The sequence below is a fragment of the Ictalurus punctatus genome, chromosome 18, assembly GCF_001660625.3.
Source record: "Ictalurus punctatus breed USDA103 chromosome 18, Coco_2.0, whole genome shotgun sequence".
Lineage (NCBI taxonomy): Eukaryota > Metazoa > Chordata > Actinopteri > Siluriformes > Ictaluridae > Ictalurus > Ictalurus punctatus.
This window is the reverse complement of record NC_030433.2, coordinates 8,899,076-9,043,254: the sequence shown is the minus strand read 5'-3', so window position 1 is coordinate 9,043,254 and position 144,179 is coordinate 8,899,076. Positions and strand designations below refer to the sequence as shown.

Sequence of the window (144,179 nt, the reverse complement as noted above, 5' to 3'; positions counted from 1 at the left end):
ACAGACTAGCGTTATAGTAAACAGGCTAAAACACAGACTAGCGTTATAGTAAACAGGCTAAAACGCAGACTAGCGTTATAGTAAACAGGCTAAAACGCAGACTACCGTTAGAGTAAACAGTCTAAAACGCAGACTAGCTTCATAGTAAACAGGCTAAAACGCAGACTAGCGTTATAGTAAACAGGCTAAAACGCAGACTAGCGTTATAGTAAACAGGTTAAAACGCAGACTAGCGTTATAGTAAACAGTCTAAAACGCAGACTAGCTTCATAGTAAACAGGCTAAAACACAGACTAGCGTTATAGTAAACAGGTTAAAACGCAGACTAGCGTTATAGTAAACAGTCTAAAACGCAGACTAGCTTCATAGTAAACAGGCTAAAACACAGACTAGCGTTATAGTAAACAGGCTAAAACACAGACTAGCGTTATAGTAAACAGGTTAAAACGCAGACTAGCGTTATAGTAAACAGGTTAAAACGCAGACTAGCGTTATAGTAAACAGGTTAAAACGCAGACTAGCGTTATAGTAAACAGCCTAAAACGCAGACTAGCGTTATAGTAAACAGGCTAAAACGCAGACTAGCGTTATAGTAAACAGGCTAAAACGCAGACTACGTTATAGTAAACAGGCTAAAACGCAGACTACGTTATAGTAAACAGGCTAAAACGCAGACTACCGTTAGAGTAAAAAGGCTAAAACACAGACTAGCGTTATAGTAAACAGGTTAAAACGCAGACTAGCGTTATAGTACACAGGCTAAAAAGCAGACTAGCGTTATAGTAAACAGGTTAAAACGCAGACTAGCGTTATAGTAAACAGGCTAAAACGCAGACTAGCGTTATAGTAAACAGGCTAAAACGCAGACTACGTTATAGTAAACAGGCTAAAATGCAGACTAGCTTTATAGTAAACAGGCTAAAACGCAGACTACCGTTAGAGTAAACAGGCTAAAACACAGACTAGCGTTATAGTAAACAGGTTAAAACGCAGACTAGCGTTATAGTAAACAGTCTAAAAAGCAGACTAGCGTTATAGTAAACAGGTTAAAACGCAGACTAGCGTTATAGTAAACAGGCTAAAACACAGATTAGCGTTACAGTAAACAGGCTAAAACACAGACTAGCGTTATAGTAAACAGGCTAAAAAGCAGACAAGAGTTATAGTAAACAGGTTAAAACGCAGATTAGCGTTATAGTAAACAGGCTAAAACGCAGACTAGCGTTATAGTAAACAGGTTAAAACGCAGACTAGCGTTATAGTAAACAGGCTAAAACGCAGACTAGCGTTATGTTAAACAGGTTAAAACGCAGACTAGCGTTATAGTAAACAGGTTAAAACGCAGACTAGCGTTATAGTAAACAGGTTAAAACGCAGACTAGCGTTATAGTAAACAGGCTAAAACGCAGACTAGCATTATAGTAAACAGGCTAAAACGCAGACTACCGTTAGAGTAAACAGGCTAAAACACAGACTAGCATTATAGTAAACAGGCTAAAACAAAGACTAGTGTTATAGTAAACAGGCTAAAACACAGACTAGCGTTATAGTAAACAGGTTAAAACACAGACTAGCGTTATAGTAAACAGTCTAAAACGCAGACTAGCTTCATAGTAAACAGGCTAAAACGCAGACTATGGTTATAGTAAACAGGCTAAAACGCAGACTAGCGTTATTGTAAACAGGCTAAAACGCAGACTAGCATTACAGCTAACATGCTAAAACATAGACTAGCGTTATAGTAAACAGGCTAAAACGCAGACTAGCGTTATAGTAAACAGGTTAAAACGCAGACTAGCGTTATAGTAAACAGGTTAAAAAGCAGACTAGCGTTATAGTAAACAGGCTAAAACGCAGACTAGCGTTATGTTAAACAGGTTAAAACGCAGACTAGCGTTATGGCAAACAGGCTAAAACGCAGACTAGCGTTATAGTAAACAGGCTAAAATGCAGACTAGCGTTATAGTAAACAAACAAAACGCAGACTATCGTTATAGTAAACAGGTTAAAACGCAGACTAGCGTTATAGTAAACAGGCTAAAAAGCAGACTAGCGTTATAGTAAACAGGCTAAAACGCAGACTAGCGTTATAGTAAACAAACAAAACGCAGACTATCGTTATAGTAAACAGGCTAAAATGCAGACTAGCGTTATAGTAAACAAACAAAACGCAGACTAGCGTTATAGTAAACAGGTTAAAACGCAGACTAGCGTTATAGTAAACAGGCTAAAAAGCAGACTAGCGTTATAGTAAACAGGCTAAAACGCAGACTAGCGTTATAGTAAACAGGCTAAAACGCAGACTACCGTTAGAGTAAACAGTCTAAAACGCAGACTAGCTTCATAGTAAACAGGCTAAAACGCAGACTAGCGTTATAGTAAACAGGCTAAAACGCAGACTAGCGTTATAGTAAACAGGTTAAAACGCAGACTAGCGTTATAGTAAACAGTCTAAAACGCAGACTAGCTTCATAGTAAACAGGCTAAAACACAGACTAGCGTTATAGTAAACAGGCTAAAACACAGACTAGCGTTATAGTAAACAGGCTAAAACGCAGACTAGCGTTATAGTAAACAGGTTAAAACACAGACTAGCGTTATAGTAAACAGGCTAAAACACAGACTAGCATTATAGTAAACAGGCTAAAACAAAGACTAGCGTTATAGTAAACAGGCTAAAACACAGACTAGCGTTATAGTAAACAGGTTAAAACACAGACTAGCGTTATAGTAAACAGTCTAAAACGCAGACTAGCTTCATAGTAAACAGGCTAAAACGCAGACTAGGGTTATAGTAAACAGGCTAAAACGCAGACTACCGTTAGAGTAAACAGGCTAAAACCCAGACTAGCGTTATAGTAAACAGGCTAAAACACAGACTAGCGTTATTGTAAACAGGCTAAAACGCAGACTAGCATTACAGCTAACATGCTAAAACATAGACTAGCGTTATAGTAAACAGGCTAAAACGCAGACTACCGTTAGAGTAAACAGGCTAAAACGCAGACTAGCGTTATAGTAAACAGGTTAAAACACAGACTAGCGTTATAGTAAACAGTCTAAAACGCAGACTAGCTTCATAGTAAACAGGCTAAAATGCAGACTAGCGTTACAGTAAACAGGCTAAAACGCAGACTAGCGTTATAGTAAACAGGTTAAAACGCAGACTAGCGTTATAGTAAACAGTCTAAAACGCAGACTAGCTTCATAGTAAACAGGCTAAAACACAGACTAGCGTTATAGTAAACAGGTTAAAACGCAGACTAGCGTTATAGTAAACAGGTTAAAACGCAGACTAGCGTTATAGTAAACAGTCTAAAACGCAGACTAGCTTCATAGTAAACAGGCTAAAACACAGACTAGCGTTATAGTAAACAGGTTAAAACACAGACTAGCGTTATAGTAAACAGTCTAAAACGCAGACTAGTGTTATAGTAAACAGGTTAAAACGCAGACTAGCGTTATAGTAAACAAACAAAACGCAGACTAGCGTTATGGTAAACAGGCTAAAACAGAGACTAGGGTTATAGTAAACAGGCTAAAACGCAGACTAGAGTTACAGTAAACAGGTTAAAACGCAGACTAGTGTTATAGTAAACAAACAAAACGCAGACTAGCGTTATAGTAAACAGTTTAAAACGCAGACTAACGTTATAGTAAACAGGCTAAAACGCAAACTACCGTTATAGTAAACAGGTTAAAAAGCAGACTAGCGTTATAGTAAACAGGCTAAAACGCAGACTAGCTTCATAGTAAACAGGCTAAAAAGCAGACTAGCGTTATAGTAAACAGGCTAAAAAGCAGACTAGCGTTATAGTAAACAGGCTAATACGAAGACTAGCGTTATGTTAAACAGGTTAAAATGCAGACTAGCGTTACAGTAAATAGGCAAAACGCAGGCTAGCGGCGTTATAGTAAACAAACAAAACGCAGACTAGCGTTATAGTAAACAGGCTAAAATGCAGACTAGCGTTAAAGTAAACAGGTTAAAACGCAGATTAGCGTTATAGTAAACAGGTTAAAACGCAGACTGGCGTTATAGTAAACAGGCTAAAACGCAGACTAGCGTTATAGTAAACAGGCTAAAACGCAGACTAGCGTTATAGTAAACAGGCTAAAACGCAGACTAGCGTTATAGTAAACAAACAAAACGCAGACTAGCGTTATAGTAAACAGGTTAAAACGCAGACTAGCGTTATAGTAAACAGGCTAAAACGCAGACTACCGTTAGAGTAAACAGGCTAAAACACAGACTAGCATTATAGTAAACAGGCTAAAACGCAGACTAGCGTTATAGTAAACAGTCTAAAACGCAGACTAGCTTCATAGTAAACAGGCTAAAACGCAGACTAGCGTTATAGTAAACAGGTTAAAACGCAGACTAGCGTTATAGTAAACAGGCTAAAACGCAGACTAGCGTTATAGTAAACAGGCTAAAACGCAGACTAGCGTTATAGTAAACAGGCTAAAACGCAGACTAGCGTTATAGTAAACAGGCTAAAACGCAGACTAGCGTTATAGTAAACAGGCTAAAACGCAGACTAGCGTTATATTAAACAGGTTAAAACGCAGACTAGAGTTATGGCAAACAGGCTAAAACGCAGACTAGCGTTATAGCAAACAGGCTAAAACGCAGACTAGCGTTATAGTAAACAGGCTAAAACGCAGACTAGCGTTATAGTAAACAGGCTAAAACGCAGACTACCGTTAGAGTAAAAAGGCTAAAACACAGACTAGCGTTATAGTAAACAGTCTAAAACGCAGACTAGCTTCATAGTAAACAGGCTAAAACACAGACTAGCGTTATAGTAAACAGGTTAAAACACAGACTAGCGTTATAGTAAACAGTCTAAAAAGCAGACTAGCGTTATAGTAAACAGGTTAAAACGCAGACTAGCGTTATAGTAAACAGGTTAAAACGCAGACTAGCGTTATAGTAAACAGGCTAAAACACAGATTAGCGTTACAGTAAACAGGCTAAAACACAGACTAGCGTTATAGTAAACAGGCTAAAAAGCAGACTAGCGTTATAGTAAACAGGCTAAAACGCAGATTAGCGTTATAGTAAACAGGCTAAAACGCAGACTAGCATTATAGTAAACAGGCTAAAAAGCAGACTAGCGTTATAGTAAACAGGCTAAAACGCAGACTAGCGTTATAGTAAACAGGCTAAAACGCAGACTAGCGTTATAGTAAACAGGCTAAAACGCAGATTAGCGTTATAGTAAACAGGCTAAAACGCAGACTAGCGTTATAGTAAACAGGTTAAAACGCAGACTAGCGTTATAGTAAACAGGCTAAAACGCAGACTAGCGTTATATTAAACAGGCTAAAAAGCAGACTAGCGTTATAGTAAACAGGTTAAAACGTAGACTAGTGTTATAGTAAACAGGCTAAAACGCAGACTAGCGTTATAGTAAACAGGCTAAAACGCAGACTACCGTTAGAGTAAACAGGCTAAAACGCAGACTAGCATTACAGCTAACATGCTAAAACCTAGACTAGCGTTATAGTAAACAGGCTAAAACGCAGACTAGCGTTATAGTAAACAGGTTAAAACGCAGACTAGCGTTATAGTAAACAGGTTAAAACGCAGACTAGCGTTATAGTAAACAGGCTAAAACACAGACTAGCGTTATTGTAAACAGGCTAAAACGCAGACTAGCATTACAGCTAACATGCTAAAACCTAGACTAGCGTTATAGTAAACAGGCTAAAACGCAGACTAGCGTTATAGTAAACAGGTTAAAACGCAGACTAGCGTTATAGTAAACAGGTTAAAACGCAGACTAGCGTTATAGTAAACAGGTTAAAACGCAGACTAGCGTTATAGTAAACAGGCTAAAACGCAGACTAGCGTTATGTTAAACAGGTTAAAACGCAGACTAGCGTTATGGCAAACATTCTAAAACGCAGACTAGCATTATAGCAAACAGGCTAAAACGCAGACTAGCGTTATAGTAAACAGTCTAAAATGCAGACTAGCGTTATAGTAAACAAACAAAACGCAGACTATCGTTATAGTAAACAGGTTAAAACGCAGACTAGCGTTATAGTACACAGGCTAAAAAGCAGACTAGCGTTATAGTAAACAGTCTAAAACGCAGACTAGCTTCATAGTAAACAGGCTAAAACACAGACTAGCGTTATAGTAAACAGGTTAAAACGCAGACTAGCGTTATAGTAAACAGTCTAAAATGCAGACTAGTGTTATAGTAAACAGGTTAAAACGCAGACTAGCGTTATAGTAAACAGTCTAAAACGCAGACTAGCTTCATAGTAAACAGGCTAAAACACAGACTAGCGTTATAGTAAACAGGTTAAAACGCAGACTAGCGTTATAGCAAACAGGCTAAAACGCAGACTAGCGTTATGTTAAACAGGTTAAAACGCAGACCAGCGTTATGGCAAACAGGCTAAAACGCAGACTAGCATTATAGCAAACAGGCTAAAACGCAGACTAGCGTTATAGAAAACAGGCTAAAACGCAGACTAGCGTTATAGTAAACAAACAAAACGCAGACTATCGTTATAGTAAACAGGCTAAAACGCAGACTAGCGTTATAGTAAACAGGCTAAAATGCAGACTAGCTTCATAGTAAACAGGCTAAAACGCAGACTAGCGTTATAGTAAACAGGCTAAAACGCAGACTAGCGTTATGTTAAACAGGTTAAAACGCAGACTAGCGTTACAGCAAACAGGCAAAAACGCAGACTAGCGTTATAGTAAAGAGGCTAAAATGCAGACTAGCGTTATAGCAAACAGGCTAAAATGCAGACTAGCGTTATAGTAAACAGGCTAAAATGCAGACTAGCGTTATAGTAAACAAACAAAACGCAGACTATCGTTATAGTAAACAGGCTAAAATGCAGACTAGCGTTATAGTAAACAAACAAAACGCAGACTAGCGTTATAGTAAACAGGTTAAAATGCAGACTAGCGTTATAGTAAACAGGCTAAAAAGCAGACTAGCGTTATGGTAAACAGGCTAAAACGCAGACTAGCGTTATAGTAAACAGTTTAAAACGCAGACTAGCGTTATAGTAAACAGGCTAAAACGCGGACTAGCGTTATAGTAAACAGGCTAAAACACAGATTAGCGTTACAGTAAACAGGCTAAAACGCAGACTAGCGTTATGGCAAACAGGCTAAAACGCAGACTAGCGTTACAGTAAACAGGCTAAAACGCAGACTAGCGTTATAGTAAACAGGCTAAAACGCAGATTAGCGTTATAGCAAACAGGCAAAAATTGCAGACTAGTGTTATAGTAAACAAACAAAACGCAGACTAGCGTTATAGTAAACAGTTTAAAACGCAGACTAGCGTTATAGTAAACAGGCTAAAAGGCAAACTACCGTTATAGTAAACAGGCTAAAACGCAGACTAGGGTTATAGTAAACAGGCTAAAAAGCAGACTAGCGTTATAGTAAACAGGCTAAAACGCAGACTAGCGTTATAGTAAACAGGCTAAAAAGCAGACTAGCGTTATAGTAAACAGGCTAAAACGCAGACTAGCGTTATGTTAAACAGGTTAAAATGCAGACTAGCGTTATAGTAAATAGGCAAAGCGCAGGCTAGCGGCGTTATAGTAAACAAACAAAACGCAGACTAGCGTTATAGTAAACAGGTTAAAACGCAGATTAGCGTTATAGTAAACAGGTTAAAACGCAGACTGGCGTTATAGTAAACAGGCTAAAACGCAGACTAGCGTTATAGTAAACAGGCTAAAAAGCAGACTAGCGTTATAGTAAACAGGCTAAAACACAGACTAGCGTTATGGTAAAAAAACAAAACGCAGACTATCGTTATAGTAAACAGGCTAAAATGCAGACTAGCGTTATAGTAAACAAACAAAACGCAGACTACCGTTATAGTAAACAGGTTAAAACGCAGACTAGCGTTATAGTAAACAGGCTAAAAAGCAGACTAGCGTTATAGTAAACAGGCTAAAACGCAGACTAGCGTTATAGTAAACAGGCTAAAACGCAGACTACCGTTAGAGTAAACAGTCTAAAACGCAGACTAGCTTCATAGTAAACAGGCTAAAACGCAGACTAGCGTTATAGTAAACAGGCTAAAACGCAGACTAGCGTTATAGTAAACAGGTTAAAACGCAGACTAGCGTTATAGTAAACAGTCTAAAACGCAGACTAGCTTCATAGTAAACAGGCTAAAACACAGACTAGCGTTATAGTAAACAGGCTAAAACACAGACTAGCGTTATAGTAAACAGGCTAAAACGCAGACTAGCGTTATAGTAAACAGGCTAAAACGCAGACTACCGTTAGAGTAAACAGTCTAAAACGCAGACTAGCTTCATAGTAAACAGGCTAAAACGCAGACTAGCGTTATAGTAAACAGGCTAAAACGCAGACTAGCGTTATAGTAAACAGGTTAAAACGCAGACTAGCGTTATAGTAAACAGTCTAAAACGCAGACTAGCTTCATAGTAAACAGGCTAAAACACAGACTAGCGTTATAGTAAACAGGTTAAAACGCAGACTAGCGTTATAGTAAACAGTCTAAAACGCAGACTAGCTTCATAGTAAACAGGCTAAAACACAGACTAGCGTTATAGTAAACAGGCTAAAACACAGACTAGCGTTATAGTAAACAGGTTAAAACGCAGACTAGCGTTATAGTAAACAGGTTAAAACGCAGACTAGCGTTATAGTAAACAGGTTAAAACGCAGACTAGCGTTATAGTAAACAGCCTAAAACGCAGACTAGCGTTATAGTAAACAGGCTAAAACGCAGACTAGCGTTATAGTAAACAGGCTAAAACGCAGACTACGTTATAGTAAACAGGCTAAAACGCAGACTACGTTATAGTAAACAGGCTAAAACGCAGACTACCGTTAGAGTAAAAAGGCTAAAACACAGACTAGCGTTATAGTAAACAGGTTAAAACGCAGACTAGCGTTATAGTAAACAGTCTAAAAAGCAGACTAGCGTTATAGTAAACAGGTTAAAACGCAGACTAGCGTTATAGTAAACAGGCTAAAACGCAGACTAGCGTTATAGTAAACAGGCTAAAACGCAGACTACGTTATAGTAAACAGGCTAAAATGCAGACTAGCTTTATAGTAAACAGGCTAAAACGCAGACTACCGTTAGAGTAAACAGGCTAAAACACAGACTAGCGTTATAGTAAACAGGTTAAAACGCAGACTAGCGTTATAGTAAACAGTCTAAAAAGCAGACTAGCGTTATAGTAAACAGGTTAAAACGCAGACTAGCGTTATAGTAAACAGGCTAAAACACAGATTAGCGTTACAGTAAACAGGCTAAAACACAGACTAGCGTTATAGTAAACAGGCTAAAAAGCAGACAAGAGTTATAGTAAACAGGTTAAAACGCAGATTAGCGTTATAGTAAACAGGCTAAAACGCAGACTAGCGTTATAGTAAACAGGTTAAAACGCAGACTAGCGTTATAGTAAACAGGCTAAAACGCAGACTAGCGTTATGTTAAACAGGTTAAAACGCAGACTAGCGTTATAGTAAACAGGTTAAAACGCAGACTAGCGTTATAGTAAACAGGTTAAAACGCAGACTAGCGTTATAGTAAACAGGCTAAAACGCAGACTAGCATTATAGTAAACAGGCTAAAACGCAGACTACCGTTAGAGTAAACAGGCTAAAACACAGACTAGCATTATAGTAAACAGGCTAAAACAAAGACTAGTGTTATAGTAAACAGGCTAAAACACAGACTAGCGTTATAGTAAACAGGTTAAAACACAGACTAGCGTTATAGTAAACAGTCTAAAACGCAGACTAGCTTCATAGTAAACAGGCTAAAACGCAGACTATGGTTATAGTAAACAGGCTAAAACGCAGACTAGCGTTATTGTAAACAGGCTAAAACGCAGACTAGCATTACAGCTAACATGCTAAAACATAGACTAGCGTTATAGTAAACAGGCTAAAACGCAGACTAGCGTTATAGTAAACAGGTTAAAACGCAGACTAGCGTTATAGTAAACAGGTTAAAAAGCAGACTAGCGTTATAGTAAACAGGTTAAAACGCAGACTAGCGTTATAGTAAACAGGTTAAAACGCAGACTAGCGTTATAGTAAACAGGTTAAAACGCAGACTGGCGTTATAGTAAACAGGCTAAAACGCAGACTAGCGTTATAGTAAACAGGCTAAAAAGCAGACTAGCGTTATAGTAAACAGGCTAAAACACAGACTAGCGTTATGGTAAAAAAACAAAACGCAGACTATCGTTATAGTAAACAGGCTAAAATGCAGACTAGCGTTATAGTAAACAAACAAAACGCAGACTACCGTTATAGTAAACAGGTTAAAACGCAGACTAGCGTTATAGTAAACAGGCTAAAAAGCAGACTAGCGTTATAGTAAACAGGCTAAAACGCAGACTAGCGTTATAGTAAACAGGCTAAAACGCAGACTACCGTTAGAGTAAACAGTCTAAAACGCAGACTAGCTTCATAGTAAACAGGCTAAAACGCAGACTAGCGTTATAGTAAACAGGCTAAAACGCAGACTAGCGTTATAGTAAACAGGTTAAAACGCAGACTAGCGTTATAGTAAACAGTCTAAAACGCAGACTAGCTTCATAGTAAACAGGCTAAAACACAGACTAGCGTTATAGTAAACAGGCTAAAACACAGACTAGCGTTATAGTAAACAGGCTAAAACGCAGACTAGCGTTATAGTAAACAGGCTAAAACGCAGACTACCGTTAGAGTAAACAGTCTAAAACGCAGACTAGCTTCATAGTAAACAGGCTAAAACGCAGACTAGCGTTATAGTAAACAGGCTAAAACGCAGACTAGCGTTATAGTAAACAGGTTAAAACGCAGACTAGCGTTATAGTAAACAGTCTAAAACGCAGACTAGCTTCATAGTAAACAGGCTAAAACACAGACTAGCGTTATAGTAAACAGGTTAAAACGCAGACTAGCGTTATAGTAAACAGTCTAAAACGCAGACTAGCTTCATAGTAAACAGGCTAAAACACAGACTAGCGTTATAGTAAACAGGCTAAAACACAGACTAGCGTTATAGTAAACAGGTTAAAACGCAGACTAGCGTTATAGTAAACAGGTTAAAACGCAGACTAGCGTTATAGTAAACAGGTTAAAACGCAGACTAGCGTTATAGTAAACAGCCTAAAACGCAGACTAGCGTTATAGTAAACAGGCTAAAACGCAGACTAGCGTTATAGTAAACAGGCTAAAACGCAGACTACGTTATAGTAAACAGGCTAAAACGCAGACTACGTTATAGTAAACAGGCTAAAACGCAGACTACCGTTAGAGTAAAAAGGCTAAAACACAGACTAGCGTTATAGTAAACAGGTTAAAACGCAGACTAGCGTTATAGTAAACAGTCTAAAAAGCAGACTAGCGTTATAGTAAACAGGTTAAAACGCAGACTAGCGTTATAGTAAACAGGCTAAAACGCAGACTAGCGTTATAGTAAACAGGCTAAAACGCAGACTACGTTATAGTAAACAGGCTAAAATGCAGACTAGCTTTATAGTAAACAGGCTAAAACGCAGACTACCGTTAGAGTAAACAGGCTAAAACACAGACTAGCGTTATAGTAAACAGGTTAAAACGCAGACTAGCGTTATAGTAAACAGTCTAAAAAGCAGACTAGCGTTATAGTAAACAGGTTAAAACGCAGACTAGCGTTATAGTAAACAGGCTAAAACACAGATTAGCGTTACAGTAAACAGGCTAAAACACAGACTAGCGTTATAGTAAACAGGCTAAAAAGCAGACAAGAGTTATAGTAAACAGGTTAAAACGCAGATTAGCGTTATAGTAAACAGGCTAAAACGCAGACTAGCGTTATAGTAAACAGGTTAAAACGCAGACTAGCGTTATAGTAAACAGGCTAAAACGCAGACTAGCGTTATGTTAAACAGGTTAAAACGCAGACTAGCGTTATAGTAAACAGGTTAAAACGCAGACTAGCGTTATAGTAAACAGGTTAAAACGCAGACTAGCGTTATAGTAAACAGGCTAAAACGCAGACTAGCATTATAGTAAACAGGCTAAAACGCAGACTACCGTTAGAGTAAACAGGCTAAAACACAGACTAGCATTATAGTAAACAGGCTAAAACAAAGACTAGTGTTATAGTAAACAGGCTAAAACACAGACTAGCGTTATAGTAAACAGGTTAAAACACAGACTAGCGTTATAGTAAACAGTCTAAAACGCAGACTAGCTTCATAGTAAACAGGCTAAAACGCAGACTATGGTTATAGTAAACAGGCTAAAACGCAGACTAGCGTTATTGTAAACAGGCTAAAACGCAGACTAGCATTACAGCTAACATGCTAAAACATAGACTAGCGTTATAGTAAACAGGCTAAAACGCAGACTAGCGTTATAGTAAACAGGTTAAAACGCAGACTAGCGTTATAGTAAACAGGTTAAAAAGCAGACTAGCGTTATAGTAAACAGGCTAAAACGCAGACTAGCGTTATGTTAAACAGGTTAAAACGCAGACTAGCGTTATGGCAAACAGGCTAAAACGCAGACTAGCGTTATAGTAAACAGGCTAAAATGCAGACTAGCGTTATAGTAAACAAACAAAACGCAGACTATCGTTATAGTAAACAGGTTAAAACGCAGACTAGCGTTATAGTACACAGGCTAAAAAGCAGACTAGCGTTATAGTAAACAGGCTAAAACGCAGACTACCGTTAGAGTAAACAGGCTAAAACGCAGACTAGCGTTATAGTAAACAGGTTAAAACGCAGACTAGCGTTATAGTAAACAGGTTAAAACGCAGACTAGCGTTATAGTAAACAGGCTAAAACGCAGACTAGCGTTATAGTAAACAGGCTAAAACGCAGACTAGCATTATAGTAAACAGGCTAAAACGCAGACTAGCGTTATAGTAAACAGGTTAAAACGCAGACTAGCGTTATAGTAAACAGGCTAAAACGCAGACTAGCGTTATGTTAAAAAGGTTAAAACGCAGACTAGCGTTATAGCGTTATAGAGTAAACAGTCTAAAACGCAGACTAGCTTCATAGTAAACAGGCTAAAACGCAGACTAGCGTTATAGTAAACAGGCTAAAACGCAGACTAGCGTTATAGTAAACAGGCTAAAACGCAGACTAGCGTTATGTTAAAAAGGTTAAAACGCAGACTAGCGTTATGTTAAACAGGTTAAAACGCAGACTAGCGTTACAGCAAACAGGCAAAAACGCAGACTAGCGTTATAGTAAACAGGCTAAAACGCAGACTAGCGTTATAGTAAACAGGCTAAAATGCAGACTAGCGTTATAGTAAACAAACAAAACGCAGACTAGCGTTATAGTAAACAGGTTAAAATGCAGACTAGCGTTATAGTAAACAGGCTAAAAAGCAGACTAGCGTTATAGTAAACAGGCTAAAACAGAGACTAGGGTTATAGTAAACAGGCTAAAACGCAGACTAGCGTTACAGTAAACAGGCTAAAACGCAGACTAGCGTTATAGTAAACAGGCTAAAAAGCAGACTAGCGTTATAGTAAACAGGCTAAAAAGCAGACTAGCGTTATAGTAAACAGGCTAAAACGCAGACTAGCGTTATGTTAAACAGGTTAAAATGCAGACTAGCGTTATAGTAAATAGGCAAAACGCAGGCTAGCGGCGTTATAGTAAACAAACAAAACGCAGACTAGCGTTATAGTAAACAGGTTAAAACGCAGATTAGCGTTATAGTAAACAGGTTAAAACGCAGACTGGCGTTATAGTAAACAGGCTAAAACGCAGACTAGCGTTATAGTAAACAGGCTAAAAAGCAGACTAGCGTTATAGTAAACAGTCTAAAACACAGACTAGCGTTATGGTAAAAAAACAAAACACAGACTATCGTTATAGTAAACAGGCTAAAATGCAGACTAGCGTTATAGTAAACAAACAAAACGCAGACTACCGTTATAGTAAACAGGTTAAAACGCAGACTAGCGTTATAGTAAACAGGCTAAAAAGCAGACTAGCGTTATAGTAAACAGGCTAAAACGCAGACTAGCGTTATAGTAAACAAACAAAACGCAGACTATCGTTATAGTAAACAGGCTAAAATGCAGACTAGCGTTATAGTAAACAAACAAAACGCAGACTAGCATTATAGTAAACAGGTTAAAACGCAGACTAGCGTTATAGTAAACAGGCTAAAAAGCAGACTAGCGTTATAGTAAACAGGCTAAAACGCAGACTAGCGTTATAGTAAACAGGCTAAAACGCAGACTACCGTTAGAGTAAACAGTCTAAAACGCAGACTAGCTTCATAGTAAACAGGCTAAAACGCAGACTAGCGTTATAGTAAACAGGCTAAAACGCAGACTAGCGTTATAGTAAACAGGCTAAAACGCAGACTAGCGTTATAGTAAACAGGTTAAAACGCAGACTAGCGTTATAGTAAACAGTCTAAAACGCAGACTAGCTTCATAGTAAACAGGCTAAAACACAGACTAGCGTTATAGTAAACAGGCTAAAACACAGACTAGCGTTATAGTAAACAGGCTAAAACGCAGACTAGCGTTATAGTAAACAGGCTAAAACGCAGACTACCGTTAGAGTAAACAGTCTAAAACGCAGACTAGCTTCATAGTAAACAGGCTAAAACGCAGACTAGCGTTATAGTAAACAGGCTAAAACGCAGACTAGCGTTATAGTAAACAGGCTAAAACGCAGACTAGCGTTATGTTAAAAAGGTTAAAACGCAGACTAGCGTTATAGTAAACAGGCTAAAACGCAGACTAGCGTTATAGTAAACAGGCTAAAACGCAGACTAGCGTTATAGTAAACAAGCTAAAATGTAGACTAGCGTAATAGTAAACAGGCTAAAACGCAGACTAGTGTTATAGTAAACAGGCTAAAACGCAGACTAGCGTTATAGTAAACAAGCTAAAATGTAGACTAGCGTTATAGTAAACAGGGTAAAACCCAGACAAGCGTTATAGTAAACAGGCTAAAACATAGACTAGCGTTATAGTAAACAGGTTAAAACGCAGACTAGCGTTATAGTAAACAGGCTAAAACACAGACTAGCGTTATAGTAAACAGGCTAAAATGTAGACTAGCGTTATAGTAAACAGGGTAAAACCCAGACAAGCGTTATAGTAAACAGGCTAAAACATAGACTAGCGTTATAGTAAACAGGTTAAAACGCAGACTAGCGTTATAGTAAACAGGCTAAAACACAGACTAGCGTTATAGTAAACAAGCTAAAATGTAGACTAGCGTTATAGTAAACAGGGTAAAACCCAGACAAGCGTTATAGTAAACAGGCTAAAACATAGACTATGGTTATAGTAAACAGGCTAAAACACAGACTAGCGTTATAGTAAACAGGCTAAAACACAGACTAGCGTTATAGTAAACAGGCTAAAACGCAGACTAGCGTTATAGTAAACAGGCTAAAACGCAGACTACCGTTAGAGTAAACAGTCTAAAACGCAGACTAGCTTCATAGTAAACAGGCTAAAACGCAGACTAGCGTTATAGTAAACAGGCTAAAACGCAGACTAGCGTTATAGTAAACAGGTTAAAACGCAGACTAGCGTTATAGTAAACAGTCTAAAACGCAGACTAGCTTCATAGTAAACAGGCTAAAACACAGACTAGCGTTATAGTAAACAGGTTAAAACGCAGACTAGCGTTATAGTAAACAGTCTAAAACGCAGACTAGCTTCATAGTAAACAGGCTAAAACACAGACTAGCGTTATAGTAAACAGGCTAAAACACAGACTAGCGTTATAGTAAACAGGTTAAAACGCAGACTAGCGTTATAGTAAACAGGTTAAAACGCAGACTAGCGTTATAGTAAACAGCCTAAAACGCAGACTAGCGTTATAGTAAACAGGCTAAAACGCAGACTAGCGTTATAGTAAACAGGCTAAAACGCAGACTACGTTATAGTAAACAGGCTAAAACGCAGACTAGCTTTATAGTAAACAGGCTAAAACGCAGACTACCGTTAGAGTAAAAAGGCTAAAACACAGACTAGCGTTATAGTAAACAGGTTAAAACACAGACTAGCGTTATAGTAAACAGTCTAAAACGCAGACTAGCTTCATAGTAAACAGGCTAAAACACAGACTAGCGTTATAGTAAACAGGTTAAAACGCAGACTAGCGTTATAGTAAACAGTCTAAAAAGCAGACTAGCGTTATAGTAAACAGGTTAAAACGCAGACTAGCGTTATAGTAAACAGGCTAAAACACAGATTAGCGTTACAGTAAACAGGCTAAAACACAGACTAGCGTTATAGTAAACAGGCTAAAAAGCAGACAAGAGTTATAGTAAACAGGTTAAAACGCAGATTAGCGTTATAGTAAACAGGCTAAAACGCAGACTAGCGTTATAGTAAACAGGTTAAAACGCAGACTAGCGTTATAGTAAACAGGCTAAAACGCAGACTAGCGTTATGTTAAACAGGTTAAAACGCAGACTAGCGTTATAGTAAACAGGTTAAAACGCAGACTAGCGTTATAGTAAACAGGTTAAAACGCAGACTAGCGTTATAGTAAACAGGCTAAAACGCAGACTAGCATTATAGTAAACAGGCTAAAACGCAGACTACCGTTAGAGTAAACAGGCTAAAACACAGACTAGCATTATAGTAAACAGGCCAAAACAAAGACTAGTGTTATAGTAAACAGGCTAAAACACAGACTAGCGATATAGTAAACAGGTTAAAACACAGACTAGCGTTATAGTAAACAGTCTAAAACGCAGACTAGCTTCATAGTAAACAGGCTAAAACGCAGACTATGGTTATAGTAAACAGGCTAAAACGCAGACTAGCGTTATTGTAAACAGGCTAAAACGCAGACTAGCATTACAGCTAACATGCTAAAACATAGACTAGCGTTATAGTAAACAGGCTAAAACGCAGACTAGCGTTATAGTAAACAGGTTAAAACGCAGACTAGCGTTATAGTAAACAGGTTAAAAAGCAGACTAGCGTTATAGTAAACAGGCTAAAACGCAGACTAGCGTTATGTTAAACAGGTTAAAACGCAGACTAGCGTTATGGCAAACAGGCTAAAACGCAGACTAGCGTTATAGTAAACAGGCTAAAATGCAGACTAGCGTTATAGTAAACAAACAAAACGCAGACTATCGTTATAGTAAACAGGTTAAAACGCAGACTAGCGTTATAGTACACAGGCTAAAAAGCAGACTAGCGTTATAGTAAACAGGCTAAAACGCAGACTACCGTTAGAGTAAACAGGCTAAAACGCAGACTAGCGTTATAGCAAACAGGCTAAAACGCAGACTAGCGTTATAGTAAACAGGCTAAAATGCAGACTAGCGTTATAGTAAACAAACAAAACGCAGACTATCGTTATAGTAAACAGGTTAAAACGCAGACTAGCGTTATAGTAAACAGGTTAAAACGCAGACTAGCGTTATAGTAAACAGGTTAAAACGCAGACTAGCGTTATAGTAAACAGCCTAAAACGCAGACTAGCGTTATAGTAAACAGGCTAAAACGCAGACTAGCGTTATAGTAAACAGGCTAAAACGCAGACTACGTTATAGTAAACAGGCTAAAACGCAGACTACGTTATAGTAAACAGGCTAAAACGCAGACTACCGTTAGAGTAAAAAGGCTAAAACACAGACTAGCGTTATAGTAAACAGGTTAAAACGCAGACTAGCGTTATAGTAAACAGTCTAAAAAGCAGACTAGCGTTATAGTAAACAGGTTAAAACGCAGACTAGCGTTATAGTAAACAGGCTAAAACGCAGACTAGCGTTATAGTAAACAGGCTAAAACGCAGACTACGTTATAGTAAACAGGCTAAAATGCAGACTAGCTTTATAGTAAACAGGCTAAAACGCAGACTACCGTTAGAGTAAACAGGCTAAAACACAGACTAGCGTTATAGTAAACAGGTTAAAACGCAGACTAGCGTTATAGTAAACAGTCTAAAAAGCAGACTAGCGTTATAGTAAACAGGTTAAAACGCAGACTAGCGTTATAGTAAACAGGCTAAAACACAGATTAGCGTTACAGTAAACAGGCTAAAACACAGACTAGCGTTATAGTAAACAGGCTAAAAAGCAGACAAGAGTTATAGTAAACAGGTTAAAACGCAGATTAGCGTTATAGTAAACAGGCTAAAACGCAGACTAGCGTTATAGTAAACAGGTTAAAACGCAGACTAGCGTTATAGTAAACAGGCTAAAACGCAGACTAGCGTTATGTTAAACAGGTTAAAACGCAGACTAGCGTTATAGTAAACAGGTTAAAACGCAGACTAGCGTTATAGTAAACAGGTTAAAACGCAGACTAGCGTTATAGTAAACAGGCTAAAACGCAGACTAGCATTATAGTAAACAGGCTAAAACGCAGACTACCGTTAGAGTAAACAGGCTAAAACACAGACTAGCATTATAGTAAACAGGCTAAAACAAAGACTAGTGTTATAGTAAACAGGCTAAAACACAGACTAGCGTTATAGTAAACAGGTTAAAACACAGACTAGCGTTATAGTAAACAGTCTAAAACGCAGACTAGCTTCATAGTAAACAGGCTAAAACGCAGACTATGGTTATAGTAAACAGGCTAAAACGCAGACTAGCGTTATTGTAAACAGGCTAAAACGCAGACTAGCATTACAGCTAACATGCTAAAACATAGACTAGCGTTATAGTAAACAGGCTAAAACGCAGACTAGCGTTATAGTAAACAGGTTAAAACGCAGACTAGCGTTATAGTAAACAGGTTAAAAAGCAGACTAGCGTTATAGTAAACAGGCTAAAACGCAGACTAGCGTTATGTTAAACAGGTTAAAACGCAGACTAGCGTTATGGCAAACAGGCTAAAACGCAGACTAGCGTTATAGTAAACAGGCTAAAATGCAGACTAGCGTTATAGTAAACAAACAAAACGCAGACTATCGTTATAGTAAACAGGTTAAAACGCAGACTAGCGTTATAGTACACAGGCTAAAAAGCAGACTAGCGTTATAGTAAACAGGCTAAAACGCAGACTACCGTTAGAGTAAACAGGCTAAAACGCAGACTAGCGTTATAGTAAACAGGTTAAAACGCAGACTAGCGTTATAGTAAACAGGTTAAAACGCAGACTAGCGTTATAGTAAACAGGCTAAAACGCAGACTAGCGTTATAGTAAACAGGCTAAAACGCAGACTAGCATTATAGTAAACAGGCTAAAACGCAGACTAGCGTTATAGTAAACAGGTTAAAACGCAGACTAGCGTTATAGTAAACAGGCTAAAACGCAGACTAGCGTTATGTTAAAAAGGTTAAAACGCAGACTAGCGTTATAGCGTTATAGAGTAAACAGTCTAAAACGCAGACTAGCTTCATAGTAAACAGGCTAAAACGCAGACTAGCGTTATAGTAAACAGGCTAAAACGCAGACTAGCGTTATAGTAAACAGGTTAAAACGCAGACTAGCGTTATAGTAAACAGTCTAAAACGCAGACTAGCTTCATAGTAAACAGGCTAAAACACAGACTAGCGTTATAGTAAACAGGTTAAAACGCAGACTAGCGTTATAGTAAACAGTCTAAAACGCAGACTAGCTTCATAGTAAACAGGCTAAAACACAGACTAGCGTTATAGTAAACAGGCTAAAACACAGACTAGCGTTATAGTAAACAGGTTAAAACGCAGACTAGCGTTATAGTAAACAGGTTAAAACGCAGACTAGCGTTATAGTAAACAGCCTAAAACGCAGACTAGCGTTATAGTAAACAGGCTAAAACGCAGACTAGCGTTATAGTAAACAGGCTAAAACGCAGACTACGTTATAGTAAACAGGCTAAAACGCAGACTAGCTTTATAGTAAACAGGCTAAAACGCAGACTACCGTTAGAGTAAAAAGGCTAAAACACAGACTAGCGTTATAGTAAACAGGTTAAAACACAGACTAGCGTTATAGTAAACAGTCTAAAACGCAGACTAGCTTCATAGTAAACAGGCTAAAACACAGACTAGCGTTATAGTAAACAGGTTAAAACGCAGACTAGCGTTATAGTAAACAGTCTAAAAAGCAGACTAGCGTTATAGTAAACAGGTTAAAACGCAGACTAGCGTTATAGTAAACAGGCTAAAACACAGATTAGCGTTACAGTAAACAGGCTAAAACACAGACTAGCGTTATAGTAAACAGGCTAAAAAGCAGACAAGAGTTATAGTAAACAGGTTAAAACGCAGATTAGCGTTATAGTAAACAGGCTAAAACGCAGACTAGCGTTATAGTAAACAGGTTAAAACGCAGACTAGCGTTATAGTAAACAGGCTAAAACGCAGACTAGCGTTATGTTAAACAGGTTAAAACGCAGACTAGCGTTATAGTAAACAGGTTAAAACGCAGACTAGCGTTATAGTAAACAGGTTAAAACGCAGACTAGCGTTATAGTAAACAGGCTAAAACGCAGACTAGCATTATAGTAAACAGGCTAAAACGCAGACTACCGTTAGAGTAAACAGGCTAAAACACAGACTAGCATTATAGTAAACAGGCCAAAACAAAGACTAGTGTTATAGTAAACAGGCTAAAACACAGACTAGCGATATAGTAAACAGGTTAAAACACAGACTAGCGTTATAGTAAACAGTCTAAAACGCAGACTAGCTTCATAGTAAACAGGCTAAAACGCAGACTATGGTTATAGTAAACAGGCTAAAACGCAGACTAGCGTTATTGTAAACAGGCTAAAACGCAGACTAGCATTACAGCTAACATGCTAAAACATAGACTAGCGTTATAGTAAACAGGCTAAAACGCAGACTAGCGTTATAGTAAACAGGTTAAAACGCAGACTAGCGTTATAGTAAACAGGTTAAAAAGCAGACTAGCGTTATAGTAAACAGGCTAAAACGCAGACTAGCGTTATGTTAAACAGGTTAAAACGCAGACTAGCGTTATGGCAAACAGGCTAAAACGCAGACTAGCGTTATAGTAAACAGGCTAAAATGCAGACTAGCGTTATAGTAAACAAACAAAACGCAGACTATCGTTATAGTAAACAGGTTAAAACGCAGACTAGCGTTATAGTACACAGGCTAAAAAGCAGACTAGCGTTATAGTAAACAGGCTAAAACGCAGACTACCGTTAGAGTAAACAGGCTAAAACGCAGACTAGCGTTATAGCAAACAGGCTAAAACGCAGACTAGCGTTATAGTAAACAGGCTAAAATGCAGACTAGCGTTATAGTAAACAAACAAAACGCAGACTATCGTTATAGTAAACAGGTTAAAACGCAGACTAGCGTTATAGTACACAGGCTAAAAAGCAGACTAGCGTTATAGTAAACAGGCTAAAACGCAGACTACCGTTAGAGTAAACAGGCTAAAACGCAGACTAGCGTTATAGTAAACAGGTTAAAACACAGACTAGCGTTATAGTAAACAGGTTAAAACGCAGACTAGCGTTATAGTAAACAGGCTAAAACGCAGACTAGCGTTATAGTAAACAGGCTAAAACGCAGACTAGCATTATAGTAAACAGGCTAAAACGCAGACTAGCGTTATAGTAAACAGGTTAAAACGCAGACTAGCGTTATAGTAAACAGGCTAAAACGCAGACTAGCGTTATGATAAAAAGGTTAAAACGCAGACTAGCGTTATAGTAAACAGGCTAAAACGCAGACTAGCGTTATAGTAAACAGGCTAAAACGCAGACTAGCGTTATAGTAAACAAGCTAAAATGTAGACTAGCGTAATAGTAAACAGGCTAAAACGCAGACTAGTGTTATAGTAAACAGGCTAAAACGCAGACTAGCGTTATAGTAAACAAGCTAAAATGTAGACTAGCGTTATAGTAAACAGGGTAAAACCCAGACAAGCGTTATAGTAAACAGGCTAAAACATAGACTAGCGTTATAGTAAACAGGTTAAAACGCAGACTAGCGTTATAGTAAACAGGCTAAAACGCAGACTAGCTTTATAGTAAACAGGCTAAAACACTGACTAGCGTTCTGATGAACAGGTTAAAACGCAGACTAGCATTATAGTAAACAGGCTAAAACAAAGACTAGCATTATAGTAAACAGGCTAAAACGCAGACTAGCGTTATAGTAAACAGGCTAAAACACAGACTAGCGTTATAGTAAACAGGTTAAAACGCAGACTAGCGTTATAGTAAACAGGTTAAAACGCAGACTAGCGTTATAGTAAACAGGTTAAAACGCAGACTAGCGTTATAGTAAACAGCCTAAAACGCAGACTAGCGTTATAGTAAACAGGCTAAAACGCAGACTAGCGTTATAGTAAACAGGCTAAAACGCAGACTACGTTATAGTAAACAGGCTAAAACGCAGACTACGTTATAGTAAACAGGCTAAAACGCAGACTACCGTTAGAGTAAAAAGGCTAAAACACAGACTAGCGTTATAGTAAACAGGTTAAAACGCAGACTAGCGTTATAGTAAACAGTCTAAAAAGCAGACTAGCGTTATAGTAAACAGGTTAAAACGCAGACTAGCGTTATAGTAAACAGGCTAAAACGCAGACTAGCGTTATAGTAAACAGGCTAAAACGCAGACTACGTTATAGTAAACAGGCTAAAATGCAGACTAGCTTTATAGTAAACAGGCTAAAACGCAGACTACCGTTAGAGTAAACAGGCTAAAACACAGACTAGCGTTATAGTAAACAGGTTAAAACGCAGACTAGCGTTATAGTAAACAGTCTAAAAAGCAGACTAGCGTTATAGTAAACAGGTTAAAACGCAGACTAGCGTTATAGTAAACAGGCTAAAACACAGATTAGCGTTACAGTAAACAGGCTAATACACAGACTAGCGTTATAGTAAACAGGCTAAAAAGCAGACAAGAGTTATAGTAAACAGGTTAAAACGCAGATTAGCGTTATAGTAAACAGGCTAAAACGCAGACTAGCGTTATAGTAAACAGGTTAAAACGCAGACTAGCGTTATAGTAAACAGGCTAAAACGCAGACTAGCGTTATGTTAAACAGGTTAAAACGCAGACTAGCGTTATAGTAAACAGGTTAAAACGCAGACTAGCGTTATAGTAAACAGGTTAAAACGCAGACTAGCGTTATAGTAAACAGGCTAAAACGCAGACTAGCATTATAGTAAACAGGCTAAAACGCAGACTACCGTTAGAGTAAACAGGCTAAAACACAGACTAGCATTATAGTAAACAGGCTAAAACAAAGACTAGTGTTATAGTAAACAGGCTAAAACACAGACTAGCGTTATAGTAAACAGGTTAAAACACAGACTAGCGTTATAGTAAACAGTCTAAAACGCAGACTAGCTTCATAGTAAACAGGCTAAAACGCAGACTATGGTTATAGTAAACAGGCTAAAACGCAGACTAGCGTTATTGTAAACAGGCTAAAACGCAGACTAGCATTACAGCTAACATGCTAAAACATAGACTAGCGTTATAGTAAACAGGCTAAAACGCAGACTAGCGTTATAGTAAACAGGTTAAAACGCAGACTAGCGTTATAGTAAACAGGTTAAAAAGCAGACTAGCGTTATAGTAAACAGGCTAAAACGCAGACTAGCGTTATGTTAAACAGGTTAAAACGCAGACTAGCGTTATGGCAAACAGGCTAAAACGCAGACTAGCGTTATAGTAAACAGGCTAAAATGCAGACTAGCGTTATAGTAAACAAACAAAACGCAGACTATCGTTATAGTAAACAGGTTAAAACGCAGACTAGCGTTATAGTACACAGGCTAAAAAGCAGACTAGCGTTATAGTAAACAGGCTAAAACGCAGACTACCGTTAGAGTAAACAGGCTAAAACGCAGACTAGCGTTATAGTAAACAGGTTAAAACGCAGACTAGCGTTATAGTAAACAGGTTAAAACGCAGACTAGCGTTATAGTAAACAGGCTAAAACGCAGACTAGCGTTATAGTAAACAGGCTAAAACGCAGACTAGCATTATAGTAAACAGGCTAAAACGCAGACTAGCGTTATAGTAAACAGGTTAAAACGCAGACTAGCGTTATAGTAAACAGGCTAAAACGCAGACTAGCGTTATGTTAAAAAGGTTAAAACGCAGACTAGCGTTATAGCGTTATAGAGTAAACAGTCTAAAACGCAGACTAGCTTCATAGTAAACAGGCTAAAACGCAGACTAGCGTTATAGTAAACAGGCTAAAACGCAGACTAGCGTTATAGTAAACAGGCTAAAACGCAGACTAGCGTTATGTTAAAAAGGTTAAAACGCAGACTAGCGTTATGTTAAACAGGTTAAAACGCAGACTAGCGTTACAGCAAACAGGCAAAAACGCAGACTAGCGTTATAGTAAACAGGCTAAAACGCAGACTAGCGTTATAGTAAACAGGCTAAAATGCAGACTAGCGTTATAGTAAACAAACAAAACGCAGACTAGCGTTATAGTAAACAGGTTAAAATGCAGACTAGCGTTATAGTAAACAGGCTAAAAAGCAGACTAGCGTTATAGTAAACAGGCTAAAACAGAGACTAGGGTTATAGTAAACAGGCTAAAACGCAGACTAGCGTTACAGTAAACAGGCTAAAACGCAGACTAGCGTTATAGTAAACAGGCTAAAAAGCAGACTAGCGTTATAGTAAACAGGCTAAAAAGCAGACTAGCGTTATAGTAAACAGGCTAAAACGCAGACTAGCGTTATGTTAAACAGGTTAAAATGCAGACTAGCGTTATAGTAAATAGGCAAAACGCAGGCTAGCGGCGTTATAGTAAACAAACAAAACGCAGACTAGCGTTATAGTAAACAGGTTAAAACGCAGATTAGCGTTATAGTAAACAGGTTAAAACGCAGACTGGCGTTATAGTAAACAGGCTAAAACGCAGACTAGCGTTATAGTAAACAGGCTAAAAAGCAGACTAGCGTTATAGTAAACAGTCTAAAACACAGACTAGCGTTATGGTAAAAAAACAAAACGCAGACTATCGTTATAGTAAACAGGCTAAAATGCAGACTAGCGTTATAGTAAACAAACAAAACGCAGACTACCGTTATAGTAAACAGGTTAAAACGCAGACTAGCGTTATAGTAAACAGGCTAAAAAGCAGACTAGCGTTATAGTAAACAGGCTAAAACGCAGACTAGCGTTATAGTAAACAAACAAAACGCAGACTATCGTTATAGTAAACAGGCTAAAATGCAGACTAGCGTTATAGTAAACAAACAAAACGCAGACTAGCATTATAGTAAACAGGTTAAAACGCAGACTAGCGTTATAGTAAACAGGCTAAAAAGCAGACTAGCGTTATAGTAAACAGGCTAAAACGCAGACTAGCGTTATAGTAAACAGGCTAAAACGCAGACTACCGTTAGAGTAAACAGTCTAAAACGCAGACTAGCTTCATAGTAAACAGGCTAAAACGCAGACTAGCGTTATAGTAAACAGGCTAAAACGCAGACTAGCGTTATAGTAAACAGGCTAAAACGCAGACTAGCGTTATAGTAAACAGGTTAAAACGCAGACTAGCGTTATAGTAAACAGTCTAAAACGCAGACTAGCTTCATAGTAAACAGGCTAAAACACAGACTAGCGTTATAGTAAACAGGCTAAAACACAGACTAGCGTTATAGTAAACAGGCTAAAACGCAGACTAGCGTTATAGTAAACAGGCTAAAACGCAGACTACCGTTAGAGTAAACAGTCTAAAACGCAGACTAGCTTCATAGTAAACAGGCTAAAACGCAGACTAGCGTTATAGTAAACAGGCTAAAACGCAGACTAGCGTTATAGTAAACAGGCTAAAACGCAGACTAGCGTTATGTTAAAAAGGTTAAAACGCAGACTAGCGTTATAGTAAACAGGCTAAAACGCAAACTAGCGTTATAGTAAACAGGCTAAAACGCAGACTAGCGTTATAGTAAACAAGCTAAAATGTAGACTAGCGTAATAGTAAACAGGCTAAAACGCAGACTAGTGTTATAGTAAACAGGCTAAAACGCAGACTAGCGTTATAGTAAACAAGCTAAAATGTAGACTAGCGTTATAGTAAACAGGGTAAAACCCAGACAAGCGTTATAGTAAACAGGCTAAAACATAGACTAGCGTTATAGTAAACAGGTTAAAACGCAGACTAGCGTTATAGTAAACAGGCTAAAACACAGACTAGCGTTATAGTAAACAGGCTAAAACACAGACTAGCGTTATAGTAAACAGGCTAAAACGCAGACTAGCGTTATAGTAAACAGGCTAAAACGCAGACTACCGTTAGAGTAAACAGTCTAAAACGCAGACTAGCTTCATAGTAAACAGGCTAAAACGCAGACTAGCGTTATAGTAAACAGGCTAAAACGCAGACTAGCGTTATAGTAAACAGGTTAAAACGCAGACTAGCGTTATAGTAAACAGTCTAAAACGCAGACTAGCTTCATAGTAAACAGGCTAAAACACAGACTAGCGTTATAGTAAACAGGTTAAAACGCAGACTAGCGTTATAGTAAACAGTCTAAAACGCAGACTAGCTTCATAGTAAACAGGCTAAAACACAGACTAGCGTTATAGTAAACAGGCTAAAACACAGACTAGCGTTATAGTAAACAGGTTAAAACGCAGACTAGCGTTATAGTAAACAGGTTAAAACGCAGACTAGCGTTATAGTAAACAGCCTAAAACGCAGACTAGCGTTATAGTAAACAGGCTAAAACGCAGACTAGCGTTATAGTAAACAGGCTAAAACGCAGACTACGTTATAGTAAACAGGCTAAAACGCAGACTAGCTTTATAGTAAACAGGCTAAAACGCAGACTACCGTTAGAGTAAAAAGGCTAAAACACAGACTAGCGTTATAGTAAACAGGTTAAAACACAGACTAGCGTTATAGTAAACAGTCTAAAACGCAGACTAGCTTCATAGTAAACAGGCTAAAACACAGACTAGCGTTATAGTAAACAGGTTAAAACGCAGACTAGCGTTATAGTAAACAGTCTAAAAAGCAGACTAGCGTTATAGTAAACAGGTTAAAACGCAGACTAGCGTTATAGTAAACAGGCTAAAACACAGATTAGCGTTACAGTAAACAGGCTAAAACACAGACTAGCGTTATAGTAAACAGGCTAAAAAGCAGACAAGAGTTATAGTAAACAGGTTAAAACGCAGATTAGCGTTATAGTAAACAGGCTAAAACGCAGACTAGCGTTATAGTAAACAGGTTAAAACGCAGACTAGCGTTATAGTAAACAGGCTAAAACGCAGACTAGCGTTATGTTAAACAGGTTAAAACGCAGACTAGCGTTATAGTAAACAGGTTAAAACGCAGACTAGCGTTATAGTAAACAGGTTAAAACGCAGACTAGCGTTATAGTAAACAGGCTAAAACGCAGACTAGCATTATAGTAAACAGGCTAAAACGCAGACTACCGTTAGAGTAAACAGGCTAAAACACAGACTAGCATTATAGTAAACAGGCTAAAACAAAGACTAGTGTTATAGTAAACAGGCTAAAACACAGACTAGCGATATAGTAAACAGGTTAAAACACAGACTAGCGTTATAGTAAACAGTCTAAAACGCAGACTAGCTTCATAGTAAACAGGCTAAAACGCAGACTATGGTTATAGTAAACAGGCTAAAACGCAGACTAGCGTTATTGTAAACAGGCTAAAACGCAGACTAGCATTACAGCTAACATGCTAAAACATAGACTAGCGTTATAGTAAACAGGCTAAAACGCAGACTAGCGTTATAGTAAACAGGTTAAAACGCAGACTAGCGTTATAGTAAACAGGTTAAAAAGCAGACTAGCGTTATAGTAAACAGGCTAAAACGCAGACTAGCGTTATGTTAAACAGGTTAAAACGCAGACTAGCGTTATGGCAAACAGGCTAAAACGCAGACTAGCGTTATAGTAAACAGGCTAAAATGCAGACTAGCGTTATAGTAAACAAACAAAACGCAGACTATCGTTATAGTAAACAGGTTAAAACGCAGACTAGCGTTATAGTACACAGGCTAAAAAGCAGACTAGCGTTATAGTAAACAGGCTAAAACGCAGACTACCGTTAGAGTAAACAGGCTAAAACGCAGACTAGCGTTATAGCAAACAGGCTAAAACGCAGACTAGCGTTATAGTAAACAGGCTAAAATGCAGACTAGCGTTATAGTAAACAAACAAAACGCAGACTATCGTTATAGTAAACAGGTTAAAACGCAGACTAGCGTTATAGTACACAGGCTAAAAAGCAGACTAGCGTTATAGTAAACAGGCTAAAACGCAGACTACCGTTAGAGTAAACAGGCTAAAACGCAGACTAGCGTTATAGTAAACAGGTTAAAACACAGACTAGCGTTATAGTAAACAGGTTAAAACGCAGACTAGCGTTATAGTAAACAGGCTAAAACGCAGACTAGCGTTATAGTAAACAGGCTAAAACGCAGACTAGCATTATAGTAAACAGGCTAAAACGCAGACTAGCGTTATAGTAAACAGGTTAAAACGCAGACTAGCGTTATAGTAAACAGGCTAAAACGCAGACTAGCGTTATGATAAAAAGGTTAAAACGCAGACTAGCGTTATAGTAAACAGGCTAAAACGCAGACTAGCGTTATAGTAAACAGGCTAAAACGCAGACTAGCGTTATAGTAAACAAGCTAAAATGTAGACTAGCGTAATAGTAAACAGGCTAAAACGCAGACTAGTGTTATAGTAAACAGGCTAAAACGCAGACTAGCGTTATAGTAAACAAGCTAAAATGTAGACTAGCGTTATAGTAAACAGGGTAAAACCCAGACAAGCGTTATAGTAAACAGGCTAAAACATAGACTAGCGTTATAGTAAACAGGTTAAAACGCAGACTAGCGTTATAGTAAACAGGCTAAAACGCAGACTAGCTTTATAGTAAACAGGCTAAAACACTGACTAGCGTTCTGATGAACAGGTTAAAACGCAGACTAGCATTATAGTAAACAGGCTAAAACAAAGACTAGCATTATAGTAAACAGGCTAAAACGCAGACTAGCGTTATAGTAAACAGGCTAAAATGCAGACTAGCGTTATAGTGAACAGGTTAAAATGCACACTAGCGTTATAGTAAACAGGCTAAAACGCAGACTAGTGTTATAGTAAACAGGCTAAAATGCAGACTAGCGTTATGGTAAACAGGCGAAAATGCAGACTAGCGTTATAGTAAACAGGCTAAAACACAGACTAGCGTTATGGTAAACAGGCGAAAATGCAGACTAGCGTTATAGTAAACAGGCTAAAACACAGACTAGCATTATAGCAAACAGGCTAAAACGCAGACTACCGTAATAGCAAACAGGCTAAAATGCAGACTAGCGTTATAGTAAACAGGCTAAAACATAGACTAGCGTTATAGTAAACAGGCTAAAACGCAGACTAGCGTTATAGTAAATAGGCTAAAATGCAGACTAGCATTATAGTAAACAGGCTAAAACGCAGACTAGCGTTATAGTAAACAGGCTAAAACGCAGACTAACGTTATAGTAAACAGGCTAAAATGCAGACTAGCGTTATAGTAAACAGACTAAAAGACAGACTAGCATTATAGTGAACAGGTTAAAATGCACACTAGCGTTATAGTAAACAGGCTAAAACGCAGACTAGCATTATAGTAAACAGGCTAAAACGCAGACTAGTGTTATAGTAAACAGGCTAAAATGCAGACTAGCGTTATGGTAAACAGGCGAAAATGCAGACTAGCGTTAAAGTAAACAGTCTAAAACGCAGACTAGCATTATAGCAAACAGGCTAAAACGCAGACTAGCGTTATGTTAAACAGGTTAAAACGCAGACTAGCGTTACAGCAAACAGGCAAAAACGCAGACTAGCGTTATAGTAAACAGGCTAAAACGCAGACTAGCGTTATAGTAAACAGGCTAAAATGCAGACTAGCGTTATAGTAAACAAACAAAACGCAGACTAGCGTTATAGTAAACAGGTTAAAATGCAGACTAGCGTTATAGTAAACAGGCTAAAAAGCAGACTAGCGTTATAGTAAACAGGCTAAAACAGAGACTAGGGTTATAGTAAACAGGCTAAAACGCAGACTAGCGTTACAGTAAACAGGCTAAAACGCAGACTAGCGTTATAGCAAACAGGCTAAAATGCAGACTAGCGTTATAGTAAACAAACAAAACGCAGACTAGCGTTATTGTAAACAGGCTAAAATGCAGACTAGCGTTATAGTAAACAGGCTAAAACGCAGACTAGCGTTATAGCAAACAGGCTAAAAAGCAGACTAGCGTTATAGTAAACAGGCTAAAACGCAGACTAGCGTTATAGTAAACAAACAAAACGCAGACTATCGTTATAGTAAACAGGCTAAAATGCAGACTAGCGTTATAGTAAACAGGTTAAAACGCAGACTAGCGTTATAGTAAACAGGTTAAAACGCAGACTAGCGTTATAGTAAACAGGCTACAACGCAGACTAACGTTATAGTAAACAGGCTAAAATGCAGACTAGCGTTATAGTAAACAGACTAAAAGACAGACTAGCATTATAGTGAACAGGTTAAAATGCACACTAGCGTTATAGTAAACAGGCTAAAACGCAGACTAGCGTTATAGTAAACAGGCTAAAATGCAGACTAGCGTTATGGTAAACAGGCTAAAACACAGACTAGCATTATAGCAAACAGGCAAAAACGCAGACTAGCGTTATAGTAAACAGGCTAAAACGCAGACTAGCGTTACAGCAAACAGGCAAAAACGCAGACTAGCGTAATAGTAAACAGGCTAAAACGCAGACTAGCGTTACAGCAAACAGGCAAAAACGCAGACTAGCGTTATAGTAAACAGGCTAAAACGCAGACTAGCGTTATAGTAAACAGGCTAAAATGCAGACTAGCGTTATAGTAAACAAACAAAACGCAGACTATCGTTATAGTAAACAGGCTAAAATGCAGACTAGCGTTATAGTAAACAAACAAAACGCAGACTAGCGTTAAAGTAAACAGGTTAAAACGCAGATTAGCGTTATAGTAAACAGGTTAAAACGCAGACTAGCGTTATAGTAAACAGGCTAAAACGCAGACTAGCGTTATAGTAAACAGGCTAAAAAGCAGACTAGCGTTATAGTAAACAGGCTAAAACGCAGACTAGCGTTATAGTAAACAAACAAAACGCAGACTATCGTTATAGTAAACAGGTTAAAACGCAGACTAGCGTTATAGTAAACAGGTTAAAACGCAGACTAGCGTTATAGTAAACAGTCTAAAACGCAGACTACCTTCATAGTAAACAGGCTAAAACACAGACTAGCGTTATAGTAAACAGGTTAAAACGCAGACTAGCGTTATAGTAAACAGGCTACAACGCAGACTAACGTTATAGTAAACAGGCTAAAATGCAGACTAGCGTTATAGTAAACAGACTAAAAGACAGACTAGCATTATAGTGAACAGGTTAAAATGCACACTAGCGTTATAGTAAACAGGCTAAAACGCAGACTAGCGTTATAGTAAACAGGCTAAAATGCAGACTAGCGTTATGGTAAACAGGCTAAAACACAGTCTAGCATTATAGCAAACAGGCAAAAACGCAGACTAGCGTTATAGTAAACAGGCTAAAACGCAGACTAGCGTTACAGCAAACAGGCAAAAACGCAGACTAGCGTAATAGTAAACAGGCTAAAACGCAGACTAGCGTTACAGCAAACAGGCAAAAACGCAGACTAGCGTTATAGTAAACAGGCTAAAACGCAGACTAGCGTTATAGTAAATAGGCTAAAATGCAGACTAGCATTATAGTAAACAAACAAAACGCAGACTATCGTTATAGTAAACAGGCTTAAATGCAGACTAGCGTTATAGTAAACAAACAAAACGCAGACTAGCGTTATAGTAAACAGGTTAAAATGCAGACTAGCGTTATAGTAAACAGGCTAAAACACAGACTAGCGTTATAGTAAACAGGCTAAAAAGCAGACTAGCGTTATGGTAAACAGTTTAAAACGCAGACTAGCGTTATAGTAAACAGGCTAAAACGCAGACTAGCGTTTTGGCAAACAGGTTAAAACGCGGACTAGCGTTATAGTAAACAGGCTAAAACACAGATTAGCGTTACAGTAAACAGGCTAAAAAACAGACAAGAGTTATAATAAACAGGTTAAAAACGCAGACTAGCGTTATGTTAAACAGGTTAAAACGCAGACTAGCGTTATGGCAAACAGGCTAAAACGCAGACTAGCGTTACAGTAAACAGGCTAAAACGCAGACTAGCGTTATAGCAAACAGGCTAAAATGCAGACTAGCGTTATAGTAAACAAACAAAACGCAGACTAGCGTTATAGTAAACAGGCTAAAACGCAAACTACCGTTATAGTAAACAGGTTAAAAAGCAGACTAGGGTTATAGTAAACAGGCTAAAAAGCAGACTAGCGTTATAGTAAACAGGCTAAAACGCAGACTAGGGTTATAGTAAACAGGCTAAAAAGCAGACTAGCGTTATAGTAAACAGGCTAAAACGCAGACTAGCGTTAAAGTAAACAGGTTAAAACGCAGATTAGCGTTATAGTAAACAGGTTAAAACGCAGACTGGCGTTATAGTAAACAGGCTAAAACGCAGACTAGCGTTATGTTAAAAAGGTTAAAACGCAGACTAGCGTTATAGTAAACAGGCTAAAACGCAGACTAGCGTTATAGTAAACAGGCTAAAACGCAGACTAGCGTTATAGTAAACAAGCTAAAATGTAGACTAGCGTAATAGTAAACAGGCTAAAACGCAGACTAGCGTTATAGTAAACAAACAAAACGCAGACTATCGTTATAGTAAACAGGCTAAAATGCAGACTAGCGTTATAGTAAACAGGTTAAAACGCAGACTAGCGTTATAGTAAACAGGTTAAAACGCAGACTAGCGTTATGTTAAAAAGGTTAAAACGCAGACTAGCGTTATGGCAAACAGGCTAAAACGCAGACTAACATTGTAGCAAACAGGCTAAAATGCAGACTAGCGTCATAGTAAACAGGCTAAAACGCAGACTAGCGTTATAGTAAACAAACAAAACGCAGACTAGCGTTATAGTAAACAGGCTAAAATGCAGACTAGCGTTATAGTAAACAAACAAAACGCAGACTATCGTTATAGTAAACAGGCTAAAATGCAGACTAGCGTTATAGTAAACAAACAAAACGCAGACTAGCGTTATAGTAAACAGGTTAAAACGCAGACTAGCTTTATAGTAAACAGGCTAAAACGCAGACTAGGGTTATAGTAAACAGGCTAAAACACAGACTAGCGTTATAGTAAACAGGTTAAAACACAGACTAGCGTTATAGTAAACAGTCTAAAACGCAGACTAGCTTCATAGTAAACAGGCTAAAACGCAGACTAGCGTTATAGTAAACAGGTTAAAACGCAGACTAGCGTTATAGTAAACAGTCTAAAACGCAGACTAGCTTCATAGTAAACAAACAAAACGCAGACTAGCGTTATGGTAAACAGGCTAAAACGCAGACTAGCGTTATAGTAAACAGGCTAAAACGCAGACTAGCGTTATAGTAAACAGGCTAAAACGCAGACTAGCGTTATGTTAAACAGGTTAAAACGCAGACTAGCGTTATAGCAGACAGGCTAAAACGCAGACTAGCGTTATAGTAAACAGACTAAAACGCAGACTAGCGTTATAGTAAACAGGCTAAAATGCAGACTAGCGTTATAGTAAACAAACAAAACGCAGACTAGCGTTATAGTAAACAGGCTAAAACAGAGACTAGGGTTATAGTAAACAGTTTAAAACGCAGACTAGCATTATAGTAAACAGGCTAAAACGCAGACTAGAGTTACAGTAAACAGTCTAATAAGCAGACTAGCGTTATAGTAAACAGGTTAAAACGCAGACTAGCGTTATGGCAAACAGGCTAAAACGCGGACTAGCGTTATAGTAAACAGGTTAAAATGCAGATTAGCGTTATAGTAAACAGGCTAAAACGCAGACTAGCATTACACGAAACAGGCTAAAACGCAGACTAGCGTTATAGTAAACAGGCTAAAACACAGACTAGCGTTACAGTAAACAGGTTAAAACGCAGACTAGCGTTATAGTAAACAGGCTAAAACGCAGACTAGTGTTATAGTAAACAGGCTAAAATGCAGACTAGCATTATAATAAACAGGCTAAAACACAGACTAGCGTTATACTATACAGGCTAAAAAGCAGACTAGGGTTATAGTAAACAGGCTAAAACACAGACTAGCGTTATAGTAAACAGGCTAAAATGCAGACTAGCGTTATAGTAAACAAACAAAACGCAGACTAGCGTTATAGTAAACAGGTTAAAATGCAGACTAGCGTTATAGTAAACCGGCTAAAATGCAGACTAGCGTTATAGTACACAGGTTAAAATGCAGATTAGCGTTATGGTAAACAGGCTAAAACGCAGACTAGCGTTATAGCAAACAGGCTAAAACGCAGACTAGCGTTATAGTAAACAGTCTAAAACGCAGACTAGCTTCATAGTAAACAGGCTAAAACACAGACTAGCGTTATAGTAAACAGGTTAAAACGCAGACTAGCGTTATAGTAAACAGGCTAAAACGCAGACTAGCGTTATGTTAAAAAGGTTAAAACGCAGACTAGCGTTATGGCAAACAGGCTAAAACGCAGACTAGCATTGTAGCAAACAGGCTAAAATGCAGACTAGCGTCATAGTAAACAGGCTAAAACGCAGACTAGCGTTATAGTAAACAAACAAAACGCAGACTAGCGTTATAGTAAACAGGCTAAAATGCAGACTAGCGTTATAGTAAACAAACAAAACGCAGACTATCGTTATAGTAAACAGGCTAAAATGCAGACTAGCGTTATAGTAAACAAACAAAACGCAGACTAGCGTTATAGTAAACAGGCTAAAACGCAGACTAGGGTTATAGTAAACAGGCTAAAACGCAGACTACCGTTAGAGTAAACAGGCTAAAACACAGACTAGCGTTATAGTAAACAGGCTAAAACACAGACTAGCGTTATAGTAAACAGGTTAAAACACAGACTAGCGTTATAGTAAACAGTCTAAAACGCAGACTAGCTTCATAGTAAACAGGCTAAAACGCAGACTAGCGTTACAGTAAACAGGCTAAAACGCAGACTAGCATTATAGTAAACAGGTTAAAACGCAGACTAGCGTTATAGTAAACAGTCTAAAACGCAGACTAGCTTCATAGTAAACAGGCTAAAACACAGACTAGCGTTATAGTAAACAGGTTAAAACGCAGACTAGGGTTATAGTAAACAGGTTAAAACGCAGACTAGCGTTATAGTAAACAGGCTAAAAAGCAGACTAGCGTTATAGTAAACAGGCTAAAACGCAGACTAGCGTTATAGTAAACAAACAAAACGCAGACTAGCGTTATAGTAAACAGGTTAAAATGCAGACTAGCGTTATAGTAAACCGGCTAAAATGCAGACTAGCGTTATAGTAAACAGGCTAAAACACAGACTAGCATTATAGTAAACAGGTTAAAATGCAGATTAGCGTTATGGTAAACAGGCTAAAACGCAGACTAGCGTTATAGCAAACAGGCTAAAACGCAGACTAGCGTTATAATAAACAGGCTAAAACGCAGACTAGCGTTATTGTAAACAGGCTAAAATGCAGACTAGCGTTATAGTAAACAAACAAAACGCAGACTAGCGTTATAGTAAACAGGCTAAAACGCAGACTAGCGTTATTGTAAACAGGCTAAAATGCAGACTAGCGTTATAGTAAACAAACAAAACGCAGACTAGCGTTATAGTAAACAGGCTAAAATGCAGACAAGGGTTATAGTAAACAGGTTAAAACGCAGACTAGCGTTATAGTAAACAGGCTAAAAAGCAGACTAGCGTTATAGTAAACAGGCTAAAACGAAGACTAGCGTTATAGTAAACAAACAAAACGCAGACTATCGTTATAGTAAACAGGCTAAAATGCAGACTAGCGTTATAGTAAACAAACAAAACGCAGACTAGCGTTATAGTAAACAGGTTAAAATGCAGACTAGCGTTATAGTAAACAGGCTAAAACGCAGACTACCGTTAGAGTAAACAGGCTAAAACACAGACTAGCGTTATAGTAAACAGGTTAAAACACAGACTAGCGTTATAGTAAACAGTCTAAAACGCAGACTAGCTTCATAGTAAACAGGCTAAAACGCAGACTAGCGTTACAGTAAAAAGGCTAAAAAGCAGACTAGGGTTATAGTAAACAGGCTAAAACACAGACTAGCGTTATAGTAAACAGGCTAAAACGCAGACTAGCGTTATAGTAAACAGGTTAAAACGCAGACTAGCGTTATAGTAAACAGGCTAAAACGCAGACTAGCGTTATAGTAAACAGGTTAAAACGCAGACTAGCGTTATAGTAAACAGGCTAAAACGCAGACTAGCGTTATGTTAAAAAGGTTAAAACGCAGACTAGCGTTATGGCAAACAGGCCAAAACGCAGACTAGCATTGTAGCAAACAGGCTAAAACGCAGACTAGCGTTATAGTAAACAGGCTAAAACGCAGACTAGCGTTATAGTAAACAAACAAAACGCAGACTAGCGTTATAGTAAACAGGCTAAAATGCAGACTAGCGTTATAGTAAACAAACAAAACGCAGACTATCGTTATAGTAAACAGGCTAAAATGCAGACTAGCGTTATAGTAAACAAACAAAACGCAGACTAGCGTTATAGTAAACAGGTTAAAACGCAGACTAGCGTTATAGTAAACAGGCTAAAAAGCAGACTAGCGTTATAGTAAACAGGCTAAAACGCAGACTAGCGTTATAGTAAACAGGCTAAAACGCAGACTAGGGTTATAGTAAACAGGCTAAAACGCAGACTAGCGTTATAGTAAACAGGCTAAAAAGCAGACTAGCGTTATAGTAAACAGGCTAAAACACAGACTAGCGTTATAGTAAACAGGTTAAAACACAGACTAGCGTTATAGTAAACAGTCTAAAACGTAGACTAGCTTTATAGTAAACAGGCTAAAACGCAGACTAGGGTTATAGTAAACAGGCTAAAACGCAGACTACCGTTAGAGTAAACAGGCTAAAACACAGACTAGCGTTATAGTAAACAGGCTAAAACGCAGACTAGCGTTATAGTAAACAGGTTAAAACGCAGACTAGCGTTATAGTAAACAGGCTAAAACGCAGACTAGCGTTATAGTAAACAGGCTAAAACGCAGACTAGCGTTATAGTAAACAGCCTAAAACGCAGACTAGCTTCATAGTAAACAGGCTAAAACGCAGACTAGCGTTATAGTAAACAGGCTAAAACGCAGACTAGCGTTATGTTAAAAAGGTTAAAACGCAGACTAGCGTTATGGCAAACAGGCTAAAACGCAGACTAGCATTGTAGCAAACAGGCTAAAACGCAGACTAGCGTTATAGTAAACAGGCTAAAACGCAGACTAGCGTTATAGTAAACAAACAAAACGCAGACTAGCGTTATAGTAAACAGGCTAAAATGCAGACTAGCGTTATAGTAAACAAACAAAACGCAGACTATCGTTATAGTAAACAGGCTAAAATGCAGACTAGCGTTATAGTAAACAAACAAAACGCAGACTAGCGTTATAGTAAACAGGCTAAAAAGCAGACTAGCGTTATAGTAAACAGGCTAAAACGCAGACTAGCGTTATAGTAAACAGGCTAAAACGCAGACTACCGTTAGAGTAAACAGGCTAAAACACAGACTAGCGTTATAGTAAACAGGTTAAAACACAGACTAGCGTTATAGTAAACAGTCTAAAACGCAGACTAGCTTCATAGTAAACAGGCTAAAACGCAGACTAGCGTTACAGTAAAAAGGCTAAAAAGCAGACTAGGGTTATAGTAAACAGGCTAAAACGAAGACTAGCGTTATAGTAAACAAACAAAACGCAGACTATCGTTATAGTAAACAGGCTAAAATGCAGACTAGCGTTATAGTAAACAGGCTAAAAAGCAGACTAGCGTTATAGTAAACAGGCTAAAACGCAGACTAGCGTTATAGTAAACAGGCTAAAACGCAGACTACCGTTAGAGTAAACAGGCTAAAACACAGACTAGCGTTATAGTAAACAGGTTAAAACACAGACTAGCGTTATAGTAAACAGTCTAAAACGCAGACTAGCTTCATAGTAAACAGGCTAAAACGCAGACTAGCGTTACAGTAAAAAGGCTAAAAAGCAGACTAGGGTTATAGTAAACAGGCTAAAACACAGACTAGCGTTATAGTAAACAGGCTAAAACGCAGACTAGCGTTATAGTAAACAGGTTAAAACGCAGACTAGCGTTATAGTAAACAGGCTAAAACGCAGACTAGCGTTATAGTAAACAGGTTAAAACGCAGACTAGCGTTATAGTAAACAGGCTAAAACGCAGACTAGCGTTATGTTAAAAAGGTTAAAACGCAGACTAGCGTTATGGCAAACAGGCCAAAACGCAGACTAGCATTGTAGCAAACAGGCTAAAACGCAGACTAGCGTTATAGTAAACAGGCTAAAACGCAGACTAGCGTTATAGTAAACAAACAAAACGCAGACTAGCGTTATAGTAAACAGGCTAAAATGCAGACTAGCGTTATAGTAAACAAACAAAACGCAGACTATCGTTATAGTAAACAGGCTAAAATGCAGACTAGCGTTATAGTAAACAAACAAAACGCAGACTAGCGTTATAGTAAACAGGTTAAAACGCAGACTAGCGTTATAGTAAACAGGCTAAAAAGCAGACTAGCGTTATAGTAAACAGGCTAAAACGCAGACTAGCGTTATAGTAAACAGGCTAAAACGCAGACTAGGGTTATAGTAAACAGGCTAAAACGCAGACTAGCGTTATAGTAAACAGGCTAAAAAGCAGACTAGCGTTATAGTAAACAGGCTAAAACACAGACTAGCGTTATAGTAAACAGGTTAAAACACAGACTAGCGTTATAGTAAACAGTCTAAAACGTAGACTAGCTTTATAGTAAACAGGCTAAAACGCAGACTAGGGTTATAGTAAACAGGCTAAAACGCAGACTACCGTTAGAGTAAACAGGCTAAAACACAGACTAGCGTTATAGTAAACAGGCTAAAACGCAGACTAGCGTTATAGTAAACAGGTTAAAACGCAGACTAGCGTTATAGTAAACAGGCTAAAATGCAGACTAGCGTTATAGTAAACAAACAAAACGCAGACTAGCGTTATAGCAAACAGGCTAAAATGCAGACTAGCGTTATAGTAAACAAACAAAACGCAGACTAGCGTTATAGTAAACAGGTTAAAACGCAGACTAGCGTTATAGTAAACAGGCTAAAACGCAGACTAGCGTTATAGTAAACAGGCTAAAACGCAGACTACCGTTAGAGTAAACAGGCTAAAACACAGACTAGCGTTATAGTAAACAGGTTAAAACACAGACTAGCGTTATAGTAAACAGTCTAAAACGCAGACTAGCTTTATAGTAAACAGGCTAAAACGCAGACTACCGTTAGAGTAAACAGGCTAAAACACAGACTAGCGTTATAGTAAACAGGCTAAAACACAGACTAGCGTTATAGTAAACAGGTTAAAACACAGACTAGCGTTATAGTAAACAGTCTAAAACGCAGACTAGCTTCATAGTAAACAGGCTAAAACGCAGACTACCGTTAGAGTAAACAGGCTAAAACGCAGACTAGCGTTATAGTAAACAGTCTAAAACGCAGACTAGCGTTATAGTAAACAGGTTAAAACGCAGACTAGCGTTATAGTAAACAGTCTAAAACGCAGACTAGCTTCATAGTAAACAGGCTAAAACGCAGACTAGCGTTATAGTAAACAGGTTAAAACGCAGACTAGCGTTATAGTAAACAGGCTAAAACGCAGACTAGCGTTATAGTAAACAGGCTAAAACGCAGACTAGCGTTATAGTAAACAGGCTAAAACGCAGACTAGCGTTATGTTAAACAGGTTAAAACGCAGACTAGCGTTATGGCAAACAGGCTAAAACGCAGACTAGCGTTATAGCAAACAGGCTAAAACGCAGACTAGCGTTATAGTAAACAGGCTAAAACGCAGACTAGCGTTATAGTAAACAGGCTAAAAAGCAGACTAGCGTTATAGTAAACAGGCTAAAACGCAGACTAGCGTTATAGTAAACAGGCTAAAATGCAGACTAGCTTTATAGTAAACAAACAAAACGCAGACTAGCGTTATAGTAAACAGGTTAAAATGCAGACTAGCGTTATAGTAAACAGGCTAAAAAGCAGACTAGCGTTATAGTAAACAGGCTAAAATGCAGACTAGCGTTATAGTAAACAGGCTAAAACAGAGACTAGGGTTATAGTAAACAGTTTAAAACGCAGACTAGCGTTATGGCAAACAGGCTAAAATGCGGACTAGCGTTATGTTAAAAAGGTTAAAACGCAGACTAGCGTTATGGCAAACAGGCTAAAACGCAGACTAGCATTGTAGCAAACAGGCTAAAACGCAGACTAGCGTTATAGTAAACAGGCTAAAACGCAGACTAGCGTTATAGTAAACAAACAAAACGCAGACTAGCGTTATAGTAAACAGGCTAAAATGCAGACTAGCGTTATAGTAAACAAACAAAACGCAGACTAGCGTTATAGTAAACAGGCTAAAATGCAGACTAGCGTTATAGTAAACAAACAAAACGCAGACTAGCGTTATAGTAAACAGGTTAAAACGCAGACTAGCGTTATAGTAAACAGGCTAAAAAGCAGACTAGCGTTATAGTAAACAGGCTAAAACGCAGACTAGCGTTATAGTAAACAGGCTAAAACAAAGACTAGCATTATAGTAAACAGGCTAAAACGTAGACTAGCGTTATAGTAAACAGGCTAAAACGCAGACTAGCGTTATAGTAAACAGGCTAAAACGCAGACTAACGTTATAGTAAACAGGCTAAAACGCAGACTAGCGTTATAGTAAACAGGCTAAAGCGCAGACTAGCATTATAGTAAACAGGCTAAAATGCAGACTAGCGTTATGTTAAACAGCTTAAAACGCAGAGTAACGTTATAGTAAACAGGCTAAAACGCAGACTAGCGTTATAGTAAACAAGCTAAAATGTAGACTAGCGTTATAGTAAACAGGTTAAAACGCAGACTAGCGTTATAGTAAACAGGCTAAAAAATAGACTAGCGTTATAGTAAACAGGTTAAAACGCAGACTAGCGTTATAGTAAACAGGCTAAAACAAAGACTAGCATTATAGTAAACAGGCTAAAACGTAGACTAGCGTTATAGTAAACAGGCTAAAACGCAGACTAGCGTTATAGTAAACAGGCTAAAACGCAGACTAACGTTATAGTAAACAGGCTAAAACGCAGACTAGCGTTATAGTAAACAGGCTAAAGCGCAGACTAGCATTATAGTAAACAGGCTAAAATGCAGACTAGCATTATGGTAAACAGGCTAAAATGCAGACTAGCGTTATAGTAGACAGGCTAAAACACAGACTAGTGTTACAGCTAACATGCTAAAACATAGACTAGCGTTATAGTAAACAGGTTAAAATGCAGACTAGCGTTATGTTAAACAGGTTAAAACGTAGACTAGCGTTATAGTAAACAGGCTAAAACGCAGACTAGCTTTATAGTAAACAGGCTAAAACACAGACTAGCATTATAGTAAACAGGCTAAAACAAAGACTAGCGTTATAGTAAACAGGCTAAAACGCAGACTAGCGTTATAGTAAACAGGCTAAAACGTAGACTAGCGTTATAGTAAACAGGTTAAAACGCAGACTAGCGTTATAGTAAACAGGCTAAAACGCAGACTAGCTTCATAGTAAACAGGCTAAAATGCAGACTAGCGTTATGGTAAACAGGCTAAAATGCAGACTAGCGTTATAGTAAACAGGCTAAAACGCAGACTAGTGTTATAGTAAACAGGCTAAAACGCAGACTAGCATTACAGTTAACAGGTTAAAACAAAGACTATCGTTATGGTAAACAGGTTAAAATACAGACTAGCGTTATAGTAAACAGGCTAAAACTCAGACTAGCATTATAGTAAACAGGTTAAAACGCAGACTAGCGTTATAGTAAACAGGTTAAAACGCAGACTAGCGTTATGGTAAACAGGTTAACACCCAGACTAGCGTTATAGTAAACAGGCTAAAATGTAGACTAGCGTTATAGTAAACAGGCTAAAACGCAGACAAGCGTAATAGTAAACAGGCTAAAACATAGACTAGCGTTATAGTAAACAGGCTAAAACAAAGACTAGCATTATAGTAAACAGGCTAAAACGTAGACTAGCGTTATAGTAAACAGGCTAAAGCGCAGACTAGCATTATAGTAAACAGGCTAAAATGCAGACTAGCGTTATAGTAAACAGGTTAAAATACAGACTAGCATTATAGTAAACAAGCTAAACACAGACTAGCGTTATAGTAAACAGGCTAAAACACAGACTAGCGTTATGGTAAACAGGTTAAAACGCAGACTAGCGTTATGGTAAACAGGTTAAAACCCAGACTAGCGTTATAGTAAACAGGCTAAAATGCAGACTAACGTTATAGTAAACAGGCTAAAACACAGACTAGCGTTATTGTAAACAGGCTAAAACGCAGACTAGCATTACAGCTAACATGCTAAAACATAGACTAGCGTTATGGTAAACAGGTTAAAATACAGACTAGCATTATAGTAAACAGGCTAAAACGCAGACTACCGTTATAGTAAACAGGCTAAAATGCAGACTAGCGTTATGGTAAACAGGCTAAAACACAGACTAGCGTTATAGCAAACAGGCTAAAACACAGACTAGCATTATAGTAAACAGGTTAAAACGCAGACTAGCGTTATAGTAAACAGGCTAAAATGCAGACTAGCATCATAGTAAACAGGCTAAAACGTAGACTAGCGTTATTGTAAACAGGCTAAAATACAGACTAGCGTTATGATACACAGGTTAAATGCAGACTAGCGTTATAGTAAACAGGCTAAAGCACAGACTAACGTTAAAGCTAACATGCTAAAACATAGATTAGCGCCTTGGTAAACAGGGTAAAATGCAGACTAGCATTATGGTAAACAGGTTAAAATGCAGATAAGCGTTACAGCTAACATACTAAAACCTAGATTAGCGTTATAGTAAACAGGTTAAAATACAGACTAGCGTTATAATAAACAGGTTAAAACGCAGACTAGCGTTATAGTATACATGCTAAACACAGACTAGCGTTATAGTAAACAGGCTAAAACACAGACTAGCGTTATAGTAAACAGGCTAAAACACAGACTAGCATTATAGTAAACAGGTTAAAACGCAGTCTAGCGTTATGGTAAACAGGTTAAAACACAGACTAGCGTTATAGTAAACAGGTTAAAACACAGACTAGCGTTATGGTAAACAGGCTAAAATGCAGATTAGCGTTATAGTAAACAGGCTAAAATGCAGACTAGAGTTATGATAAACAGGTTAAAATGCAGACTAGCGTTATAGTAAACAGGTTAAAACACAGAGTAGCGTTATAGTAAACAGGCTAAAACGCAGACTAGCGTTATAGTAAACAGGTTAAAACGCAGACTAGCGTTATAGTAAACAGGTTAAAACACAGAGTAGCGTTATAGTAAACAGGCTAAAATGCAGACTAGCGTTATAGTAAACAGGTTAAAACGCAGACTAGCGTTATGGTAAACAGGTTAAAACCCAGACTAGCTTTCATAGTAAACAGGCTAAAATGCAGACTAGAGTTATGATAAACAGGTTAAGATGCAGACTAGCGTTATAGTAAACAGGCTAAAACACAGACTAGCGTTATAGTAAACAGGCTAAAACAGAGACTAGCTTCATAGTAAACAGGCTAAAACGTAGACTAGCGTTATAGTAAACAGGCTAAAACGCAGACTAGCGTTATGGTAAACAGGTTAAAACGCAGACTAGCGTTATAGTAAACAGGCTAAAACGCAGACTAGCGTTATGGTAAACAGGTTCAAAGCAGACTAGCGTTATAGTAAACAGGCTAAAACGCAGACTAGCTTTATAGTAAAGAGACTAAAATGCAGACTAGCGTCAAAGGTAACATGCTAAAACATAGACTAGCGTTATGGTAAACAGGTTAAAATACAGACTAGCATTATAGTAAACAGGTTAAAACGCAGACTAGCGTTATAGTAAACAGGCTAAAACGTAGACCAGCGTTATAGTAAACAGGCTAAAACGCAGACTAGCGTTATGGTAAACAGGCTAAAACACAGACTAGCATTATAGTAAACAGCCTAAAACGCAGACTAGCGTTATAGTAAACAGGCTAAAATGCAGACTAGCGTTATAGTAAACAGGCTATAACGCAGAGTAGCGTTATGGTAAACAAGTTAAAATGCAGACTAGGGTTATAGTAAACAGGCTAAAACACAGACTAGCATTATAGTAAACAGGCTAAAATGCAGACTAGCGTTATAGTAAACAGGCTAAAACGCAGACTAGCATTATAGCAAACAGGCTAAAACACAGACTAGCATTATAGTAAACAGGTTAAAACGCAGACTAGTGTTATAGTAAACAGGCTAAAATGCAGACTAGCGTCATAGTAAACAGGCTAAAACGTAGACTCGCGTTATTGTAAACAGGCTAAAACGCAGACTAGCATTACAGATAACAGGTTAAAACACAGACTAGCGTTACAGATAACATGCTAAAACATAGACTAGCGTTATGGTAAACAGGTTAAAACGCAGACTAGCGTTATAGTAAACAGGCTAAAACGTAGTCTAGCGTTATGATGAACAGGTTAAAATGCAGACTAGCGTTATAGTAAAGAGGCTAAAACGCAGACTAGCGTTATGGTAAACAGGTTCAAAGCAGACTAGCGTTATAGCAAACAGGCTAAAACGCAGACTAACGTTATAGTAAACAGGCTAAAACGCAGACTAGCGTTATAGTAAACAGGCTAAAACGCAGACTAGCTTTATAGTAAAGAGACTAAAATGTAGACTAGCGTTAAAGGTAACATGCTAAAACATAGACTAGCGTTATGGTAAACAGGTTAAAATACAGACTAGCATTATAGTAAACAGGTTAAAACGCAGACTAGCGTTATAGTGAACAGTCTAAAACGTAGACTAGCGTTATAGTAAACAGGCTAAAACGCAGACTAGCGTTATGGTAAACAGGTTAAAATGCAGACAAGCGTTATAGTAAACAGGCTACAACGTAGAATAGCGTTATAGTAAACAGGCTAAAACGCAGACTAGCGTTATAGTAAACAGGCTAAAACGCAGACTAGCGTTATAGTAAACAGGCTAAAACGCAGACTAGCGTTATAGTAAACAGGTTAAAACACAGACTAGCGTTATAGTAAACAGGCTAAAACGCAGACTAGCGTTATAGTAAACAGGTTAAAACGCAGACTAGCGTTATAGTAAACAGGCTAAAACGCAGACTAGCGTTATGGTAAACAGGCTAAAATGCAGACTAGCGTTATAGTAAACAGGCTACAACGTAGAATAGCGTTATAGTAAACAGGCTAAAACACAGACTAGCGTTACAGTAAACAGGTTAAAACGCAGACTAGCGTTATGGTAAACAGGTTAAAATGCAGACTAGCTTCATAGTAAACAGGCTAAAATGCAGACTAGAGTTATGATAAACAGGTTAAGATGCAGACTAGCGTTATAGTAAACAGGCTAAAACACAGACTAGCGTTATAGTAAATAGGTTAAAACGCAGACTAGCGTTACAGTAAACAGGTTAAAACACAGACTAGCGTTATAGTAAACAGGCTAAAACACAGACTAGCGTTATAGTAAACAGGCTAAAATGCAGACTAGCGTTATGATAAACAGGTTAAAATGCAGACTAGCGTTATAGTAAACAGGCTAAAACGCAGACTAGCGTTATAGTAAACAGGCTAAAACGCAGACTAGCATTATAGCAAACAGGCTAAAACACAGACTAGCATTATAGTAAACAGGTTAAAATGCAGACTAGCGTTATAGTAAAGAGGCTAAAACGCAGACTAGCATTACAGTTAACAGGTTAAAACACAGACTAGCGTTACAGCTAACATGCTAAAACATAGACTAGCGTTATGGTAAACAGGTTAAAATACAGACTAGCGTTATGATACACAGGTTAAATGCAGACTAGCGTTAGAGTAAACAGGTTAAAACACAGACTAGCGTTATAGTAAACAGGCTAAAGCACAGACTAACGTTACAGCTAACATGCTAAAACATAGATTAGCGTCTTGGTAAACAGGGTAAAATGCAGACTAGCATTATGGTAAACAGGTTAAAATGCAGACTAGCGTTATGGTAAAGAGACTAAAATGCAGACTAGCCTTACAGCTAACATGCTAAAACCTAGATTAGCATTATAGTAAACAGGTTAAAACGCAGACTAGCGTTATGATACACAGGTTAAAATGCAGACTAGCATTAGAGTAAACAGGTTAAAACGCAGACTAGCGTTATAGTAAACAGGCTAAAACGTAGACTAGCGTTATAGTAAACAGGTTAAAATGCAGACTAGCGTTATAGTATACAGGCTAAACACAGACTTGCGTTATAGTAAACAGGCTAAAACCCAGACTAGCGTTATAGTAAACAGGCTAAAACACAGACTAGCGTTATAGTAAACAGGTTAAAACGCCGACTAGCGTTATAGTAAACAGGCTAAAACACAGACTAGCGTTACAGTAAACAGGTTAAAACGCAGACTAGCGTTATGGTAAACAGGTTAAAACGCAGACTAGCGTTATTGTAAACAGGTTAAAACCCAGACTAGCTTTATAGTAAACAGGCTAAAATGCAGACTAGAGTTATGATAAACAGGTTAAGATGCAGACTAGCGTTATAGTAAACAGGCTAAAACACAGACTAGCATTATAGTAAACAGGTTAAAACGCAGACTAGCGTTATAGTAAACAGGTTAAAATGCAGACTAGCGTCATGGTAAACAGGTTAAAATGCAGACTAGCCTTATTGTAAACAGGCTAAAACGCAGACTAGCATTACAGTTAACAGGTTAAAACAAAGACTAGCGTTTTAGTAAACAGGCTAAAATGCAGACTAGCTTTATAGTAAAGAGACTAAAATGCAGACTAGTGTTACAGGTAACATGCTAAAACATAGACTAGCGTTATGGTAAACAGGTTAAAATACAGACTAGCATTATAGTAAACAGGTTAAAACGCAGACTAGCGTTATAGTAAACAGGCTACAACGTAGAATAGCGTTATAGTAAACAGGCTAAAATGCAGACTAGCGTTATAGTAAGCAGGCTAAAACACAGACTAGCGTTATGGTAAACAGGCTAAAACACAGACTAGCGTTATAGTAAACAGGCTAAAACGCAGACTAGCGTTATAGTAAACAGGTTAAAACGCAGACTAGCGTTATAGTAAACAGGCTAAAACGCAGACTAGCGTTATGGTAAACAGGCTAAAATGCAGACTAGCGTTATAGTAAACAGGCTACAACGTAGAATAGCGTTATAGTAAACAGGCTAAAACACAGACTAGCGTTACAGTAAACAGGTTAAAACGCAGACTAGCGTTATAGTAAAGAGGCTAAAACGCAGACTAGCATTACAGTTAACAGGTTAAAACACAGACTAGCGTTACAGCTAACATGCTAAAACATAGACTAGCGTTATGGTAAACAGGTTAAAATACAGACTAGCGTTATGATACACAGGTTAAATGCAGACTAGCGTTAGAGTAAACAGGTTAAAACACAGACTAGCGTTATAGTAAACAGGCTAAAGCACAGACTAACGTTACAGCTAACATGCTAAAACATAGATTAGCGTCTTGGTAAACAGGGTAAAATGCAGACTAGCATTATGGTAAACAGGTTAAAATGCAGACTAGCGTTATGGTAAAGAGACTAAAATGCAGACTAGCCTTACAGCTAACATGCTAAAACCTAGATTAGCATTATAGTAAACAGGTTAAAATACAGACTAGCGTTATAGTAAACAGCTTAAAACGCAGACTAGCGTTATGATACACAGGTTAAAATGCAGACTAGCATTAGAGTAAACAGGTTAAAACGCAGACTAGCGTTATAGTAAACAGGCTAAAACGTAGACTAGTGTTATAGTAAACAGGTTAAAATGCAGACTAGCGTTATAGTAAACAGGCTAAAACAGAGACTAGCGTTATAGTAAACAGGTTAAAACGCCGACTAGAGTTATAGTAAACAGGCTAAAACACAGACTAGCGTTACAGTAAACAGGTTAAAACGCAGACTAGCGTTATTGTAAACAGGTTAAAACCCAGACTAGCTTTATAGTAAACAGGCTAAAATGCAGACTAGAGTTATGATAAACAGGTTAAGATGCAGACTAGCGTTATAGTAAACAGGTTAAAACGCAGACTAGTGTTATAGTAAACAGGTTAAAATGCAGACTAGCGTCATGGTAAACAGGTTAAAATGCAGACTAGCGTTATTGTAAACAGGCTAAAACGCAGACTAGCATTACAGTTAACAGGTTAAAACAAAGACTAGCGTTTTAGTAAACAGGCTAAAATGCAGACTAGCTTTATAGTAAAGAGACTAAAATGCAGACTAGTGTTACAGGTAACATGCTAAAACATAGACTAGCGTTATGGTAAACAGGTTAAAATACAGACTAGCATTATAGTAAACAGGTTAAAACGCAGACTAGCGTTATAGTAAACAGGCTAAAACGTAGACTAGCGTTATAGTAAACAGGCAAAAAACGTAGACTAGCGTTATGGTAAACAGGTTAAAATGCAGACAAGCCTTATAGTAAACAGGCTACAACGTAGAATAGCGTTATAGTAAACAGGCTAAAATGCAGACTAGCGTTATAGTAAGCAGGCTAAAACACAGACTAGCGTTATGGTAAACAGGCTAAAACACAGACTAGCGTTATAGTAAACAGGCTAAAACGCAGACTAGCGTTATAGTAAACAGGTTAAAACGCAGACTAGCGTTATAGTAAACAGGCTAAAACGCAGACTAGCGTTATGGTAAACAGGCTAAAATGCAGACTAGCGTTATAGTAAACAGGCTACAACGTAGAATAGCGTTATAGTAAACAGGCTAAAACACAGACTAGCGTTACAGTAAACAGGTTAAAACGCAGACTAGCGTTACAGTAAACAGGTTAAAACGCAGACTAGCGTTATAGTAAACAGGCTAAAACGCAGACTAGCGTTATAGTAATCAGGTTAAAACACAGACTAGCGTTATAGTAAACAGGCTAAAATGCAGACTAGCGTTATAGTAAACAGGCTAAAATGCAGACTAGCGTTATAGTAAACAGGCTAAAACACAGACTAGCATTACAGTAAACAGGTTAAAACGCAGACTAGCGTTACGGTAAACAGGTTAAAACGCAGACTAGCGTTATTGTAAACAGGTTAAAACCCAGACTAGCTTCATAGTAAACAGGCTAAAATGCAGACTAGAGTTATGATAAACAGGTTAAGATGCAGACTAGCATTATAGTAAACAGGCTAAAACACAGACTAGCATTATAGTAAACAGGTTAAAACGCAGACTAGCGTTATAGTAAACAGGTTAAAATGCAGACTAGCGTTATGGTAAACAGGTTAAAAGGCAGACTAGCATTACAGTTAACAGGTTAAAACAAAGACTAGCGTTTTAGTAAACAGGCTAAAGCGCAGACTAGCTTTATAGTAAAGAGACTAAAATGCAGACTAGCGTTACAGGTAAAATGCTAAAACATAGACTAGCGTTATGGTAAACAGGTTAAAATACAGACTAGCATTATAGTAAACAGGTTAAAACGTAGACTAGCATTACAGTTAACAGGTTAAAGCAAAGACTATCGTTATGGTAAACAGGTTAAAATGCAGACTAGCGTTATAGTAAACAGGTTAAAACGCAGAATAACGTTACAGCTAACATGCTAAAACAGATTAGCGTTATAGTAAACAGGCTAAAACGCAGACTAACGTTACAGTAAACAGGCTAAAAGGCAGACTAGCGTTATGGTAAACAGGTTAAAACGCAGACTAGCGGTATAGTAAACAGGCTAAAACACAGACTAGCGTTATTGTAAACAGGCTAAAACGCAGACTAGCATTACAGCTAACATGCTAAAACGCAGACTAGCGTCATGGTAAACAGGTTAAACTCAGACTAGCGTTATAGCAAACAGGTTAAAACCCAGACTAGCATTATAGTAAACAGGCTAAAACACAGACTAGCGTTATTGTAAACAGGCTAAAACACAGACTACCATTACAGCTAACATGCTAAAACATAGACTAGCGTTATAGTAAACAGGCTAAAACGCAGACTAGCGTTATGGTAAACAGGTTAAACCGCAGACTAGCGTTTTAGTAAACAGGCTAAAATGCAGACTAGCTTCATAGTAAAGACACTAAAACGTAGACTAGCGTTATTGTAAACAGGCTAAAACACAGACTAGCGTTACAGCTAACATGCTAAAACATAGATTAGCGTTATAGTAAACAGGCTAAAACGCAGACTAGCGTAATGGTAAACAGGCTAAAACACAGACTAGCATTATAGTAAACAGGCTAAAATGCAGACTAGCGTTATAGTAAACAGGCTAAAACACAGACTAGCGTTATTGTAAATAGGCTAAAACGCAGACTAGCATTACAACTAACATGCTAAAACGCAGACTAGCGTCATGGGAAACAGGTTAAAATGCAGACTAGCGTTACAGCTAACATGCTAAAACATAGATTAGCGTTATAGTAAACAGGCTAAAACGTAGACTAGCATTATAGGAAACAGGCTAAAACGTAGACTAGCGTTATAGTAAACAGGCTAAAACGCAGACTAGCATTATAGCAAACAGGCTAAAACGCAGACTAGCGTTATAGTAAACAGGCTAAAACGCAGACTAGCGTTATAGTAAACAGGTTAAAACGCAGACTAGCGTTATAGTAAACAGGTTAAAACGCAGACTAGCGTTATAGTAAACAGGCTAAAACGCAGACTAGCGTTATGGTAAACAGGTTAAAACGCAGACTAGCGTCATAGTAAACAGGCTAAAACGCAGACTAGCGTCATAGTAAACAGGTTAAAACGCAGACTAGCATTATAGTAAACAGGTTAAAACGCCTACTAGCGTTATAGTAAACAGGCTAAAACGCAGACTAGCGTTATGGTAAACAGGTTAAAACGCAGACTAGCGTTATAGTAAACAGGCTAAAATGCAGACTAGCGTTATAGTAAACAGGCTAAAACACAGACTAGCGTTACAGTAAAAAGGTTAAAACGCAGACTAGCGTTATGGTAAACAGGTTAAAACCCAGACTAGCTTTATAGTAAACAGGCTAAAATGCAGACTAGAGTTATGATAAACAGGTTAAGATGCAGACTAGCGTTATAGTAAACAGGCTAAAACACAGACTAGCATTATAGTAAACAGGTTAAAATGCAGACTAGCATTATAGTAAACAGGCTAAAATGCAGACTAGCGTTATGGTAAACAGGCTAAAACACAGACTAGCATTATAGCAAACAGGCTAAAACGCAGACTAGCGTTATAGTAAACAGGCTAAAATGCAGACTAGCGTTATGATAAACAAGTTAAAATGCAGACTAGCATTATAGTAAACAGGCTAAAACACAGACTAGCGTTATGGTAAACAGGCTAAAACACAGACTAGCGTTATAGTAAACAGGCTAAAACGCAGACTAGCATCATAGCAAAAAGGCTAAAACACAGACTAGCGTTATAGTAAACAGGCTAAAATGCAGACTAGCGTCATAGTAAACAGGCTAAAACGCAGACTAGCATTACAGTTAACAGGTTAAAAAACAGACTAGCGTTACAGCTAACATGCTAAAACATAGACTAGCGTTATGATACACAGGTTAAATGCAGACTAGCGTTAGAGTAAACAGGTTAAAACACAGACTAGTGTTATAGTAAACAGGCTAAAACACAGACTAGCGTTATAGTAAACACGTTAAAACGCAGACTTGCGTTATAGGAAACAGGCTAAAACACAGACTAGCGTTATATTAAACAGGTTAAAACACAGACTAGTGTTATATTAAACAGGTTAAAACGCAGACTAGCATTATAGTAAACAGGCTAAAATGCAGACTAGCTTCATAGTAAACAGGCTACAACGTAGAATAGCGTTATAGTAAACAGGCTAAAATGCAGACTAGCGTTATAGTAAACAGGCTAAAATGCAGACTAGCGTTATGATAAACAGGTTAAGATGCAGACTAGCGTTATAGTAAACAGGCTAAAATGCAGACTAGCATTATAGTAAACAGGTTAAAACGCAGACTAGCATTATAGTAAACAGGCTAAAATGCAGACTATCTTCATAGTAAACAGGCTAAAACGCAGACTAGCATTACAGCTAACATGCTAAAACGCAGACTAGCGTCATGGTAAACAGGTTAAAATGCAGACTAGCGTTACAGCTAACATGCTAAAACATAGATTAGCGTTATAGTAAACAGGCTAAAACGGAGACTAGCGTTAGGGTAAACAGGTTAAAATGCAGACTAGCATTATTGTAAACAGGCTAAAATGCAGACTAGCATTACAGTTAACAGGCTAAAATGCAGACTAGCATTACAGTTAACAGGTTAAAACACAGACTAGCGTTACAGCTAACATGCTAAAACATAGATTAGCGTTATAGTAAACAGGCTAAAACGCAGACTAGCGTTACAGTAAACAGGCTAAAAGGCAGACTAGCGTTATGATAAACAGGTTAAAATGCAGACTAGCGTTATAGTAAACAGGCTAAAACGCAGACTAGCGTTATAGTAAACAGGTTAAAACGCAGACTAGCGTTATGGTAAACAGGTTAATACGCAGACTAGCGTTATGGTAAACAGGTTAAAACGCAGATGAGCGTTATAGTAAACAGGCTAAAACACAGACTAGCGTTACTGTAAAGAGGCTAAAACGCAGATTAGCATTACAGCTAACATGCTAAAACGCAGACTAGCGTTATAATAAACAGGCTAAAACGTAGACTAGCGTTATAGTAAACAGGCTAAAACGCAGACTAGCGTCATGGTAAACAGGTTAAAATGCAGACTAGCGTTACAGCTAACATGCTAAAACGCAGACTAGCGTTATAATAAACAGGCTAAAACGTAGACTAGCGTTATAGTAAACAGGCTAAAATGCAGACTAGCCATATGGTAAACAGGTTAAAATGCAGACTAGCGTTATTGTAAACAGGCTAAAATGGAGACTAGTGTTATGGTAAAGTGACTAAAACGTAGACTAGCGTTATTGTAAACAGGCTAAAACGCAGACTAGCATTACAGTTAACAGGTTAAAACACAGACTAGCGTTACAGCTAACATGCTAAAACATAGACTAGCGTTATGGTAAACAGGTTAAAATACAAATTAGCGTTATAATAAACAGGTTAAAACGCAGACTAGTGTTATGATACACAGGTTAAAATGCAGACTAGCGTTATAGTATACAGGCTAAACACAGACTTGCGTTATAGTAAACAGGCTAAAACCCAGACTAGCGTTATAGTAAACAGGCTAAAACACAGACTTGCTTTATAGTAAACAAGCTAAAACACAGACTTACGTTATAGTAAACAGGCTAAAACACAGACTAGCGTTATAGTAAACAGGTTAAAACGCAGACTAGCGTTATAGTAAACAGGCTAAAGCACAGACTAACGTTACAGCTAACATGCTAAAACATAGATTAGCGTCTTGGTAAACAGGGTAAAATGCAGACTAGCATTATGGTAAACAGGTTAAAATGCAGACTAGCGTTATGGTAAAGAGACTAAAATGCAGACTAGCCTTACAGCTAACATGCTAAAACCTAGATTAGCATTATAGTAAACAGGTTAAAATACAGACTAGCGTTATAGTAAACAGGTTAAAACGTAGACTAGCGTTATAGTAAACAGGTTAAAATGCAGACTAGCGTTATAGTATACAGGCTAAACACAGACTTGCGTTATAGTAAACAGGCTAAAACCCAGACTAGCGTTATAGTAAACAGGCTAAAACACAGACTAGCGTTATAGTAAACAGGTTAAAACGCCGACTAGCGTTATAGTAAACAGGCTAAAACACAGACTAGCGTTACAGTAAACAGGTTAAAACGCAGACTAGCGTTATGGTAAACAGGTTAAAACGCAGACTAGCGTTATTGTAAACAGGTTAAAACCCAGACTAGCTTTATAGTAAACAGGCTAAAATGCAGACTAGAGTTATGATAAACAGGTTAAGATGCAGACTAGCGTTATAGTAAACAGGCTAAAACACAGACTAGCATTATAGTAAACAGGTTAAAACGCAGACTAGCGTTATAGTAAACAGGTTAAAATGCAGACTAGCGTCATGGTAAACAGGTTAAAATGCAGACTAGCGTTATTGTAAACAGGCTAAAACGCAGACTAGCATTACAGTTAACAGGTTAAAACAAAGACTAGCGTTTTAGTAAACAGGCTAAAATGCAGACTAGCTTTATAGTAAAGAGACTAAAATGCAGACTAGTGTTACAGGTAACATGCTAAAACATAGACTAGCGTTATGGTAAACAGGTTAAAATACAGACTAGCATTATAGTAAACAGGTTAAAACGCAGACTAGCGTTATAGTAAACAGGCTAAAACGTAGACTAGCGTTATAGTAAACAGGCAAAAAACGTAGACTAGCGTTATGGTAAACAGGTTAAAATGCAGACAAGCCTTATAGTAAACAGGCTACAACGTAGAATAGCGTTATAGTAAACAGGCTAAAATGCAGACTAGCGTTATAGTAAGCAGGCTAAAACACAGACTAGCGTTATGGTAAACAGGCTAAAACACAGACTAGCGTTATAGTAAACAGGCTAAAACGCAGACTAGCGTTATAGTAAACAGGTTAAAACGCAGACTAGCGTTATAGTAAACAGGCTAAAACGCAGACTAGCGTTATGGTAAACAGGCTAAAATGCAGACTAGCGTTATAGTAAACAGGCTACAACGTAGAATAGCGTTATAGTAAACAGGCTAAAACACAGACTAGCGTTACAGTAAACAGGTTAAAACGCAGACTAGCGTTATAGTAAAGAGGCTAAAACGCAGACTAGCATTACAGTTAACAGGTTAAAACACAGACTAGCGTTACAGCTAACATGCTAAAACATAGACTAGCGTTATGGTAAACAGGTTAAAATACAGACTAGCGTTATGATACACAGGTTAAATGCAGACTAGCGTTAGAGTAAACAGGTTAAAACACAGACTAGCGTTATAGTAAACAGGCTAAAGCACAGACTAACGTTACAGCTAACATGCTAAAACATAGATTAGCGTCTTGGTAAACAGGGTAAAATGCAGACTAGCATTATGGTAAACAGGTTAAAATGCAGACTAGCGTTATGGTAAAGAGACTAAAATGCAGACTAGCCTTACAGCTAACATGCTAAAACCTAGATTAGCATTATAGTAAACAGGTTAAAATACAGACTAGCGTTATAGTAAACAGCTTAAAACGCAGACTAGCGTTATGATACACAGGTTAAAATGCAGACTAGCATTAGAGTAAACAGGTTAAAACGCAGACTAGCGTTATAGTAAACAGGCTAAAACGTAGACTAGCGTTATAGTAAACAGGTTAAAATGCAGACTAGCGTTATAGTAAACAGGCTAAAACACAGACTAGCGTTACAGTAAACAGGTTAAAACGCAGACTAGCGTTATGGTAAACAGGTTAAAACGCAGACTAGCGTTATTGTAAACAGGTTAAAACCCAGACTAGCTTTATAGTAAACAGGCTAAAATGCAGACTAGAGTTATGATAAACAGGTTAAGATGCAGACTAGCGTTATAGTAAACAGGCTAAAACACAGACTAGCATTATAGTAAACAGGTTAAAACGCAGACTAGCGTTATAGTAAACAGGTTAAAATGCAGACTAGCGTCATGGTAAACAGGTTAAAATGCAGACTAGCGTTATTGTAAACAGGCTAAAACGCAGACTAGCATTACAGTTAACAGGTTAAAACAAAGACTAGCGTTTTAGTAAACAGGCTAAAATGCAGACTAGCTTTATAGTAAAGAGACTAAAATGCAGACTAGCGTTACAGGTAACATGCTAAAACATAGACTAGCGTTATGGTAAACAGGTTAAAATACAGACTAGCATTATAGTAAACAGGTTAAAACGCAGACTAGCGTTATAGTAAACAGGCTAAAACGTAGACTAGCGTTATAGTAAACAGGCAAAAAACGTAGACTAGCGTTATGGTAAACAGGTTAAAATGCAGACAAGCCTTATAGTAAACAGGCTACAACGTAGAATAGCGTTATAGTAAACAGGCTAAAATGCAGACTAGCGTTATAGTAAGCAGGCTAAAACACAGACTAGCGTTATGGTAAACAGGCTAAAACACAGACTAGCGTTATAGTAAACAGGCTAAAACGCAGACTAGCGTTATAGTAAACAGGTTAAAACGCAGACTAGCGTTATAGTAAACAGGCTAAAACGCAGACTAGCGTTATGGTAAACAGGCTAAAATGCAGACTAGCGTTATAGTAAACAGGCTACAACGTAGAATAGCGTTATAGTAAACAGGCTAAAACACAGACTAGCGTTACAGTAAACAGGTTAAAACGCAGACTAGCGTTATGGTAAACAGGTTAACACGCAGACTAGCTTCATAGTAAACAGGCTAAAATGCAGACTAGAGTTATGATAAACAGGTTAAGATGCAGACTAGCGTTATAGTAAACAGGCTAAAACACAGACTAGCGTTATAGTAAATAGGTTAAAACGCAGACTAGCGTTACAGTAAACAGGTTAAAACGCAGACTAGCGTTATAGTAAACAGGCTAAAACACAGACTAGCGTTATAGTAAACAGGCTAAAACGCAGACTAGCGTTATAGTAATCAGGTTAAAACACAGACTAGCGTTATAGTAAACAGGCTAAAATGCAGACTAGCGTTATAGTAAACAGGCTAAAACACAGACTAGCATTACAGTAAACAGGTTAAAACGCAGACTAGCGTTACGGTAAACAGGTTAAAACGCAGACTAGCGTTATTGTAAACAGGTTAAAACCCAGACTAGCTTCATAGTAAACAGGCTAAAATGCAGACTAGAGTTATGATAAACAGGTTAAGATGCAGACTAGCATTATAGTAAACAGGCTAAAACACAGACTAGCATTATAGTAAACAGGTTAAAACGCAGACTAGCGTTATAGTAAACAGGTTAAAATGCAGACTAGCGTTATGGTAAACAGGTTAAAAGGCAGACTAGCATTACAGTTAACAGGTTAAAACAAAGACTAGCGTTTTAGTAAACAGGCTAAAACGCAGACTAGCGTTATAGTAAACAGGCTAAAACGCAGACTAGCGTTATGGTAAACAGGTTAAAATGCAGACTAGTGTCATAGTAAACAGGCTAAAACGCAGACTAGCGTTATAGTAAACAGGTTAAAACGCAGACTAGCGTTATAGTAAACAGGTTAAAACGCAGACTAGCGTTATAGTAAACAGGCTAAAACGCAGACTAGCGTCATAGTAAACAGGTTAAAACGCAGACTAGCGTTATAGTAAACAGGTTAAAACGCAGACTAGCGTTATAGTAAACAGGCTAAAACGCAGACTAGCGTTATGGTAAACAGGTTAAAACGCAGACTAGCGTTATAGTAAACAGGCTAAAATGCAGACTAGCGTTATAGTAAACAGGCTAAAATGCAGACTAGCGTTATAGTAAACAGGCTAAAACACAGACTAGCGTTACAGTAAAAAGGTTAAAACGCAGACTAGCGTTATGGTAAACAGGTTAAAACCCAGACTAGCTTTATAGTAAACAGGCTAAAATGCAGACTAGAGTTATGATAAACAGGTTAAGATGCAGACTAGCGTTATAGTAAACAGGCTAAAACACAGACTAGCATTATAGTAAACAGGTTAAAATGCAGACTAGCATTATAGTAAACAGGCTAAAATGCAGACTAGCGTTATGGTAAACAGGCTAAAACACAGACTAGCGTTATGGTAAACAGGCTAAAACACAGACTAGCGTTATAGTAAACAGGCTAAAACGCAGACTAGCATCATAGCAAAAAGGCTAAAACACAGACTAGCGTTATAGTAAACAGGCTAAAATGCAGACTAGCGTCATAGTAAACAGGCTAAAACGCAGACTAGCATTACAGTTAACAGGTTAAAAAACAGACTAGCGTTACAGCTAACATGCTAAAACATAGACTAGCGTTATGGTAAACAGGTTAAAATACAGACTAGCGTTATGATACACAGGTTAAATGCAGACTAGCGTTAGAGTAAACAGGTTAAAACACAGACTAGTGTTATAGTAAACAGGCTAAAACACAGACTAGCGTTATAGTAAACACGTTAAAACGCAGACTTGCGTTATAGGAAACAGGCTAAAACACAGACTAGCGTTATATTAAACAGGTTAAAACACAGACTAGCGTTATATTAAACAGGTTAAAACGCAGACTAGCATTATAGTAAACAGGCTAAAATGCAGACTAGCTTCATAGTAAACAGGCTACAACGTAGAATAGCGTTATAGTAAACAGGCTAAAATGCAGACTAGCGTTATAGTAAACAGGCTAAAATGCAGACTAGCGTTATGATAAACAGGTTAAGATGCAGACTAGCGTTATAGTAAACAGGCTAAAACACAGACTAGCATTATAGTAAACAGGTTAAAACGCAGACTAGCATTATAGTAAACAGGCTAAAATGCAGACTATCTTCATAGTAAACAGGCTAAAACGCAGACTAGCATTACAGCTAACATGCTAAAACGCAGACTAGCGTCATGGTAAACAGGTTAAAATGCAGACTAGCGTTACAGCTAACATGCTAAAACATAGATTAGCGTTATAGTAAACAGGCTAAAACGGAGACTAGCGTTAGGGTAAACAGGTTAAAATGCAGACTAGCATTATTGTAAACAGGCTAAAATGCAGACTAGCATTACAGTTAACAGGCTAAAATGCAGACTAGCATTACAGTTAACAGGTTAAAACACAGACTAGCGTTACAGCTAACATGCTAAAACATAGATTAGCGTTATAGTAAACAGGCTAAAACGCAGACTAGCGTTACAGTAAACAGGCTAAAAGGCAGACTAGCGTTATGATAAACAGGTTAAAATGCAGACTAGCGTTATAGTAAACAGGCTAAAACGCAGACTAGCGTTATAGTAAACAGGTTAAAACGCAGACTAGCGTTATGGTAAACAGGTTAATACGCAGACTAGCGTTATGGTAAACAGGTTAAAACGCAGATGAGCGTTATAGTAAACAGGCTAAAACACAGACTAGCGTTATTGTAAAGAGGCTAAAACGCAGACTAGCATTACAGCTAACATGCTAAAACGCAGACTAGCGTTATAATAAACAGGCTAAAACGTAGACTAGCGTTATAGTAAACAGGCTAAAACGCAGACTAGCGTCATGGTAAACAGGTTAAAATGCAGACTAGCGTTACAGCTAACATGCTAAAACGCAGACTAGCGTTATAATAAACAGGCTAAAACGTAGACTAGCGTTATAGTAAACAGGCTAAAATGCAGACTAGCCATATGGTAAACAGGTTAAAATGCAGACTAGCGTTATTGTAAACAGGCTAAAATGGAGACTAGTGTTATGGTAAAGTGACTAAAACGTAGACTAGCGTTATTGTAAACAGGCTAAAACGCAGACTAGCATTACAGTTAACAGGTTAAAACACAGACTAGCGTTACAGCTAACATGCTAAAACATAGACTAGCGTTATGGTAAACAGGTTAAAATACAAATTAGCGTTATAGTAAACAGGTTAAAACGCAGACTAGTGTTATGATACACAGGTTAAAATGCAGACTAGCGTTATAGTATATAGGCTAAACACAGACTTGCGTTATAGTAAACAGGCTAAAACCCAGACTAGCGTTATAGTAAACAGGCTAAAACACAGACTAGCGTTATAGTAAACAGGTTAAAACGCAGACTAGCGTTATAGTAAACAGGCTAAAACACAGACTAGCTTTATAGTAAAGAGACTAAAATGCAGACTAGCGTTACAGGTAACATGCTAAAACATAGACTAGCGTTATGGTAAACAGGTTAAAATACAGACTAGCATTATAGTAAACAGGCTAAAACGTAGACTAGCGTTATAGTAAACAGGCTAAAACGCAGCCTAGCGTTATAGTAAACAGGCTAAAACGTAGATTAGCGTTATGGTAAACAAGTTAAAACGCAGACTAGAGTTATAGTAAACAGGCTAAAACACAGACTAGCGTTATGGTAAACAAGTTAAAACGCAGACTAGGGTTATTGTAAACAGGCTAAAATGCAGACTAGTGTTATGGTAAAGAGACTAAAACGTAGACTAGCGTTATTGTAAACAGGCTAAAACGCAGACTAGCATTGCAGTTAACAGGTTAAAACACAGACTAGCGTTACAGCTAACATGCTAAAACATAGACTAGTGTTATGGTAAACAGGTTAAAATACAGACTAGCGTTATAGTAAACAGGTTAAAACGCAGACTAGTGTTATGATACACAGGTTAAAATGCAGACTAGCATTAGAGTAAACAGGTTAAAACGCAGACTAGCGTTATAGTAAACAGGCTAAAACACAGACTAGCGTTATGGTAAACAGGTTAAAATGCAGACTAGCGTTTTAGTATACAGGCTAAACACAGACTAGCGTTATAGTAAACAGGCTAAACACAGACTTGCGTTATAGTAAACAGGCTAAAACACAGACTAGTGTTATAGTAAACAGGCTAAAACATAGACTAGCGTCATGGTAAACAGGTTAAAATGCAGACTAGCGTTATAGTAAACAGGTTAAAACGCAGACTAGTGTTATAGTAAACAGGCTAAAACACAGACTAGCATCATGGTAAACAGATTAAAATGCAGACTAGCGTTATGGTAAACAGGTTAAAATGCAGACTAGCGTTATGGTAAAGAGACTAAAATGCAGACTAGCGTTACAGCTAACATGCTAAAACCTAGATTAGCGTTACAGTAAACAGGTTAAAATACAGACTAGCGTTATAGTAAACAGTTTAAAACGCAGACTAGTGTTATGATACACAGGTTAAAATGCAGACTAGCATTAGAGTAAATAGGTTAAAACGCAGACTAGCGTTATAGTAAACAGGCTAAAACGTAGACTAGCGTTATGGTAAACAGGTTAAAATGCAGACTAGCGTTATAGTAAACAGGTTAAAACGCAGACAAGCGTTATTGTAAACAGGCTAAAACGCAGACTAGCATTACAGCTAACATGCTAAAACGCAGACTAGCGTTATAGTAAACAGGCTAAAACGCAGACTAGCGTTATGGTAAACAGGTTAAAATGCAGACTAGCATTACAATTAACAGGTTAAAACACAGACTAGCATTACAGCTAACATGCTAAAACATAGACTAGCGTTATGGTAAACAGGTTAAAATACAGACTAGCATTATAGTAAACAGGTTAAAACGCAGACTAGCGTTATGATACACAGGTTAAAACGCAGACTAGCGTTATGATACACAGGTTAAAATGCAGACTAGCGTTAGAGTAAACAGGCTAAAACGCAGAGTAGCGTTATAGTAAATAGGCTATAACGTAGACTAGCGTTATGGTAAACAGGTTAAAATGCAGACTAGCGTTATAGTATACAGGTTAAACTTAGACTAGCATTATAGTAAACAGGCTAAAACACAGACTAGCGTTATAGTAAACAGGCTAAAACGCAGACTAGCGTTATGGTAAGCAGGTTAAAATGCAGACTAGCGTTATTGTAAACAGGCTAAAACGCAGACTAGCATTACAGCTAACATGCTAAAACATAGACTAGCGTCATGGTAAACAGGTTAAAATGCAGACTAGGGTTATAGTAAACAGGTTAAAACGCAGACTAGCTTAATAGTAAAGAGAGTAAAACGTAGACTAGCGTTATAGTAAACAGGTTAAAACGCAGACTAGCGTTTTAGTAAACAGGCTAAAACGCAGACTAGCATTACAGTTAACAGGTTAAAACACAGACTAGCGCTACAGCTAACATGCTAAAACATAGACTAGCGTTATGGTAAACAGGTTAAAATACAGACTAGCGTTATAGTAAACAGGCTAAAACGTAGACTAGCGTTATAGTAAACAGCCTAAAACACAGACTAGCATTATAGTAAACAGGTTAAAACTCAGACTAGCGTTATAGTAAACAGGCTAAAACACAGACTAGCTTCATAGTAAACAGGCTAAAACGTAGACTAGCGTCATTGTAAACAGGCTAAAACGCAGACTAGCATTACAGTTAACAGGTTAAAACAAAGACTAGCGTTATGATAAACAGGTTAAAATGCAGACTAGCGTTACAGTAAACAGGCTAAAACGCAGACTAGCGTTACAGTAAACAGGCTAAAAGGCAGACTAGCGTTATGATAAACAGGTTAAAATGCAGACTAGCGTTACAGTAAACAGGCTAAAACGCAGACTAGCGTTATAGTAAACAGGCTAAAACGCAGACTAGCGTTATAGTAAACAGGCTAAAACACAGACTAGCGTTATGGTAAACAGGCTAAAACTCAGACTAGCGTCATAGTAAACAGGCTAAAACACAGACTAGCTTTATAGTAAAGAGACTAAAATGCAGACTAGCGTTACAGGTAACATGCTAAAACATAGACTAGCGTTATGGTAAACAGGTTAAAATACAGACTAGCATTATAGTAAACAGGCTAAAACGCAGACTAGCGTTACAGTAAACAGGCTAAAAGGCAGACTAGCGTTATGATAAACAGGTTAAAATGCAGACTAGCGTTACAGTAAACAGGCTAAAACGCAGACTAGCGTTATAGTAAACAGGCTAAAACGCAGACTAGCGTTATAGTAAACAGGCTAAAACACAGACTAGCGTTATGGTAAACAGGCTAAAACGCAGACTAGCGTCATAGTAAACAGGCTAAAACACAGACTAGCGTTATGGTAAACAAGTTAAAACGCAGACTAGAGTTATAGTAAACAGGCTAAAACACAGACTAGCGTTATGGTAAACAAGTTAAAACGCAGACTAGAGTTATTGTAAACACGCTAAAATGCAGACTAGTGTTATGGTAAAGAGACTAAAACGTAGACTAGCGTTATTGTAAACAGGCTAAAACGCAGACTAGCATTGCAGTTAACAGGTTAAAACACAGACTAGCGTTACAGCTAACATGCTAAAACATAGACTAGTGTTATGGTAAACAGGTTAAAATACAGACTAGCGTTATAGTAAACAGGTTAAAACGCAGACTAGTGTTATGATACACAGGTTAAAATGCAGACTAGCATTAGAGTAAACAGGCTAAAACACAGACTAGCGTTATGGTAAACAGGTTAAAATGCAGACTAGCGTTATAGTATACAGGCTAAACACAGACTTGCGTTATAGTAAACAGGCTAAAACCCAGACTAGCGTTATAGTAAACAGGCTAAACACAGACTTGCGTTATAGTAAACAGGCTAAAACACAGACTTACGTTATAGTAAACAGGCTAAAACACAGACTAGCATTATAGTAAACAGGTTAAAACGCAGACTAGTGTTATAGTAAACAGGCTAAAACATAGACTAGCGTCATGGTAAACAGGTTAAAATGCAGACTAGCGTTATGGTAAACAGGTTAAAATGCAGACTAGCGTTACAGCTAACATGCTAAAACCTAGATTAGCGTTACAGTAAACAGGTTAAAATACAGACTAGCGTTATAGTAAACAGTTTAAAACGCAGACTAGCGTTATGATACACAGGTTAAAATGCAGACTAGCATTAGAGTAAATAGGTTAAAACGCAGACTAGCGTTATAGTAAACAGGCTAAAACGTAGACTAGCGTTATGGTAAACAGGTTAAAATGCAGACTAGCGTTATTGTAAACAGGCTAAAATGCAGACTAGCATTACAGTTAACAGGTTAAAACACAGACTAGCATTACAGCTAACATGCTAAAACGCAGACTAGCGTTATAGTAAACAGGCTAAAATGCAGACTATCGTTATGGTAAACAGGTTAAAATACAGACTAGTATTATAGTAAACAGGTTAAAACTCAGACTAGCGTTATTTTACACAGGTTAAAACGCAGACTAGCGTTATGATACACAGGTTAAAATGCAGACTAGCGTTAGAGTAAACAGGCTAAAACGCAGAGTAGCGTTATAGTAAACAGGCTATAACGTAGACTAGCGTTATGGTAAACAGGTTAAAATGCAGACTAGCGTTATAGTATACAGGTTAAACTCAGACTAGCATTATAGTAAACAGGCTAAAACACAGACTAGCGTTATAGTAAACAGGCTAAAACGCAGACTAGCGTTATGGTAAGCAGGTTAAAATGCAGACTAGCGTTATTGTAAACAGGCTAAAACGCAGACTAGCATTACAGCTAACATGCTAAAACATAGACTAGCGTCATGGTAAACAGGTTAAAATGCAGACTAGCGTTTTAGTAAACAGGGTAAAACGCAGACAAGCGTTACAGTAAACAGGCTAAAACGCAGACTAGCGTTATGATAAACAGGTTAAAATGCAGACTAGCGTTATAGTAAACAGGCTAAAACGTAGACTAGCGTTATAGTAAACAGGCTAAAACACAGACTAGCGTTATGGTAAACAGGTTAAAATGCAGACTAGCGTTATTGTAAACAGGCTAAAACGCAGACTAGCGTCATAGTAAACAGGCTAAACGCAGACTAGTGTTATTGTAATCGGGTTAAAACGCAGACTAGCGTTTTAGTAAACAGGCTAAAACACAGACTAGCTTTATAGTAAAGAGACTAAAATGCAGACTACCGTTACAGGTAACATGCTAAAACATAGACTAGCGTTATGGTAAACAGGTTAAAATATAGACTAGCATTATAGTAAACAGGCTAAAACGTAGACTAGCGTTATAGTAAACAGGCTAAAACGCAGCCTAGCGTTATAGTAAACAGGCTAAAACGTAGACTAGCGTTATGGTAAACAAGTTAAAACGCAGACTAGAGTTATAGTAAACAGGCTAAAACACAGACTAGCGTTATGGTAAACAAGGTAAAACGCAGACTAGGGTTATAGTAAACAGTCTAAAACACAGACTAGCATTATAGTAAACAGGTTAAACTCAGACTAGCATTATAGTAAACAGGCTAAAAGACAGACTAGCGTTATAGTAAACAGGTTAAACTCAGACTAGCGTTATAGTAAACAGGCTAAAACGCAGACTAGCATTATAGTAAACAGGTTAAACTCAGACTAGCGTTATAGTAAACAGGCTAAAAGACAGACTAGCGTTATAGTAAACAGGCTAAACTCAGACTAGCGTTATAGTAAACAGGTTAAAACGCAGACTAGCGTTATGGTAAACAGGTTAAAATGCAGACTAGCGTTATAGTAAACAGGCTAAAACACAGACTAGCGTTATAGTAAAAAGGTTAAAACACAGACTAGCGTTACAGCTAACATGCTAAAACAGACTAGCGTTATGGTAAACAGGTTAAAATGTAGACTAACATTATGGTAAACAGCTTAAAACGTAGACTAGCCTTATGGTAAACAGTGTAAAATGCAGACTATGACATGTAGTGAATACTGTGTGTAGAAGTGTAGATTTTACAATGCTGAACCAATCTCTAGGTTAAACTGGGCATGTCTATAACATCTACTGAAAGCGGAAAATGATGATATAGTGTGTGGAATCTTGCGCTCCTACGTTAGCTAAACTATGACTGTAGAATCATATTGTATCGTTGAAGGAGGGACTAGTACTAAACGGTCCTCATAACCTATTTTCTGTTAAAAGCAAACAAAGAAACAAACAAACTATCTTGCCTACTATGGGCAACAACATAAACAACTTTATGACGTGTAATCCCAAGCCAGCTTCTGCTGTGAATCAAGGGGAAATCTAGCGGTCAGGAAGAAGGTAGATACTGAGACATGCTAATAAAGCTAACAGGAAGTCACTGGGAAGCCTGAAGTAAACGGCTATAAATTTGTGGTGAAGTTATATGAGGATTTCTCAGACAGATAATAAACACTGACATGTCCTTTCAAGACTACTGAATGCTAATTTTGTTACTATGGGAACCATATAAAGTCAGTTCAAAAGTGAAATCAGTGCACTTTATATATATATATATATATATATATATATATATATATATATATATATATATATATATATATATATATATATATATATTTGATTGAGAGGAAGTAGAATGAAAGGTTTGTCGCTAATCTGTTGGCACATTAGCGAGTTAAAGAGTTTATTTTGTGTGTGTTATGATCCTGCAGTGTCGGTCTGATCCTCGTCTACGTCACACTCCGTTTTTAGCTTCTGATTATTATATTTAGCGCGGTGACAAATCGTTATTTTCCGCTACAGACGGGGACACGCGATGACTCACACGCCGGATCTCACACACAGACACTAAAAAGATCAGATTTTATTATTCAACAATTCTAAACCTTTTTATCCATGTTTTTTCTCCACATATTTTCCTGGATGAAACATTCCATGCCATCTTACATCATCAGCATTGATTTTTTTCATTTTAACATCGAAAACAGATTTTTCTTTTCTATAAGCAGCTCTTTACTTCAATATCAGTGTTTCTTCTTTCTTTCTCAATGCAGAGTCACGTAACACAGTTCTGTTTCTCACTCTTCACAAATGTTAGCTAATTAGCGTGAGTTAGTCACCCAGCCACCAAACCTACACACTTTCAAATAAAAACAAACAAGAACCATGACAAGAACGTTACAGAACCACGACAAGAACATTACAGAACCATAACAGGAAGAAGTGTAAACTCTTCTGTCCTGAAGTTGTCAGAAAAGAAGTTACAGCTTCACCTCTGACTTTTACAAAGCGCTGACACTGGGGACTCCTTCTGTACATGTTACATAAATTAACATCTCCTTACAGGAAAATTCACCACATCAACGATACCGTATTAGAACGAGCGCATTAATTATAAATATATCTGTGATGTGAAGCTGCGCTATTGTCAGAGCTGCTGTTCTAGAGAATTAATCAACACCTTCTGACCAATCACAATCCAGAACTCAGCAGGAGCTCTGTTTTCTGTTTCCTTTTTGTCAGCAGCTCGTGTCCACACACTTCCTCTCTGTGTGAAACATTCAGTGGCATTTCAGACCTGCTTGTGTGCCACGGAGAACACGGAGCTCGCATCAGGGTGCGGTTCTTCATCTCAGCGGGTGGCGTAGGTCAAAGCTGAGCAGAAGAGGAACAGATACAGGAGAACATCTCAGCGTTATGTCTGGAGAAACATGTATCTCATGTTGGTCTGTACAGGTGCTGAGTGTTTCATTTATACAGGATAAAAGGTTACGCACGCACGCACGCACGCACGCACGCACGCACGCACGCACGCACGCACGCACGCACGCACGCACGCACGCACGCACGCACGCACGCACGCACGCAGAGAAACCATGTGACTATAAACACACTGCTTAATGAGGAACCAGTAACAGGTGAGACTAATTAACTACCATGGTAACAAGGAAACCAGAACAGGAAACACTCTGACCATATAAGGAAAGCGAAAATGGAAAATTGGGCAGAAGAAGTTTAAGATTAAAGGAAAAACTTTACATGTTCTTTCTATCTTTCTTCCTTTCTTTCATATTATCCATCATATTGCTAACATCTGTTCAGCTTATTGTTTCTCTACATTGTGTTTGTGTTTGTGTGTGTGTGTGTGTGTGTGTTTATTATATAAGACACTCAGCAGTTCCTCACACTGCAGGATGATGAGTTGTCATTAATGAGCACAGGGGTGTGGTGAGACGGGCGGGGGGTAATTATTGTAGGATTTAACACCCCACTGGGTGATTTGAGGAGATGATTGTTTAAGATCAGTTGTTATTCGTGACATGAAGGATGAAGCGCTGGTGAATTCCTTCTGATGATCCTGCAGCATGGCCAAGGCGTGACTCAGATTCATCACAATGACTCAGTGCTGAAACATCTCTTCACCACACAGCACTGTCACACGTTCCACCATGAACACCACAGAACTTCTTCACTTCATATTAGTTTATGTTTTGTTTCTGTCACCAACATGATGTGAGACAGGAACGCAACCAGAGCATAACCAGAATGTGACAGGAACATTACAGAACCACAACAGGAATGTTACAGAACTGGGACAGGAACATTACAGAACCATGACAGGAACATTACAGAACCACGACAGGAACATTACAGAACCATGACAGGAACATTACAGAACCACGACAGGAACATTACAGAACCACGACAGGAACATTACAGAACCATGACAGGAACATTACAGAACCACGACAGGAACATTACAGAACCATGACAGGAACATTACAGAACCATGACAGGAACATTACAGAACCATGACAGGAAGGTTACAGAACTGGGACAGGAACTTTTCAGAACTGGAACAGGAATGTTACAGAACCGGGACAGGAACATGGAGCTGGTGTGGATCTGTCACAGCCGGGGAACGCTGTACTTCTCTACTCAGGATTCATTTTCTGGCAGTTTGATTTTAAAGATTTTTGATTTGCCTGCAGTCGAGTGTGAAGGTTTTAAAAAATGTGAATCACTTCTCAGGGGAACCGTGAAGACACACACACACTCGGAGTAATACATTTCTGTGTGTCAGGTCATTTGTCATCCTGCTTTCTTCCTTTCTGTTCTTTTTTTGTGTCTATACCTTTTCAGTTGTCAAGCTGTTGAGATTTTCTTTTCCAGATCTTCTCAGGACAACCATGAAAACACACACACACACACACACACACACACACACACACACACACACACACACACACACAACAATACATTTATGTTCGTCAGGTCATTTGTCATGCTGCTGTATATTAACTTTTAGATCGCCATGTTACTGCATTATTTATGAGCTGATCAAATATACATTAAAGTTAATCAGCAATGTGTGTGTGTGTGTGTGTGTGTGTGTGAGTGTGTGTGTGTCTGTGTGTGGTGTTTCCTCAGCAGTTCCTTTACACTGTGACTGGCTGTAATTCAAGTTCAGAGTATCTGAGTTGAGAGAAATGGATTCAAAAGGTTTAAAGCCTTCTCTGGAGTGTGCTTGAGTCTGAGATGGAAATTTATGTACAATAGGCATAATCATAATCCAGCAATCTCATTCTTCCTTTCCTGTTCCCTCATGTTTTCCTTTTATCTTATTCCCCTTTTCTTTTATTCATCTTTCATTCTTTCAACCTGGATGCCAAAATATGTGTAAATATACATGACGTTTTGAATGAATCTCAGGGACTTCCTTCTTCCTGTTTGAACATTTCCATATGTGGACTCAATGACATGCCTCTACTGGCATGAGTTAATAATGACAGGAAACTGTGACCATATAAGGAAAGTAAACATGGACAATTAGTTTGATAGGTCAATGGTGACACAGTTTCAGCGGCTACGACACAAAATGACAATAATTGCATACGAGTGAAGATTAAATTCTGATTTTATAAAATAAATAAACAAACAAACAAATAAATAAATAAATAACAGAATTGATAAAGCAGCTCATGTTTCAGCATGAAATCCAAAGAACGTCACACACAATGTGTCTCGCTCTCTCTCTCTCTCGCTCTCGCTCTTTCTCTGTCTTTTCTGTCTTTCTGCTGACGTTTCTTTGCCAATCAGTTACTGCAACACCTCCCCCTGCTGGAGCTGCTGCATTCAGATCAGCTGATGAATAATGGAAAGGAAATCTCTCTCTCTCTCTCTCTCTCTCTCTCTCTCTCTCTCTCTCTCTCTCATTAGAATTCATTCCTGCATGTGTGGTTAGAGGTGGTTATAGGTGGTTAGACACTCTGTGTCATAAGCAACAATTGCTAGAAAAGAGAAGATTACTTGTTTAAAGAAAATACGCTGGCTGGAGTGTTTTTTGTGCTGATATGAAAAAAAGGGTCTCATGTAAGTAAGGACTCTTAGTAGTTCTGGAGCTGGAACAATGATCAGGGTCTGACCAGGGTGGAGCTGGAATAATGATCAGGGTGTGGCCAGGGTAGAGCTGGAATGATGATCAGGGTGTGGCCAGGGTAGAGCTGGAATGATGATCAGGGTGTGGCCAGGGTAGAGCTGGAACAATGATCAGGGCGTGACTAGAGTGGAGCTGGAACAGTGATCAGGGTGTGGCCAGGGCAGAGCTGAAACAATTATCTGGGCATGGCCAGGGTGGGGCTGTGACAATGACTGGGGCGTGGCTAGGTCGGAGCTGTAACAATATTTAGGGAATGGCCAGGGTGGAGCTGTAATAATATTTAGGGTATGGCCAGGGCGGAGCTGTAATAATATTTAGGGTATGGCCAGGGCGGAGCTGTAACAAATATTTAGGATATGACCAGTGAGGAGCTGTAATAATATTTGGGTATGGCCAGGGAGGAGCTGTAATAATATTTAGGGTATTGCCAGGGCGGAGCTGTAACAATATTTAGGATATGACCAGGGAGGAGCTGTAATAATATTTGGGTATGGCCAGGGAGGAACTGTAATAATATTTCGGGTATGGTCAGGGCGGAGCTGTTACAATACTTAGGGTATGGCCAGGGTGGAGCTGTAATGATATTTGTGTATGGCCAGGGCAGAGGTGTAATGATATTTGGGTATGACCATGGCGGAGCTGTAACAATATTTGGGTATGGCCAGGATGGAGCTGTAACAATATTTAGGGTATGGCCAGGGCGGAGCTGTAACAATATTTAGGGTATGGCCAGGGCGGAGCTGTAACAATATTTAGGGTATGGCCAGGGCGGAGCTGTAACAATATTTGTGTATGAACAGGGCAGAGCTGGAACAATTATCTGGGCATGACCAGGGTGGGGCTGTGACAATGATTGGGGTGTGGCTAGGGTGGAGCTGTAACCATCTTTGGGGTATGGTGAGGGCAGAGCTGTAACAATGATTGGGGTATGGTGAGGGCGGAGATTTAACAGTGATTCGGGTTTGGTGAGGGCGCTGCTGTAACAATGATTGGGGTATGGTGAGGGCAGTAACAATGATTAGTGTATGACCAGGGAGGAGCTGTAAAAATATTTATTGTATGGCCAGGGCGGAGCTGTAATAATATTTAGGGTATGGCCAGAGTGGAGCTGTAACAATATTTAAGGTATGGCCAGGGCAGAGCTGTAACAATATTTGTGTATGAACAGGGCAGAGCTGGAACAATTATCTGGGCATGACTACGGTGGGGCTGTGACAATGATTGGGGTGTGGCTAGGCTGGAGCTGTAACCATCTTTGGGGTATGGTGAGGGCAGAGCTGTAACAATGATTGGGGTATGGTGAGGGCACTGCTGTAACAATGATTGGGGTATGGTGAGGGCGGAGCAGTAACAATGATTAGTGTATGACCAGGGAGGAGCTGTAAAAATATTTGGTGTGTGACCAGGTCGGAGCTGTAACAATATTTAGGGTATGGCCAGGGAGGAGCTTTAATAATATTTAGCGTATGGCCAAGGTGGAGCTGTAACAATATTTGGGTATGGCCAGGGCAGATCTGTTACAATATTTGGGTATGGCAAGGGCTGAGCTGTAATAATATTTGGGTATGGCCAGGGCGGAGCTGTTACAATATTTGGGTATGGCCAGGGCGGAGCTGTTACAATAGCTGACATGCGAGAGTCAGAGAGTTTGACAATCAAAGTCAACCTCAAAAGGCATGAAAGGAATTAAATTTCAGCCTCATGATAAAGACTTACACATTCCATTTTTGCTCGCAGAACATCACTGAAGCTTCACAGCAGATAAAACTGTGGAAATCAGCTCGGGCTGCGATGTTCTTACACTCAGGGTTCTAGAGGGACATGAAAAAGGTTTAAGATGTGTTTCATTTGAATTATATAATAAGAAAAGCCTGTAGGATGGGGATCAGATCATAACGCAGGCCATGATTAATAAATACGGGGAAAAGTTGGTCCACTGAAGAGTTTTCAGGAATTAGTTTGGTGTGCAATTTGGAATAGTGAATCATCCAGGACCATAGTTGGGTAAAATTCTCAAAAGAAGTCATCGATTAGAGATTACTAAATTACTAATTACTACTTTAAAATTGCTATTTGATGACTGATTACTGCATGTAAAAACTAATCAGATTATTAATTACTTTAATTTCAGGTTACTTTCAAAAACCTATCAAACTTAAAACGCCTATCCAAGGCATACCCAACGTAAAATTAAAGCTGTTCTTGAACCATTTGGAGTACATGGATGGTTTTGGTCTCTTTTGAAAGGGGACATTCTGAAGTTAGAATCACTGTAAGTGCTACTGGTATTGAGTAATAGAAGTTTGAACACACTGAAATAGAATGGTTCTTTCGACCTGATTTTCTTTTGTATACAGATTCCTGCAGATGCCTACAGGTGGGAGATATTAGATTGAAAACACAACTGGACCACAGCATGAACCCTTTCCTTGTCCAACTTCAAGTTTGATAACAATACCAAAGAAAATTTATATTTTACACGTTCTTCTAAGGGTATGTCCATACGTTTTATGGTAACCATGTGCACATAGTACTCTTGAGTTTTCTCATAGTTTTTCTCATAAAAAGGCTAATACTCTTGATTTTTCTTATAATTTTGGGCACTAATGAAAGGTGACAATAAGAGCTATCATATCACATATCCAGCAATCTACAAAATGTATTTGATATATATATACAGTATCTCACAAAAGTGAGTACACCCCTCATATTTTTGTAAATATTTGATTATATCTTTTCATGTGACAACACTGAAGAAATGACACTTTGCTACAATGTACAGTAGTGAGTGTACAGTTTGTGTAACAGTGTAAATTTGCTGTCCCCTCAAAATAACTCAACACACAGCCATTAATGTCTAAACCGCTGGCAACAAAAGTGAGTACACCCCTAAGTGACAATGTCCAAATTGGGCCCAAAGTGTCAATATTTTGTGTGGCCACCGTTATTTTCCAGCACTGCCTTAACCCTCTTGGGCATGGAGTTCACCAGAACTTCACAGGTTGCCACTGGAGTCCTCTTCCACTCCTCCATGACGACATCACGGAGCTGGTGGATGTTAGAGACCTTGTGCTCCTCCACTTTCCGTTTGAGGATGCCCCACAGATGCTTAATAGGGTTTAGGTCTGGAGACATGCTTGGTCAGTCCATCACCTTCACCCTCAGCTTCTTTAGCAAGGCAGTGGTTGTCTTGGAGGTGTGTTTGGGGTCGTTATCATGCCCTGCGGCCCAGTCTCTCCTTCACTCCCACCACCATGCTTGACTGTAGGCAAGACACACTTGTCTTTGTACTCCTCACCTGGTTGCCGCCACACACGCTTGAAACCATCTGAACCAAATTAGTTTATCTTGGTCTCATCAGACCACAGGACATGGTTCCAGTAATCTATGTCCTTAGTCTGCTTGTCTTCAGCAAACTGTTTGTGGGCTTTCTTGTGCATCATCTTTAGAAGAGGTTTCCTTCTGGGACGACAGCCATGCAGACCAATTTGATGCAGTGTGCGGCATATAGTCTGAGCACTGACAGGCTGACCCCCCACCCGTTCAACCTCTGCAGCAATGCTGGCAGCACTCATACATCTATTTCCCAAAGACAACGTCTGGATATGATGCTGACCATGTGCACTCAACTTCTTTGGTCGACCATGGCGAGGCCTGTTCTGAGTGGAACCTGTCCTGTTAAACCGCTGTATGGTGTTGTCCACCGTGCTGCAGCTCAGTGTCAGGGTCTTGGCAATCTTCTTATAGCCTAGTCCATCTTTATGTAGAGCAACAATTATTTTTTTCAGATCCTCAGAGAGTTCTTTGCCATGAGGTGCCATGTTGAACATCCAGTGACCAGTATGAGGGAGTGTGAGAGCGATGACACCAAATTTAACACACCTGTTCCCTATTCACACCTGAGACCTCGTAACACTCACAAGTCACATGACACAGGGGAGGGAAAATGGCTAATTGGGCCCAATTTGGACATTTTCACTTAGGGGTGTACTCACTTTTGTTGCCAGCGGTTTAGACATTAATGGCTGTGTGTTGAGTTATTTTGAGGGGACAGCAAATTTACACTGTTACACAAGCTGTACACTCACTACTGTACATTGTAGCAAAGTGTCATTTCTTCAGTATTGTCACATTAAAAGTTTCACTTTTGTGAAATACTGTATACACACACACACACACACACACACACACACACACACACACACATAATTACGTGCAGAAAAATGAGACACTTGCCACTGGTTACACAGGGTTACGCAGCTTTACGCAGGGACTCTAAATTGAATTGTTGAAACTCACCCCTAAAGCAGCACATCATATTTTTCAGAATGTTATTGGCTATACGATGCGCCAGATGGTTACAATCGGCTTGAGCTTTTCATGAAGGAACGGGGGGAGGCACTTCCCTTCAGCACGGACTCTCATTGGTTATTGAAGTCTATGGACATGACATGGACGTTCCTATTGGTTCAAATGAGGTGTCACTCGAAAGGTTGAAGTCCAGCAGCCATTCTGAAGTCAAGAGATATTAGAAGTTATATTCACAAGTGAACTGAAGTTATAACGGAGAATACGTGAAAGATTCAAGACTGCTGGGAATTTGAAATGACGCAGCAACAGTTTGTGCATATTTACTGATGTAATAATGTGTTTTGGAGTAAATATTTTTAGGCTGTTTTTGTTGGGATGTTATGGATCAGTGGATTGCTATGAGGGCGCACGATGACTTAGTGGTTAGCATATGTGCCTTACACCTCCAGGGTCCGGGGTTTGATTCCTGCAGGGGCCATGTGTGTGCGGAGTTTGCATGTTCTCCCCCGTGCTGCTCTGGTTTCCTCCCCCAGTCCAAAGACATGCATGGTAGGTTGATTGGCGTGTCTAATGTGTCCGTAGTGTATGAATGGGTGTGTATGTGATTGTGCCCTGTGATGGGTGTACCCCACCTTGTACCTGATGCTTCCTGGGATAGGCTCCAGGTTCCCCCGTGACCCTGGGAAGGAGTATGCGGTTGAAGATGGATTACTATGAGGCTTCATATGTGAGTTGTCTCAGAAGCAGCTGTGCCAAATGAGATTTATTTTTAAAATGCATTTTATTTAATATTGTTTTCTTCACAGTAAATTACAAGTAACGCAATTTTATTGACATCAGTAACTATAATCAAATTATATAACTTTAAAATGTAATGCGGTACATTACTGTGTTATCAGAAAAAGTCATTAGAATACAGTACTATATTCAGGACACCCGATATGTCATTGCGGCGTACACGAGAAAATGGATCGAATGATATTAAAGTGGCCTTGACTTGATTTGACTTCACTCAGACAGAAGAAGAGACTCGTATTGATGTACTGACTAAACTCAGGTCTCAGGTCTCAGCATCTGCAGGTCTCAGGAGATCATGGAGTGCTCACATAAATATGAAATCACATTATAGTGAAAGAGAGAAACTCCCTCCTCTGACCATAATTATACCTCATCTATTATATTGGCAGAAAGGTTGAGACTTGAGGTGTGCACTGGGATTGGTATCTCCTTTTCATATTATTGTGGTAGTGAGGGGGTGCCAATACTTTGTGCAGGGCAACAGATGGGCTAATCACGCTCTCATACTAGCTGAATGTCACTCTGGTTTATGAGTTCCTCAGCTCCTGAGTTTGTACTGTATTGGATTTCATGCCAGACATGACAGAAACTGATTCACAGAATCGATTCAGTTAGTCAAGTGCTGATGTTCAACTTACGATTCATCAACAATCATCACAACAAATCTTGAATTTATTGGATGGTTTTAATAGCTTCAGTAAATACATTGTCAGTAACATTAACCAAGTAACTAACACAACAATCAATACTAACTTCTTTTTAAAATAATAAACCAATAAAACAAATGCACAAATTCAGTGGAGGAAACAGGAGCGAGTCTTGGTCTTGAACAAAATGATTCACTGACTCGAACACTGGTTCACTGAATAAGAGAAGAGTGAATCTCTAAATCTCCGTATGACCACAATAATTCATAGACTCAGACACTAGTTTGCTAAACAATTTTGTGAGTGAGTGAAGTGAAGACATTTACATGCACAATTTATCAACTACCGTTGTAGTGAATCTTGTATTTGACTCTTTCACTCGTTCAAATAACAATGAATGGTTAAGATTCACTGAATGAGTCGAAAGAGTTGTTTGTGCTGTTTTGTGTTATAAATCTCTTACAGCAGTGAAGTTCTAATTTCTGCTGAATCTTATTGAATGTTTAAGGTGCAAAATGTACATCAGGTATATGTATGCAGCCTCTGGAGTCAGCTTTACTCATTAAAGTGAATCTTCAGAAAAGTCTTTAAAATCAAAAAATGAAAATTTGGAACCCAGGCCACAGGTCAGGAAAACATCACTGAATGAATCAGTATCAGTAAAGTACCTGAGGTGTGTGTGTGTGTGTGTGTGTGTGTGTGTGTGTGTGTGTGTGATATGTGTATTGTATGTGTGATTTCAGCAATCAGTCGCCCCTGTGTGTGTCACAGCGTCTGATCAGGAAGAAAAATGATGAAATCAAATCCAGAATTCTCAATGACAGATGACTCCATGCTGAGGGACAACTCTCTCTCTCTCTCTCTCTCTCTCTCTCTCTCTCTCTCTCTCTCTCAATCTGTCTATATCGCGCTCTCTCTCTCTCTTTCTCTCTCACTAACTCTGTCTATCTCTCTCTTTTTCGCTCTCTCTCTCACACTCTATCTCTCTTAAATGAACATGAGATAAGCAAAATTTCAGTCTGATTAAAATGAGTCAGTCTCTCAAACACTGATTCACTTAAGAGAAGCGACTCTCAGTCTTAACGTAAACGATTCAGTTACTCTAACACTGATTCAGTGTCACTTCTAGTCACTTCAAGATGCATGAATCTCGGCCTTGACCAAAATGATTCACTGAACAAATCAGGTTCGGCACATGTTCACTTTCAAATCCAACTTGCGTAGTTCATGAATGTTTGCGCTTCAGTTTTGAATGACTTAGCAACTGATTCTGATTCATTCACCAAAATGACTCAGTCAAATCATCCCCATTGAACAGTCCTAGGTGCACATGTTACCAATTTAATCACACTTAAACAATTTAAAAATGAAACAGTGTGTGAACAGTGTGTGAACGGTGTGTAAAAGACTTTCAAAGTCAAACTCGAACACACAATAAGAAGTGGTGTAAAGTTTTCCAGGACAGAAGGAGTTGTTGAAGAAGCCGTAGAAACCACAGCTCTCCTCTGAGATTAATTAATGACAACTGTGTGATTATTTTATTTATTTATTTATTTATTTAATTCTGTTTGTTGGTTTATCTGTTTACATGTTTGTTTGTGTGAGATGTAAAAAAAAAAGAAAAGAAAAAACAGATAAAAAACAGTCTTGGCTCTGGTCTGCAGTCAGGGAAACACTGCTGGCACAAACACGCCGAGAAAACGTTTTAATGATGTTACGTAAGTTCAGTTGCATAAGTCCGCCTCGCAAAAACACGTAGGTGTTATTAAGGGAGAAAATATGACAGAGTAGAGGTTAGAAAAGTACAAAGAGAGAGAGAGAGAGCGAGAGAGAGAGAGAGAGAGGGAGAGAGTGAGTGAGAGATAGAGAGTGAGAGAGAGAGAGAGAGAGAGAGAGAAAGAGAGAGAGAGAGTGAGTGAGAGAGGAAATGGAAAAAGAAAAATCTGCCAGCGAAGCCATTACAGTTTGTTGAATCATTTTTGTAAATAAATAAATTTGAGAACTTTTCTGTCTGGGTTTAAGAATGTTTTTTTTTAAAAATAGTTTTTGTTGTTGTTGTTGTTTTTGTTCTTTTGGGGATTTATGAAAAAAAATTAAGAAAACATTTATCTGCCTTATGTATATGTACATGCAGTGTGTTGTTTTTATTTATTTATTTGTTGTTAATATAATTTAACATTTTACTTTTAATAAAGATTTGATCATTTATTTCATTTATGTGTATGTAATACATCATTTACTATTTATATAATAATGATTAATTGATGATTAATGAATGTTAAGCAGTGTATATAGGCAATTTTTATATAATGTATTAATGTTTAGGTGTTTTAGGCGTTAAAGCATCGATTTATTTATTAGGAAATTATTTATTAGACAGCAGACCTTTCATTAGACAATTGTTCAGCTAGTAAACTATGCATTACTGTGTTATAAACCTGTTTATTACCAAACATTAAGTTAAAAGTCTTAGCAAGACTGCATTTTTGCAAAAAAAAAAAAAAGCTTAATGGGCATTTAAATTTTTTCTGCTTTATTATTTCTTTTTATATTTATTATGCTTTATTTATTAATTTATTAATTTAATATTTATTTATTTGTTTTTTTTTAATTTTGTTAATGATTGGATGTAAATGCATTTTTATTATCGCTTGTCATAAAACACTTTCTGGAAATAAAATGTAAATAAATAAAAGCAAAAGATTATTTTGTCCTCCTGTGATGTGAATCATGTCAGTGACATCATCGTTCCTCTCTGACACAATAACCAAGCCACCTACGTCCAAATCGCTGATTCTGAGAAAATGCTTCAGAGAAAAAGGTGAATTATAAAAGCTGTGAGTGCGACAGGAGCATTTCTGTTTCTCTCAGAGTCACAACAAGCCAAAAGTGAACAGGTGAATATTTTATTCTTTTTCCTGCTGTTTAGGAGAACGACGATGACAGACGGGCCATCTGGAGCTCCGGGAACAAACCTGCAGAGACAAGGAATAATCCTACTGAGAGGCAGGAGAGAGAGAGAGAGAGAGAGAGAGAGAGAGAGAGAGAGAGAGAGAGAGAGAGAGAAACAGAGAGAGAGGGAAAGAGAGAGACAGACAGACAGAGAGAGAGACAGAGAGAGAAACACAGAAATAAAGACAGAAAGAGAGAGACAGGGTGAGAGAGAAAGAGAGCGACAAGGAGAAAGACAGAGAAATACTGACAGATAGAGAAACCGAGAGAGAAAGACAGAGTTATCAAGAGACAGAAAGAGAGAGACAGGGAGAGAGACAGAAAGAGAGACAGACAGGGTGAAATTGGTTTGGACCCCTAAAGGTTTAACGTCATCACAAGTAGACTTTTTTAAATGGATGATATGAAGTAGAACTCAACAAATCTGCAGTATTAAATGTAGATAATATAGTAATGTAGATAAATAAATGCAGTTAATTATTTGTTTGTTTGTTTGTTTGTTTGTTTGTTTATATTTCCCCATGATTGTGGTAAAAACACAGCAGAAGATTAAACATGCATGTCCTGAGGATGGAGCCCTGAGGGACACCTCTCCATTCATATCAGCCATTCATGAGGTGACAAAATGTTTCCCTAATATTCCGACCTGAACTAACTGCTGCTCACTCCGGACATGTAATTTCTCTTTAAAGTGAATTTAGAAACATTTTAACTTCGAATATTAACTTTGACTTTAAAATCCACTCTTCAGTGTGGATAAATGTGAAAATACTGTTTTCATGTTGTGGTGTGAAAAAGGAAAGCTGTCATACGATCTTAATTCCAAGATGGCTGAAGCAGCATTGTGCTGAGTGATGTTTTCATTTGATGTTGTTTTGTTTGTTTTGTGCCGTCTTCATTATCTTGTCACGCTCCACACAACTGCGTCATCAAAACAAACTAAAACAGAGGAAATGACATAAAGGCCATTGGACATCGGGTGCTCACGCAAGCAGTGTTTTTACATTTCACTGTTTCATTAGGAATTTCAGCTCTCTTTACTGAGTCAGATCATTTGACTCGACTCACCAATTGCAGTCGACTCGTTTGGCTCCCCAACAACTGTTTTTTTTTTTTCTCAGACAGTTTATGGTATTTTGATGTCTGATTGTTGTTCTTTGCATAAACTATGACTGCAATTGTTCCATGAAATCATTCTGTAGTAAACAACTAACATTACTATGCACTGTATTTTATTAAAACCTATTTAAATCATTGTAAAATCAGCTCCAAGGCACTACATCGTCAAATACGGCAAGAGTTATTCTTATTTAGTTATTATTACCGATTTCATGTTATTCTGCTGTCTGTCCTTTAATACGATTCATTTTCACTTAGTCTGAGAAATGATCAAACGATACGCAACTCTGCGTAAAAACGCCAGGGAAAAGAAGTCTAATACGTTTCGATGAGCTTAATTACCTTAAAAAGATATTGCAAGGGACAAAAACAAAATAATATGGCTTAGATTTCTCAAAAACACTACAAATAAAGAAGCACGTACACATGCGAAAGAGAGAACAAGACTCAGCACAGGTGATACGTGTTCAGAGTTGGAGCTGGAGCAGCACTCAGGGAAAAACAGGAAGCTAACAAGAAAGCACTCATGACAGAACATCGATTAGACTGATAAAGAGAAATGAGAGACATTTCAAAAAGAAGGATCGATAGAGTTGTTTTCACACTGACGTGAACAGCTAGTCACTAAAAAACAGGGCTGGAAAACTAAATGGAGGTACATTTCAGACCGGACTAACACACCACCTCCAACAAGTTCATTATTTTTGTCTTTGGGTCATCATTAGTCGCTGGTTACGGCTCCCTACAGTCCACTTAGGGAACCTTTCCTCTACAAATGACTAGAACCTGCTGGAGAATTGCTAACATCACTAAGATCTGACACGCTCTAACTTTCCCTCTAGGAGTGTTAAACCTGGAGAATGAGTTCCTAATCTTCCTGTAGAGAAAAAGTTGTGTCTCTTTGCCCCACGCTTCCTCTTAGGGTATTTTGCAATATCAATTAATGTTTAAAACTTTTTCTATGAACATTTCTGAGACTGTTGTTCATGCTTTTGAGGAACTGAGCTGAACATTATGAGTACAATGAGAGCAAATTTCTAGGATTTCGAAATAAATAAATAAATGAATAAAATTGGCCCCAACATAGTGCCATGGGGTACAACACGTTTATTATGCTGCTAAAAATGAAATCAAGTTCAAATATATTGAATATAGTAGAATTTATCCAGTATTTCCTATTATAAATACCAAATACAGCATAAGTTTATTAAACCTACTCAAGATATTTTAATCTTGTAAATATTTATTGTGTAAATATTTGAGCGTTGGTGTAGACGTGTAAATATTTGAGCGTTGGTGTAGACGTGTAAATATTTGAGCGTTGGTGTAGACGTGTAAATATTTGCGCGTTGATGTAGACGTGTAAATATTAGAGGGTTGGTGTAGACGTGTAAATATTTGAGCGTTGGTGTAGATGTATAGACGTGTAAATATTTGAGCGTTGGTGTAGACGTGTAAATATTTGAGCGTCGGTGTACACGTGTAGACGTGTAAATATTTGAGCGTTGGTGTAGACATGTAAATATTAGAGGGTTGGTGTAGACGTGTAGATGTGTAGACGTGTAAATATTTGAGCGTCGGTGTAGACGTGTAAATATTTGAGCGTCGGTGTAGACGTGTAGACGTGTAAATATTTGAGCGTTGGTGTAGACATGTAAATATTAGAGGGTTGGTGTAGACGTGTAGATGTGTAGACGTGTAAATATTTGAGCGTTGGTGTAGACGTGTAGACGTGTAAATATTTGAGCGTTGGTGTAGATGTGTAGACGTGTAAATATTTGAGCGTTGGTGTAGACGTGTAGATGTGTAGACGTGTAAATATTTGAGCGTCGGTGTAGACGTGTAAATATTAGAGGGTTGGTGTAGACGTGTAGATGTGTAGACGTGTAAATATTTGAGCGTTGGTGTAGATGTATAGACGTGTAAATATTTGAGCGTTGGTGTAGACGTGTAAATATTTGAGCGTCGGTGTAGACGTGTAGACGTGTAAATATTTGAGCGTTGGTGTAGACATGTAAATATTAGAGGGTTGGTGTAGACGTGTAGATGTGTAGACGTGTAAATATTTGAGCGTTGGTGTAGATGTATAGACGTGTAAATATTTGAGCGTTCGTGTAGACGTGTAGATGTGTAGACGTGTAAATATTTGAGCGTTGGTGTAGACGTGTAAATATTTGAGCGTCGGTGTAGACGTGTAAATATTAGAGGGTTGGTGTAGACGTGTAGATGTGTAGACGTGTAAATATTTGAGTGTTGGTGTAGATGTGTAGACGTGTAAATATTTGAGCGTCGGTGTAGACGTGTAAATATTAGAGGGTTGGTGTAGACGTGTAGATGTGTAGACGTGTAAATATTTGAGCGTTGGTGTAGACGTGTAGATGTGAAGACATGTAAATATTTGAGCGTTGGTGTAGACGTGTAGATGTGTAGACGTGTAAATATTTGAGCGTTGGTGTAGACGTGTAGATGTGTATACGTGTAAATATTTGAGCGTTGGTGTAGACGTGTAAATATTAGAGGGTTGGTGTAGACGTGTAGATGTGTAGACGTGTAAATATTTGAGTGTTGGTGTAGATGTGTAGACGTGTAAATATTTGAGCGTTGGTGTAGACGTGTATATATTTGAGTATTGGTGTAGACGTGTAGATCTATAGACGTGTAAATATTTCAGTATTCGTGTAGATGTGTAGACGTGTAAATATTTGAGCGTTGGTGTAGACGTGTAGACGTGTAAATATTTGAGTGTTGGTGTAGACGTGTAGATGTGAAGACGTGTAAATATTTGAGCGTTGGTGTAGACGTGTAGATGTGTAGACGTGTAAATATTTGAGCGTTGGTGTAGACGTGTAGATGTGAAGACGTGTAAATATTTGAGCGTTGGTGTAGACGTGTAGATGTGAAGACGTGTAAATATTTGAGCGTTGGTGTAGACGTGTAGATGTGAAGACGTGTAAATATTTGAGCGTTGGTGTAGACGTGTAAATATTTGAGCGTTGGTGTAGACGTGTAGACGTGTAAATATTTGAGCGTTGGTGTAGATGTATAGACGTGTAAATATTTGAGCGTTGGTGTAGACGTGTAAATATTTGAGCGTCGGTGTAGACGTGTAGACGTGTAAATATTTGAGCGTTGGTGTAGACGTAAATATTAGAGGGTTGGTGTAGACGTGTAGATGTGTAGACGTGTAAATATTTGAGCGTTGGTGTAGACGTGTAGACGTGTAAATATTTGAGCGTTGGTGTAGACGTGTAAATATTTGAGCGTTGATGTAGACGTGTAAATATTAGAGGGTTGGTGTAGACGTGTAGATGTGTAGACGTGTAAATATTTGAGCGTTGGTGTAGATGTATAGACGTGTAAATATTTGAGCGTTGGTGTAGACGTGTAAATATTTGAGCGTCGGTGTAGACGTGTAGACGTGTAAATATTTGAGCGTTGGTGTAGACATGTAAATATTAGAGGGTTGGTGTAGACGTGTAGATGTGTAGACGTGTAAATATTTGAGCGTTTGTGTAGATGTGTAGACGTGTAAATATTTGAGCGTTCGTGTAGATGTGTAGATGTGTAGACGTGTAAATATTTGAGCGTTGGTGTAGACGTGTAAATATTTGAGCGTTGATGTAGACGTGTAAATATTAGAGGGTTGGTGTAGACGTGTAGATGTATAGACGTGTAAATATTTGAGCGTTGGTGTAGATGTGTAGACGTGTAAATATTTGAGCGTTGGTGTAGACGTGTAGATGTGTAGACGTGTAAATATTTGAGCGTCGGTGTAGACGTGTAAATATTAGAGGGTTGGTGTAGACGTGTAGATGTGTAGACGTGTAAATATTTGAGCGTTGGTGTAGATGTATAGACGTGTAAATATTTGAGCGTTCGTGTAGACGTGTAGATGTGTAGACGTGTAAATATTTGAGCGTTGGTGTAGACGTGTAAATATTAGAGGGTTGGTGTAGACGTGTAGATGTGTAGACGTGTAAATATTTGAGTGTTGGTGTAGACGTGTATATATTTGAGTATTGGTGTAGACGTGTAGATCTATAGACGTGTAAATATTTCAGTATTCGTGTAGATGTGTAGACGTGTAAATATTTGAGCGTTGGTGTAGACGTGTAGACGTGTAAATATTTGAGCGTTGGTGTAGACGTGTAGACGTGTAAATATTTGAGCGTTGGTGTAGACGTGTAGACGTGTAAATATTTGAGCGTTTATGTAGACTTGTAGATGTGTAGACGTGTAAATATTTGAGTGTTGGTGTAGACGTGTAGATGTGAAGACGTGTAAATATTTGAGTGTTGGTGTAGACGTGTAGATGTGAAGACGTGTAAATATTTGAGCGTTGGTGTAGACGTGTAGATGTGAAGACGTGTAAATATTTGAGCGTTGGTGTAGACGTGTAGATGTGAAGACGTGTAAATATTTGAGCGTTGGTGTAGACGTGTAGATGTGAAGACGTGTAAATATTTGAGCGTTGGTGTAGATGTGTAGACGTGTAAATATTTGAGCGTTGGTGTAGACGTGTAGATGTGAAGACGTGTAAATATTTGAGCGTTGGTGTAGACGTGTAAATATTTGAGCGTTGGTGTAGATGTGTAGACGTGTAAATATTTGAGCGTTGGTGTAGACGTGTAGATGTGTAGACGTGTAAATATTTGAGCGTTGGTGTAGACGTGTAGATGTGAAGACGTGTAAATATTTGAGCGTTGGTGTAGACGTGTAAATATTTGAGCGTTGGTGTAGATGTGTAGACGTGTAAATATTTGAGCGTTGGTGTAGACGTGTAGATGTGTAGACGTGTAAATATTTGAGCGTTGGTGTAGACGTGTAGATGTGAAGACGTGTAAATATTTGTGGAGACCTTTACATGAACGATCACACACGTTTTTGAATCTGTTTATTATCAGTGGAGCGTCTGACACATAAATGTCCCTGTGAATGAGCTGTTAGTTTAGAAACGATAACATATTAATATAGAGCATATGGGGCATTAATATAAACCTGTGCTACTGTCAGAACCGCTGTTATAGAGAATTAATCAACACCTTCTGACCAATCACAGTCCAGATCTCAGTGTAAGATATAATGGTGTCACAGTGAAGTTCACATTCGAGTGTAAATGTCATGTTTTTCTCCCAGCTCCTACTCAGGCGAAACCGCCGCTGCAGGAAGTAAACATTGCGCTGGTCTCCGGTCGTGCTGCATGGTTACGTCAGGAACATTTCAGACATCCGGAGAAGTGGATTCCGGTTTATTCCAGCCCGAGGCAAAGCTGCATCCAGATCCATTCTCATTACGTTAGTCCTCGTCCACATTAAGAGTAACAGAGTGAACCCAGCGTGATGACTTCGCTAGGAGAAAACCCCTGAAGAACACACTTAGAGATCTATTTTGGATGGCTGTATGGATGGATCTATTTGTTTGGTTGGTTTGTATGGATCTATTTTGGATGGCAGTTAACAGTTTAGCGCACATTCGACACAGCAGAAGTGCAATAACTCAATAACTCCGGTGTAACCACACAGACTTCTCTCCAACTCTCTTGCCATCCCATTCTGCTCAGCGTTTCCTCAGAGTCCACAAAACTTCAGTGTCTCCCCCCCCCCCCACCCCAGAATTTACATGCAGTTTACATGAGTTTTAGTGTTTCATTTTATTGTTTAATCACCTTTCAATATTTAATGAAAATGAGTGCAGATTTATTCACTGGCTTTCATTTTTTTCTTTTTCTTTTTTTTTTTTTTTAGCATAAAATTAGAAAATAATGTGGCTAACTAGCATCCATGCTAATGGAAGCAGGACTATCTAACAAGATACAGTTCAGAAACAGACCAACTCTGTGTTTATCAGTTAAAATTGTTGCTTTTATATTTTTAAATATTAATTTTTTAATTTACTACTATTTATTTATCCTTTTTTTTAATTGCATATTTGTGAATTTAATCTCACACACGTTTGGTGTAAAGAAAGAAAGAAAAAATCATGTAAATGAAAGAGAGAGAGAGAGAGAGAGAGAGAGAGAGAGAGAGAGAGAGTTGGGGGAAATGGACAAGTACAAAGATGAAAAATAATAGAGAAAGAAATAAAAATGAAAAAGAAGAAAAGAGAGAAGAAAGAAAGAAAGAAAGAAATGAAACTAAAGAAATAAATGTAGGATGGATGGAGAGAGAGAGAGCAGATAGAAAATAGAAAAAAGGAAGAAATAAATCAGTTTAAACAAATAGACAACAAGAAAGAGAGAAGGAGAAAGAATAGATGAAGAAAGAAAGAAATTAAACCAAAGAAAAGGAATATATTAAATATATCATTTACAGGGTTGTGGTTTTTTTTTCTTCTGATTTTTCTTCTTCCCATAATCTTCATGAAATTCAGATTGACTTCCTGTTGAACATGTGACCTGTGACTCATTGGGTGGAGCTGAGAGAGATTTCGGTTCGCTGAGGGCTAACACTAAATAACTTGGAGACTTTTCCTCTGCTGGAACAGATTCACACATTAATGCACAAATAATCAGAGATTTAACGTCTTTTACTGAATTAATTAATGAATAATATTTGAATGTTAATGAGCAGATTTCTACCTGCTGAGGATTCTGTAGGTTTTATGAAGATTTCATGTTCATAATGTAAATGCTTAATAAAGTAGGTTTTACTGTCATTTTACACACAGATGTGTGAGTGTAATAAACAAACAAAAAAACAACAACCCCACAGGGTAGATTAAAAAAAAAAAGGAATAAAAAAGTGGACATATTGTAGTTTGTGTGTTTTATTCGAAGACGAATGCAGTTGTACAGGAGCTAAAACATAATACCCCACTGTTACAGTCGAGTAAATCCCCAACGCTTTATTTCTTTCCTCACACAAACCTCCAGAAAAACACCTACACACACCGTATCAGGGATGCAGGGCAAGTTAAAGCTGTGTGTGTGTGTGTGTGTGTGTGTGTGTGTGTGTGTGTGTGTGTGTCTGTGCGCGCGCTGATTAGCATGTTGAAATGTTTCTACCCTGTTTAAGATAGTTGCTTAGCTACACAACAGTTAAACACTCACTTCTAACAGAGAATTAAACATTTGTGCTTATAAACGGACAAAAATCAAACAAACAAACAAACAAACAAACAAGAAAAACAGTTTCGGCTAAAAATATTTATTACTTGATTTCAGTAAATTGAGTGGATTTATTTTATAGCGTGGGCTGTTAAGTTCATCGCTCCAGTTTTTTCTCCATTTATATTTTATACAACATTTATTTAATATCAAATATTAAAGATAAAGACTAAAGATGAGATAGTTTTAATGTGTTCTAATTCTGTTTTTTTTTCTAATTCTGCATCCTTGGTGACTTCCTCTTTCCATCTCCTGTTGATTGTCTCACATTACCCATAATGCATCACTGCATTTTTTTGAAACAAGGTTTTAAACAGATTTATCCGTGCAGGAAAAGAAAAATAAAACCTTTTACATTTTTAACTTTTCTCTAGTTTTGTATTGTTTTTATTATTGAATTTAATTTGCATTAATTAATGTTTACACATTTAAAAATGTATGTTTTTTCCCTGATTTACACATTTCCTTATTATCTTAATTATGTATTTACTTTAACGTTTTTATTTATTTATTATTTCCCTTATTTTGTACTTACTTACATTATATTTTGAATTGATTCTTTTTTATTTCCTGTTAAACTTTTAATTGTTCATTTTAACGTATGCATGGTGCAAAATTAATAACGTTTGTATTATTGTTCTTCTATTATTATTTTTACAACGTGACAGCTGATGGAAGTGTTAATATTCTCCCTAATTAGCATGCTGTGTATTTAACTAATTAACTAGCTCATTAGCTAGCCATTACAGCACTGTAGCTTTAGATGGAGTAAAAAAATTGTTAGCTGTATTGTTCTGTACTGTGTTGTTTAACTTTCATGCAAAGCAAATTATTTTTTGATGTATAAAAAGGCAGTCTCGTTTGTTATCTAACGTTATCTAGCATTAGCATATAGCTGTGTTTATGCTAACATTAGCCCATCTTTGTCTAACCTTAAATACAAATCAATTCATCAGCTACCCTCCATCATACACTAAAATATAAAATACACTTACTCTTATGATCATGTTAGCTTTGGAAGGCGGACATTTTTAAATCCGCTACGCTTCCGGATTTCGGTGGAGAAAAATGTTGGGTTTTTTTGGAGGAAAAACTAAAAAAATTCCAACTCTTGTGTTGATGAAGGACTTTTTCCAGTTAAAAGATGGAAAATTATTGGCAGTTGATTTATCCATATAAACAAATTACTTTCAAGTCGCTACGGGAAGTCAACAAGGACACGTTATAAAGACTAGCGGAATAACAGACAAAAGTGTTTTTAAATCAAAATTTACATTTCTCATTCGTATCCATTTGAGCCTTGATTTTTATTTTATTGCCATTTCACACACACAAAAAAAAACGTAATAAAATACAATAGTCCACATTTAAGCTAACCCTGAAACTGTATAGAACAAAAATAATCAATGTAATGTCGTATTTATATTTCTATATCTTTTTTAATTGACTGGCAAATTAAAATATCCACAGCTGAAGAAGGAGCATAATAGAGTTCTTTATTTCCTGTACAGTATTTTTGCTCTATTAAGAAGAAAAAAGCTAATTAGCATGTTTCAAAGCTATCCTTGCATAGCACAAAGCTCACTACGTGAATATGTAAATATGTAAATGATGCCTCTAATGTGCAAAATGCATAACAATAAGTCGGTACAAACAATATTTATCCTCTGTAGAACAAGTCATGGAGTATTTATATATGCAGTGTGTTATAATATAGAATAATATACTGTATAATATTTATATATATATATTTATATTTATTTATTTTCCCCTACAGGCCACACACCATTGTCATTTAGGCATAATGATAAACATCCAAAATGGAAATGTTTAAATACTGTATAATGTATATATTCATATTTATACAGCGTTTGATTGATGGAGTGCCTGTCTGCTTGCATATCCTACAAATCCCAGAGTGCATTTCAGCATCCAGTTACATGACCCGCTCAGATTCGATGCAGGGAAAATGAAAAGGCTTGAGGATGCAGGGCGGAGTGTGTTGTGTTGCAGTAATGTCGCAAACAGAAACCAGAAATGGTGTATTTATTAGATGCGATATCGCCATGAATAGTGAAGTTCCTGTCCATTTGTGAAACGTGCAAATGTCCAGAATGACGAGTGTTCGATCGTGAAAAAGCCCTTTAACTATTCTCATATTGCTACATCAACGTGATTTTCTGAAATCGCACAACACCAAACCAATATTATCTGACATCATGCTACAAGGAAATCCAAAAATGAAAAAGAAATCAGCAAACAGATCGGCGACTATGATGCGTCACAATGCGGTTCTCGTTCAGGAACTTGTGACACGGAACAGAAGTACGCCAGTTCTGGAACAGCGTGCGAGGCAAGAGGCAGTGTAGCTGGTGCTTTCTGAGTTTTCACAAAGTTTTCAACTGAAGACACAACATACTGAGATTAGAGCGCAACCTAGCGAGTGCCTCGTCAATCCAGGAGCAGAGAAAAGGCACTGCTTTGCGTTCCGTTCATTTGATGCGCAACGAGCAGCAAAGTAACAGAATTCCGGAATGATCTACGATGCAAGGGCTTTTAGCATGCGGTTCTACGACCAAACACGGAAATGAAAGAAGGATTAATTCCATATTAAATATAAAATCCATTTCCACACAATCCCATCGAGCAGATCGATTTTACTTGACATCAATTACACGCAAAAAATAAATGAATTTGCTGAACAACCTGACGTTGTGTTCACACTACCAAGAGACAAGGTTTGTTACTTGTGGGCGTGGCCCATTCAGCTTTTTAATCTAAAAGATTGAAGGCTGATTTGAGATGTGGGAAAGTCACAACTGCTATTTTTGACCCTTGTGGGTGTGGCCTATTAATGGATTAGCCTATTCAAATGCTTTTTAAAAGGTTTGTTTATTGGTTGTGGCTGTATCACAATTGTTTTTTTTAAGAACTCCTCCTTAAATGCTGTTTTGAGACCAATTTTTTCACTTAAAAATATTTGTTTGTATCATAAAAATATAAAAACTGCTCTTTTTTTGTTGCCTGAGGGTGTGGCTTATTCCCTATACTGTTAAATATTTCACTCCTCTTCAGTATTTAGGTTTTTTTTCTGTTTAAAACCGAATTTCTCATTATTTCTATAATTAACTGAGTAGAGGGCGGGGATTTGCATGCATTTGTGATGTCACAAAAACAGATCCAAAGCTGTGAAGCCCATCACATCTGCCATTGCAGCTGGAAACCTGTATGTGCTTAATTAAATTCAGTAACATTAATGATGAGCTGAACAAGTTCAGTGTGATGCTGCTTAATGATCAGCGGCTCCTCTAAAGCAACCACAGCCCCGCCCACTTGTTTTCTATTGGCTCACATGACAGAGACTCATGAAATCACAAGTTCACCAGCTAACGTTTGCGCAAAACAAAAAGTAAACTCTACGATAAACAAATGTGCATCTTTTTTCATGTCCTTTCCTCTTCAGCGAATCGGCTTCTTTGCTAGGTGAATTTAATTCACGTTTTCGTAAGTATTGGCACCCTCTATACAAGACAAGAACTCCTCTCCCATTTAGGACATGCCCCTTCACCATCTTATGAGTCGCTTGACAGTGTGGACATACGGGTTTAGTTTTACATTCTAGATTTAGCAATTGTGTAACTGTTGTACATTTACATTTTCCTCAAAGGTAAACCTTGATTAATTGGTATGTAATGGGCATAAATAATTTTTAAAAGATTATATATATAGTAAAATTGAACCCATGAACTCCCTCAAAGTGCCATTTCATAAAAACACGACAGCTCTCTTCTTCTCTGCTGAGAAGTGCTTGTATCTCGTACGTTAAGCAAAGCTCAAACGGAGATTGACATCTCTAACGTTTTCTAGAATATTTACAGTAAAATGAAGGAAAATGTTAAGCTTCATGTCAGTAACGTAAGAACCGGTTCCGCATTTACATCCATGAAGAAAGCGAACGTGTGTCCACTGAGACGCGTTTTATTTTATTGCTCTTGCAATGTCGAAAAATCTATTTAAAATAGAAAACATCGACTACAGAGAATGGAAGAACACTCGAAGGTAGCATCGACCGTCGTCATGGAAACGCAAAAAGTGCAGCTCATGCATGATGGCGTGATGAGAAAATAAAAAAAGGTCCTGTAAGTGTGATTGTAGAGTTATATACTGCTTATATACAGTATATACACATATGTAGTGATGCATAGTATTAGCATCAGGGTGGAATCGTCATGGCAACGCAATTAGCACATTTTGTAGATTTCTGTCTTCTTTGTCTTTTTTTCTTTTTTAATCAAGGAAGCTTATATTACACAGGAGGCGGAGTAGAGACTAGCGACTCGACCACTATTTTGTTCTACTTTGAAACAGACGTTTAAAGAAAAGAGAGGAGAAAGAAAGAAGGAAAAGGAAAGATTTAGGATTAGTGGGGTGTTAGCGCGTCTTGAATTTTGGGTTTTTTATTTAGATAAGTTGCCCAGTAGACCAGGTTAAAGGTACCAAAGAGTAGAGGAAACGCTATTCTGGCGATCCGGTCAATTTTGCTCACACTGTTGAACGTTTTCTTTGCCTCAGCCGGTTTGGGTTTCGGCTCTTCTTTTGGCTCGGTTGGTGGAGGAGGTGCGCTTTTGGCGATGGTCGCTAATCCTGGATCTCTGGCGATGTTGGGGGCGAAAGCGGTTGCCGTGGCAGCTGTGTAGGTATTGTTCTTCTTCAGGAGAGACTCCTTTTTCTTCTTTTGCTGTAATGTTAAGGAAGCAGGAAATGAATATAGCTTAGCATAACAACAGGAAAACAAATACATTGAGCTAAAGCTTAGCATCGCAATAAATACACAGGTTAGTTTAGATTAGCATAGCAAAGAGGAGACAAACCCAGGCACCTCAGTCTAGTGGCTTAAAAACTCAAGCCTGGGAATTTAAGACTAATAACTTGAGCCCAGGAACTTGAGTCCAGTAATTAGATCCTGGAGTCCAGAAACTTGAGATCAGGAGACTGAGACCTCTAATTTGAGCCCAGGAACTACAACTGAGGCTGTTCCACAGGTTTCTGAGCCCTGTCTCAATGCAGCATCTGTGGGTCGTCTTAGCAGGAATTAAAACTCTAACTGTGACCATTAATTCATTTAGCTGTTACCTTTAGAGCTAATTTTTCTGTTCTGCTGTTGTAACTTAGACCCTGGTTAGGCCAAACCCAGCTGAGGTGGAACAAGAACATCTAGTACCACTTTAAGCACCAGGCACCGGATTCACGAAACATTCTTAATAATAAAATTCTTCTTAACTGCCATTTTTTTCTTATTTTCTAACTTACAAAAAAGAAAGATTTTCTTAAGATTGTCACTAAGACAAAACTTGAGATAAAATTCTAATTCTTATAAAGAACGTTCTTAAAAATAATCATACATAACTTCTTAAACTTAAGATAATTGCCAACTTGTAGATCCCCAAAGGCTAAGATTTAAAATATTAAACATTACAAAATTATAAAACTTGCAACATATAATAAAAACTGTATAACTACCACAATATTCCACTTATATAAACTAACACACTAGGTTTATAGGCTTATTTCCACTTGATGATGGTTCATCTTAAGAACTTTTTTAACTTCTTTTTTTTAAAGATTTTCTTGAATCAGGTTTCGCCCAGGTTTGGTTTCCAGTGTGAAGATGGCTACTATCTCCATTTTTAATCTGGTTCTCAGAACAGGGATGTCAAAGTTTCTGCATTCGAGATGAAAATAAATGAATAAATAAAGAGTTGCACACCTTTTCAGGTACAACGCTCTTCCCGTCCCAGGCATAACCCCTCTTTGTGAAATAGTTGACAGTGGCGAATTCGATGAGGGCGGAGAACACGAAGGCATAGCAGACGGCGATGAACCAGTCCATAGCGGTGGCGTAGGCCACTTTGGGCAGAGAGTTTCTAGCGCTGATACTCAGAGTGGTCATGGTCAGGACAGTGGTCACTCCTGCAAACGGAAACAAAATCTTCACTCTCTTGTTAATCTGTTTTTTTTGGTTGTATTCAATTTCTGGAGGTGTTAAATAAGTGAACAAGGGAAATCTTCTGCATGTTCTTTGTAGATTGTAGCTTTATTCTAGTTTGATAATGTGTCGATTCCAGCTTTATTCTAGTTTGATAATGTGTCGATTCCAGCTTTATTCTAGTGTGATAATGTGTCGATTCCAGCTTTATTCTAGTTTGATAATGTGTCGATTCCAGCTTTATGTCAGTTTTGTACTTTGAAGATGCCAGCTTGATGCTAACGTTTTGCATAAGGGTGAATTTGAGATAAGACTAATGAACCAACTCTTGAAGCTTTTTCTTTGGCATTAGTGAAGGAATCTGGAGAAGGTTGTAGGATTCACAATTCAGAAGATATGGACTACATGAAAAACCATGCACTCTAGCGCCACCATCAGGTCAATGCAGGTCCCTTCACTTGCCTGAGTAGTGGGATGGACGCTGCACCTTTCTACCAAATTTGACCCAATTCTCTCAATTTCTTATTTCCAGGAGGAGCCACAAACCTGGAGGAATGTTTTTGGAGATTAATTTTACATTAATTGGTTCGGAGCAGTTGGACAGAATTCAATCTCTCATCCTAATTTATAAAAGTCCATTAGTCCAGTGCAACATTTTCAGTTTTGGAAATGATGACAGAGTTGTATTTGAGCCAAATTGTATGTAATCATAAACAATCGTGACTGGTTGCTGAGTAAAATCCATTAGACAAGTGGAGTTTTGTGTTTGCTGTCTCTGTGCATTAAGGTTTAATTAAATGACGCGTCGCTTGCCAGAGTGTTGGAGGCTCACCAGATTTCCACTTACAGAGATCAGACGTTGCCTGGCTGCTCTTTTTTTCTTATTACTGTTATTGATAAGAGCATATTTTCCATGTTTTTTTAATGATCATTATTATGGATGAATCAAAACTATTTTTTTCAGAGAATACCAGTATAAGTAAGTAAGTAAGTAAATAAATAAATAAATAAATAGAAGGGAACAAATACAACGTTAGGAAAATTCCAGACAGGGAAAAAAACCCAGCAAACCGTCTGGTGGCAGAAGAATAATTCAGAAAGACTTATTCAGACGCTTCACTGCGAGATGTTTTAGGAAACATGACTGATCTGCACGGATGTTTTCAAGGTTTCAATCTCTCTCTTTTTTTCTTTTTTTTTATAAGCAGCAGCACAGATGGCAATCAGGGAAAACTCAAGCTCCACATTCGGGCAAAAAAAACAAACTGTTTTCTCAGACAAATTCTATTGCTCTGATTTTCTTATTTCAAACAGTTTGAGGGAAAATCATTTGTTTATTGTTTAATTGAGAAAATTCCATGTGCTGATAGATTTTTTCATTTCAGTTTAAAACCTGACGATATTTTAAAGAAAATCCTCTGCGATATCATTCTGAATACGAGAAGAAATGAAATTTCATGAACGCAGGCCATCTAGAAACTGGGATCTTTTTGTTGTTGGAATAATTCCATTAAGTTTTGATTTTCTGAAGTTTCTACCTGCAGTGTCTCGCATTCAAAGTAAAGACACCCCCCCCCCCCCCCCCAAAAAAAAAGAGCACAGATGTTCACAAATCACTGAATATGTGGAATAAACAGAGGTTAATGAAGATCAGATTAATTTAGCCAGCTAATTCACGCTAATTAGCGAGTTCTGCATGCTTCCTGACACTAGCTTGTTAACTGTAACCATGACAACGACTTCTGGTACCTCTAGTGTGACTCACTTATATAAAAAAAAAAAAGCTCTTCCAAATGGAAGAACAAGCGCACAGCATTGAGGGAAATCCCTAAGGGCGTACACCAAAAGAAGAATTACATTTTCATCAGAATAACAACCTCGGAGGTGTGAAACGGTCGAGTCCCGTCTGACCGCTGCGATTCTGTAATTCGCACCTGTCAAATGTGCAGAAAAATAGTTTGCAGACATTTCCGATGGCGCTCGGATCATCGGGTTCTCGCCGCCGCCTTGCCACGTGCTGATAAAACTGTCATGCCGGAGTGTTTTTGGAGTATTTTTAGTTCATGCTGTGGAAATGAGATGATATAGCAATGTCTGTAAATAAGACATTTTTTGGTTTTGTAATAATATTAATGAAAAGTCCTCAATGCTGATTGGCTGATCCAGTGTAACTATGGCAACGAGTACAAACAGTTTAGGGTTAGGCCTGGCTTGTATTTATATTGTTTATTTTTACACAGAAAAAAATTATTTACAGGCTACGCTGGTCATTTTATTAGGATTAATGTTTGGAATTTGTACAAATAAAGTCCCATGGTGGGTCTCCTTCAACTGATGTTGACATAATTAAACATAAATATTCTAAATATTAGAAGACCAAGTGTAAAATACTGCATATACACTATATGGTCAAAAGTATGTGGACACCGGACATCACACCTATATGAGCTTGTTGAGATCTCATTCTGACACCATTAACATGGAGTTTACGGCTGCAACAGTCTCCAGTCACAGATCACTGCGTGTTTCCTAATTTCAATTTTGTTGTTGTTGTTGTTTTTTTTTTTTTGAGAAGAAATTGTTTGGAGTTTGTATTTAATCCTTCTGTGCTTTATAAAATATTAAAAGGTATGTTTATGCTGTAAGCTTTAGCGGAAAGGATTTAGTTTTCAGATGGATACGGTGATGTATTGCACGTAACCCAGTTTCTTCAAATGAGTGTATATTTATTAGGTTTTGTATATTTTGTATAGTTTACAGGATTTTATCTCCCTGAAATGGATCTAGTCTTAAAACCCACAGCTGAAAGGCTCAGAATAGGCTCCCTTTTTTCTAGGAGCTTAAAAATTTTTTTTTTTGTGGTCTATTTCATTTTTTTGAACACTTAAATCCAGGTGCAAGCTGACTGGTTGAAATGTCCTTAACGGCATTTCGAAATGCTTCATTCTGATTGGTTGAAAGGCAGCTGTGTGTGATCTTAAATCAGAAGAATGTCTGAGGGAGATCCAGATCCAAACACATTATTTACCACAACGGTGGTGGACTGTTACCATGACAACAGGCATAAAAAAAATAAATAAAACCAGCATGGTAAAATTAATACGTTTAAAAAACACCCTATAAGACGTAACCATAGCAACAATCATACAGCAGCAGCCTATTGATATGTGAGGGGGTGGAGCTAGAAAGACAGATAAATAAAAGAATAAGGAGGTTTATAATTTTGTTCTAAATTAATGATGCAGAAGTGAAGCATGCGGAGTAACTATAGTTCATTATACTTAGTATTATTTTGAGATGTTTATACTTTATTTGAGTGTTATTGTATATGAATACTCTTACTTAATTACATTTACACGAAAAAAAAACAACTTTTTACTCCTAGGCTTCTTTTCTAGACCTTTGATGTACAAATGTATGCAAATTTAGATGTTCTTTTCTTCTTTCTCTCAGACAACGACCGTGTGCTACGTGTATTTTATTTACATTTTATTTACATCGATGTAGAAAAACGTATCATACCGAATCATCGTCTTGCGTGGCCTTTGTAATTTCTTTAGTTAGAAACATTCACTGTTTAATACTTTTAATATCTTTAAAAGAAGAAAATGTCTGACTTTGACATGACTGGATATTTAATCTTTTAACTGAGCAAATCCCTCAAAATTTTCATTTAAGTATAATTTCTCGGTACAGCCCCCGTCAGTGGGTGTGGCCTTCATTATAATTCAGCTGAATGTTGTTGTTCTTCACCTCCACTGAGACCCTATCACTGATCACGATCAACACACAGAACCCAAAATAAAATGCGTGTGGGTGTGTGTGTGTGTGTGTGTGTGAGTGCGCGTGTATACACACTCACCAAACACAGTTCTAGCAGGAACGGATTCTCTGTTGAGCCAGAAGGAAACCTGTGACAGGATGACGGTCATGATGCATGGCAGATACGTCTGAATGACAAAGTAGCCGATCTTCCTTTTCAGGTGGAAGTGTGTTGTCATGACAACGTACTCGCCTGGGGACAGAGGGGTGGTAGGTAGAGGGATGAGAGAGAGAACGAGAGCGTGGAATTGTAATTCATAGAATTACAATTTCTTGATGAGTTTTTTGTGCTAGGGGCCTGAGTTTAAATCCTGAGTCAGTCTTTACTCGTTCACGTCACAATTCCCAGAATTCCACACCGTCACCAACAGAATGAGCTACAAACTCGGTCACATGTCACATGAAACGTGATTTAATGAGCCCTTTAATTAACCCGAACGTTCAGTCATTCATTCCTTTATTCAGCGTGACGTCTCGCTCCAGGCTCTGCTTGAAGATGTTTGTTACTTAGGTTCTGGTTTTGGATCCAACATTGGGTTTTTTTAACACACTTGGAGCGCGTGCATGAGCTCAGAGCTCATAGCGTCACCGTGATTGACAGGAGAGAGAGTGTAAGCCCCTCCCACCCAGAGCGCACAGACTACACTCTTTAGGAATCCTGAACATGGATGGCTGTGGCATCGATGGGATTTGACCTTGTGATCTCTCTATCATCATGTTCCTCATGTTCTCCCACTGGGGGAAATCCTTAAAAATGTCAGAATAAACAAAAACCTGATGAATTTGATGTCCTATTAAATTCAGCTTTTTTTTTTTGTTTCGCAACACCATATTTTGGATTTTGTAAAATTTTGGTTGCTCTTAGAACCTTTAAATGTTTCATCTAGAACCATATCACAGCTGATTTGCCTTTCAGGAAAGATACACTCTTCAACATAAAACATAAAGACATATCAAGCCCAAAACATCAGTTCAACTGGGAGGAACTGATTTACAAATGAGTTTAAAAGCACTTAATACAATGTTTAATTTAATTTAATTCCTTTGTGCTTTTTATACGCTTCATTCACAATAAACTCCTTAATCCTAACATGACAATTTAGACAGTTTGCTACATGTTAGCTATTAGCACCCTTTATTCGTTAGCCACATTAGCATTGTAGCATCAGTGCAGAAGTAAAGAATGTTTCTTGCGTTTCAGAGCCGTTTCACTTGTTGGTGTATAAAGTCACAGCGCGACCACGTGATAAAGACGGCCGTGTTTTATTAGAACAGACGACTCTCAGGACGCTAATACTCTTTAGCTGTAATGGTGGGAGATTAATCGAGTGCAGTGACACTCTCACACACACACACACACACACACACACACACACACACACACACACATTTCTCATTGACTCATAATAAAAAGCTTTTCTGGCTTTGACAACACAATCGATACACGCTTATTTAAGAAACACAAAACATCGATCCTTCGCTCTCGGATTGATAAATATTGCAGAGAAACGATCTGAGGAAATGTGTGTGTGTGTGTGTGTGTGTGTGTGTGTGTGTGTGTGGGTGTGTGCTACACTTTCAAAGGCAAATCAGATCTCTGCACTAATGTTACAGTTGTAGGGTTATCAGTGTGTAGAATTCCTAAGAAATAGATAAATAATGTTTTTGTTCAATATCAAGCTAAATATGCACGTTGACGTTATCTTCATTACTGTCAAATTAATCCCATAGTTCTTACTACGAGATTACAAAAAAATCAAGCAAAAAAAAAAAAGAGATAAATTTTATTCCAGGTACCGGTGCTGGACTGGACGACTCCTGAGTCCACCGTCTGTCCCATCAGGTCGTACTGGTTCAGCCGAGATCCGTCTTCAGCCACCACCACTGACTGAGCTGCTCCTCTCGTCCACACGTACACCACCTCCGCCCGCGTGTACGCATCTGATACACACACACACACACACACACACACACACATACATACACACATATACACACACACACACACACACACATACACACACACATAAACACACACACATAAACACATACATACACACACACACACACATTTTTATTTGTAATTTTTATTTTAATTAGTGGGTTTTTTTTTTAATTAGAAAATGATTCAGAAAATGAATTCTAACATTTATTAAAATGAAATCAATCCTGAAATAGCAGGAGGGAAGGAAGGAAGGAAGGAGAAAAGACAAAAAGAGAGGAAGGAAGGAGGGAAGGAGGGGAGACAGAAAGACAGGAAGGAAGGAGGGAAGGAAGGAATAGGACAGAAAAGGGGCGTGACTCACAGCTGCCAAATTTGAGTGGACAGGCGTGAGCATCCATGGGGAAATCCTCCAAGTGCATCGGGCACTCAGCTCTCACCGTCAACCTGAGAGAGAGCAAAAGAGAGAGAGAGAGCGAGAGAGAGAGAGAGAGAGAGAGAAAAAGAGAGCAAGAGAGAGAGAGAGATAGTGCAGGATGTAAAATCTGTAATATAGCAAAGCACTCAAGGCCTTCACACACACACACACACACACACACACACACACACACACACACACACACAGTGACAGGATGATGAAGTGGTGGACGTCGCTCCTCACAGTGTGTGTCTGCCGTTTATCTTCCCTTTGACATGAATATGAAGTCCTCCTTTTCCTTTAATCAGCTAATAAAGACTGCTTTACGGCTCAGACCTGCACGTTCCCCACCTTTTTACTGCAATCTGTGTGTGTGTGTGTGTGTGTGTGTGTGTGTGTGTGTGTGTCTCAAAGAAATATACACTAAGATCTCATTCTTTCCCCTTTTACAATATGCCGTCCTGCAGCTCATCCCATCCCAAACACTACAGTATCATGCTAAACAAAACAGGAAGCAATGCCCTTATAAGGAAAGTGATGAAGCACGTGTGGCAGAAGGTGTCGGAGAGAACAGAGGAATCTGTGATGGAGGAAACTGACAGTCTGATTGACTGATCCTCAGTGTGACTGATCCCCGGTGTGATTGATCCCCGGTGTGACTGATCCCCGGTGTGACTAATCCCCGGTGTGACTGATCCCCGGTGTGACTAATCCCCGGTGTGATTGATCCCCGGTGTGACTGATCCCCGGTGTGACTAATCCCCGGTGTGATTGGTCCCTCGTGTGACTAATCCCCGGTGTGATTGATCCCCGGTGTGACTGATCCCCGGTGTGACTGATACCCGGTTTGACTGATCCCCGGTGTGAAGGATCCCCAGTGTGACTGATCCCCAGTGTGACTGATCCCTGTGTGATTGATCCCTGGTGTGATCCCCGACGTTACCTCATGGTGTAGAGCAGCGTTCCCTCCTCCGTGATGCGCAGCAGTTTATTGGGCATTGTCATGTTGTGCGCTACCGATTTCTTGCCGTTGTGGAAGAACGTGTCGGGGGTCCAGATCTTACTGGCCATCAGGTTGTTGAGGCGCAGCACGGCCATTGGACCTTTAAACTTCAAACGCTCGTCCTTCCAGCTCTGTCTGAAGAACACGTCTATGGTGTATTCCTGGAACAGAAGGTGTTGATTAGTTCTCTATAACAGCATCTCTGAACAGCGACGTGTTCAGCAAACCGATTTAAAAATCTTTAATTTAAAAGCAGTGCATTGTGGGAAGTGTTCGTTAAAGTCCTGGTCGTTAATGGGATCCTAACAAGACAGTTATAATGGCTGTAAAAAATAACACACCTTAATTAAGTGATGGCTGTAAAAAAATATTTATTGTAAAATATAAAACATTTACTGCGATGTGTTAACCTTCTGAACCTCAAACATGAAATCTCACTTTAAACACTTTCAAAGTTTCTATTAGCGATGTATTTCCACCTGCTGCTCGGGACGTGTGGATTATTTCCTCAGAACTGATTTATACTCCGTGTAGATTCAGTTTTTTCATCCGAGTGATATTTCTGTATTTCATATAAAAATTTGATAAAAATGATAAAAGTGTGTTTGAGTCGTCGTGACGTAAATATCGCAGACAGCTGAGGATAAAAATGTGGAAACCGCTCCTCATCTGCAGGTCAGGACACCAGGGGCCATAAACACCTGCTTTAATTAGCAGATTATCATTCTATCAATGTGTGTGTGTGTGTGTGTGTGTGTGTGTGTGTGTGTGTCTGATGGTTTTTGTAATGGTTTGTAAATTCCATTGTATTCGAGTCAAAATGGCATCTTAAATTGAACAGAACTGGAAAACCAAAACCAAATGTAACAAAAAAAGAGAAAAGAAATGCATATGAATTGAAATGGATGTAGATGTAGACACTAGAAAAGTTGCACGCACACACACACACACACACACACACACACACACACACACACACACACACACTTTCTTTCCTACTATTCATGGAAAAAGTTATGTACTTTGATTACAGTGCATTTTATCTTCGAGTGTTTACATTTGAACAGACGAGCTGCAGATTTTCAACACTTTTATCTCTTTTATCTATTTTTATATGAAATACAGAAATAAGCTATAAACTTATAAGCCACAGTTATGAACACGACTTATAACACATTTATAAATACATTAAACGGATTAGGCGCTGTAATGCCTGTATAATTCTTTATGAATGCATTATACCATGTTATGAATGTATTTATAAGTCATACTGTACACTACAGGACGAAGTGGACGTGGGGCAGAAGATGAAAGAGTCCTACCATGTCGTGATCGGAGACGGGGCCGATACTCGTCACGAAGATGTCGGTCTTCACCTCAGTCACGCGCTCTATCGGAGCAAGAGACTCGGTCAGAGTACAGTACAGTCATTTCCAAGATTATTAGTTATTATCAATATTGATAATAATAATTATAGATCAATGATCAAGAAAAATAAGATACTTTCAGGCAGCGCAGAGAGAAACGCATGTAACGATTTATGTCGTGTTTATTGAAGTACGCTGTCTCGCGCTTTACGTACCACCAAGTCCGGGCCTGAGACGGTTATCGTAGCCGTCCAGCAGACTGTCCAGGATGCGGGTGAAGACGGTGGTGTTGTCCTTCTGCTCGTCCGATCCGTTCTGATTTGAGCTGATAAACAAACACAAGAAGAGTGTGTATTACAGGCACAATGTACGTGCGATACAGTATACGCTATGAATCACCAGTGCTTGGAGACTAAACACGGCGAGTAGCAGAGGTCTAAATATGTAAACAGAGGCAGAGATTTGTCCATCTGGATGCGACTGAAATGATAACAGAAAACAGAAGGACATTTGAGTGAAGGAAGAAAGACTCTGACACAGAAATAAAATGACAGAGGAGCAGCTGGAAGCATGTAAACAAACCCCGTCCAAATACGGCTTCAGTCGCACAAAGTAATAAAATATTCAAATTCCCCAGCATCCAAATCTCATTTAGGCTTGCAGTCATTATTTCAGTTTATTCCGATCTAGCCGTGCATATAAAGTGTCCGTGGCAAAAAAGTGAAAAGAACATTTTTAATATTGGACATTATTCTATAAATCAAATTTAAGACGTGTTTACATGCCTTTACTCGCTTCAAGCTTTAAATCCTCTTATTCTATTGGCAGATCTAGAAATACTGCTTAGGATTAAATCATTAAAATGATCTCCTAATAGAACTGTTTCAAGTTTGAAATTAGTAAAAACAAAAATCTTATATTATAATTATCTTATAATTGGAAACACTAGAAACATTTCAGTATATTCAAGATGGAGTTTAATAGGAGAAAAAAAAATAATCTGAAAGTCAGTTTTCGATATTAGCTCCTAAAACAATGTCATATTAATGAGAAACCCGGTGTAGAAGTAAAGGAGGAAATGCTGGACACACATTCCCAGAATGCACTGCAGCTACTCGGCTCGGTTAGTTAGAGATCTGTGAGCTGGCGAGTGCTGGAGATGGCGATGGAGATGACGGCGTTATCAGCGTGAACGTTTTTAAGCTTTGGAAGCTGATCAATTTGATCAGCGTAGAAGATGAAAACAGTTGAGAAGGTGAGACACCTGAACAGACTAAAGGACTAAAGCGCCGCCGCATCATTCACCACTAGAACAGCATTGTGGGTAATGTTGGAAACCATTAAGCACAGTGAAAATACACCAACATGTCTATTAATGAAGTTTAAACTGCAAACTAGAAAGGCTTTCATTATGGAATAAACGCTGAAGATCACATCAGTTATAAATATTAATGAGGAAGGTGCTGAGTGTAGACTTGTCCTTTAAACCCTTAGCGCTGTGATTAGAAAGTCATTTTCCCCGACCCACTCCGCAGAACGAACAGGTGGAAGAAAGAGCTGGTTTTGTGTGTTTATAGCGCTAGAGCTCTTACAGCAGCGGTTTCTCTCACGTGCACGTGCATGGACTGAATAAACACACCGACGTGATGGCATCATAACACAAAGACCTTCAAGGACATGGCAAGGTCAAAGAGATTACAGAGCACTGAGTGGGAACCTGCAGATCAGGGAGGAGGGATGAGAGAGAGAGAGAGAGAGAGTGAGTGAGCGAGAGAGAGAGCGAGTGAGTGTGAGAGAGAGAGAGAGAGAGAGAGAGGAGAGAGAGAGAGAGAGAGGAGAGAGAGAGTGAGAGAAGAGAGAGTGAGTGAATGAGAGAGAGAGAGAGGACAGAAATACAGACAGAAATACAGACCGATAGAGAGAGAAACAGACAGAGAAGGAGTGAATCATTCAGCGTGAAATGTGAACATGACACACTGGCATCATGCATGCATTTTTAACATGTACACACACACACACACACACACACACACAAACCTCTGAAATTGTGTCATTATTATAATCAGGTTTCAGAAACAGTCAAAACAAACTGATGAGCTGTAACAGAGAATAAAGGCGTTTTACACGTCTGTGCTTTCTGAATGTCACTGTGTTTAAAATGATCATCAGAAGACACGTTCATATGAAAATAAACTCACTGGCTTTTCATTTCACTCACTCACACTGAATATATTAACCTTAAGAACAACAATCTGACAATAATTTTGGGGATTTTTATTTAAATATTTGTATTATTATCACAGTTAATGTTTAATCTTTTCACATTTAAGAACATGAAGTGCAAATAGGTTCATTTGTAATGAAGGTGCATTAAGCCCCACCCACAGTGTCAGATTCAGTATCAGAATTTGATTCAGTGTCAGAATCAGGTCAGAATCAAAATAAGATTCAGTATCAGAATTTGATTCAGTGTCAGAATCAGTGTCAGAATCAAATTCAGTGCCAGAATCAGTGTTAGATTCAGAATAAGATTCAGTGTCAGAATCAGACTCTGTGTCAGAATCAGAATAACATTCAGAATCAGAATTTGATTCAGTGTCAGAATCAGTGTCATGGTCAGAATCAGATTCAGTGTCAGAATCAGTGTCAAAATCAAATTCGGTGGCAGAATCAGAATAACATGCAGTATCAGAATATGATTCAGTGTCAAAATCTGAATGATACAGTATCACAGGCAGGATCATAATCAGATTCGGTGTCTGAATCAGATACATTATCAGTGTCAGAATCAGATTCAGTGTCTGAATCAGTCAATATCAGGGACAGATTTAGATTCAACATCAGGATCTAAAGTAAAGTGAAAGTCAGAATGAAAATGAGTCAAATCATACTTAGAATTAAATTGAGTCAAATCTGACTCTCAAAATCTGACTTTATGTCTTAATCTGAGTCAGTATCAGAACTGTGAGAGTCAATATTAAGAATCACTTTACAGAATTGATTTCCTGGAATTTGACTCTGTAGTCACTGACACTGACTCAAACACAAGGAAATAAACAATTTTAACAAGCAAAATAAAGTTGAGTAAACACAGACATTTTATTTTTTATAGATTGTGAGCATCTTTACACCTTTACCCACATAAACAATGCTGTGAACTTGAATATGAAGATTTGGAAACTTTATACCACATCGAGCCGTTAGTCCCTAATAGTGTAACATATCTAACACTAGCTAACAGATAATGTAGTTTATGAATGTTGTCATGGTTACAGTCACAGAGAATAATAAGCATTGGTTTAGGGCAGTGACTAAATTGACATAAAACACAATGAACACCTGCCAGCCAATCAGAAACGAGTATTTTTCATGATCATATTATAACGTGACGCATCATAAAACTAAAACATAAAAACAACAGCACTGAGCAGAATGACACAAAAACCTCCAGTACAAAATACATGAACAGAATGTACACACACACACACACACACACACACACACACACACACACACACACACCCCAGCAGCAATGTGAAAAGGAGTCATATGAAGCTGCAGGATGAGGAGCAGAACCTCATCCTGGCCAACATTAACATAATGCTAATATTATGAGAAATCCTCAGCTGACTCCTCCACCCTGCACAGACCGCACCGCCTCCAAGCAAATCCCCTGCGCAGGAATAATTAAACCCACACCCGCTGCACAATACACTTCAGAGGAGTGAGGGATGGAGGGATGGAAGGATAAGTGAGTGTACCAGTGCACGTGTTTGAGAGCTGCAGCCATCTCCTGCTATAAAAAGATTGTGCAGCAACCCCATCTACAGGTCATCAGTACTGCAACAGTGCAGCGCACACACACACACACACACACACACAGACAGTCTCCATCAGTGCAGAACAGCCTGCTGTTACAAACACAACCTCGTTATAATGAGATCGTAATCATTTATGTTATTAGAGCGGCACTTCTGCAACGTAAACGTGCTGCTGATGTCTGTGAATCAGAATCAGACTCAGTGTCAGAGTCAGAGTCAGAATCAGATTCAGTGTCAGGATCAGAATCAGTTTCAGTGTCGGAATCAGAATCAGACTCAGATTCAGTGTCAGGACCAGAATCATAATCAGATTCGGTGTCAAGATCAGGATCAGATTCAGGTTCAGAATCAGATTTAGTGTCAGAATTAGATTCAGCGTCAGCATCAGAATCAGTTTCAGAATCAGATTCAGTGTCAGGATCAGAATCAGATTCAGTGTCAACATCAGGATAAGATTCAGATTCAGTGTTAGGATCAGAATCAGATATAGTGTCAGAGTCAGAATCAGATGTAGTGTCAGAGTCAGAATCAGAATCAGATTCAGTGTCAAGATCAGGATCAGATTCAGGATCAGAATCAGATTTAGTGTCAGAATCAGATTCAGTGTCAAGATCAGGATCAGAATCAGATTTAGTGTCAGAATCAGATTCAGTGTCAGAGTCAGAATCAGATTCAGTGTCAGCATCCCAATCAGTTTCAGGATCAGATTCAGTGTCAGGATCAGAATTAGTGTCAGAGTCAGAATCTGATTCAGTATCAGGATTAAAATCATCATCTAATGTCTAATAGCCTAATATCACTATCATTAACAGTAACTAGCGTAGCAAGTCTGTTAGCTACCTGCTAATAAACAAGCTCACATTAGTGACATGAGTAGGATTTCCATCTCAGAATCATCACATTCTTCTCCCTAATTTATTTAATAGCAGACAAACCGCCGTCTTCTCACTAATCCAGATTGCTAGCAGGATTAGAAGTCACATCATCATCACATCATTATCCAGTAATAATTTACATGCCAGCTGTGACTGGTTCCAAAGTGTTAAGTCTTTGTCTTGACATCACAGACTGAGGTCATGTGTAGCCCCACCCCTAAATCAAACTCATACAGAAGTCCTGAGTTTTAGATTGTATTTACATGCCTGTGTTATATCATATCACCCACATATCTGAGTTTTTTTTTTCACGCTAAATAAACGAGGATTTTTGTCCTCCATGGTGGCAGACAGGAGCCTAAACCCACGCACTTGTACTGCCATTACCTTGTAACCTTGTAACCTGACCTGGCAACCTGAAGTGTCACTGAGGAAGCAGCACCCTTCGAACTAACGCTATTACATTAATTTCTTCTAATCTCTATACTTTAAAATTATTGACCTTACGTTATACAAATATAACTGACACTACTTTAGATAAAACAATCGTAACGTTGCGCTGTCGCAAATTTGATCTGTTTTTTTTTTTTACAAACATCCGCGACTAGCTTGTAGCCCGTAGCCCGCTAGCATCACCTACCGCTAGCCTTGTTTACGTTTCACATTTCTCACTTACCGCTGTTCTGTTTAAAAACAAAAAAACAAATATGTCTGCTGTCTCTCCGGTTTTGAGTGCAGATGAGGACTCGCTCGAGCTTCACATGGTGCGGCTGGAACTGGAGGATGTGGAGAAGCAGATCCGCGGCCTACTCGACAAGCAGGCCCAGCTGCTGGAGCGACAAACTGCGCTGGAAACATCTTGTGCCTCTGCCCACATATCCAAGGTCAGCGCACAGCGTGGTATTTCCACTCCCAGCCCCTCTACGCCGTGTGTTTCTCTGTGCAGGGACCGTGCACCTAGGACTTTCCCAGCCGTGGTCTCCGTCACGCCGGCGCCAAAACACCTTGGGCCTTGGGTGAACCAGCGGCGAAAGGCGCGGGCTGGACCCTCTCCACCTCCGGTGTTCGAGATTCCAACCAGGAACCGCTTCGCCCCTCTCCGCCAGACCAGACCCAACGCTGTGATCCTCGGGGACTCCATTGTGCGGAACGTCCGTGTAGCCTCATCTAAAGGTAAGGTGCGCACACACTGTTTTTCTGGTGCTTGTGTCCTTGATGTCGCTGCGCAGGTATCCGGGATCCTGAAGAAGGACGAGCGCATTGGAGCGGTTGTGCTGCACGCGGGGACAAACGACACCAGGCTGCGGCAGACGGAGATTCTGAAGAGGGACTTCTCCAGCCTGATCGAGACGGTACGAGGCAGATCACCCACCGCGAAGATCATCGTCTCTGGACCTCTTCCCACATACAGACGTGGAGCAAAAAGTTCAGTAGACTTCTAGCATTAAATGATTGGTTAGTCTCTTGGTGTAATGAGCAGAATCTGGTGTTTGTCAATAACTGGAATCTGTTCTGGGAGTGTCCTAGGTTGTTTCGTCCTGATGGCCTGCACCCCAGCAGCCTTGGAGCGGAACTGCTTTCAGACAACATTTCCAAGGCGCTACACTCCAAGTGACTGCCCACCGTAAGTACATCTTCCAATAATAACATTCAGTATAAATCAACGTTCAATTAAAAATCCGGCAAAGGTAATACATACTATAGAGACTGTGTCTGTTCCCCGAGCTATACAAATATATAGAAAATCTCGGAAAGTCTATCTTCGTAACCTAATTAACATAAAATTAAATCATATTGAATGCACAGCCAGCACTTTTGATCTGAGGCTAGGACTATTAAACATTAGATCTCTTGCGTCTAAGGCTCTTATTGTTAACAACATCATTACTGATCAGGAATGTAATTTAATGTGTTTAACAGAAACTTGGATTAAACCAAACGAGTACATAGCATTAAATGAAACCAGTCCTCCTGGATACAGTTATGTACATCAGCCTGGTTCAACTGGTAGAGGAGGAGGTGTTGGACTCATCCATAGTAAAAATCTAGTCGTCACACAAAAACCTAAGCATAAATTTAATTCTTTTGAAATTCTTGATACCAGTATAAGTTATGTAGCCACAAAAAATAAGTCAATTCCTCTAATTATTATTTACAGACCCCCAGGGCCATATACTGAATTTCTTAGTGAATTTGCAGACTTTGTCTCAAACCTGGTTGTGTCTGTAGATAAAGCATTAATCGTCAGAGACTTTAATATTCATTTTGATAACCTGGAAGACCCTCTAAGATTAGCGGTTGTGTCCATCTTAGATTCAGTAGGGATTAATCAGAACGTAATCGGGCCTACTCATAATGGTGGTCACACTCTTGACCTCATACTAACATACGGACTAAGTATAGAAAATATTATCATTTTTCCGCAGACTGAAGTTGTCTCAGACCATTATCTTATCTCGTTCATAATACGTATTGATCATAATATTTCCATCTTGCCTCGCTACCGCATAAAACGTACCTACACATCAGCTACTGCACTGAGCTTCATAAATAACCTAGCAGAAACATCAATTAGATTTGGATCACCGTCAGATCCCATAGAACTCGATCAGGCGACTGAAAGCTTGGAGTCAACACTCCGCTGCACGCTAGATAGAGTGGCTCCACTCAAAAGGAAAATAATTAGAGAAAAAAAATTAGCACCCTGGTATAACGATCAAACGCGAACCTTAAAACAGACAACTCGACAATTAGAACGTAAATGGCGTCAAACCAAACTGGTGATATTTCAAACAGCATGGAAGGAGAGCCTACTGAAATATAGGAAATCTCTTAGCGATGCTAGAAAAATCTATTTCTCCACCTTAATAGGAGACAACAAAAACAATTCTAGATTCCTTTTCAACACAGTAGCAAAATTAACTAGGAATAAAACCACTACAGAGAGAAACACTCAATCATTACATAGCAGTGAAGATTTCATGAAATTTTTCATTGATAAGGTTGAAAATATTAGACGTGAAATACAGGCCATTAAAGTAAAACCGGACAGTACTGTAACAAACCCATTACATGACAATGTAGCAATGTCAGATCAATGTTTAGAGTGTTTTGCTCTGCTTAGAGAGACCGAACTAGCTACATTAATCTCTTCAGCCAATTCATCAACTTGCATACTAGATCCCGTACCTACATGTTTGTTTAAAACAGATTTGTCCAGGAGTAATTGAACCACTTCTAAATATAATCAATTCTTCCCTAAGCACTGGCTATGTACCTAAATCACTTAAATTAGCAGTTATTAAACCCTTGATTAAAAAACCTGATCTTGACCCGTCTCAATTGTCCAACTATAGACCAATATCAAATCTCCCCTTCATCTCTAAGATTTTAGAAAAGGTTGTAGCAAAGCAGTTATGCTCGTACTTAGATAGGAATAACATTCATGAAATGTATCAGTCAGGATTTAGACCTCATCATAGCACAGAGACAGCATTAGTTAAAGTAGTAAATGACCTTCTACTGACCTACGATCAGGGCTGTGTCTCGCTGCTTGTGTTACTCGACCTTAGTGCAGCTTTTGATACTATAGATCACACTATTCTCCTTGATAGATTAGAAAATGTTGTTGGTATTAAGGGAACAGTCCTCTCCTGGCTCAGGTCTTATCTGACCGATCGTTATCAGTTCATAGATGTAAATGGTGATTTCTCCATGCGTACTGAGGTTACTTTTGGAGTTCCACAGGGTTCTGTTTTAGGCCCACTGCTCTTTACTTTATATATGCTACCCCTAGGTCAAATTATTCGTAAACATGGAATTAGCTTCCACTGTTATGCTGATGATACACAGTTGTATGTTTCAGCAAAGCCAGAGGACAGACAGAAGCTTAGTAAAGTTGAGGATTGTGTAAAGGACATTAGACATTGGATGTTAATTAACTTCCTTCTACTTAATTCTGATAAAATAGAAATACTTTTATTAGGCCCACGTGTAGCTAGAAGTAATCTTTCTGATCACATGGTTACTCTGGATGGTCTTTCTGTTTCATCATGTACAGCAGTTAAAGACCTTGGAGTGATTATTGACTCCAGTCTATCATTTGTTGCTCATGTAGATAATATTACTAGGATAGCCTTCTTTCATCTCAGAAATATTTCTAAGATAAGAAACATATTGTCACTACATGATGCGGAAATACTAGTTCATGCATTTGTCACCTCTAGATTAGATTACTGTAATGCCTTACTGTCTGGATGTTCCAGTAGGAATATAAATAAGCTCCAGTTAGTCCAGAATGCAGCTGCTAGAGTTCTCACTAGAACTAGAAGATACGACCATATCACACCGATATTATCAATACTGCATTGGCTCCCAGTAAAACCTCGCATTAATTATAAAATACTTTTATTAACCTATAAAGCACTAAATGGTCTCGCGCCACAATATCTAAGCGACCTTTTGGTTTTATATGATCCGCCACGCCTACTTAGGTCAAAAGATGCAAGCTATTTGATGGTACCTCGAATAGTGAAGGCTACAGCAGGGGGAAGAGCTTTCGCTTATAGAGCCCCACAGTTATGGAACAGTCTTCCTATTAGTGTTATTAGTCGGGACACAGACACAGTGTCAGTGTTTAAGTCTAAGCTTAAAACGTATTTGTTTACTCAAGCCTACCCTGACTAGATTCTGTTCTACTACTTCGCAGTCATAATTATCTTTTTTCTCCCTCTCTCCTTTCGCCGAGCCACACACGATTTTATGGAGATACTAGAGATCCAGATCCTTTCTGCCTCTGGATGGAGCTCAAATCTTCTTTAATTCCAGACTGCTGGGACTACGGCTGCTCCTAACGCCATACAGACTTCATATAAATCCATAATGAACTTTTTCACACTATCTGTTGTTACCCAGATGAGGATGGGTTCCCTTCTGAGTCGGGTTCCTCTCAAGGTTTCTTCCTCTTAAAACATCTTAGGGAGTTTTTCCTTGCCACCGTCGCCACTCAGTGGCTTGCTCAGTTGGGATAAATTCACACCTTTAATATCTGTATACCATGTTGATATTTCTGTAAAGCTGCTTTGAGACAATGTCTATTGTAAAAAGCGCTATACAAATAAAATTGAATTGAATTGAATTGAATTATGATGATGTCATAACCTTGTAAGGCCGTTACAGGAGCACTTCTGGAATGTAAATGTAAAATCTGCGACCAATAAAAAGTGGGTTAGATTGTGTAGATACGGCTCAGTCTGAAGAAACTCCAGCGGAAAATTTTGACCGAGTAATCGATCAGATCTAATGTCTAATCCATGTCTTATAAAACCGCATTCTCTTCACGCGAACACATTCCAAAACTACTTCCTGTTTATAGACCTTGTTTAGTCTTCAGTAACAAACAGTGATGGGAAATGAAAACGTGACATTAAAAAACATAATTTTTCAGTTTTTTTTTAACAGGATGTACAGTACGTATCAGCAGAGATGTGATCCGAGTCTCGTCCGAGTTTCACTCGAGGACCTGCATTATCACAGCAGGGGGTCATTTCTCCGCCGTCTTCATGACCCATAACGCTAATTTAATCACACGCCTGTGAGAAACAAACGTCTCAGCGATGATTCAGGTGCAGTTTCACTGTGATAAAGCCTTTACCTGAAGAGAAGTCTGATTCGAATAGATTTCAATCCCGAAGGCTCAGACTCCAAGTCAAAATTTCTTACTTAATTTCCTCTGTGTTTAGATCTTCTAAACATCTTCTAAACAAATGCAAATACAGATACAAGTAGCATGAGCGCTATTGTATACAACATAAAAAGATACCCAAGATCGGTATTGGGCCAACATCTGCAAAAAAAATAAATAAATAAATAAATAAATAAATTTATAAAAGGTTTTCATAGGGAAAAAAGAATCTGATCCTGTAACAAATTAAAAAGATTGGAATTCAATTTGGAAAATATATTTTTTATTAACTTCACATATAAAGAGACTTAATTGTATTATTTCATTACTAGGATTGATTTTTATTATAGTTATAGCTTGTTTTAAACTAAAATGACCAAAAGTATGTGCACCCCTGAACATCACACCCATACTGTATGTAGCTGTCTGTAGCACACAGTTGTATAGTACGTCTCTGTACGCTGTAGCATTATATACAATTTCCCTTGAACTAAGAGTCCCAAACACTGTTCCAGCATGACACAAAGTGCATAAAGCGAGCTCCATGAAGACATGGTGTGTGAAGGTTGGAAGAAGGTAGAAGAACTCGAGTTTCCTGCTCAGAACCCTGACCTCAAACCTACTGAACACCTTTGGGATGAACTGGAACTGGAGTTTACTCACATCAACATCAGCACCTGACCTCAACCTCACTAACGCTCTTGTAGCTGAATGAACAAAAATCCCCATGGCCACGCCCCAAAATCTAGTGGAAAGCCTTCCCAGAAGAGTGGAGCACATTATAACAGAGAAGGAGGAATAAATCTGGAGTGAGATGTTCAACAACAAGTGCATGGTGGTGGTGGTCAGGGGTGCAAAGCTGTGGTTTTGTGTACGTCGTATCAGTCAGATTCTGAATCTTCCCATTTTCCATTCTTAACAGCAAAACACACACACACACACACACACACACACACGCACACACACACACACACACACACACACACACTCATGTAAAGGTCACTACCCAGGTGGAAATAGTGAAAAGACGTCAGAAAGATGTCATCATTGTAGCTGTATAGACGTGTGCAGGTCAATGGAATGACGTACACTTTTGTCTCAAACCCATGTAGACAAATTCTGGGCCATGAGTGTCTGCTTGTTTTACTAAGAATGACCACAACGTGAAAGAAATCGGATGACAATCTGATAGAAACAGCGGTGACTGGTGAGTGATGGATGAATAAATATATTGTGGGCTCAACATATTTACTTCATTTATCGACCTGGACACTGACATCTCCAGAAGGTTGTCAATCCATTTATCCTTACTTCCGGGTCAAAATAGACAAACTGTCAAAATATACACCTTCTGTAGGCCAATAAAGCATCTGAAGCATCATACTCAGAGTATAGATTAGCCACGGCCACATAAGCCGAGGTTGTTTTCTGTTTTTTTTTTCATCGAACAGATGATACACAGATTCCAGGAGGCTGAGTGGCTCATTTTAAATCTGGTTTTCAGGGTTTAAATCCGAATGCAGATAAAGACCGTGTCATTACGTCACAGCCCTACTGTCCACACACGAGCTAGCAGACAGTGCGGATTGATTAGCATCAGTCTGATTGACAGGTCATCTGATGATCTAATCTGACAATCAGACCGAAGGTCAGTTACACTCTCAGACTCTCGGCTGTTGTACAGTATGCGGTAACGCTGACGTTTAAATCTGTGGTGAAATACAGCCACGTTCCTCGGAAACCCAAATATAAAAATACAAAAATACCGCAGTGGGATTTGTTTTTGATGGTTGTATAAAATATCTGTACATCATTTTTTTTTAAAACAAAAAATTAAATTGTATACAGTACAGTACTGTGCAAAAGTCTTAGACAAGCTAATTAAAAAAAATTTAAACAAATACATATATATATATATATATATATACATATATATATATATATATATATATATATATATATATATATATATATAATTAAAAAATACAAATTATTTTATGATGTCTACATCATCGAGTCAGTACAAAAACATGTTAGATTTCCAAACATTACTTTTCCAGCACAAAATTAAATAATAAGAAAAATGTTTGTATGTCAGTAAAGAAAGCAGCAGATTACATAAGAGACACTTTTCAGACAACAACAACATAATGAAGGTTGCTGTGTTTTCTTGCGAATATTAAAAAGTAAATAAATAAGAAGCGAGTGCTATAGGAAAAGTCTCCAGAAGAACTGTGGCTGGTTTTGAGTGAAATTTACAGCTCATTTTCTTATAAAATGCCACACACTGTACCTGAGAGTACATATTTTTAAGCAGTTCCTTTTGGTGAACAGTTCAGTAAATAGTAGAACTGTACAAAAAAAAAAAACATGACTTTTGTTAAGTGTTTAAAGATTTCACGTTTTTTCATGTCCCTTTTTTATTTATCATACTTATTACTAGCTAGCGTGCTAGAAACACGCTAGAAAGATACAACAGCAGTACGAGTCATGGTAGAGTAGATTTTCTAGATAGTACAGTAATTCTTTAGACGCCAAGGAAACAATATCATTAATGGACCTTTCATGATTTAGGGAAGACAAAAACTGTCATTTCATTCAACATTATCCTAATCACCTGACGTAGCACTACTGAAATGTGTTGCTCAAGATGGAGATTTACTTTTGATATATTAGGGCTTCAGATTCCAGGCTTCAGTGTTTATTTTTTATTCATTTTGCCCGACCATGAGAACAGTAATTCTAATTCACTTTAGAAAGTTTTCTCGTCTAAACTAGGACGCTTGAAGCCACACCCTTTATTTTTGAGCTCCTGCATTATTATGCAATAATTTTCCACTGCCTTCATAACCCAAATTCAATCACGTACACTGTTTACCAATCAACCCCCAACACGGAGATTAATATCGATCAGATTGCACCTTCACTCCGACAGCACGTCGTCCAACTTTACTCACCCGTTTCTTTACTCATTTGACCTTCCACGAGTCTGCATTTCCTTTGCGCATATTAAAATAAAATCACTGGACCATTATGTTACCAATCTATTCTTTAATCCCAGCTCAACAGGAAGCAGGAAGTACCCTACTGGCATCAGTACAAAGTCATTTCAAACCAACAGCTTTAAGGAGATTAGAAATTATTTTCCATGTTGGACGTCCTCAGTGTCGTAACACTTAAGAACGTACCTTTTGCCCAGAACGTTGACCGCCAGTAACCAGGCCCAGATCCACGCTGCTCCCAGTCGAGCCCACATCATTGCTGAAGAACGAGTCTTCACTGCAGAGAGGAAACAAAGTGCACATTATACACAAATTTGGGTGAATTTGTGAAAAAAATACCCCTGATCATCGCTATAGACCTGAGCAATCTTATTTCCATATCCAAATCTCCAAGATGGAGGTCATGTCAACAGAAAAAACTATGGACTAAGGAACTAATAGGGAAGTAGGAGATAAAACAGAAGCTCTGGGATTCAGAGGGAATATGACAGACCTAGGGAATGAGTTGGGAACTAGGGAATGTGATAAATATTAGGGAATGTGGTAAGAATGTGTGGTCTTAGGAGAAATAATAAGGAACTGGGGGATTGAATAGAATCTAGCGAACCTAGTGGAAATTTGAAGGAAGTATGCTGTAGGATATACCAGTAACTGGGAGAACTAGAAATACTAGAACTACTAAAGAAGTAGAATTCTTATGAGAAATACTGAAGAACTAGTATTATTAAGAGAAATACTTCTAGAGAAATATTAAAGAACTGGGGTTCACTAAAGAACCAGGAAATATAATAGAATCTAGGGAACACAGGATAAATTTTAAGGAACTATAGAATATACCAGGAACTAGGGATCCTAGAAATACAACCAAAAAAATTGTAAGGATCTATCATTCTTAGAAAAAAAATAATAATAAGGAACTGGGTTTTCTAGTAGACATTTTAAAGAACTACTGTATATGATTTAACAGAAACTGGGGGACATAGAAATACTATAAATACTAAGGAACTAGAAGTTTTGGAGAAATATTAGGGAACAAGGGAATACAGTAGAAACTTTAAGAAACTACAGTATATACCAGGAACTATGGAACCTAGAAATCCTAGAAATTCTAAGGAACTGTCATTCTTAGGGGAGAAAATAGGGAACTGTGTTCCCAGGTAGACAATTAAAGAGCTGATTTAACAGAAACTGGGGGACCTAGAAATACTAATATTAGAAATACTAGTGAGTTAGGGAATGAAGTAGAATCCAGGGAACCCAGGAGAAATTTTAAGGAACTTTAGGATAGACCAGGAACTGGGGGACCCTGAAGGAAATGTAAGGATCTAGGGCTCTTATGAGAAATACAAAGGAGCTAGGAGATAAAATAATAATCAACATGACAAAGGAAATGAATTTAGAAACGAGTGAATTAGGAATACTGTGGGCCTTGACTAGAGAATTACAGAATATAGTAATAATTACTGTATGGTACTGTACTGCATATGAGGAGATCAGAAGGAAGGAATTGATGCAATATAAAGTGAATAAGGAAATATGGAACTTTGGAAAATACTAGGGAATTAAGAATAATCTAAGGATCAAGAAGATTGTTGTAATTTTTTTTGGAGTAAATACTAAAATATATAAATGAATGAAATAAAACCAGGAACTATGAGGGTTAGGAGCGACTAACTACAACTGGCTTATAAAGAGGAAAAAAAAATTTTTTTATTTTTTTTTCCTGTCAGGTTTTAATGAAACCTTTACAGCGTTTGTTCATTCATCTTTAATAACTGCCTAGTCAGGGTTGCTGTGGTCTAAATTAGGCTGCTGATATCTGGTATACTGGAAAATATCACGTGTAGATACAAACAAAACTAATAACTGATAGTTGAGCGATGAACTGGAGTGATGTAGCTGAGGTTGAGGAACTGTCAGAGACAGAATTCTGGGGATTTAGTGATAGTGTTTATATTTAGGTTTATTTTTGTAAACGTCCAGTTTAGGCCACGCCCAGTTCAGGTTTAAATCCCAATACACATAGAGAAAGAGCAAGTGGCGTTGCGTCATTGTGTTTCTGAGTCCATCATGTTTCATTCCATCAAAGTTAAATGTTCAGAGTTTCTCCTGAACTAATGAATAACATCAGCACAACATCAGAATAACATCAGTGCAACATCAGCGCAACATCAGCGCATCTCTACGATTACATTTTCGTGAACTCTGCATAAAATAATCATATCCAGATTTTAGTGGAGTTAAAGGCCTGTGTGACTGGCAGGTCCACTCTTCCCACCTAACACACGCCGATGTCCTGGTACAACCCTTATTCGTCACAACATGTGATGAGTGTCACAACACTGACTTATTTTTCTATCAGTGCCTTAAAATTTTCATTAAAATTACTCCTACATTTCACTCCGCTCTCAGAAAAACAAAGTACTAAGCTGACTAACCTGCACCTTTACTACTGTAGTTTCGCCATTGTAGATTTTACCTGTGTATGTACTTCAAAAATGATTAAAAACACATCATCTCAGCTACCTCTCGTGTAGCTTGAATTAGCTTGTAGAGTAATAATCTAAAGGTACACTACATACACCTTTCCAGGTAAAAGATACACAGTGAAGGGTGCGGGGCCACTGACAGGGAGAGAGAGTGATTAGTAGAGCATTAACCGTTTTCTGTGCAGTTTCAGATAGAATAATCTTAATAATATTAATATTTGACTCAGAAATCTAGACCATGTGGTGTTAGAGTCTTACACATAACACACAACACAAGTTAATCTACTGAATAAAGTGTAGTATATCATATACATACTGTATATCAGTGTATCAGACACGCGTCTGATGTCAAGCTGATGTTTCCTCAACAACAACAACAACAACAACAATAATAATAATAATAATAATAATAATAATAATAATAATAATAATAATCCTTGCTGTTAGTGCCACAGCTCCCTGACACACACTTTCCAACACACATGATTTTATTGTTTTATTTAGGTCTAACAGAAACAGTGGAGAAATGGTACATATAGCAAGACCAAGCTGCACATTCATGCAATGAGACCACCATTTGCATGCACGCCTTCAACACACGCGCGCGCACACACACACGCACTCGTTTTTTTCCACTCGTTTGAGGATTAAAAGATGACCAATAATAGTGTTATGAAAGCACCAGAGCTTCTCGGTTCTCTCTACATCCCCGATAAAACAAGGCATGCCACTGGGGAGTGACTGCAGTGCCAAAATGATGACTGAGTCAGTGCAAACACACACACGCACGCACACACACACACGCACGCACACACACACACGCACGCACACACACACACACACACGCACGCATACACACACGCACACACACGAAAAGACTTGAGAACACAACATCTGCACTAAATTCGGATATGCATGCGCCGAAAAATCTAAAATCCTGCCTTTCTTTCCACCACTAACGCACGCGGATTTGGAGAATTTGGTCAATGCGGGGATTAAATCCTGAAAATTCAGAAAATCCCCAGAGATTCGACATTCAACATTTCTGTTTCCTCATCATAATGCACGAGTCGAGTGAACATGGAGGAAATGAGATTTTTTTTTTTTATAGAAAAGAAACAGAAATGTTGTTCTGCGCGCATCTTCCGCGCATTAAGTTGGCACGCGACGACGTGCAATTAAAAGCACCTGTACGCGGTGTCAGACTCTCACACTTGAAGGAACCCGTGCTGGTAGAACATGCATGTGCATGCCATCGCAGTTTACAGCCAACAAAAAATGCACACGCACGCACGCGCACACACACGCACACACACAGCAAAAAAATCCCCGCTATTCATTTCCATCACTGCTTTGGAAGGAAAGCATGTTTTTTGGGTATCAATTGAATCTAAAATGACTGACTTTAACCCTCCATCACCAACCCCATCACCAGCCCATCCACCCCTACCTTCCTTCCTTCACCAAAACCCCCGTGTGAAATGAATCCCCCGTGCACTTACAGCACGCAGCTGAAACGAGTTCTCTTCTGCAGTGTCGCGAAAAATCTCCAAAAAATCTCAGCTGCAGTTTTTACATCGAGGCAGCAGGAGAAGGAGGAGGAGAAGAAGCAGAAGAAGAAGGAGAAGAAGCCGCTTGTGCTGTTGCTCTTGCTGTTGATGATGAAGAGAAGGAGGGTGAGGAGGATGCTGATGATAAAGAGGACGGTGATGAAGGTCTACGCGGTGATGAAACTATCTCTCTCTCTCTCTCTCTCTCTCTCTCTCCCTCTCTCTCTCTCTCTCTGTCTCTCTCTTCGCCCCGCAAGATCACGGTGTAGCTGCGGGAGAAAAGCGCCGCGGTGTCGCTGCCCAGTGATGCTCCTCTCCACCGGGACAGCGCGGAATGCTGCTGCTGAGTGCGTGCGCGCGTGTGTGTGAGTGTGTGCGTGCGCGCGCGCGCGCGCGTGTGAGTGTGTGTGTGTGTGTGTGTGTGTGCGTGCGCGCGTGTGTGTGTCTGGGCAAAACCGGATGTGAAATAAGCTGTGACTTCATGCCAGGGATATATATTTTTTTATTCCAGGACTGCAGCTCGGTGACTGATGTAACCTATCTCTCTCTCTCTCTCTCTCTCTCTCTCTCTCTCTCTCTCTCTCTAAAAAAAACTGTTTGTTTAAAATTTTTCGTTTTGGTCACTCCTACCCTAGATTTATTTACGCTTTGCGATGAAACGCATCCTCTACATCATCTACAGTAGAAAACCTGCAGAGTGAGTGAGCGAGTGAGAGAGAGAGAGAGAGAGAGAGAGAGAGAGAGAGAGAGAGAGAGAGTGTGTGTGTGTGTGTGTGTGTGTGTGTGTGATCAGTGTTCTAGAACAACTTGATGCGTTAGAGAACTTTCCCTGCGTTCTGTGCGCCCTCAGATGTGCGCGTCGTGAGCTCTAGAATGCGCATGTTCTAATTCAGGACTTTTTTCTCTTTTTTTTTTTTTTTACATGTTGAGCCATGTTTTATATTTATATTTATTTGTTTATGTATTTATGTATGTATGTATTTATGTATGTATTTATTTTTTATTTTTAAAAGCTTTCTTTAGGTCCATCAAATGATCATAGGAAGTTATGCAAGCCTTCTAAATTCCGTGCACGTGCATGTAATCATGACTTTCTTTTTTTTCCTCTATATATTTTTAACACCTGCGGCCTTTCTGACGTTTCTGACGTTTCTACCACACTAAAAGAGAATGGAATTCAGGCGCGAAGAATTGAAAGACTTGGAACAAGAGAGAGAGAGAGAGAGAGAGAGAGAGAGAGAGAGAGAGAGAGCGCGAGAGAGCGCTAGGGATTAGGGGACCGGGGTTAGGAACTAGGAATTAAGAGATAGGGGTTAGGGGATAGGGGTTAGGGGATATGGGTTAGGGGATATGGGTTAGGAGGTAGAGATTACGGGATAGGGATTAGGGGATAGGGATTAGTGGTTAGGAGGTTAGCGGACAGGGATTAGGAGGTTATGTAGGTTTAACATTATTTAGTTATGTCAGTAAACCATAAAGGGAAATACTCCCCAGAGAATTACCAGAGAAGACAGAGTTGTGTGTGTGTGTGTGTGTGTGTGTGTGTGTGTGTGTGTGTGTGTGTGTCCCATATGGACACATTAGGACACATTAACACACAGCATATGCAAATATAGTGAGTGTGTTTCAAGCTTGTTGTGGAGAGAATGTCAGAAGATGGTAACAGAAAGGACAAACAGGACACATACACACCAGCCATAATCCTTCTCTCTCTCTTTCTCTTTCTCTCGCTCCTCTCTCTCTCTCTCTCTCTCTCTCTCTCTCTCTCTCTCTCTCTGTGTGTGTGTGTGTGTGTGTGTGTGTGTGTGTGTGTGTGTGTGTGTGTGTTGATGCAGGCAGTGAAGTCGGAATTCTGCATCAGTTTGACAGAGCCACTTTCCAGCATACAACAATCGGTAAAAACGCTCCAATAAAATCTCACTCCATCTTCGCCCTCTTCTACATGAATAATCTCCGAGCATTTATCCTCAGCTGGAAAAGGGAAGAGTGTGCAGGAAGATACATGGTCAAAAACACACTGAACCATATTTACTGCTGACGAGCTGCTACTGTAGAGCAGGACACGCCTCCACGGGAGGGGCATATATGTTCTAGAGACCATTTTATTGGACAAACACAAGACTAGTACAGGATGAGTCATAAAAATTTACTTGTTTTCCCAGAATTGAAGAAGTATCTAATATATTTTTTCTAGATATTCAATAGCATTATTGTCCATAAGAGTAATTTTAAATAATAAACTAGATAAACTGGGTCAGTAGATGTAAAAAATCAGGTTAAAATCTTCCTGAACTCACTGTGTAAGCTGTGCTTTGTGTAGATAGGGTTCCTAATGAGAAGGACCAGATGTGGCCTGCTTTCTGGTGATGCTTCAGCAGTTCCAGATGTTTCATACAGATCACATGAGCCTACCGGCTGCGTCCGATATCGCGTACTGTGACAGTATTGCCATTGAATCAGTACGTACTAATCAGTACATGTGTTGTGTGTATTATGACTACGATCCCGGGCATACTACATCCGCCATGTTAGCATTGTCATGTGACCTTCTACGTCATCATGAACACAAAAATCTTAAACAAGTTAACAGTTTATCAGGGTATTATTCAAAGTCCAGTTTAACCAAGATTTCATTCTTAAAAAGAGCCAACACTCTGTCCTGCGTTTTTGTTTTTTTTCTTTCTGAGCTCGTCCGCACCAGTCCCGTTGCATTATGGGAATGTTCGACTCGCATAGTGTCCATACTGCAAACTCTCACCGGAAGCAGTCCACCATCCGGGTATTTCTCACCTACTGAGAATTCGTACACACTGTATTACCCCTCTGCAGTACTGCTTTTCTCATACTATATAGTAGGTAAGTATGCGGTTTCAGATGCAGCCACTGTTTTTTTTTTAAAGAGAGATTTGTCTTTATTGCACATCACTATCCAATCCCACTCAGCTAGTTTAGTCGGATCTAACTAGTTATGCTGATCCAGACTCACATTTTGAGCTGTGCTGAGCTTTACGGAGGGTGCACCTGAGTGATTTCACCTGAACTACCGCATCGTCCACACGACAGCATTTTTAATAACTGGTCTCTCCTTAAATACGCATGAGCTACTGATCGGAAGGTCTTGAGTTTCCAGTCTCAGCTGTGTGTTTCTTTGGATTAAAGCATCAGCTAAATGAGGTATAATATGATACATTATACTTTATGATTTTTGTCCCTATCAGTGTTACACTGCACGAAATATACAGAATCAGATTCTGCTTTCAAGAGGAAAATAGACTCATCCACTAGGTTTTACTGGCTGAAAAGTAAAACTGAAAAGCCGTGAAAGCAGTGATGCTTGGGCACATGGGCTGACTGTGGAGTACGATGGATGCAAAGCGTCCAGTTCTGCATGGTTGGATGTAGAGAGACGGGTTTCCACCAGGTGGATGTAGATTATGTATGAGTATTACGCTGGAAATCCATAAACACATGAATGTGAAAGGAATGACTCAGTTCTCAGATTTTCTCAGCTTGACATCTGTTGCTTTAGGCCTTTTAGCTTTGTCTGAGCTAAACCTGTGATTGCTAATGAGATGCACAGCGCCGTTCAGTGATTTCCCGTCTCTAACACACCTGACTTGTTTATTACTGCTGCATTTAATAAGCTGACTCAGGTGTGTTATAGCAGGAGAACACTGAAGTGCACCCGCAGGACTGGCGTCAGGAAGTGCTGCTCTAAATGAAAGTCCTTAAATGAGGTAATAAACACACACAGACACACACAGAATTTCATGGTGCACATAATAAGCATAAACACCGTTCGAAAGGCTATGAGGCGTCGTTTTTCATCACCACGTGCAATATTATCTTAAATATATAATAATTCATTACATTAGGCCACTAACATTTTATTTTAGCACTGCGACAGTTCTGTCTGTCTGTGTTTAGAGAGTAAGACAGAGACAGCGGGTGAGACAGAGAGTGAACTTACACAGATGAAGTATGACAAATTAGATGGTGTGATAATATGAGATGATATGTTCTCCATTTCACGCTCACTTTACTCCACATTTCATCGCTCTGCTGCTTCTGAACGAAGTTGTGTTCCGCGATGTTTCTGACATCAGGCCTCAGACTGGACGTCGTCACATTTCCCTATTATCAAAAGTCAAAGGTTATATCGCGCATAAGGAGCTGTACAGTGTGAACATATTCCTGAACTGTGAATAACATAAGAAACATGAGACCACAATACAGTTATGTGTATTGTCATCTATACACAAGGCGTCACTTCTACTATTTCTTATTTATTTTACTTACATTTTCTCCCTAGTCTGATCAACTCCACTGTATCATATGACAGCTGGGTAAAGGCTAACACGTGTTTCCTCCGAGACAAAATAAGCTAACCGCATCTTTTCCAACTACTTCTCATGCTGCGTCACAGAGCAGCATAACACACTCAGAGGAAGGTGCTATTCAGCCTCTTCAGCATACGTGACCTCACAGACTCCCACCATTGGCTAGTGTCATTGTGATTAACAGAGAACGGAGAGTATGCCCCTCCCACCCAGAGAGCACGGACAGTTTAGCTTGCTTGCCTCTCAGATTGCTGTGGCATCGTCAATATTTGAACTCTGAAGATACGGTACTTTGTTTTATCGTGTTTTAAACAGAATGTACTCTTTATACACTTGATTATGATGGAACTTTAGTGCAGGACCCCAAGTGGTATGATCAGGGGCAGTTCTATTTGTGGCCAGGCCCCCTTTCTGGCCACCCTAAATTCGGAATCGCGCCAAACAATTTTCTGAAACTTGATTAATTGTGCGGTTCACCTTGTGGTGGCAGTTAGGAAAAAAGTAAGTCATTGTGCCATAACTTTTCAAACCGCATGTAGAAGAATTTACTCAGCGACCAATGTGGAGAAGCAAGACCACATGATGAGACGGCATGATGAGACGGCGTGATGAGACCGTGTGATGAGTCTGCATTATGAGACAGCGTGATGAGACCATCAGCATAGCCATGAGATTCAATCACAGGCCCCAGAGATGTAGTATAAATAGAAAAGAGCAGTGGACCCAGAACTGACCCCTGGGGAACCCCAGTTGTGAGTTGCTAAGATTCAGATATCTCTCTCCTTAATGATGCCTTGAAGGATCTGCCTGAGAGATAGGACTCCACCCAGCGCCGAGCCGTTCCGGTGATGCCTAAACTGGAGAGAGTTGACAGGAGGATCTGAAAATTCAAAGTGTTAAAGGCAGCAGAGAGGTGGAGTAGGATGAGGACAAATGATCTTGAGGTTGATCTTGCTAGTCTTAAGGCTTCAGTGACGGAAAGCAGAGTCTCCATGGAGTGACTGCTTTTGAAGCCAGACTGCTTGTTGTCTAGGAGGTGGTTCTCTGTGAGAAAAGTGGAGAGTTGATCAAAAGCAGCTCTTTCAAGGGTTTTGGACTTTAAAAGGAGGAGGGAAACAGGGCTGTAGTTGTCAACAGCAGCATATTAAACATATTAGCATATATATTAAACGTTGCATAATGTTTTTTAATAGTGATTTTAAAAGTACACATTATTTAGCTAACGGAAAACAGACATAACGTAAAAAAAAAATTATTTAGTTTTCAGTCATCCTTATGTAACGGAGAGAATATTTCAATCTTTAAAGACACAAATGTTTGCCTTTTTTTTTTTAAATAGTGATTGCCTACTGTACATATGAAGCAGAAACAGTCGTTCAAAGACAAAATCTGGTAAATCTATGTATACTTTATTCATTATTTACAAAACATCGACGGATCAGACATTAGCAAGTCCAGCATTTGGATTTAAAGGAATAATGAGACCAAAAATGAACATTTCCTAACCCTGTCGTGTGTGTATATATCTCTCCTTCTATGAAGAACCTGATGAAAGTACAGCATGTACCGTATGTGATAAATAAGTGGTTTATGCTATAAGAGAATTTGACTCACTCGGGTCAGTAGTTCAGATTTTTCTCCATTATTTGCGGGTGTTTTATTTAAATGAGACTGTGAATAACAGCGTCTCAGACTGCACGCTGAGCTGTGTATACATCCACAACGACACATCGGGTTATTTTAGAGACAATCCTGAAGTCTCCTGGTGTGTGTGCGTGTGTGTGTGTGTGTGTGTGTGTGTGTGTGTGTGTGTTTGTGTGTGTCCTCCGTCCTGCCCCATTACACCACACTGTGTATTATTATGCCAATCCAACTGTGGACATACCCACACACACACACAGACACACACATACACTCACACACTTTTATTGTATTGTTCCTCTTAATGGACCACATGAATGACGCTCTGTATAAACTCTGCTCTGTTTCAGTGTACAGTTCTGTAGTGTGTTAGTGTTAATGTTAGTGTTATTATTAATGTCTCACTTCTGTCTCGCTCTGTCTGGCGTCTTCATTCACAACTGACACGCATTAACACCCTCACACAACCACATCCAGAGTTTCCCGACCGATGCCGTGCCGAGGCTCGCAGCACGATAACGCAGAATTAACACCTACAACACAAGAGTTAATTCTCCGCTCTAGGTGTTCGTTCACAGCCGTAATTAAAAACCCACAGTGTACATTTAACACCTACAGCAATGAACTAACACCTAGCGAGCTCATTTTAGACTTGTGCTGAGTTTACTACAGTATTGTGTTATTGTGGAAATGTTAAAATATCACCTGAGTAGGCGGTGTTTAAGTGTTATAGAGATTTTTAAAAAATCTCTCGTTCATCTCCTAAAGATCTTTTTTTTTTGTGGTTCTGCAGTTCCATAATTTATCTTCATAATGTGTTTATTAACATTACTATCTCAGAAAGCATAATAAAAAATCAAATATTTAAAGTGACATGATAAGAGCAGGTATAATCTTATGACATTATGTGTTAGTTAGTTCTCAGTGCTGCAGCGTGCTGGATCGTGATTGGGTCAGAAGGTGTAGATTAAGTTTCTATAACAGCAGCTCTGACTGTAGCGCAGCTGCACATCACAGGTTTATATTAATGTTCTGGTTCTAGTACAGTACCGGCTCATTCACAGGGACGTGTACGCAGGCGCTCCACTAATAATAAGTAAACAACAATTGTGGTGATGTTTTCTGTAAGGAGAAATATGTTTATTTACAGTAACATGTATGGAAGGAGTCTCCAGTGTCAGCGCTGTATAACAGTCAGAGGTAAAGCTGCAACTTTAAGTTCCCTTTCAAAGGGAACTCCACGTTGCGTTTAGCATAACACTATGGGAGTGCCCTCGCATGTGACCGGCATCTGAAGCTTGTGTAAAATCATGCCTATTTATAGGCCTGCCGTGATCAAGTGACATGGCAATTAAGCGAGTCGCGTGATATAAATATGGCACCTGTGAACCGTGCCATCAGCCTTATTATCTTCAGCGAGACTGCATGACGGTTGTTTGTAAAAAGAAAAAAAAAGACGCTTCAATTCCTCTCTATCTTTTATATACCTTTAAAAAAAGAGGAGAAAAAAAAGAATGAGCGAGAGAGAAAAGTATGGGTGAGAGAAATCAGCAAGCGTGTTACACCTTCCTCCAATTTCATCATGGGGAGGAGTGCACACTTTCTCTCTGAAGTGTCTAGGAAAGGAGCATGCCATGACAGCCCTCAAGAGGCCTGACTGCGCATTGTAACGCCTTACATTAGGCAGCTCTGCTCGAGACTCGCTCTCTTCTCGGAAGCCAAAGCGAGTTGGGTTTCAGAGCCTCACGGATCTGGGTGGCCACTGCCGAGGCAGCTAGCCGTCTCAGGTCCGGTGGATCTCGTATAGATCTCAAAGAGGAGCCGGAAACAAGCGCTGCTCTATCTCTTGCTCTGTCTTCCGGGTGCGGCTGTCCGCTGGATTTTGGAGCTTGCGTTGCGACTCCTCCTTCCGCTATGGAAAGCCAATAAATAAATAAATAAATAAATAAATAAATAAAATACACACACAATTTTTAAAAAATAAATAATAATTCCTCTCTAACTTCGAGGAGCCAGAAGGATGTGCTAAAAACTGAGAGCAGCATATAAAGAGCTGGTTGAAGTGATTACTATGGCTGGATGAACTTTTTTCTCCCCAGTGAAAGTGAATCCCTCACACTGCAGAAAACGCCCCTTTCTTCCAGAAGTGCATGACAAAATATCAGGCTTCTGGGGGAAAACCATGCATAAACCGTATTTATAACCCCATGATGTCGGATTATTCGGCCATCGTGGGGTATGAACGGCATGGCCATTTAGCTATGCTGAAGGTGGAGGAGGCGCTTGCGAGCTACCTCTCTCTATCGACGGTAGGTAATTTAGGGGGGCCGGCTTTGCCATCCAAGCCATGTAAGGCCACCGTGGCATTGGTGGGCAAGGTCTATACAGTAGGTGAGTGGAACCCGGGCCAGCGATAGTGCAAGGCAGACACAGAAGGTGAGTACGGCAGCCCGCCAACCCCCGCAGACAACCATGGAACCGGGTGGCTGCAGTCGCGGCCTGCTACTTGGCCTGATCTGAGAATGGTCATAAAGGCCAAGCAGACAAAGAGGAGCGGTCCTGTTAGGGCAGTTAGCCCCCAGTGCTACTGTAGGGCCTCCCCTAGGTAAGGCTGTCCCACGTTTTCAGTATACTTAGGTCAGCGAGCTGTAACAGGGCAATGAAAATTTTATGCTTTCCCTCCAATAGAATGTGGAATAGTTAACGTCACTAAAAGCTCTAACTTCAAGTTTATGCGTGGTGTCAGGCAGCTGAGGCCCATCTGCAGGCCACGCATACATTCCTGGGACCTTTCTGTGGTCCTGGAAGGTCTGTCAGGGGCCCTTTTGAGCATTTAGAGTCAGCCTCTGAGAAGCTTCTGACTCTAAAGGTAGCTCTTCTGCTGGCCCTGACATCTCTCAAGTGAGTACAAGATCTACAAGCTCTCTTTGTTGCCCCTTCCTGCCTTGACTTTACCTCCGGATTAGCCAAGTGTAACCCAGCCAAAGTTATACAATTATAGAATTATTCTGGAAATTATTTAATTTGACATGTAGGGCAATTATTATGATTACTTTATTATTATTCTTTCTTATTGTATTTTGGTTTATTTGTATTTTTCATTATTATGGTCTTGACGCTGTGGATTGAGATTTGAGCCAATCGGAAGACATGGGGGAGCGGAAGTCCTGCCTCCGTGTAATATTTTTTTCGGCAGATGCCTGCTTTTTTTTTTCTTTTTCAATTGAGTCATGTAGCTGTCGCAACATTTTAGAACTATATATTTCTTATATATCAAACTGAAACTTTGCATTGAAGCTTCCCAGTATATACTGCTGCATAATCTTTTTATTTTGTGTAGCAAGAACGGATTTTGGTGAGTTATCTATTTTGAGGTTTTTTTTTAGAACTTCTAATGTAGTAAGTTTAGCTAGCTAGCATAGTTTCTGCATAGCATTGCTGTTGCAAATAATTGATATGTTGATCTGTCCTAGAAATATTGATAGCACAGAAATGACTTTTGTATTGTATGTACTTTAATTCATATTTGAAGAGATACATGTTTTGTAAAGTCACGATTCAGTCAGAGTGGCTGGCTGCCTCGTGACATTTTAGTTAATTGAATCTTGGAATGGCGGCGCTCATGTGCTAAGAAAGAACAAAGAGATATGCTCCATTTTATTTTTCTACTTTTATTGTGAAGGATGTTTGCAACACTTTATACTAAGAATTGTATGGTATTTTATGTTGTTCCGGGTAATGCAATTAATACCCATTGCAGTTCATTATACTTCGTGGTTATTACTCAGATTATGGGTAAATGTATTTGTGAAATTGAAATGGGTACTAAACAGTTGTACAACATTTAGAAATATAGTCCTTACAACATGATTAGGCTTAATGATTAAGAACCTATTTTTGTGAATAATCCTATGCTGATGTTGTTTTTAGTTCTTTAAGAAGAACAGTGTAATGACCAGTATAGTGTTGAGATTAATAGAGTGTAAGAAATGTCCTGTTTCTTTTAATAAGTGAACAGGTCAGGTTTTTTGTGTGGATGAACAGTCTACTGCAGAGGATTGACACCAGGCAGAAGAGACACCAGCAGAGCTTCTGGAACTCCTCTTCCTTGAAACACTTGACCAAGATTTCCCTAATCAGGGAATGGCGAGCCACCCAAACAATTGCATGCAGAAGATTTGAACACTTCCCATAGGATACCCGCCTACGCGGCAGGACTGATACAACTTGTGGGTAGGATTTGAAACAGAAAGAACCCTTTTGTAAGAAAACCAGAAAACTGTAAATCCATTTTACAGTTTACAGTACCGTCAACATCTAGGGCCTTCAAAGAAGAGAGAGTAGCCCAGCCCATTCGCCCATGCTTACTACCAAGATGTTAGCATTGTAGGTATGCAGCGAAAAACCAAAGATGAACTGTCTCCTGAAACTGCAGACTTGAGGAGGCAAATTGCTGAGCTTAAGGTTCAACTGGCAACCCTCATGTCTCCAAATCATAAGAGAGCCAAACCAGTTAAAGCTAAGTCAATCTGCAAGAACACTCTTCAGTCTACATCATCAGAGCCAGTTATTACTTCGCGACAAGGTTCAGACCTGACCCATAAATCTAAACCCAGACCATGGTACTGCTTTCAGTCTAGGGAAGATGGGCATATTGCCACTTCTTGTAGTAATGCCCCAAATCCCCCATGGTGGAAAGCAAAAGAAAAGAGTTAAAGGAAAAGCAGCACCAATGGGAGTCTCCAGAACAAATCAACTGACCCTGACTCTTTAAAAGCCTAAGAGTTACTGTTATGGGACAAACAGGAACTTGTGAACTCAAAGACGTCCAAAAAAGCAACATCAAGCAGCAGTGCATTCTCACTCCACTGAATGCTCAAGTACCATATCCAAGTGGCTGGTGGGCACAAAGTGTAAAGCGTGGGTGAGAATAGCTGAGAACAATTGTAGTTGTCTTTTAGACACTGGATCACAAGTGACCACCATTCCCTGGTCATTTTCTGAAGCTGTCTTGTACACACAGCCTATCAAACCATTGAGCCACTTGCTTGAAGTTAGTGGAGCGAATGGACAGCCTGTACCCTACAAGGGATACATTGATGTTTCCATTACTTTCCAAAAGGAATTTGTTGGTACTGAAATTGAAGTGATGACTTTAACCATGGTCGTTCCTGATCTCAAATCCTAATAGGCACGAATATCCTTGATGCACTTCATGAGAATACTCCAACCTAGAGGTGCTTAAGCATTGTCCTTCCCACAATGGGTACATAACTATGTTGAACATCCTTTAGATAAAGCATAAGCAGAACATGGGTGGTCCTCTGGGCTTAGTGAAACTACGTGGCAAGGAGCCTATGGTTGTTCCAGCTGGTCAGAGAATTACCCTTAGTGGGTCGGCCATCGTTGACCAATTCAACACTGAAAAGGGTGTGATCTTGGAGCCACCATCTGTGTCCTCCCTGCCAGATGGTATCTTCCTGTCCAGTTGTTTGCTTCACCTTCCAGCTAGACTGCCTTACCGGCTACCTGTTTCACTGAACAATGAAACTGACCATGATGTTATCATTCCACCTAATTGCATTATTGCTGAGTTAAATGCAGTATATAGCGTCATCCCTCAGGAATGTGAAGAAACCTCTGTAGATTGTCATGGTGAGTCAGAATCAACTCAGAAATCCAACCTTAGCTTTGATTTTGGTGACTCCCCATTATCTCCAGAGTGGAAGGAGAGAATTTTTAAGAAGCTGAATACGATGCCTGAGGTGTTTTCCCAGCATGATCTTGATTTTGGTCGGTCATCCAAAGTGAAGCATCGTATTAGGCTTTCTGACAAGACCCTATTTAAACACAAACCACGTCCCATCCATCCACAACACATCGCAGCAGTGCGTAGACATCTTCAAGAGCTGAGAGATGCCGGGGTAATCAGAGAATCAGATTCCCCTTTCTCATCACCAATAGTCGTTGTGTGGAAGAACAACGGTGATGTGAGACTCTGCATAGACTATCACAAGCTGAATCTCCCGACTGTGAAGGATTATTATGCATTACCTAACTTCGAGGAATCCTTTTCAGCTCTGACTGGCTCACGGTGGTTTTCAGTCCTTGATTTGAAGTCTGGGTACTACCAAATAGAGATGGAGGAGTGTGACAAGTACAAGACTGCATTTGTGTGCCCCCTTGTATTCTGGGAATTCAATAGAATGCCCCAGGGGATCACTAATGCACCAAGCACCTTCCAGAGATTAATGGAGAGGTACATGGGAGATCTGAATCTGAAAGAGGTGTTAGTTCCTTGGTTGGTGCACCCTGTGGTGCTGGAGAGTCCACATGACCGTATGGGATACATGGGTGTTGAACGAACCATTGATCTTGTACGTTCCAGGTTCTATTGGCCTAAGATGGCGGCAGATGTTGAAAAAAAAGTGAAGACTTGTAATAGATGTGTTCAACGGAAGGCTTTGCCTGAGAAATCTGCACCTCTGGTCAACATCAAGGTTACCAGGCCCCTAGAGCTTGTTTGTATGGATTTCTTGTCCATTGGACCTGATCGAAGCAACACAAAAGATGTCCTCGTCATTACGGACCACTTCAAAAATATGCAGTGGCCATACCAAGAGCAAATCAGAAGGCTTGCACTGTTGCTAAATGCCTTTGGGATAACTTTATCGTTCATTACGGATTTCCAGAGCACCTGCATAGTGATCCAGGCCCTGACTTTGAGTCACGTACTATAAAGGAGCTCTGTGACCTAGCAGGAATTCGGAAAGTATGTACAACTCCTTACCCTCCCAGGGGTAATCCTGTTGAACGTTTTAATAGGACATTACTCAATATGCTTGGCACTTTAAAAGATCAGGAGAAGTCTCATTGGCGTGACTTTGTGAAGCCTTTGGTCCACGCATATAATTGTACAAAGAATGAGGTAACTGGATTCACTCCCTATGAGCTCATGCAACCACAGCTACCCGTAGACATAGCATTTGGGCTACCTGCTAGAGAGTGTCCCCAGAAGTCTCATTCACAGTACGTGAAGGGACTGAAAGCACATCTGGAAGAGAGTTATCGAGTGGCAACCCAGAACTCTGTGAAGTCTGTGACAGAAATAAAGCCAGATTTGACAAATATATCAGAGAGTCAACATTGGAAGTCGGAGATCGAGTCTTGGTTAAAAATGTTCGTGTCCGAGGGAAGCATAAACTCGCAGACAAATGGGAGCCAGCAGTTGATGTTGTGGTGATATGTGCTGGGGAAATTCCAGTGTATACAGTTTGCCCAGAGAATAAGGAAGGCCCCCTGCGAACACTGCACAGGGATCTTCTTCTACCCTGTGGGTTTTTACCTGCCTCTGAGGAGGACATACCCACCCCAGTTGAAGTTTGTAGACCCAAAACAAGGAGTCAGGCCATTAAAGAAAAGGTGGATAAAGAAGACCGGTCTGATTCTGACGATGAAGAGCATGTTCTGTGTGGTACATTTCTAACGGAAGCGGCAAGGTTTACTTATGTCTATGACATTAATTCACCTACCGCCGGTGTGGAAAATGCAGAGGAGAATTCAAAAGATGATTCAGTCCAGTCCAATCAAGATCCTCCAGGGAAGTTTTCACTACCCCCAATTAGGGAACCCCCTTATTTCACTAGTGCATTCACTATTCCAAAGCCTTAATACAGCCATAGTCAATTCCATGAATGGGGTTGAGACATCAGAAGTCTTACCAAATATTCCCCTAGACCATTTTGAATTAGTGTAGAGTCCTTTAGCTGTATGCCAAGAGACTGGCATTTTTCCAGAGGGGATGGTGTAACCCAGCCAAGGTTATACAATTATAGAATTATTCTGGAAATTATTTAATTTGACATGTAGGGCAATTATTATGATTACTTTATTATTATTCTTTCTTATTGTATTTTGGTTTATTTGTATTTTTCATTATTATGGTCTTGACACTGTGGATTGAGATTTGAGCCAATAGGAAGACATGGGGGAGCGGAAGTTCCGCCTCCGTGTAATATTTTTTTCGGCAGATGCCTGCTTTTTTTTTCTTTTTCAATTGAGCCATGTAGCTGTCGCAACATTTTAGAACTATATATTTCTTATATATCAAACTGAAACTTTGCATTGACGCTTCCCAGTATATACTGCTGCATAATCTTTTTATTTTGTGTAGCAAGAACGGATTTTGGTGAGTTATCTATTTTGAGTTTTTTTTTAGAACTTGTAATGTAGTAAGTTTAGCTAGCTAGCATAGTTTCTGCATAGCATTGCTGTTGCAAATAATTGATATGTTGATCTGTCCTAGAAATATTGATAGCACAGAAATGACTTTTGTATTGTATGTACTTTAATTCATATTTGAAGAGATACATGTTTTGTAAAGTCACGATTCAGTCAGAGTGGCTGGCTGCCTCGTGACATTTTAGTTAATTGAATCTTGGAATGGCGGCGCTCATGTGCTAAGAAAGAACAAAGAGATATGCTCCATTTTATTTTTCTACTTTTATTGTGAAGGATGTTTGCAACACTTTATACTAAGAATTGTATGGTATTTTATGTTGTTCCGGGTAATGCAATTAATACCCATTGCAGTTCATTATACTTCGTGGTTATTACTCAGATTATGGGTAAATGTATTTGTGAAATTGAAATGGGTACTAAACAGTTGTACAACATTTAGAAATATAGTCCTTACAACATGATTAGGCTTAATGATTAAGAACCTATTTTTGTGAATAATCCTATGCTGATGTTGTTTTTAGTTCTTTAAGAAGAACAGTGTAATGACCAGTATAGTGTTGAGATTAATAGAGTGTAAGAAATGTCCTGTTTCTTTTAATAAGTGAACAGGTCAGGTTTTTTGTGTGGATGAACAGTCTACTGCAGAGGATTGACACCAGGCAGAAGAGACACCAGCAGAGCTTCTGGAACTCCTCTTCCTTGAAACACTTGACCAAGATTTCCCTAATCAGGGAATGGCGAGCCACCCAAACAATTGCATGCAGAAGATTTGAACACTTCCCATAAGATACCCGCCTATGCGGCAGGACTGATACAACTTGTGGGTAGGATTTGAAACAGAAAGAACCCTTTTGTAAGAAAACCAGAAAACTATAAATCCGTTTATTTCATTTAATTAATTCCCATTTTATTGTTACTCTGTATTTTATTTTAATCAATAGTTCATAAGTAAAGCCGTCAACTTAACTGTACCTACCTTGTCCACTGGTCTCAATCCATTTGTTTATTTAGCAATACATCTCCCATTGAATCTAGTACTGGTCCTATAATATATATATATGGTTAACTGGTATCGTGCCTGTTACACAAGGCCTTACTGTATCCTAGGCCGGATTATATTCCTAATGTGCCTACAATTGCTGCCCAGCCTGTGGTGTTGCAGGCTTTCCACCCTCCTCCGTTCCTTACACTGGAACAAGAGAGAATGCACCTGCTGTGTCCAGTAAGGGCTCTTTGTCCTTATGTCCACCGCTCCGGCCAGTGGCGTAAGTCGGAGCAGCTGCTGGTCTGCTTGGCGGTGACAGTAGAGGTGATGCTGGGTCAAAGCAGTGCATCTCTAATTGGATAGTGGAAGCAATCTCTATCACTTATGAGGTGTGTGGTCTCGCAACGCCTCTGGGCGTAAGAGCTCAATCCACTAGGCGGCTCACCTCCTCGAAGGCTTTGTCCAATGTGGTATCCTGACAGGATGTGTGTGCTGCTGCATGGTGGTCTACGCCACACACATTCTTTCGATATTACAGCCTGGATATTCATTCCGGATATTCATTACGCATGTAACCCTGTTCCCTGAGAAGGGAACGAGACATTGCATAGCTTTGTCATACCAGGGCGGGCCTGTGAATTGTGTCTTCGCTTCAGACAATAGAGGCTGATGGCGCGATTCACAGGTGCCATATGTGTTTGGCACGTGTTTCTTGAAACACGACCAGCTGCGTGTTTTTTTATATGTATATTTTTGTCTCTCATTGTTTTTCTTAAAGAGCTGATAGATTATTTGTCATTAAGGATTCTTTTCCACTTGGATTGCTTTCTGATAGGAACATATTCAGTTATTGGCTTCTATAGAGAACCTGCAAGAGTTCGTTGGGTGTCTCTCTGGGGAGGAACCTTTAAAGGTTCTGTGTAGAAACCAACAATTGAGTATTTATAAATACATAATATTTAAGTGTCCAAAAAACATTTAAAAGTTGTCGTTTTTTTTTTTGCTTAGTAACCATTATTATTATTATTATTATTATTATTATTACACACACAGGCATGGAGCGCAAAGAAAAGACAGATCTGAGACTAAAGACATGTATGTTCTTAGCAGAGATAATCCTGTGTGAGCTTTTAAATCTTGTTCTTATAATTATAGCAGATATATATGTTTTAAATAAAACTTTATTCATTGTAATGATTATCACCTCGGCCTAATCTCTGTCAGTCTTTCTTTTTTCATATAACCGTTCTATTCTACTCTCAGCGCCGGTTGTGTGTGTTAATCAATAGAATAGAAAATAAAATATAAAAAAATTAAATCGATTTAGATTTCAATGCTCAGAAATAAAATGTTTTGACGTAACAGGTGTAAAGTCATCTCAGTTTATCCATCTCAGGCCTGTCGGTGCTAAAATTCTCAACAACGATCCTAATAAAACAGCAGCGCATTGCTCTAATCAATAAACACAATAAACATACTTTTTTTGTTAGGATTTATTTAATGTGTTGCTCAGCAACATAATGAGGTACAGTAAGAATGAGCTTCAGATTTCAGCCCCATGGACAGAGCTGCATGCATTAATATAAATGAGTCATGCATATAAATAAAGTTCATTTCAGTACCGTGGTCTATTATAGGACATAAATAAATAAATAAATAAATAAATAAATAAATGATGTCATAAGCATGGATAGAACTGGATCGTTTTAATCAACTAGCATCTCTCTTAAAGTTAACGTCACACAGGTTTAAGGAAGATAACGTACACGGTATACATCGAGAAGCAAGAAGGTTTCTAAAGCAGTTATGATGTTTCTGTATATAACAACATTAGTGAGGGTTAAATCTTCTCATGTTTACATCACAACAATAAAAAAAACTATTGAAAGAATAAAATATTGAAAGAATAAAAAGCACAAAGCCTTTAGTTCTGGCAGGATCAGCAGCTCGGGCTGCACTTCTTCAGCACCATGTGATAATTATAGTCTTGTTGATAATGTTTGGGAAGAGCATCTGCAGCCGAGTGGAGAACACACTCCACACTTCACCGCCTCGGCAGCCTGGGAGGTGTTTCTGCTGATGACACTTTAGCTCTGTGGAGTTCACTTTTACATTCATTCATCCGGCAACCGTTTCATCCAGAATGAATCCCATTCAAGCTCGGAGCTGAGCCGCTGAGGTCGAACGCCATGCAACACTCGCTTTACTTCATTAGTAACTATTAAAGCACGGGCAAGAGTTTTAAATTATGGTTATAAATAAGCATATTTATTATTAATAAATAAAAAAGTTTACAAAATAAAATGGAATGATGAATTATTATTATTGTTGATTAATTATCAAATAATCATTGTGTTCAATAATGAACAGTTTCAAATTAAATATGTAAATATTGTGTCAAATATATTTTATACAATATATTAATATTTAAGTATTGCTTAATTGATATATTTCCTCATTCTAACTAAAATTTATTATTATTATTATTATTATTATTATTACATCTTTTTTTGTATTAATTTGTATTATTTTTATTATTATAACTGGCTCCACCTTTTTGTTTTTGTTGAATAACTATCTGTGACGCAGTTTTAGTCGGTTTTTCTTGTTCTGGTCTGGAGTGGCATGAAGTTCTGACACCGACACCGATCTGTCACAAACATTCAGATAATTCAGATACACTTGACTACGTAGTGTATAGTGTATGACCGTAGTGCATAGTGTGTGACTTGAGACACAACCGTAGAGATATAGATAGCAAGTCGTGTCTCGGACGAGACCAGCAGAAGTGAACGTGTGATGATGATGATGATGATGACGATGATGTCACCTTTTCCAGCTGTGAAGTTTCCCCTCACTGAACCGTTATTTTTATTGTGAGGTGACAAACTTGTTGAGAATCTGCTGCAGAACAATCATTCCTACTTTAAACTCAGCCTCACCGGTGCTGTGTGTGATCCAGACGGTGTTTGTTGTTCAATTGAACACAAGCAAACACTGTAGGTGCGAATTTAACACTTAAACACTTAAAGGTGCACTTACTTTTATTTCCGTACCAGTCTAAACGACATGGAAACAGAAGGAACACAATGTGATACACGTCTTAAAGTAAGCAAACTGCACTGTGATGAACTTTCTGTTGTCTTTATGTCTCTCCTGTCACTCTTGTTATAGACACACCCACAAAAGCTCTTCGTCCCGCCCACATTTTTAATACTCGTTTCTCTGCATTCACCGGAAACTTTTGCTGTGGACTGAACCATCTGATCTTCTGGGTTTCATTTCTTAAATGTAAACAATTTTGCATGTAAACAATAGATGCTCCAGATGTTAATGTTGTTTTGGTTCTACTTCTGATTAATCGTCTGATTAATTTAAAGAAGACTGGAAGAAAGTTTTTTTTAAAAACCTGCAGCTGTACAAATATCAATAAAAATGTGTTGTGAAGGAAAACTGCATTTTGAGAGCGAGGGTTCTTAGGTTCTCCCTTTAAAGGTTCTAAATGCAGTAAATTCCTGTCAGAAAGCTTTTTTTAAGGTTAAAGAACACTTGAAGAACACTTTTAATCATGGTACTTGAAGTATTATTATTATTTTTATTGTTATTATATTTCCTGTCTCAGTCTCTGAACGTTCTGTCGTGTCCCTACTTTCTCTTTAGCCAGACTGTTTCCTAACTCCTGTCTCTGACGTGACTCCAGCGGGGGGTCGGTCTCTCACTGCAGGCCGATAATTTGAGGACTATTTCAGTCGGAGTGTTTTTAGCCATGGCGTGTTGGACAGCAGCTGGCTGTCAGCGATCACACTGCTGTTTAACGCCCAGCGTTCTGCACTTAATAACTCGCCCCTGTCACAGACACGGACACATATATAATGTCTGGCTGCACCGTGTCTCTGTGTCCCCGCTGTTTCACACTTCACCACTTCACTTCCTGTGCGACAGCTGGAAGTCACGTCTCTTTAATGTTATTACAGGAAACACTTTTAGATGCTTAAATGTTAATACGGTGTTAATTCTGTTCGTCAAAAAGAAAGCATTTCTCTCATTCTGTAGCTCTGTCTGAAGCCGGCTTTACATTTTTTTTTTTTTTTTTGCCATCATAGAAAAAAAATTGCTTATCGTGAAAGAACTGAGTTGAGACACACACACACACACCAATGAATTTCCACAATGCCTTACACTGGTTTAGTTTCCCGACAAGATGACGATGAGGTTTCAGGTTCGTCTCATTAAATCCTCTTATTACACTGAGGAGCTCTAAATGACTTCATTTACATGTTTACAGCTGTTTATTCAGATGGAAGGAGAGGACATCACACACACACACACACATACACACACACACTCACACACACACACACACACACACATACACACACAAACACACATCACGGCAAATCACACTCGCATCACAATCAGTGTCCAATCAGCATCCATCTGTCTGTCTGACCTTCATCAGACCTCCAACAGCCACAACTCATACCAACATCATCTACCAACATCAACCTGTCTCACTCTCTCTCCTTCCTGTCTCCCTTTTTCTTCTTCCTGTCTCCATCCATCCTGTTTATCCCTATCCTTCCAGTCTCCCTCTTTCCTCTCTCTCTCTCTCTCTTTCATGTCTTTCTCTTTCCTGTCTCTCTCTTCCTCTTTCCTGACTCTCCCTTCTTCCTGTTTCTCTCTCCTACATGTCTCTCTTTCTTTCTTGTCTCTCTCCTACATGTCTTTCTTGCTCTCCTTCTTGTCTCTCTCTCCTTCCTATATCTCTCTCTCCTTCCTGTCTCTCTCTTCTTCCTGTTTTTCTCTCCATCCTGCCTTTCGTTCTCTCCTTCCCCTCTCTCTCTCTCTCTCTCTCTCTCTCTCTCTCTCTCTCTCTCTCTCTCTATATATATATATATATATATATATATATATATATATATATATATATATCTGTGCATGCTGGGAGTGTTTGGGTGTGTGAGGGGTCTCACGTAGTGAGGGCGACAGTGTGTTTCCTGACTTTATGGTTTCTTACACTTTCTTGGATGGGAGTTTTTTCTTTGACTAAAAAGAAAAGAAAAGCTACTTTTGGAATAAGTGTGGAGAAAGTGCTAATTGTTGGATAATTTAGGTGAGGACAGGAGTGGCGCTGGGATAGTGTCCCTCGCGGTGAGAACGGACCTGTTTCCCTCCTGCATGGCATCAGGTGTGTGCCTGTGACCACACCATTCACAGACTGTGGAAGATGTGTTACTGGCTGTAGGAAGAGAAATCGGCTATGAAAATATTTCATCGCCATCTTGCATGAACAATGCGGTGGATGTTTTCGGAATTAAGCCGCATGATAAGCGACCGAATGGTAAGTGGAGAGTTTATTAGTTTCATCACTGCTCGCTCTGATTACCAGAGTAAGAGTTTCCAACAAGCCTCCTTTTAATAGGAGTAGGGCAATATGTATGAAGTAAGTCAGACAAATAAAGAGGGGCAAGACCATTTAGTGCCTTGAATGTTAGAAGCAGTATCTTAAACTGAATACGTGATGCCACAGGTAGCCGGTGGAGATCATGCAGAAGAGCAGTGAGATGAACAGAGCACCTGGTGGAGGTGACAACCCCTGCAGAAGAATTTTGAACATACTGTAATCCTGAAATGTATGTTTCCAGAAATCCAGATGTGAAGCGATTAGGGCATAAACTTCAGCATCAGTCAGAATGAAAGCGTTCGAAGACATGCAATATTATGATATTGGTAAAAAGAGTTTTTAATTATAAAGTTAATATGAGAATAAAAAGAGAGAGCTGTGTTAAATAAAACACCAAGATTCCGGGCAGAGGAAGAAGATTTAACAGGATCCCATAGATATCAAATGACACATCCATCCTTCTGACTGAAGTAGTCAAGAACCAATAAACAATATTTCAGTTTTATTATCATTCACTTTTAAAACGTTCAGGGACATCCAGTGTTTGATGTCTTTAATACATGCATTGTGCACTCTCTGACCTTTACAAAACATCTGCATAACTACTGTCCAGCCCTTGCTGCTGCTCGTTCTTCCTATCACTCCTACACTATTATAGGAAATGCATTATTCATTTATTTTCTGTTGTTTTCTTGTAATTATGACTTCATTTTCTCGTGGCCTTGACATAACCAAAAGCTGATTTCTCACAATGTAATGTAATTTTATCCTGAGAAAATCTGGCACTTTGAAAAAGGGACTGGTGTTATATGAATCATCCCCCTTAATAAATGTAATAATGTCCCACTGTAGAGATTGACTTTATCTCCACATTAAGAGAGAGGGACGTGGGTCCCCTCCTCAGGTGTCGGACACTCACGCGGAAGTCGTCAATCCTGCAAGAATGAGGTATTTTTGTAGGCCACCCTAGAAGTTATTATCACCTCAGATCCCTCGACAAAAAGCCAATAGGATTTTTCCATTGGCTTTTGGATTATTGCAGAAAATAAATTCTGTGACCAACAAAAGTTTATGATTCTTATATGTTTCATTCATTAAGATAAAGTTCATAAAATTTTGAAGCCTATACACTCACCAGAAGTAAAAAGCTAATGTTAGGCTATAAACGAACTACACCACGGTCGCATGTCTTCAACGTCACCACCGCTACGCTTCTGACAACTAGTTCAGTCTTTATTTTAAAAAACAGTACATTTGGAAAATACTATAAATTGAAAAATCTACAAGTTGGAAAGTTTGAGTTGTAGTACAGCACAACGAGGCTGTAGTAGAAGAGTTTTCCTGTTTGGTGTGATGAAGTTTAATTTCCCTGACAACCTCTGTAGTCCCATTTAGCCACTTGTTAGCAACCGTCTTTTTCAAGACACGTAAAAGCTTTTTTAAAAATCCTGAGTGGGGTATTACTGATGTATTTTATGGCGTAGTATAAAATGTGTACATATCTTGGGCTTGTGATAACCACAGACCTTATTTCAGGCATTTAACCATAAAACCCATTCAAAAACCCATTGATTTCAGGACAATGGATATGCAGTACACAGGAAAATTACGTTGAAATCAACAGAAAAAAATGATAATGCATGGCCACTTAGGGCTTCCTTATTATTAGGAACTCTACATGCAGATTCAAATCACTTTTTGCTATGGTAAAGAAGCTCACTAACCTCCACAGCATGCTGTGTCTGACTTTGAGATGCTTGTGAATAGTTTTGCTCAATTTTTTTCAGGCAAACTGAAGTCAATCACTGAAACTATTGCCAAAGATACCCCCCATACAGATGCCCCACATGTTGAGTTTATTACAGCTCACTCAGAATACTCTCTCTGCTTTCACTTCCACTACACCTTCTGCTATAAGTGATCTGATTATGAAGTCCAATTCTACATCCTGCCAGTTTGACCCTGCCCCTACTTTACTCAAAATGTTTCTGAAGTCTCACCTTCCTTAACTCATCTGATAAACTGTAGCCTAGCAGCTGGTATTGTTCCAGCAGAAATAAAAACTACTGTGGTTACCCCCGTTCTTAAAAGAAGAGACAAGAACTGGGTGTCTCAAAGATATGGATGCTCCCAGTATCTTCTTTTTTTAATCTTGAAAAGAAAAACATCCAACAGAAAATGATGCGCCATTTGCTTCGTTCATATGGATCCATTACATCAGATCCTGCAGAAATAAGGATGTATATTTGTGTATATATATATATATATATATATATATATATATATATATATATATATATATATATATATATATATAAAGATTGATAATAAAGATATTATTAATGCTTTCTCTCTCTCTATTTCTCTCTATTTCTCCCGTGCTCTCTCTCTGCAATTCTCTGTCCCTCCACCATTTTTTCTTTCCACCAGTCTCTCCCTGCTTCCTTCTTTTTCCCTTTTTTCTTCTGCAAATCTTTTTATCCCTCTTTGTCTCCAACCACATCCCTCTCCAAATCTTTAGCCTTCTATTTCATCTTTTCCTGTTTTCCTCTAAACTACGCCTGCATTTATCACTCCTTTTCTCTTTTTATGCATATTTGTTCCGCTCTCCTCCTCCTCCCCCTCAGTGATATGATGTGATTATTAACTCTTGTAATAAACACATGGTAATCAGGAACATCAGTACCACAATCTAAATGTTAATGACATTTATCTGCTGCTCCATACGTTCTCCAGCTTCATGGTCACATCAAAGTCAAAGTCAAAGTCAGAGGCCATGTTCTAATACAGTGTTTACCTCTCCCTCGGCGACTTCCCCTAACCATTTACACTTCAGTTAGTTCCTGTCTTTCAAGATACAATCATCAGATCTTTAAGGGTTCCTGGATAATTACAGGTTCTTATTCTCCGAAAAGGGTTCTACTTGGATTGCTCTCTGAAAGGGGCACCCTGAACCTTTACAGGTTCCCGCTGAGGAACAAGTGATGAAAAACCCCCGAGGTTTCTAATTTTTTTAAAAGACTGAAGTTAAGGATTTTTTTTAGATTCCTATTTAAACCCTTCTCCTGGCTCCCAGTAAAATCTCGCATTAACTACAAAATACTTTTATTGACCTATAAAGCACTAAACGGTCTTGCGCCACAATATCTAAGCGACCTTTTGGTTTTATATGATCCGCCACGCCTACTTAGATCAAAAGATGCAGGCTATTTGACGGTACCTCGAATAGTGAAGGCTACAGCAGGGGGAAGAGCTTTCGCTTATAGAGCCCAACAGTTATGGAACAGACTTCCTATTAGTGTTCGGGGCACAGGCATAGTCTCAGTGTTTAAGTCTAAGCTTAAAACGTATTTGTTTACTCAAGCCTACCCTGACTAGATTCTGTTCTACTACTTCGCAGTCATAATAATCTTTTTTCTCCCTCTCTCCTTTCGCCGAGCCACACACGATTTTATGGAGATACTAGAGATCCAGATCCTTTCTGCCTCTGGATGGAGCTCAAATCTTCTCTAATTCCAGACTGCTGGGACTACGGCTGCTCCTAAGGCCATACAGACTTCATATAAATCCATAATGAACTTTTTCACACTATCTGTTGTTACCCAGATGAGGATGGGTTCCCTTCTGAGTCGGGTTCCTCTCAAGGTTTCTTCCTCTTAAAACATCTTAGGGAGTTTTTCCTTGCCACCGTCGCCACTCAGTGGCTTGCTCAGTTGGGATAAACTCACACCTTTAATATCTGTATACCATGTTGATATTTCTGTAAAGCTGCTTTGAGACAATGTCTATTGTAAAAAGCGCTATACAAATAAAATTGAATGGAATTGAATTGAATTCTCTGATATAAGACCCCTGTTTGGTAGGGTTCTACATACAATATGCATGGGTTCCTCATTGCCAAGAATCCTTTAATTATAGAACATTTAGCTGTTTATTCTGTGCACATTTTCTCAACATTTGCATAAGCAATGTGCGTAGCTCATGTTCAATTCTCTTCACATCAGTACACTCTTAGAAATGAGGGTTCTTTGTTTAATTTAGGGTTCTTGGCTTAGTTTGGAAGAGTTCTATATGGAACCTTTAAGGATTTCGCCTGAGAGACAACCAAACACGCCATTATTTATTTTTTGAACAATATTTTTTTCTTTGTTCTAAGCAATAATTTTTTAAAACTCCTCCCACTTTTCCACACCTTATTAATAATGGTCATGTAAATAGGCCAAGTAGCTTGATTTGTTGTTGTGGCTACGAAAAGACCATGCCCAGAGCCAGTGAGGTCTATTTTATGCTCTCGCTGGTTCTTCTGCTGTGAAAAAGAACAAAATGATTTCAGATCACAGTTTCAGGAAAAAAAAGGTAAAATCAGGTGGAGGTGGACGGGATGGAAGCTCTAGATGGAAGCTACAAACACTTAACTGTTCAAAAAACCCATTGGCACCGTGGCTTTCTGTATTTTCTAGATGACATCATCATGTCCTCACAGGTCAATGTCTCGGTTCTGTGCTTGTATTGGGTTCCTCTTCACTCGTAAGTGGCTTTGGATAAAAGTTTCAGTCTAAATAAATAGCTGTGACTGGAGGAGTTGCATTAGATAAATAGTGCTGGGTTCCGTCTAGGCCCCACTGTCTCTGGGTTTAATCAAATGCCTTCACTCAGGAAGTAAATGGTGCTTTTAGCAACAGCTTAAATGCCACCAGCTGCAGCGGTGTAATGACACTCGAGTGCTTCACGCTGACGATCCTCCGACTCCATAACCTTCAGAACCCACAGAAACAGGGTCAAGTGGAGGGAAGGGTCGAGTTCTCACCCACTCAGGGTTCTGCTCCTGTTATTATCTTCGTGGGCATTCGTCCACTCATG

General features: G+C 38.8%; 1 protein-coding gene across 1 annotated transcript; it reads right to left on the bottom strand.

The window, feature by feature from the left end:
* Positions 1-87,482: 87,482 nt before the first annotated feature.
* gabra1 (gamma-aminobutyric acid type A receptor subunit alpha1) lies at positions 87,483-119,537 on the bottom strand. Its single transcript, XM_017491922.3, has 10 exons — positions 118,661-119,537; positions 114,856-114,946; positions 101,504-101,613; positions 101,244-101,311; positions 99,862-100,082; positions 98,865-98,947; positions 98,356-98,499; positions 96,599-96,751; positions 92,518-92,720; positions 87,483-91,488 (listed from the first exon to the last, which is right to left on the bottom strand). Exons 2-10 carry the CDS (start codon positions 114,924-114,926, stop codon positions 91,171-91,173), a joined length of 1,371 nt encoding a protein of 456 aa, XP_017347411.1. The 5' UTR covers positions 114,927-114,946; positions 118,661-119,537; the 3' UTR covers positions 87,483-91,170.
* Between the last annotated feature and the right edge of the window lie 24,642 nt (positions 119,538-144,179).

What these genes read in the sequence shown, in the direction of transcription:
- gabra1 (XM_017491922.3), bottom strand. Translation starts at nt 114,926, where the DNA reads ATGATGTGGGCTCGACTGGGAGCAGCGTGGATCTGGGCCTGGTTACTG. An exon ending in CCGTCTCCGATCACGACATG is followed by an intron (nt 100,083 to 101,243) that starts GTAGGACTCTTT and finishes CTTCTGTTCCAG; the next exon opens with GAATACACCATAGACGTGTT. An exon ending in TCCTGCTAGAACTGTGTTTG is followed by an intron (nt 92,721 to 96,598) that starts GTGAGTGTGTAT and finishes TTCCGTTTGCAG; the next exon opens with GAGTGACCACTGTCCTGACC.